Source organism: Carcharodon carcharias, chromosome 10 (genome assembly GCF_017639515.1).
Source record: "Carcharodon carcharias isolate sCarCar2 chromosome 10, sCarCar2.pri, whole genome shotgun sequence".
NCBI lineage: Eukaryota > Metazoa > Chordata > Chondrichthyes > Lamniformes > Lamnidae > Carcharodon > Carcharodon carcharias.
Window position 1 is genome coordinate 116,384,084 of NC_054476.1, and position 144,179 is coordinate 116,528,262.

General features: G+C 46.9%; 1 protein-coding gene across 1 annotated transcript; it reads right to left on the reverse strand.

The window, feature by feature from the left end:
• Positions 1-5,290: 5,290 nt before the first annotated feature.
• Positions 5,291-70,931, reverse strand: LOC121282862 (scavenger receptor cysteine-rich domain-containing group B protein). Its single transcript, XM_041196676.1, is given in 12 exon segments — positions 5,291-5,607; positions 8,055-8,072; positions 10,981-11,021; positions 12,550-12,569; positions 45,686-45,989; positions 46,565-46,641; positions 48,774-48,866; positions 49,719-50,065; positions 53,231-53,296; positions 55,776-56,081; positions 70,721-70,753; positions 70,925-70,931. Coding segments are annotated over 12 exon segments (1,629 nt in total).
• Between the last annotated feature and the right edge of the window lie 73,248 nt (positions 70,932-144,179).

Sequence of the window (144,179 nt, forward strand, 5' to 3'; positions counted from 1 at the left end):
AGCTTTTTTCTTATTGTACAGTCTTCAGAAAATCACGGTAATTATAGCCTGCCAAGGCCACTAATTAAATCAGGTAACTACATTTACTAATTTGATGCAACAACCACAACCACTATAACAAAATCCACTAACTACAATGACTAACTAAATTAATTTTTTAAAAAAATATTATTACTTCTCTTGTACTGTGCACAATAAAGGCTTTATTTCTGTTCTTTGTGGTAAATGTTCATGGTAGACAGGGCAACACAAACTTTATTTATGCACACTGCCAAATAACAAAATCATCCTTCATCCAATTCCCACTGCAGAATAGCACAGAAGACATTTGCTGTCATTAATTTCTCACATCCACAGATGGATTGCCTGTAGGTCTCTCCATTCAGGATTTGGTCTCCCAAGCCTCAGTTTATAACTGTACTTCGATGATCCTATATGCACCACGTTTGTTTTTTTACATTATTTGTCCAGATAATCAGGGCAGGAGAAAGGGAACGAAATGGCTGAGAAATTGAGAGTTGCCACTCTGTTCCATTACACATTATCCAATGTCTTCCCACTGCTATAGTACCACTTTCCCATTCTTGGGACATAAAAATTGATCAGCAACTGCTCCAATCACAAACATTCAAATGGCAGCTGCTATGAAGAAAGCTCTTTAAAACTGGCACAAAACCAGTATGGTTGGTGCACCAAGGGTTTACTGAGCTCATTCATTATCATATGATGTTGGGTCAATCGCTTTATGCTGAGATAGCATTGGAAATGCACTGACAACACGTTTTCCATAGACGCCATATGGTCTGTGAGAAAGCCAATGCTCAGCCAATCAAAGTGAAACTCTGAAACATCACCAGGTTCGAAGAATGTCCTGAAATTGACTTTGGTATCAACACCTCTGTCATAGCTCCCTAGTACCTGGCCCATCCTCCCGCCAACAGATTAGAGAACTGCAACATGAGTTAAACCCACAGCAGTTCATAACACAACCATTGGACAGAACTTATTGTAGACGAAATACTCTAGAAGACTGGCAGCTCTTCATCACTCAGCAGTGCCACTGGGGAGGCAGTGGCTGCTGCCAGTAATACACCCACCCCAGACCCAGGCCTCAGGTGAGCAATGGCAGAAGGGGGATTGCATGATGGGGGTAGCAGGGCAGAGGGGAGGGATGTCGGCAGTAAGAGCAGAGGGAGTTGGCTCTCAGTAGACTCCTCCATTCCCGATGCCAGGTCCCTCCACTGAGTCAGCCACTGAATGCCTTTGAACAAGGGCCCGCTCTCCCCCCACTTCTCCCCCTACTGGGAAGCCTGCAAGCAATCCTGAAAGTGTTTGCTTTCTGGGCTCCTGCATGGCGGCAGGGTGAGTTCTAGCAGCGAAGGCTTGAGGCTCTTAAGTGAGCATCTGAGGGTCTCAATTGGAGGCGGGGCAGGAAATCAGTCCACGAACTTTCTCGCTTTGTACTGAATCAGGGCAGAGGCAATGGGGGCCCCACCTGCCTAAATACCCCCCATCACCAAACTCACCACGGGGAGGGCATTAACTTCCACCCATTATGTACAGCCGGCAGGCACTGAAGTGGCAGGCACTGAACCACAATTTGTGAGTAATGGCCCTGGCATCAGTTTAGACGAGGCATCCAATGGCAACTATTTTAATATCGCATTCAATTCAATGGAAGCATCTGGGCTAATGTTTGGTCACTAAGGTTGCGTTTGACTGGAGCTCTTCTGCAGGACATTCTGTTGCTCATTCATTATGGGGCTTTGTTTGGGATTTGTTTCTCTGCTATCTGATATACCATATACAGGTCGCATATCCTTTATCCGTAAATCTGAAAACCAGAAACATCTGAAAAATGCACTCTCTTCAACCTCATCAACCTTTAGCGTGGGAAGTCTCGTTCTTTATCTGCACTGTTTACCTTGCGATTTTTGTGGTGAACATATCAAAAAAAAACTTATTCCAGGTACTTTTCTAAACATTTTATTTACTTTATTCTATAGCTAGCCCAGGCTTAGGCTATTGTAATGCAAGTTTACATGCGGTATCCAAAAGACCGAAATTATCTGAAATATGAAATGCAATTGGCCCCGAGGGTTTCGGATAAAGGATACTCAACCTGTATCTCATAGCAATTGAAGGATGCTGCAGTGGAGGCAGAGCAAGAGGCAAAGGGAGTAATAATTGCCCCTCTCTGAATTGCCAGTTTACACATGTCAGGCAGATTAATCTCCCCAAGATGGGTAAGGTTGTGTTGGTGGGGGTGAGGGAGGAGGGGGGGGGGGGGGTTGTGGCAAGGGGAATGGGGTGGGTGGGAGGTGTGGGGGAAGGTGGAAGTACTGCGTTAAAAATTAGAAATGGGAAAATATGTTTCCAACTCAGCCCTGTGTGTACCTGCTGCATTTTCTATGTTGATGGGTTACTTATTGGCATATGTCATGTCTTGGAGAGGAGGAACACAGCTTTATAACTTTGAAATCAGGCTCCCACAGTGCAATTACTCCCACCAAGGCTCCTTAGAAACCACCTTCCATCTAGACCACTACCATCTAGAAAGACAAGGGCAGCTGATAGATGGGAACACAGCCACCTGGAAGTTCCTCTCCAAGTTACTCACCATCCTGACTTGGAAATATATCGCCGTTCCTTCACTGGCGTGGGGTTAAAATCCTGGAACCCCCCCGCCCTGCTAACAGCACTGCAGATGCACCTGCACCACAAGGACTGCAGTGGTTCAAGGCAGCTCACCACCACCTTCTCAAGGGCAGCTAGGAATAGACAATAAATGCTGGCCCAGCCAGCGAACCCCACATCCCATGAATGAATTTTTAAAAATTGGGAATCTGATTTAAAATTTGATGGCTGCCAGCTGGGTTTCCAACGGCAACCAGGCAACAAACTGGAGATGGGTGGTTTAAAAAGTGAGTGTTATTTAGATCACATGTGGGTCAGTAGAAACAGGTAATGATATACTGGGATAAAAACAAAAAACTGCAGATGCTGAAAATCCAAAACAAAAACAGAATTACCTGGAAAAACTCAGCAGGTCTGGCGGAGAAGAAAAGAATTGACGTTTCGAGTCCTCATGACCCTTCAACAGAACTCAGTTCTGTTGAAGGGTCATGAGGACTCGAAACGTCAACTCTTTTCTTCTCCGCCGATGCTGCCAGACCTGCTGAGTTTTTCCAGGTAATTCTGTTTTTGTTTTGTTAATGATACACTGGCACTGACTCATCCTGGGTTACCTCACTCAGTTGAACTTTTGGGGGGAATTTTAACAAGGATGAGCACCGCAAAGGTGGAATTGAGTCAGTGGTGGGGGAGGGGGAGGGGTGCAGTGCGAGGATTGTTAAATGGGCAAAAATTCTGAACACGTCAGGAAGCCATCTCCAAACTGACAAATTCTGTGTTTTTATTCAGATAGAACAAGAGGTGGGCAGCCTAATCGCTCTGGGATTGGTAGGTTTTTTAATTGGAAACTTTGCAGGTTTAGCTGTGGCTGACCAGGTTTCCCAGGCCTTGGGAAATCTGACAACTACAGCAAGGTTAGGACAAGCTTGGGGCAAGTTCCTTCACAGCACTCCTTGTGGGCCAGTAGTCCTTCCTCCACTTTTCCCTAGCTTCCCCACCATTAGACCCATACAAGTACCCTCCCCTGGATTGGATCCCACCCCCCAAACCTGATTGAAACCTTCCCTCCTCCAGAGGATCAGGGAATGCTTCCCATCCTGGGTCAGTAATCAGGCCTACCTGGGTCAAAGGGCGCATGATTTGGAGTTATAAACGGCACTTACCAGGCTTCCTGCTTTCCTGCACACCACTGGACCCCCAGCCTCAAATCCTCAGTTCCTGTATATTGGCAAGTAAACATTGCCCCCATTCTCTCTGTGTGAGCCGGGACAGTGAGTATCAGCAGATACCCAAGCTAGAATTGGTTCCTCAGCAGTCAGTAACTGGGAACGGGAGCACCTTCTTCCTTAGCTATGGCTCATGGAAGTGTTCCTAGCAGCTGAGATCAGTACATCCTGGGGAACAAATCTTGGGTCTTCCTCTGAATGACTAAGATTCACTTCACAATTGGCAATTAAATCGGTGATTGTGATCTCAGATGAATATTTAAACTGAAAGCAAAAATTAACAGGGAGGCGCTAATCTCATCGAAAAGTTCCAATGGTAAACTGCTTGTGCAAAGTAAGTGCCATTTATAACTGGCATTCTCCCTTTCCCATATTATTCTCTCCTAACATATATTCTGAAGGTCTGTTTAAAGTTTGGGCTCCTTCTTGCTCTGGTCATAGCTGTCACGATGGTTCATGCATTCCATGCCTTTGGTTCAAGATATGGTACCAGGCGTGAAGACCTGACAACTGCAACAGTCAGTAGAAGCTTGTTCAACTTGATACATTCAATAACAGGAACCTAGGAACAGGAGTAGGCCATTCAGACCCTTGAGCCTGATCTACCATTTAGTTAGATCACGGATGATCTGTTACTGAATCTATTTACTTGCCTGATTTCAGCAACCTTAATAACCTTGCTTAATAAAAATCTATCAAGCTCAGTTTTGAAATTTCCAGTTGATCTAACCTTGACAACCTATGTTAGGATTGGCGGGGGGGGATGTACTGGTGGGAGAGTGTTCCAGATTTCTACAATCAATTTACTAATCTTTCTTCCTAAAGTTAGCTATTTACAGCTAACTTTATTCAGACGGAGGTGAAAAGTATGTGTCAAGGGTGATGCATTTTTACCCACATCCTTCGGAGGAGAAATCTACTACCCTGAAACAGGATGGGCATCCGTCAAACACACTTTGAAAATAATGGAGGGATATTCATTCATTTATTGCCACCAAGGCTTACCTTGATTCCCTGGGAGAAGTAGTGTCGCAAACTGGTACCTGTGAGACCTATGCAGTGTTCTTCATTGATATCACTGACAAGCACTTCACAGACTGTATAAGTAGCAACTTGCGGTGCTGTCCGCCTCATAGAATCAATGCAAGTCTGTATGAAACTGCTAGAAACAGTGCTACACAAACAAATTTCTCTCCCCAAGATGCCCAATAGTACGTTTTGCTGGTACAGTAAAATAAGTATGTTTCATAAGATGATTGCGAGTTATACCTGTAACAGGAGATAATATTAAAATATATAAAGTGCACATTATATGGGAATTCCAGTTTGGTAGTTTTGAGCTATTTACACATTTATAGATTTACATATATTCAACATGCCTCTCCGCCTCTGCCCCCACAGCCAAAGGCTGGTGCTTTTATTGAGATTGTTCATAGTGTGCACATCACGCTGGCATCTTCCCTATGGTCACAATTGTGGACATCCCAGCCAATGTGAGAGCACTGCACAAGCAAGCTCTCATTCCCATTGCATTTTAAGTTGTCGAGGTGGATGATGCCTATGCCCTGCCCAAAATATGCCTCCACCTTGGCAGCCATGGCTCTGCCACAGCCCAGCTGTCTGCAGACCACCCTAGCTGCCCGCAGGTCCCAGGCATCATCGCAAACTGTCCCCCACTGCGCCATCAGGTAGATCTCCACCCGGCCTTCACATCGGTGGCGTCCGTTCACAAGTCGGATTTGCGATTCTAAACAGGGATGAAAGAAAAAACAAATGACAACATGATCCAACATTTTACTATTTACAGGAGGCACTGTCCCAGAATATTCAGGGAAACTAACGGCTTGTTAAATTCGCCCGCCATTTGTATATAAAGCCAGAAACTCAAGGCAACAAAAATATAGGGGCCCAGATTTTCATGTATCCATGTTGCAATAGAGGCAGGTGGGATTCAAAGAAGATGGGTGGGACAGGAGCCTGGGATTCTCACCCCCATTCCTTTCATGTGGAAACGTTATGGCTCTGGGATAAAGCTGTAGGTAGTGAGCCCGTACTCATCAATCCTACCCTTGCCTACTCCATTGTGGAAATAGGCATTTCAAACCCCCAGCTATTTCCATGGAGTCGGGTCTGTTCTGATAGGAGATGTGGGTCACAGCACCTCAAAGGACTCATGAAGCATGGTGGAAATCTAGCCTGCAGTTAGGAACCTTTTGACAGGTAAGTCCAAAAGGTCCGTTCACAACTTCACATGTCATAATGTAATGGTGACTGATGATAGGGCTTTGTTCTTAAAGGGTAGGTGGCCATTAAATTGACCAGCCTTGTGGAAGTGTTCAGATGCATTAGAGTACGTATTCTAGTGGATAAAGTGCTCTTCTGCATGCAACAGTATTGAGATTGTAATGTATCAATCACCCCCTGCGACTTAATCTTTTCTTTGATTGCCTGTTCAGCCTTTTGAAGCAATGGAGCAGATGACCACCATATTCAATTCTAGAAGCTTTGTTGACATAGGTGTGCCTTGGAATCCCATTATGAATGCTTGGCTGACCTCCAAACACTTAATTATGGATTCAGTTCAGCAGGGGTTGTTAATACAGTCATGAAGGGCACTGTGACCTTTGTTTTGATTGACAGTTTCTGAGGGATTAATAGGATTAAATTTTCTGATAAAGTTTTGAATAGATGTTTGTTTATTTTGACAGTTTTATGAATACTTAAGAGAACTAACTTTTTTTCAAGTGGAGTTCGAATGCTCGGGTAGCATGGTGGTGCAGTGGTTAGTGCTGCTGCCTCACTGTTTCAGGGATCCAGGCTAAATCCTGACCTCAGATGTCTGTCTGTGTGGAGTTTGCACATTCTCCCCATGTCGTGGATTTCTGTCAGGAGCTCTGATTTCCTCCCATCGTCCAAAGGTATGCTGGTTAGGTAGACTGCCTATGGTAAATTTCTCACAGTATGTGTGAGTGTGTGCCCTGTGATGGACTGCTGTCCTGTCCTGGGTGCACCCTGCCTAATGCCCATTGCCGGTCACGATAAGCTCTGACGCCCTGTGAACCTGAATTGAATGAAGTAGTTCTGGAAAATTGAGTTTGAACGATTGTGTGTTTCACTGACAGTTCTATAGGCTCCTAAGAGGGTTAAAGTTTATGAAGAGGTTTTTGAATGGCTGTTTGTTTATTTTGACAGTTTCATGAGCATCTCAAAGACTTCCCAATGTTATAATAGGTCTCGTTAGTTTTGTCCATTGTGGATATTGGATGGGTAGCCATGAGGAATATGGGGGGATATAAGGTGGTATGTGGAATATAGAAGGGGTATGCGGAAAGTAAGTGCCATGGGGGATATAAAGGGTCATGGGATATTGGGGGGATGGGGGGATGAAAGGAGTATGGGGGATATGAAGAGGCATGAGGTATGGAGAGGGCATAGGGGTGGGGATGAGAGTTGAGGGGTAGGGTGCCAAACACACTTACTGAGCTGTGTTGAAATCCTAGTGAATGGAGTTGGGGCCTTCTAACCTGCCCACCTAGACATCTGTCTGCCTCCTTCCCCACCACAGGCTTGCTTCAGGAGGCAGAATGCTCAACTCCAGCCCATTCCCACCACCCCACCACCCCACCATGGAAATAGCGTGGGCAGGCAGGAGGTGGGAATGTGATGTCAGGAAATGGCCCAACTCACAATCCCTGCCTCAAGGGTGAAATTCCAGACCAGGATGTGAGTTGCGAATCACCACAAATTGCCAAATGATTTGTGTTCGCGTCACAAAAGCCACTCTTAGGGCGGGATTTTCCAGCCCCGCTCACCACTGGGATTGTCGAGTCCCGCCAAAAGTCAATGGGCTTTTGGCTGGGCCGCCAAATTGCCTGAGGTGGGTCTCACCATGAATGGGCCAGAAAATCCCAGCCTTAATCTCCCGTGCATCGATGCGGTAAATCCAAATTCAAATCTTCCAGCCAAAGAGTGCGAAAAAAGATTAAACAAAGGGCAGATATCCAGCTCCAGCAAATGCTGGGCCATTGCAAAAATTATCAGCACTTAAAGCTTCTGAATGGTTCTTCCTGAACACATGCAAGTGTGGACCCATCCAGAAAAAAGGCATTTCATATTGTTCCAACTTCTTTAATGTATGTGAAGACCTCGCATTAATAACTTTGTTTCCTTAAAGACTATAAATCATGTTGAGACATTTTGAGTTGGAAGGCGCTATATAAATGCAAGTTTTTCTTCTTTTTTGTATTCTCAGATCATCATTAAATCTTTCTGGTAAACTATACATTACTTGTCTCTAACATTTCCCTTCTGTGCTCCCTTGTACATGATCTGTTTTCCTTATTATCTCTCCCCTGGTTGTGTTAGGCAATTTCCTGCCTTGTACGTACTGGAGCCCAGACATATTCACCATTGCTTTAGAAGATGCAATGTAGGCAGACCCTCTACAGAATGATTGTATTAAGATTATAATCACAGGATAAATGAGCTCAAGGAGAGCAGCTGAAACACAGGATAAAAGAGCATGAGGAGAGCAGAGATAAAGGATAAAAGAGAGCGGAGACACAGGATAAACGAGCACAAGGAGAGCGGCGGAGACACGGTAAAAGCGCGAGGTGAGCGGAGACACAGGGTAAAAGAGAGCGGAGACACAGGATAAAAGAGCACAAGGAGAGCGGAGACACAGGGTAAAACAACATGAGGTGAGTGGCGGAGACACAGGATCAAAGAACATGAAGACACACCTTGTAGTTAAGAAGCACATAACCTTAGTTGTCAGTGGTACAAGCATTCAATAAACACAGTAAATTGTAGCATACATAGGAAGAAGGTAATTAAAGTAAATTAAATAACATGTTAAAATGGTGGGACAGGTGTTATATTGCTGCTGTGAGATGTGGGAGCTTTTGGACACCAAGGTGATCCATGACAAACAAATTTGCAGGAAGTGTAAGCAGCTTGAGGAATTCTGGATCAGGATTATTGATCTGGAAGCCGAAATGCAGACACAGCACAACATAAGGAAAGGGGAGAAATACCTGGGTAATTTGTTCCAGAAGACAGTCACTCCTCTTAGAATAGGGTCATCTGTTTTGGTTAGCGGTGAGGGACAGGAGGGTGTGACTGTCAATGAGGCAGATAATGGGATGGAGCAGACTACTGTTGGGATGGTTTACACCTGAACCATGCTGGGATGAGTGTCCTCACAAATTGCATAACTAAGTAAGTAGAGAGGGCTTTAAACTAAACAAGAGGGGTGAGGGGTCAAGTTTGGGTAGAGGTAGCAATTCAAGGTGTGGAATCAAGACAGGAGAGCAAAATAGTAATATGAGAAATGAGGATCAGAGAATGGCAGGAAAGAACAGAGAGAAAAAACCTAAGAATACATCAACAGTTAAGACTAGATGTTACAAAGGTAACAAAAAGTCAAAACTGAAGGCTCTCTATCTGAATGCAAAAAGCATTCATAACAAAGTAAATGAATTGACGGCCAACACTGAGATAAATAAATATGATCTGATTCCAATTACAGAGGTGTGGCTGCAGGATGACAAAGATTGGGTCCTTAATATTGAAGGGTACATGGCATTTAAGAAGAGTAGGAAGCTAGGTAAAGGTGGAGGGGTAGCACTGTTAATAAAAGAGGGCATTTGTGCAATAGTTAAAGATGACCTTGGTTCAGGAGATCAGGATGTAGAATTGGTTTGGGTGGGAAATGTTTTTAGTGGGTATGGTCTACAGGCCCTCTAACAGTAGCCACAGTGTAGGACAAAATATTCAAGAGGAAATATTGTGTGCTTGTGATAAAGGGACAGCAGTAATCATGGGTGATTTTAATCTACACATAAACTAGAAAAATCAGATTGGCAGTAGTAGCCTGGATGAGGATTTCTTAGAATGCTTTTGTGATAGTTTCTTAGAGTAACATGTTCTGGAACCAACCAGGGAGCAGGTTATAATGGACTTGATATTGCGTAACATGACAGGATTAATTAATGACCTCAGAGTAAAGGCACCCCTACGTAGCAGCGACCACAATATGATTGAATTTTACATCCAATTTGAAAGGGAGAAGAGTGGGTCTAAGACTAATATCTTAAAATTAAATAAGGTCAACAATGTGGGGATTAAAGCTGAGGTAGCTGAAGTGAACTGGGAAACTAGGCTAGAGGATAGTTCAATAGAGAAGCAGTGGCTTCTTTAAGGGGATATTTCAGGATATTCAGAATAAGTACTTTCCTACTATAAAGAAAAATTCTAAGGGGAGGACCCACCATCTGTGGTTAACTAGAGATGTTAAGGAAAGCATCAAACTTAAGGAAAAAGCAGATAACTCTACAAAGATGAGTGGCAGGACAGATGATTGGACAGAATATAAAGAATGGCAGAGAATGACTGAAAGGTTAATCAGGAGCAAGAAATTAGAGTATGAGAGGAAGCCAGCTAGAAATGTAGAACTGTTTCTACAGGTATTTAAAAAGGAAAAGGGTAGGTAAAGTGAGCATTGGTCCTCTAGAGAGTGACAGTGTGGAATTAATAGTAGATAATAAGGAAATGGCAGAAGGATGAACAAATATTTTACTTCTGTGTTCACTATAAGGATACAAAAAACATTCCAGTAATAGCTGCAAATCAGGAGGTGATCGGGAGAAAGGAACTTGGTGAAATTGAAATCACTAGGGAAACGGTACTGAGCAAATTGATGGAGCTGCAGGCTGGCAAGTCTCCAGGTCCCAATGGGCTACATCCTAGGGTTTTAAAAGAGGTGGCTAATGAGGTAATCGATGCGCTGGTGTTAATTTTCCAAAATTTGCTAGATTCTGGAAAGGTTCCATCAGATTGGAAAGTAGAAAATATAACCCTTCTATTCAAAAAGGGAGGGAGGCAGAAAACAGGAAACGATAGGCCCGTATGCTAGCTAATGGACTAAAGGATAACAGCATCACAGAGCAAGCACTGTAGCATTGTGACAGTAGGTTAACAGTTTCTACCATCGTATGTAAATTAGAGTGGTCCATGTGTTTAATGCTACAACTTTTTGAGCCCTTTCCAAAGCTAAGATTTGGAGGGTTGTTTTATGCATAGGACTAGAAGAAGCCTCACTCCCACTGTGGTCTCTTACAGTCTGTTGCCACCATATAGGTTGAGGGTCTCGATGTAAACCTCAAGGGATCTACCTCTATGCTATCTATGCTCAGCAAGATATTGCAACTGACACCGGTTCTGGTTGAACACAATTACATGAAGCTTATTACTAGCAACAAATTTATATAGCTCTGCACAGGCCTTGATCTAGCCTGGGTCCTAATAGTTACATAGGCTGATTACTTGACTATATGCCTGACTCATAAGGTATACATAAAGTCTTACTGGTACAGAGTCACAGACAACAGTGAACACCTGCAACAAAGATCACAGGCAATAGTGAACATCTATCATGGAGGCTGTAACTTATATCCTCCAGCCTTACACATGCCAAGGGCATAGTGAGGTCACTACGCAACTTCTTGAATGTCTGAAGTGCTACCAACCCATGCAGAGCGGAATCACAGCAGTAATTGAGATATTACAATTAGTGTTGGTGCCCCTGGAAGGAGAAATTCTCCAGTGTGCCTGCTCGTACCAGTGACCACTGTGAAAATTAATGTCAGGCAAGGGCAGGGTTGGGTTCCATGAGAAAATATCCTTCCAGTGCTCACAATCCATGCTCACAAATGGAAAATGGTCACTTGGATGAGGTATTAAAGAGAAACTGCACTTCATCATGATTCAATTAAGCTGAAATTAATCCTGGGCAACAGCACAAAAAAGTGATGGTGGATCTCACTCTATCTCTTTTCCTTTTTCATGAGAAGATTATCCTAGTACGTTTAAGTGAATGGGAAAATAGGAAAAAGTTAGGTATTTATGTCTAATCATCCGATTGACTGCTTCCCTAATACACCACCAACACCAACCACACTCTCTCTTTGATGTTGACTAGCAATGCAAAGTTTCCAGTTCCAAAGCTGCATTTAATCTCACATCTGTAGAAGGTGGGAAATAAATATATTTTTAATCCTTAAATTCTAAAAGAATCCCCTTCTATTTTAATTGATTGGAGTGGGTCAGATTAACATATCAGCCAGGGGCATCTTTATTTTCCAGTGTGCTGTCTTAGGTTGGTCTACCTTGTTCAATTGAAACGTTAATATTGGACCCCTGGGAGCCAAATGGAAATAATACCTTGAGGGAGAATAAGGTCCCTGCTCATTTCATGTGGGAAAGCTGACAGAACAATGAAGTCCAATGAAAATTGAATAAGGAGGTCTCCGCAGGCTCCTAAATTTTGGAAAAACTGAAACCATTGCCTTTGGTCTCCACCACAAACTCCTCTCCCAAGCCATTGACTCCACCTGTCTCCCTGGCAAGAACATGAGGCTGAACCAGACTGCTTGTAACATTGGCAACCCTATGATCTGAGATGTGCTTTCAACTACATATTTGCTTCACAAAGATCGTCTATTTTCAGCTACATAATTATGCCAGTTTCTGCCACTGCTTCAGCTCATCTGCTGCTGAAATCTTCATCAATGTCTTTGTTACCACTGGACTTGGCTATTCCAATGCTCTCCTGGATGGCCTCCAAACTTCTGGTGTCTATAAACTTAAAACTGATCCAAAACTCTGCTGCCCATATCTTAACTTGCACCAAGTCTCATTCACCCCTTTCTTGATGGCCTGCATTAACTCCTAGTCTGGCAATTTCTCTATTTTAAAATTCTCATCCTTGTTTTCAAATCCCTCCATGGCCTCGCCCCTCCCTATCTCAGTAACCTCTCCAGCCCTAGAGCCTTCAGAGATCCATGCTTTCTCCAATTCTGGACTCCTGCACAGCCCCAGTTTCATTCCACCATTAATGGCCTTGCCTTCAAGCTAAGTCAATAAACTCTGGAATTCCTTCCATAAATCCCTTCACTTCTCTACCCCTCTCTACTCCTTCTTCTTAAAATCTACCTCTGTGAGCAAGCTTTCAGTCACCTGTCCTCGTATCGCCTTATGTGGCTTGGTGTCCAATTTTGTTTGATCACACTCCTGTGACGCGCTTTGGAACATTTTACTGCATTAAACATGCTGCATAAGTTATTTGTCAGTTGTTGTTGTAAATTTTAGTCTGCCTGCCATTCCATTCCTCACAACGAGTGATAATAGTAGATGAAAAACATCCTCCAAATTTTTAATTATCAATTGAAGAAAATTAACTTTTATAGATTTGTGACTCATGAATCAGAAATGAACTGAATCACAAAAATGTTTTTATTCAAATACTCTGAAAGTGCAACTTGCTGTGCAGAATGAAGTATTCGATTTGCGGACTGGGATGAATTGACTCATTTTCAACAAGTAGGTCTGAGTAAATGCAGATTTAAGAAAGTCCAATCCAAAGTGTATGCTTAACAAAAGCATTGAGGTTGAATGGGGAAATTGAATACATGCTGGCACTTGGCAACCAACAACCTGCCGAATAAAATGTACGATAACTTCCTCAGCAAGCAACAGGGACTCAGAGGCATATCCTGCTAATCTGTGGAGGTATTTGATGAGCATAGTACAGGGATTCAGATACACCATTAAATTGTCAAAATAAATAGATATATACAATAATTTATCAAAAACCGGACCAAAAATAGACTTCAGGGAAAATGCATGTGCTTTCCATTAGGTTGGTACATAAATGGCATCTTCACAATTGCTTTTATGTCTTGTGAATAAAAGGCAGTGGCTTAAATGCCAAAGCAAATCTTGTTAACATGTACAAATGTGCGCATATAGAAAATGGAACTGTGTGTGTGGGGTTATTTAGTTTGTGATATGAATTATCTGTAACTGTGCAACCACACACATGCACCCACACGTTCACCATGCACTCACAGGTGCATGATCAAGAAGTCGCGAGATTCCCAGTTTGACGATGGAGGCAGATTCAAAGCACGATCAATAAAGGCACACAGCTGAAGAATGATAGTGGAGGTTGGGGATGAGATATGATAGCAATATTGTCACAAATATAAGCAGTTTGGCAGTGAAAATCAACCCAGTACTGATGCATCCACCACTTAATTCAAGAACACTGGCCAAATAAAGCAATCAGACCACGTTCCCATAGTTACCATAGACCACTGCAAATGCTTCTGAAATAGGTTAATGATTACTGAATATTTGTTCAGTGAGCACTTACCTTCTACAACCTTCATCACTTGTGATGTTCTTGTAGTGGTTAAAACTGGTGCTTGTTTACCAGAGCCAGTTGTCTCAGGAGTTTTATACTCTGAAACAACAATGAGGGAGAAAATACTGTTAGTAACACATGAATTGTATGGTAATTTTGGCTATCTCAATCCCTTTTCACACGGATTTGTTTATTCATGGAGAATATTGAAACATGGCCAAATTTTTGGGCTTTCAAAGTGCTTCTTGAAAGGAAGCCCTGGGGCAATAGAATATACAGAGCAGATGCTATCCTTTAAAACAAAATCCTGTATCATTTCCATTCAGGCGACTTGGTCTAACAGTGCCACAATTTGCGTATGTTACTTTAGTTCCCTAGTTGTTTTGTTTTCTTACACTGTACTAGCAGATTCCCATGCCATTCCCCATGGTAAGTCAAGGAGTTGGTCTTTTATATTAATAGGGTATTATGCTATTGTAATGCATATTCGACGATCAGGGGGTTTGGTTTTTCCAGCCATTTTCTTCACTTTGGTCCTTCCTACCCTCTGCTGTTTTAATCTGCTGTCACATGTTGATTGGCTCAGATATGTGGCAAGAATTAGGTGCGTCGCCAACAGGAAGTGCAAATTATGTACAATAATTTTTGTTTATTGCTACCAAATATCTTGCAGTGTTGTTTATAATGGGTAGGGGTGCAGAGTGAGGGAAATAGAGAAGATATTAGATAAAGAGCAGGAGGGGAAGCGAGAAGAGAGGAGGGGAAGGGAGAGGAGTAGAGAGGGAAGGGAGAGGAGTAGTGGGAAGAGAGAGGAGTGGGAGGCGAACGGAGAGGAGTGGGAGGGGAAGGAAGAGGAGTGGGAGGGGAAGGTAGAGGAGTGGGAGGGAATGGAGAAGAGAGAGGAGAGGAAGAGGAGGGAAGGGAGAGGAGAGGAGAGGAGGGGAAAAGAGAGGGAAAGAGAGAGGAGAAGGGAGAGGAGTGGTGGGAAGAGAGAGGAGTGGGAGGTGAAGGGATAGGAATTGGAAGGAATAGAAATGAGAGGAGGAGAAGGAAGAGGAGGGGAGGGGAAGAGAGAGGAGTGGGAGGGGAAGGGAGAGGAGTTGGAGGGAATGGAGAAGAGAGGAGGAGAAAGAAGAGGAGAGGAGGGGAAGGGAGAGGATGGGAAAGAATGGAGAAGAGAGAAGGGGCAGGGAGAGGAGTGGGAGGGGGAGAGGAATTGGAGGGAATGGAGAAGAGAGGAGGAAAAGGAAGAGGAGTGGGAGGGGGAGGGATAGGAGAGGAGGGGAAGAGAGAGGGGTGGAGGGGAAAGGAGAAGAGTGGGGTGAAGGGAGAAGAATGGGATGGAATTGAGAAAAGAGGAGGGGAAGGGAGAAGAGAAGAGAAGAAGGGAAGGGAGAGGAGTGGAGGGGAAGGGAGAAGAGAGGAGAGAAGGGGAAAGGAGAGGGGCGGGAGGGGAAGAGAGAGGATTGGGAGGGGAAGGAAGAGGAGTGGAGGAGAAGGGAGAGGAATGGGGGTAAGGGAGAGGAGTGGGAGGGGAAGGTAGAGGAATGGGAGGGAATGGAGAAGAGAGGAGGGTAAGGAAGAGGGGTGGAGGGGAAGGGAGAGGAGTGGGGGAAGGGAGAGGAGTGGGAGGGGAAGGTAGAGGAGTGGGAGGGAATGGAGAAGAGAGAGGAGAGGAACAGGAGGGAAGGGAGAGGAGGGGAAAGGAGAGGGGAAGAGAGAGGAGAAGAGGGGAAGGGAGAGGAGTTGGAGGGAATGGATAAGAGAGGAGGAGAAGGAAGAGGAGGGGAGGGGAAGAGAGAGGAGTGGGAGGGGAAGGGAGAGGAATTGGAGGGAATGGAAAAGAGAGGGGGAGAAGGAAGAGGAGGGGAGAGGAAGGGAGAGGAGTGGGTGGCGAAGGGAGAGGAGTGGGAGGGGAAGGGAGAGGAGTTAGAGGGAATGGAGAAGAGAGGAGGAGAAGGAAGAGGAGAGGAGGGAAAGAGAGAGGAGTGGAGGGTAAGGGAGAAGAGAAGAGGGGAAGAGAGAAGAGAGGAGGGGAATAGAGAGGATAGGAAGGAATGGAGAAGAGAGGAGGGGCAGGGAGCGGAGTGGGAGTGGAAGGGAGAGGAATTGGAGGGAATGGAGAAGAGAGGAGGAGAAGGAAGAGGAGGGGAAGGTAGAGGAATGGAGAGGAAGGGAGAAGAGAGGAGGGGAAGAGAGAGGAGAGGAGGGAAGGGAGAGTAGTGGGGGGGAAGGGAGAGGAATGGGAAGGAATGGAGAAGGGAGGAAGGGAAGGGACAAGAGAGGAGGGGAAGGGAGAGGAGTTTGAGGGGAATGGAGAGGAGTGGGGGAAGGGATAGGAAAGGAGGGGAAGAATGAGGAGTGTAGGGGAAGAGAGAGGAGAGGAGGGAAAGGGAGTGAGTGGGAGGGGAAGGGAGAGGAGTGGGAGGGGAAGGGAGAGGAGTTGGATGGATTGGAGAAGAGAGGAGGAAAAGGAAGAGGAGAGGAGGGGAAGAGAGAGGAGTGGAGGGGAAGAGAGAAGAGAGCATATGAGGGGAAAGGGGAGCAGTGGGAGGTAAAAGGAGAGAAGTGGGAGGGGAAGGGAGAGGAGTTGGAGGGGAAGGAAGAGGAGTGGAGGGCAAAGGAGAGGAGCGGGAAGGGAAGGGGAGGAGGGGAAGGTAGCGGAATGGGAGAGGAAGGAAGAAGAGAGGAGCGGAAGAGAGAGGGAAGGAGGGGATAGCAGAGGAGTGGGGAGCAGGGAGAGGAATGGGAAGGAATGGAGAAGAGAGGAGGGGAAGGGAGAAGAGAAGAGAAGAGGGGAAGGGATAAGAGAGGAGAGGAGGGGAAGGGAGAGGAGTGGAGGGGAAGGGAGAGGAGTGGGGGAATGGAGAGGAGAGAGGAGAGGAAGAGGAGGGAAGAGAGAGGAGAAGAGGGGAAGGGAGAGGAGAAGAGGGGAAGGGAGAGGAGTGGGAGGTGAAGGGAGAGGAGTGGGAGGGGAAGGGAGAGGAATTGGAGGGAATAGAGAAGAGAGGAGGAGAAGGAAGAGGAGGGGAGGGGAAGAGAGAGGAGTGGAGGGGAAAGGAGAGGGGAAGAGAGTGTAATGGAGGAGAAGGGAGAAGAGAAGAGAGGAAGAGAGAGGAGAGGAGGGGAAGGGAGAGGAGTGGTGGGAAGAGAGAGGAGTGGGAGGTGAAGGGAGAGGAATTGGAAGGAATAGATAAGAGAGGAGGAGAAGGAAGAGGAGGGGAGTGGAAGGGAGAGGAGTGGGAGGGGAAGGGAGAGGAGTTGGAGGCAATAGAGAAGAGAGGAGGAGAAGGAAGAGGAGGGGAGGGGAAGAGAGAGGAGTGGAGGGGAAAGGAGAGGGGAAGAGAGTGTAATGGAGGAGAAGGGAGAAGAGAAGAGGGGAAGAGAGAGGAGAGGAGGGGAAGGGAGAGGAGTGGTGGGAAGAGAGAGGAGTGGGAGGTGAAGGGAGAGGAATTGGAAGGAATAGATAAGAGAGGAGGAGAAGGAAGAGGAGGGGAGGGGAAGGGCGAGGAGTGGGAGGGAAAGGGAGAGGAGTTGGAGGGAATGGAGAAGAGAGGAGGGGAAGGAAGAGGGGTGGAGGGGAAGGGAGAGGAGAGGAGGGGAAGGGAGCGGACTGGGAGGGGAAGGGAGAGAAATGGGAGGGGAATGAAAAGGAGTGGAGGGGAAAGCAGAGAATTGGGAAGGGAAGGGAGAGAGTCGGAGGGCAAGGGAGAGGAGAGGAGGGGAAGGGAGAGGAGTGGAAGGGAAAGGAAAGGGGAAGAGAGTGTAATGGAGGGGAAGGGAGAATAGAAGAGGGGAAGAGAGAGGAGAGGAGGGGAAGGGAGAGGATGGGAAGGAATGGAAAAGAGAGGAGGAGCAGGAAGAGGATTGGGAGGGGAAGGGATAGGAATGGGGGAAGGGATAGGAGAGGAGGGGAAGAGAGAGAGGAGTGGAGGGGAAGGGTGAGGAGTGGGAGGGGATAGGAGAGGAGTGGGGCAAGTTATAGGAGAGGAGGGGAAAAGAGAGTAGTGGAGGGGAAGGCAGAGGGGAGGAGGGGAAGGTAGAGGAAGGGAGAGGAAGGGAGAAGAGAGGAGGGGAAGAGAGAGGAGAGAAGGAGAAGGGAGAGGAGTGGGGCGAAGGGAGAGGAATGGGAAGGAAAGGAGAAGAGATGAGCAGAAGGGAGAAGAGAGGAGGGGAAGGGAGAGGAGTGGTGGAAGGGAAAGGAATAGGAAGGAATGGAGAAGAGAGGAGGGGAATGGAGAAGAGAGGAGGGGAAGGGAGAGGAGTGGGAGGGGAAGGTAGAGGAGTGGGAGGGAATGGAGAAGAGAGGAGGATAAAGGAGTGGGGTGGATGGGAAGGGAGAGGAGTGGGGGGAAGGCAGAGGAATGGGAAGGAAAGGAGAAGAGATGAGCAGAAGGCAGAAGAGAGGAGGGGAAGGGAGAGGAGTGGGAGGGGAATGGAAAGGAGTGGGGGAAGGGATAGGAAAGGAGGGGAAGAAAGAGGAGTGGAGGGGAAGTGAGAGGAGAGGAGGGAAATGGAGAGGAGCGGGTGGGGAATGGAGAGGAGTGGGAGTGGAAGGGAGAGGAGTTGGATGGATTGGAGAAGAGAGGAGGAAAAGGAAGAGGAGGGGAGGGGAAGAGAGAGGAGTGGAGGGTAAGGGTGAGGAGTGGGAAGGGAAGGGAGTGGAGAGGAGGGGAAGGGAGAGGAGTGGGAGGGGAAAGGAGAGAAGTGGGAAGGAAAGGAAGAGGAGTGGAGGGGAAAGGAGAGGAGTGGGAAGGGAAGGGATTGGAGAGGAGGGGTAGGGAGAGGAGTGGAGGGGAAAGGAGAGGAGTCGGAGGGAATGGAGAAGAGAGGATGGGAAGGAAGAGGGGTGGAGAGGAAGGTAGAGGAGAGGAGGGGAAGGAGGTGGAGTGGGAGGGGAATGGAGAGGAATAGGAGGGGAATGAAAAGGAATGGAGGGGAAAGGAGAGAATTGGGAAGGGAAGGGAGAGAGTCGGAGGGGAAGGGATAGGAGTGGGAGGGGAAGGGAGAGTAGTTGGAGGGAATGGATAAGAGGAAAAGGAAGTGGAATGGAGGGGAAGAGAGAAGAGAGGAGGGGAAGGGAGAGGAATGGGAAGGAAAGGAGAAGAGATGAGTGGAGAAAGGAGAGGAGGGAAATGGAGATAAGTGGGAGGTGAATGGAGAGGAGTGGGAGTGGAAGGGAGAGGAGTTGGATGGATTGGAGAAGAGAGGAGGAAATGGAAGAGGAGGGCAGGGGAAGTGAGAGGAGTGGAGGGTAAGGGAGAAGAGAGCATATGAGGGGAAGAGAGAGGAGTGGAGGGGAAGGGAGAGGAGTGGGAAGGGAAGGGAGTGGAGAGGAGGGGAAGGGAGAGGAGTGGCAGGGGAAGGGAGAGGAGTGGAGGGGAAAGGAGAGAAGTTGGAGGGAATGGAGAAGAGAGGAGGGGAAGGAAGAGGGGTGGAGGGGAAGGGAGAGGAGAGAAGGGGAAGGGAGCGGAGTGGGAGGGGAATGGAGAGGAATGGGAGGGGAATGAAGAGGAGTGGAGGGGAAAGGAGAGAATTGGGAAGGGAAGGGAGAGAGTCGGAGGGGAAGGGAGAGGAGTGGGAGGGGAAGGGAGAGTAGTTGGAGGGAATGGAGAAGAGAGGAGGAAAAGGGAGTGGAATGGAGGGGCAGGGAGAAGAGAGGAGGGGAAGGGAGCGGAGTGGGAGGGGAAGGGAGAGTAATGGGAAGGAGTGGAGGGGAAGGGAGAAGAGATGAGGGGAAGGTAGAGGAGTGGGAGGCGAACCGAGAGGAGTGGGGGGAAGGGATAAGAAAGGAGGGGAAGAAAGAAGAGTGGAGGGGAAGTGAGAGGAGAGGTGGGAAATGGAGAGGAGTGGGAGGGGAATGGAAAGGAGTGGGAGGGGAAGGGAGAGGAGTTGGAGGGATTGGAGAAGAGAGGAGGAAAAGGAAGACGAGGGAAGGGGAAGAGAGAAGAGTGGAGGGGAAGGGAGAAGAGAGCATATGAGGGGAAGAGAGAGGAGGGGAGGGGAAGGGAGAGGAGTGGGAAGGGAATGGAGTGGAGAGGAGGGGTAGGGAGAGGAGCGGGAGGGGAAGGTAGAGGAGTGGGAGGGGAAGGAAGAGGAGTGGAGGGGAAAGGAGAGAAGTCGGAGGGAATGGAGAAGAGAGTAGTGGAAGGAAGAGGGGTGGAGGTGAAGGGAGAGGCGAGGAGGGGAAGGAAGAGGAGTGAAGGGGAAAGGAGAGAATTGGGAAGGGAAGGGAGAGCGTCGGAGGGGAAGGGAGAGGATTGGGAGGGGAAGGGAGAGTAGTTGGAGCGAATGCAGAAGAGAGGAGGAAAAGGAAGTGGAATGGAGGGGAAGGGAGAAGAGAAGAGGGGAAGGGAGAGGAGAGGAAAAGAAGGGAGAGGAGTGTGAGGGCAAGGGAGAGGAGTGGGAAGGAAAGGAGAAGAGTGGAGGAGAAGGGAGAAGAGAGGAGGGGAAGGTAGAGCAATGGGAGGCGAACGGAGAGGAGTGGAGGGAAGGGATAGGAAAGAATGGGAAGAAAGAGGAGTGGAGGGGATGTGAGGGGAGAGGCGGGAAAGTGAGAGGAGCGGGAGGGGAAGGGAGAGGAGTGGGAGGGGAAGAGAGGAGTGGGAGGGGAAAGAAGAGGAGTGGAGGGGAGGGGAGAGTAGTGGGGGAAGGGAGAGGAGTGGGAAGGGAAGGTAGAGGAGTGGGAGGGAATGGAGAAGAGAGGAGGGAAAGGAAGAGGGGTGAAGGGTCGGGAGAGGAGTGGGGGGTAGGGAGAGCAGTGGGAGGGGAAGGTAGAGGAGTGAGAGTGAATGGAGAAGAGATAGGAGAGGAAGAGAAGGGAAGGGAGAGGAGAGGAGCGGAGGGGAAAGGAAAGGGGAAGAGAGAGGAGAAGAGGGGAAGGGAGAGGAGTGGTGGGAAGAGAGAAGAGTGGGAGGTGAAGGGAGAAGAGTGGAGGGGAAGGGAGAGGAATTGGAGGGGAAGGGAGAAGAGAAGAGGGGAAGAGAGAGGAGAGGAGGGGAAGGGAGAGGATGGGAAGGAATAGAGAAGAGAGGAGGGGCAGGGAGAGGAGTGTGAGGGGAAGGGAGAGGAATGGGAGAGGAAGGGGGAAGACAGGAGGGAGAAGATAGAGGTGAGGAGGGGAAGGGAGAGGAGTGGGGGAAGGGAGAGGAATGGGAAGGAAAGGAAAAGCGATGAGTGGAAGGGAGAAGAGAGGAGGGGAAGGGAGAGGAGTCGGGGGAAGGGAGAGGCGTAGGAGGTGAAGGGAGAGGAGTGGGAGGGGAAGGGAGAGGAATTGGAGGATATGGAGAAGAGAGGAGGAGAATGAAGAGCAGGGGAGGCGAGGTGGGAGGAGTGGGAGGGGAAGCGAGTGGAATTGGAAGGAATGGAAAAGAGAGGAGGAGGAGGAAGAGGAGGGGAGAGGAAGGGAGAGGAATGAAGGGGAAGGGAGAAGAGAAGAGGGGAAGAGAGAGGAGAGGAGGGGAAGGGAGAGGATGGGAAGGAATGGAAAAGAGAGGAGGGGCAGGGACAGGATTGGGAGGGGAAGGGATAGGAGTGCGGGGAAGGCATAGGAATGGGAGGGGAAGGGAGAGGAATTGGAGGGAATAGATAAGAGAGGAGAAGAAGGAAGAGGAGGGGAGTGGAAGGGAGAGGAATGAAGGGGAAGGGAGAAGAGAAGAGGGGAAGAGAGAGTAGTGGAGGGGAAGGCAGAGGGGAGGAGGGGAAGGTAGAGGAATGGAGAGGAAGGGAGAAGAGAGGAAGGGAAGAGAGAGGAGAGGAGGGAAGGGAGAGTAGAGAGGGGAAGGGAGAGGAATGGGAAGGAAAGGAGAAGAGATGAGCGGAAGGGAGAAGAGAGGAGGGGAAGGGAGCGGAGTGGTGAAAGGGAGAGGAATGGGAAGGAATGGAGAAGGAAGGAAGGGAAGGAAGAGGAGAGGAGGGGAAGAGAGAGGAGTGGAGGGGAAGGGAGAAGAGAGCATATGAGGGGAAAGGAGAGCAGTGGAAGGGAAAGGGAGAGAAGTGGGAGGGGAAGGGAGAGGAGTTGGAGGGGAAGGAAGAGGCGTGGAGGACAAAGGAGAGGAGCGGGAAGGGAAGGGGAGGAGGGGAAGGTAGCGGAATGGGAGAGGAAGGAAGAAGAGAGGAGGGGAAGAGAGAGGGGAGAAGGGGATAGCAGAGGAGTGGGGGAAAGGGAGAGGAATGGGAAGGAATGGAGAAGAGTGGAGGGGAAGGGAGAAGAGAAGAGAAGAGGGGAAGGGAGAAGAGAGGAGAGGCGGGGAAGGGAGAGGAGCGGGAGGGGAAGAGAGAGGAGTGGGAGGGGAAAGAAGAGGAGTGGAGGGGAGGGAGAGGAGTGGGGAAGGGAGAGGAGTGGGAGGGGAAGATAGAGGAGTGGGAGGGAATGGAGAAGGGAGAGGAGAGGAAGAGGAGGGAAGAGAGAGGAGAGCAGAGGAAAGGAGAGGGGAAGAGAGAGGAGAAGGGGGGAAGGCAGAGGAGTGGTGGGAAGAGAGAGGAGTGGGAGGTGAAGGGAGAGGAGTGGGAGGGGAAGGGAGAGGAATTGGAGGGAATAGATAAGAGAGGAGGAGAAGGAAGAGGAGGGGAGTGGAAGGGAGAGGAGTGGGAGGGGAAGGGAGAGGAGTTGGAGGCAATAGAGAAGAGAAGAGGAGAAGGAAGAGGAGGGGAGTGGAAGGAAGAGGAATGGAGGGGAAAGGAGAGGGGAAGAGAGTGTAATGGAAGGGAAGGGAGAAGAGAAGAGGGGAAGCTAGAGGAGAGGAGGGGAAGGAAGAGGAGTGGTGGGAAGAGAGAGGAGTGGGAGGTGAAGGGAGAGGAATGGGAGGGGAAGGGAGAGGAATTGGAGGGAATAGATAAGAGAGGAGGAGAAGCAAGAGGAGGGGAGGGGAAGGGCGAGGAGTGGGAGTGGAAGGAGAGAAGTTGGAGGGAATGGAGAAGAGAGGAGGGGAAGGAAGAGGGGTGGAGGGGAAGGGAGAGGAGAGGAGGGGAAGGGAGCGGAGTGGGAGGGGAAGGGAGAGAAATGGGAGGGGAATGAAGAGGAGTGGAGGGGAAAGCAGACAATTGGGAAGGGAACGGAGAGAGTTGGAGGGCAAGGGAGAGGAGAGGAGGGGAAGGGGGAGGAGTGGGGAAGGGAGAGGAATGGGAAGGAAAGGAGAATAGTGGAGAGGAAGGGAGAAGACAGGAGGGGAAGGGAGAGGAGTGGAAGGGAAAGGAGAGGGGAAGAGAGTGTAATGGAGGGGAAGGGAGAAGAGAAGAGGGGAAGAGAGAGGAGAGGAGGGGAAGGGAGAGGATGGGAAGGAATGGAAAAGAGAGGAGGAGCAGGAAGAGGATTGGGAGGGGAAGGGATAGGAATGGGGGGAAGGGATAGGAGAGGAGGGGAAGAGAGAGGAGTGGAGGGGAAGGGTGAGGAGTGGGAGGGGATAAGAGAGGAGTGGGGGAAGGGATAGGAGAGGAGGGGAAGAGAGAGTAGTGGAGGGGAAGGCAGAGGGGAGGAGGTGAAGGTAGAGGAAGGGAGAGGAAGGGAGAAGAGAGGAGGGGAAGAGAGAGGAGAGCAGGGGAAGGGAGAGGAATGGGAAGGAATGGAGAAGAGAGGAGGGGAATGGAGAAGAGAGGAGGAGAATGGAGAGGAGTGGGAGGGGAAGGTAGAGGATTGGGAGGGAATGGAGAAGAGATGAGCAGAAGGGAGATGAAAGGAGGGAAAGGGAGATGAGTGGGGAAAGGGAGGGGAGTGTGGGAAGGGAGAGGAATGGAGAAGAGAGGAGGTGAATGGAGAAGAGAGGAGTGGGACGGGAATGGAGAGGAGTGGGGGAAGGGATAGGAAAGGAGGGGAAGAAAGTCGAGTGGAGGGGAAGTGAGAGGAGAGGAGGGAAATGGAGAGGAGTGGGAGGGGAATGGAGAGGAGTGGGAGTGGAAGGGAGAGGAGTTGGATGGATTGGAGAAGAGAAGAGGAATAGGAAGAGGAGGGGAGGGGAAGAGAGAGGAGTGGAGGGTAAGGGAGAAGGGAGCATATGAGGGGAAGAGAGAGGAGTGGAGGGGACGGGAGAGGAGTGGGACGGGAAAGGAGAGAAGTGGGAGGGGAAGGAAGAGGAGTGGAGGGGAAAGGAGAGGAGTGGGAAGGGAAGGGAGTGGAGAGGAGGGGTAGGGAGAGAGGCGGGAGGGGAAGGGAGAGGAGTGGAGGGGAAAGGAGAGAAGTCGGAGGGAATGGAGAAGAGAGGAGGGGAAGGAAGAGGTGTGGAGGGGAAGGGAGAGGAGTGGGAAGGAAAGGAGAAGAGTGGAGGGGAAGGGAGGAGAGATGAGGGGAAGGTAGAGGAGTGCGAGGCGAATGGAGAGGAGTGGGGGGAAGGGATAAGAAAGGAAGGGAAGAGAGAGGAGTGGAGGGTAAGGGTGAAGAGAGCATATGAGGGGAAGAGAGAGGAGTGGAGGGGAAGGGAGAGGAGTGGAGGGGAAAGGAGAGAAGTCAGAGTGAATGGAGAAGAGAGGTGGGGAAGGAAGAGGGGTGGAGGGAAGGGAGAGGAGAGGAGGGGAAGGGAGCGGAGTGGGAGGGGAAGGGACAGGAATAGGAGGTGAAGGAAGAGGAGTGGAGGGGAAAGGAGAGAATTGGGAAGGGAAGGGAGAGAGTCAGAGGGGAAGGGAGAGGAGTGGGAGGGGAAGGGAAAGTAGTTGGAGGGAATGGAGAAGAGAGGAGGAAAAGGAAGTGGAATGGAGGGGAAGGGAGGAGAGGAGGGGAAGGGAGAGGAGAGGAAGGGAAGGAAGAGGAGTGTGAGGGGAAGGGAGAGAAGTGGGAAGGAAAGGAGAAGAGTGGAGGGGAAGGGAGGAGAGAGGGGGGGAAGGGAGAGCAGTGGGAGGCGAATGGAGAGGAGTGTAGGGAAGGGATAGGAATGGATGGGAAGAAAGAGGAATGGAGGGGAAGTGAGGGGAAAGGCAGGAAAGTGAGAGGAGTGGGAGGGGAAGGGAGAGGAGTGGGAGGGGAAAGAACAGGAGTGGAGGGGAAGGGAGAGGAGTGGAAGGGGAAGGTAGAGGAGTGGGAGGGAATGGAGAAGAGAGGAGGGAAAGGAAGGGGGGAGGGGAAGGGAGAGGAGTGGGGGGTAGGGAGAGCAGTGGGGGGTAAGGTAGAGGAGTGAGAGTGAATGGAAAAGAGAGAGGAGTGGAAAAGAAGGAAGGGAGAGGAGAGGAGCGGAGGGGAAAGTAGAGGGGAAGAGAGAGGCGAAAAGGGGAAGGGGGAGGAGTGGTGGGAAGAGAGATGAGTGGGAGGCGAAGGGAGAGGAATTGGAGGGAATGGAGAAGAGAGGAGGAGAAGGAAGAGGAAGGGAGGGGAAGGGAGAGGAGTGGAGGGGAAAGGAGAGGGTAAGAGAGAGGAATGCAGGGGAAGGGAGAAGTGAAGAGGGGAAGAGAGAGGAGAGGAGGGGAAGGGAGAGGATGGGAAGGAATGGAGAAGAGAGGAGGGGCAGGGAGGGGAGTGGGAGGGGAAGGTATAGGAGTGGGGGGGAAGGGATAGGAGAGGAGGGGTAGAGAGTGGAGTGGAAGGGAAGGCAAAGGGGAGGAGAGGAAGGTAGAGGAATGGGAGAGGAAGGGAGAAGAGAGGAGGAGAAGGAAGAGTAGGGGAGGTGAAGGGAGAGGAGTGGGAAGGGAAGGGGGAGGAGTTGGAGGGAATGGAGAAGAGAGGAGGAGAAGGAAGAGGAAGGGAGGGGAAGGGAGAGGAGTGGAGGGGAAAGGAGAGGGGAAGAGAGAGGAATGTAGGGGAAGGGAGAAGTGAAGAGGGGAAGAGAGAGGAGAGGAGGGGAAGGGAGAGGATGGGAAGGAATGGAGAAGAGAGGAGGGGCAGGGAGGGGAGTGGGAGGGGAAGGTATAGGAGTGGGGGGGAAGGGATAGGAGAGGAGGGGTAGAGAGTGGAGTGGAAGGGAAGGCAAAGGGGAGGAGAGGAAGGTAGAGGAATGGGAGAGGAAGGGAGAAGAGAGGAGGGGAAGGGAGAAGAGAAGAGAAGAGAAGAGGGGAAGGGAGAGGAGTGGAGGGGAAGGGAGAAGAGAGGAGAGGAGGGAAATGGAGAGGAATGGGAGGGGAACGGAGAGGAGTGGGAGGGGAAGGGAGAGGAGTTGGATGGATTGGAGAAGAGAGGAGGAAAAGGAAGAGATGGGGAGGGGAAGAGAGAGGAGGGGAAGGGAGAAGAAAGCATATGGGGGGAAGAGAGAGGAGTGGAGGGGAAGGGAGAGGAGTGGGAAAGGAAGGGAGTGGAGAGGAGGGGAAGGGAGAGGAGCGAGTGGGGAAAGGAGAGAAGTGGGAGGGGAAGGAAGAGGAGTGGAGGGGAAAGGAGAGGAGTGGGAAGGGAAGGGAGAAGAGAGGAGGGGCAGGAAGAGGGGTGGAGGGGAAAGGGAGAGGAGAGGAGGGGAAGGGAGTGGAGTGGGAGGGGAAGGGAGAGGAATGGGAAGGAAAGAAGTGATGAGCACAAGGGAGAAGAGAGGAGGGGAAGAGAGAGGAGTGGGAGGGGAAGAGAGAGGAGTTGGAGGGATTGGAGAAGAGAGGAGGAAAAGGAAGACGAGGGGAGGGGAAGAGAGAGGAATGGAGGGGAAGAGAGAAGAGGGCATCTGAGGGGAAGAGAGAGGAGAGGCGGGGAAGGGAGAGGAGTGGGAAGGGAAGGGAGTGGAGAGGAGGGGAAGGGAGAGGAGCGGGAGGGGAAGGGAGAGAAGTGGAGGGGAAAGGAGAGGAGTGGGAAGGGGAGTGGAGAGGAGGGGTAGGGAGAGGAGCCGGCTGGGAAGGGAGACGAGTTGGAGGGGAAGGAAGAGGGGTGGAGGGGAAGGGAGAGGAGTGGGAGGGGAAGGGAGAGGTATGGGAGGGGAAGAGAGAGGAATTGGAGGGTATGGAGAAGACAGGAGGAGAAGGAAGAGGAGTGGAGGGGAAGGGAGAGGAGTGGAGGGGAAAGGAGTGGATGGGAAGAGAGAGGAATGGAGGGGAAGGGAGAAGAGAGGAGGGGAAGAGAGAGCAGTGGGAGGCGAACAGAGAGGAGTATAGGGAAGGGATAGGAATGGACGGGAAGAAAGAGGAGTGGAGGGGAAGTGAGAGGAGAGGCGGGAAAGTGAGAGGAGTGGGAGGAGAAGGAAGAGCAGGGGAGGCAAAGGGAGAGGAGTGTGAGGGGAAGGGAGAGGAATTGGAGGTAATGGAGAAGAGAGGAGGAGAAGGAAGAGGAATGGAGGGGAAGGGAGAAGGGAAGAGGGGAAGAGAGAGGAGAGGAGGGGAAGTGAGAGGATGGGAAGGAATGGAGAAGAGAGGAGGGGCAGGGAGAGGAGAGGGAGGCGAAGGGAGAGGAATGGGGGAGGGATACGAGAGGAGGGGAAGATAGAGGAATGGAGGGGAAGGGCGAAGAGAGGAGGGGAAGGGAGAGGAGTGGAAGGCGAATGGAGAGGAGTGGGGGAAGGGATAGGAAAGGAGGGGAAGAAAGAGGAGTGGATGGGAAGTGAGAGGAGAGGAGGGAAAGTGAGAGGAGTGGGAGGGCAAGGGAGAGGAGTGGGGGGAAGGGAGAGGAGTGGGAGGGGCAGGGAGAGGTGAGGAGGGGAAGTGAGAGGAGTGGGGTGAAGCGGGAGAGGAATGGAAAGGAAAGAAGTGATGAGCACAAGGGAGAAGAGAGGAGGGGAAGGGAGAGGAGTGGGAGAGGAAGGGAGAGGAGTTGGAGGGATTGGAGTAGAGAGGAGAAAAAGCAAGTGGAATGGAGGGGAAGGGAGAAGAGAGGAGGGGAAGGGAGAGGAGTGGGAGGCGAATGGAGAGGAGTGGGGGAAGGGATAGGAAAGGAGGGGAAGAAAGAGGAGTGGAGTGGAAGTGAGAGGAGAGGCAGGAAAGTGAGAGGAGTGGGAGGGGAAGGGTGAGGTGTGGGAGGGGAAGAGAGTAGTGGGAGAGGAAGGAAGAGGAGTGGGAGGGGAAGGAAGAGGTGTGCAGGGGAAAGGAGAGTAGTGGGGGAAGGGAGAGAAGTGGGAGGGGAAGGTAGAGGAGTCGTAGGGAATGGAGAAGAGAGGAGGGCAGGGAAGAGGGGTGGGGGGAAGGGAGAGGAGTGGGAGGGGAAGGTCGAGGAGTGGGACTGAATGGAGTAGAGAGAGGAGAGGAAGAGGAGGGAAGGGAGAGAAGAGCGGAGGGGATAGGAGAGGGAAAGAGAGAGGAGAAGAGGGGAATGGAGAGGAGTGGTGGGAAGGGAGAGGAATTGGAGGGAATGGAGAAGCGAAGAGGGGAAGAGAGAGGTGAGGAGGGGAAGGAAGTGGGCGGGGAAGGTATAGGAGTGGGGGGGAAAGGAGAGGATGGGAAGAGAGAGGAATGGAGGGGAAGGGAGAAGGGAAGAGGGGAAGAGAGAGGAGAGGAGGGGAAGTGAGAGGATGGGAAGGAATGGAGAAGAGAGGAGGGGCAGGGAGAGGAGAGGGAGGCGAAGGGAGAGGAATGGGGGAGGGATAGGAGAGGAGGGGAAGATAGAGGAATGGAGGGGAAGGGAGAAGAGAGGAGGGGAAGGGAGAGGAGTGGAAGGCGAATGGAGAGGAGTGGGGGAAGGGATAGGAGAGGAGGGGAAGAGAGAGGAGTGGAGGGGAAGGCAGAGGGGAGGAGAGTAAGGTAGAGGAATGGGAGAGGAAGGGAGAAGAGAGGAGAGGAGGGGAAGGGAGAGGAGTGGAGGGGAAGGGAGAGGAGCGGGAGGGGCGAGAGAGGAGTGGGAGGCGAAGGAAGAGGAGTGGAGGGGACAGGAGAGGAGTGGGAGGGAATGGAGAAGAGAGGAGGGTATGGAAAGGGATGAAGGGGACGGAGGAGGTGTGGGGGGGAGGGAGAGGTGTGGGAGGGGAAGGTAGTGGAATGGGAAGGAATGGAGAAGAGAGGAGAGGAAGAGGAGAGAAGGGAGAGGAGAGGAGAGGAGGGGAAAGGAGAGGGGAAGAGAGAGGAGAGGAGAGGAGGGGAAAGGAGAGGGGAAGAGAGAGGAATGGAGGGGAAGGGAGAAGGGAAGAGGGGAAGAGAAGAGAGAGGAGGGGAAGGGAGAGGATGGGAAGGAATGGAGAAGAGAGGAGGGTCAGGGAGAGGAGTGGGAGGGGCAGCAAGAGGAATGGGGGAGGGATAGGAGAGGAGGGGAAGATGGAGGAATGGAGGAGAAGGCAAAGGGGAGGAGTGGAAGGTAGAGGAATGGGAGAGGAAGGGGGAAGAGAGGAGGGAGAAGAGAGAGGTGAGGAGGGGAAGGGAGAGGAGTTGGAGGCAATGGAGAAGAGAGGAGGCGAAGGAAGAGTAGTGGAGGGGAAGGGAGAGGAGTGGAGGGGAAAGGAGAGGGGAAGAGAGAGGAATGCAGTGGAAGGGAGAAGGGAAGAGTGGAAGAGAGAGGAGAGGAGGTGAAGGGTGAGGATAGGAAGGAATGGAGAAGAAAGGAGGGGCAGGGAGAGGAGTGTGAGGGAAAGGGAGAGGAATGGGGGTAGGGATAGGATAGGAGGGGCAGATAGAGAAATGGAGGGGAAGGCAGAGGGGAGGAGAGGAAGGTAGAGGAATGGGTGAGGAAGGGGGAAGAGAGGAGGGAGAAAAGAGAGGTGAGGAGGGGAAGGGAGAGGAGTGGGGGGAAGGGAGAGGAATAGGATGGAAAGGAGAAGAGATGAGTGGAAGGGAGAAGAGAGGAGAGGAAGGGAGAGGAGTGGGGGGAAGGGAGAGGAATAGGTAGGAAACGAGAAGAGAGGAGGGGAAGAGAGAGGAGTGGTCGGGATGGGAGAAGAGAAGAGGGGAAAGGAGAGGAGTGGGAGGAAGGAATAGAAAAGGAGGGGAAGAAAGAGGAATGGAGGGGAAGTGAGAGGAGAGGAGGGAAAGGGAGAGGAGAGGGAGGGGAAGGGAGAGAGTGGGAGGGGAATGGAAAGGAGTTGGAGGTAATGGAGAAGAGAGGAGGCGAAGGAAGAGTAGTGGAGGGGAAGAGAGAGGAGTTGGAGGTAATGGAGGAGAAGGAAGAGGAGTGGAGGGGAACGGAGAGGAGTGGAGGGGAATGGAGAGGGGAAGAGAGAGGAATGGAGGGGAAGGGAGAAGCGAAGAGGGGAAGAGAGAGGAGAGGAATGGGAGAGGAAGGGGGAAGAGAGGAGGGAGAAGATAGAGGTGAGGAGGGGAAGGGAGAGGAGTGGGGGAAGGGAGAGGAATGGGAAGGAAAGGAAAAGCGATGAGTGGAAGGGAGAAGAGAGGAGGGGAAGGGAGAGGAGTGGGGGGAAGGGAGAGGCGTAGGAGGTGAAGGGAGAGGAGTGGGAGGGGAAGGGAGAGGAATTGGTGGGTATGGAGAAGAGAGAAGGAGAATGAAGAACAGGGGAGGCGAGGTGGGAGGAGTGGGAGGGGAAGCGAGTGGAATTGGAAGGAATGGAAAAGAGAGGAGGAGGAGGAAGAGGAGGGGAGAGGAAGGGAGAGGAGTGGGAGGGGAAGGGAGAGGAGTTGGAGGGGAAGGGAGAGGAGTGGGAGGGGAAGGAAGAGGAGTGGAGGGGAAAGGAGAGGAGTGGGAGGGAATGGAGAAGAGAGGAGGGTAAGGAAAGGGGTGGAGGGGAAGGGAGAGGAGTGGGGGGCAGGAAGAGGAGTGGGACGGGAAGGTAGAGGAATGAGAGGGAATGGAGAAGAGAGGAGAAGAAGGGAAGAGGAGGGGAGGCGAAGGGAGAGGAGTGGTGGGGAAAGGAGAGGGGAAGAGAGAGGAATGGAAGGGAGAAATGAAGAGGGCAAGAGAGAGGAGAGGAGGGGAAGGGAGAAGAGAGGAGGGGAAGGGAGAGGTGTGGGAGGCGAACTGAGAGGAGTGGGGGGAAGGGATAAGAAAGGAGGGGAAGAAAGAGGAGTTGAGTGGAAGTGAGAGGAGAGGAGGGAAAATGAGAGGAGTGGGATTGAAAGGAAGAGGAGTGGGAGTGGAGGGGAAAGGAGAGGGTAAGAGAGATGAGAAAAGAGGAAGCGAGAGTGGTGGGAAGAGAGATGAGTGGGAGGCGAAGGGAGAGGAGTGGGAGGGGAAGGGAGAGGAGTGGGAGGGAAGGGAGAGGAGGGGAGAGGAGGGGAAAGGGGAGGGTAAGAGAGAGGAGTAGGAGGCGAAGGGAGAGGAGTGGGAGGGGGAGGGAGAGGAGTTGGAGGCGAAGGGAGAGGAGTGGGAGGGGAAGGGAGAGGAATTGGAGGGAATGGAGAAGAGAGGAGGAGAAGGAAGAGGAGGGGAGGGGAAGTGAGAGGAGTGGGAGGGGAAGGGAGAAGAATTGGAGGTAATGCAGAAGAGAGGAAGTGAAGGAAGAGTAGTGGAGGGGACAGGAGAGGAGTGGAGGGGAAGAGAGAGGAATGGAGGGGAAGGGAGAAGGGAAGGGGAAGAGAGAGGAGAGGAGGGGAAGGGAGAGGATGGGAAGGAATAAAGAGAGGAGGGGCAGGGAGAGGAGTGTGAGGGGAAGGGAGAGGAATGGGGGAGGGATAGGAGAGGAGGGGCGGATAGAGGAATGGAGGGGAAGGCAGAGGGGAGGAGAGGAAGGTAGAGGAATGGGAGAGGAAGGGGGAAGAGAGGAGGGAGAAGATAGAGGTGAGGAGGGGAAGGGAGAGGAGTGGGGGAAGGGAGAGGAATGGGAAGGAAAGGAAAAGCGATGAGTGGAAGGGAGAAGAGAGGAGGGGAAGGGAGAGGAGTGGGGGGAAGGGAGAGTCGTAGGAGGTGAAGGGAGAGGAGTGGGAGGGGAAGGGAGAGGAATTGGTGGGTATGGAGAAGAGAGGAGGAGAATGAAGAGCAGGGGAGGCGAGGTGGGAGGAGTGGGAGGGGAAGCGAGGGGAATTGGAAGGAATGGAAAAGAGAGGAGGAGGAGGAAGAGGAGGGGAGAGGAAGGGAGAGGAGTGGGAGGGGAAGGGAGAGGAGTTGGAGGGGAAGGGAGAGGAGTGGAGGGGAATGGAGAGGGGAATAGAGATGAATGGAGGGGAAGGGAGAAGGGAAGAGGGGAAGAGAGAGGAAAGGATGGGAAGGGAGAGGATGGGAAGGAATGGAGAAGAGAGGAGGGGCAGGGAGAGGAGTGGGAGGGGCAGCGAGAGGAATGGGGGGATAGGAGAGGAGGGGAAGATGGAAGAATGGAGGGGAAGGCAGAGGGGGGGAGAGGAAGGTAGAGGAATGGGTGAGGAAGGGAGAAGAGAGGAGGCGGAAGAGAGAGATGAGGAGGGGAAGGGACAGGAGTGGGGGGAAGGGAGAGGAATAGGAAGGAAAGGAGAAGAGATGAGCCCAAGGGAGAAGAGAGGAGGGGAAGGGAGAGGAGTGGGGGGAAGGGAGAGAAATGGAAAGGAATGAATGGAGAGGAGAGAGGTGAGGAGGGGAAGGGAGAGGAATAGGAAGGAAAGGAGAAGTGAGGAGGGGAAGCGAGAGGAGTTGACGGGATGGGAGAAGAAAGGAGGAGAACGGACAGGAGTGGGGGGAAGGGATAGAAAAGGAGGGGAAGAAAGATGAGTGGAGGGGAAGTGAGAGGAGAGGAGGGAAAGGGAGAAGAGGGAAGAGAGAGCAGTGGAGGGGAAGGGAGAGGAGTGGGAAGGGAGAGGAGCGGGTAGGGAAGGAAGAGGAGTGGAGGGGAAAGGAGAGGAGTGAGAACTGAAGTGAGTGGCGAGGAGGGGTAGGGAGAGGAGTGGGAGGCGAAGGGAGAGGAGTGGGAGGGGAAGGGAGAGGAGAGGGAGGGAAGGGAGAGGAGGGGAAAGGGGAGGGTAAGAGAGAGGAGTAGGAGGCGAAGAGAGAGGAGTGGGAGGGGAAGGGAGAGGATTTGGAGGGAATGGAGAAGAGAGGAGGAGAAGGAAGAGAAGGGGAGGGAAGGGAGAGGAGTGGGAGGGGAAGGGAGAGGAGTTGGAGGTGAAGGGAGAGGAGTTGGAGGGGAAGGGAGAGGAATTGGAGGGAATGGAGAAGAGAGGAGGAGAAGGAAGAGGAGGGGATGGGAAGTGAGAGGAGTGGGAGGGGAAGGGAGAAGAATTGGAGGTAATGCAGAAGAGAGGAAGTGAAGGAAGAGTAGTGGAGGGGACAGGAGAGGAGTGGAGGGGAAAGGAGGAGAAGAGAGAGGAATGGAGGGGAAGGGAGAAGGGAAGAGGGGGAGAGAGAGGAGAGGAGGGGAAGGGAGAGGATGGGAAGGAATAGAGAAGAGAGGAGGGGCAGGGAGAGGAGTGTGAGGGGAAGGGAGAGGAATGGGGGAGGGATAGGAGAGGAGGGGCAGATAGAGGAATGGAGGGGAAGGCAGAGAGGAGGAGAGGAAGGTAGAGGAATGGGAGAGGAAGGGGGAAGAGAGGAGGGAGAAGATAGAGGTGAGGAGGGGAAGGGAGAGGAGTTGGGGGAAGGGAGAGGAATGGGAAGGAAAGGAAAAGAGATGAGCGGAAGGGAGAAGAGAGGAGGGGAAGGGAGAGGAATTGGAGGGTATGGAGAAGAGAGGAGGAGAAGGAAGAGCAGGGGAGGCGAGGTGGGAGGAGTGGGAGGGGAAGCGAGAGGAATTGGAGGGAATGGAGAAGAGAGGAGGAGAAGGAAGAGGAGGGGAGGGGAAGGAGAGGAGTGGGAGGGAAAGGGAGAGGAGTTGGAGGTAATGGAGGAGAAGGAAGAGGAGTGGAGGGGAACGGAGAGGAGTGGAGGGGAATGGAGAGGGGAAGAGAGAGGAATGGAGGGGAAGGGAGTAGGTAAGAGGGGAAGAGAGAGGAGAGGAGGGGAAGGGAGAGGATGGGAAGGAATTGAGGAGAGGAGGGGAAGGGAGAGGAGTGGGAGGGGCAGCGAGAGGAATGGGGGGAGGGATAGGAGAGATGGGGAAGATGGAGGAATGGAGGGGAAGGCAGAGGGGAGGAGAGGAATGTAGAGGAATGGGAGAGGAAGGGGGAAGAGAGGAGGGAGAAGATAGAGGTGAGGAGGGGAAGGGAGAGGAGTTGGAGGCAATGGAGAAGAGAGGAGGTGAAGAAAGAGTAGTGGAGGGGAAGGGAGAGGAGTGGAGGGGAATGGAGAGGGGAAGAGAGAGGAATGGAGGGGAAGGGAGAAGGGAAGAGTGGAAGAGAGAGGAGAGGAGGGGAAGGGAGAGGATGGGAAGGAATGGAGAAGAGAGGAGGGGCAGGGAGAGGAATGTGAGGGAAAGGGAGAGGAATGGGGGTAGGGATGGGAGAGGAGAGGCAGATGGAGGAATGGAGGTGAAGGCAGAGGGGAGGAGAGATAGGTAGAAGAATGGGAGAGGAAGGGGGAAGAGAGGAGGGAGAAGATAGAGGTGAGGAGGGGAAGGGAGAGGAGTTGGGGGAAGGGAGAGGAATGGGTAGGAAAGGAAAAGAGATGAGCGGAAGTGAGAAGAGAGGAGGGGAAGGGAGAGGAGTGGGGGGAAGGGAGAGGAGTACGAGGTGAAGGGATAGGAGTGGGAGGGGAAGGGAGAGGAATTGGATGGAATGGAGAAGAGAGCAGGAGAAGGAAGAGGAGGGGAGGGGAAGGGTGAGGAGTGGGAGGGGAAGGGAGAGGAGTTGGAGGTAATGGAGGAGAAGGAAGAGGAGTGGAGGGGAACGGAGAGGAGTGGAGGGGAATGGAGAGGGGAAGAGAGAGGAATGGAGGGCAAGGGAGAAGGGAAGAGGGGAATAGAGAGGAGAGGAGGGGAAGGGAGAGGATGGAAAGGAATGGAGAAGAGAGGAGGGTCAGGGAGAGGAGTGGGAGGGGCAGCGAGAGGAATGGGGTGGGATAGGAGAGGAGGGGAAGATAGAGGAATGGAGGGGAAGGCAGAGGGGAGGAGAGGAAGGTAGAGGAATGAGTGAGGAAGGGAGAAGAGAGGAGGGAGAAGAGAGAGGTGAGGAGGGGAAGGGAGAGAAGTGGGGGAAGGGAGAGGAATAGGAAGGAAAGGAGAAGAGAGGAGGGGAAGAGAGAGGAGTGGGGGAAGGGAGAGGAATGGGCAGGAAAGGAGGAGAGAGGAGGGGAAGAGAGAGGAGTGGACGGAATGGGAGAAGAGAGGAGGGGAACGGAGAGGAGTGGGGGGGAAGGGATAGAAAAGGAGGGGAAGAAAGAGGAGTGGAGGGGAAGTGAGAAGAGAGGAGGGAAAGGGAGAGGAGAGGGAGGGGAAGGGAGAGAACTGGGAATGGAAGGGAGAGGAGTGGGAGGGGAAGAGAGAGGAGTGGAGGGGAAGGGAGAGGAGTGGGAAGGGAGAGGAGCGGGTGGGGAAGGAAGAGGAGGGGAGGGGAAAGGAGAGAATTGGGAAGGGAAGGGAGAGGAGTTGGAGGTAATGGAGAAGAGAGGCGGAGAAGGAACCGGAGTGGAGGCGAAGGGAGATGAGTGGAGGGGAAAGGATACGGGTAGAGAGAGTAATTAAGGGGAAGGAAGAGGAGTTGAGGGAAGGGAGAGAGGTGGGAAGGGAAGGTAGAGGAGTGGGAGGGAATAGAGAAGAGAGGAGAGGAAGAGGAGGGAAGGGAGAGGAGGGGAAAGGAGAGGGTAAGTGAGAGGTGAAGAGGGGACGGTAGAGGAGTGGTGGGAAGAGAGAGGAGTAGGAGGCGAAGGGAGAGGAGTGGGAGGAAAAGGGAGAGGAATTGGAGGGCACGGAGAAGAGAGGAGGAGAAGGAAGAGCAGGGGAGGCGAAGGGAGAGGATTCGGTGGGGAAGGGAGAGGAATTGGAGGGAATGGAGAAGAGAGGAGGAGAAGGAAGAGGAGGGGAAGGGTAGGGAGAGGAGTGGGTGGGGAAGGGAGAGGAGATGTGCAGGGGAAGAGAGAGGAGAAGAGGGGACGGGAGAGGAGTGGGGGAAGGGAGAGGAATGGGAAGGAAAGGAGAAGAGTGGAGGGGAAGGGAGAAGAGAGGAGGGGAAGGAAGAGGAGTGGGAGGCGAACGGAGAGGAGTGGGGGAAGGGATAGGAAAGTAGGGGAAGAAAGAGGAGTGGAGGGGAAGTGAGAGGAGAGGAGGGAAACTGAGAGGAGTGGTAGGGCAAGGGAGAGGAGTGGGAGGGGAAGGAAGATGAGTGGAGGGGAAGGTAGAGGAGTGGGAGGGAATGGAGAAGAGAGGAGGGTAAGGAAGAGGGGTGGAGGGGAAGGGAGAGGAGTGGGGGGAAGGGAGAGGAGTGGGAGGGGAGGGTCGAGGAGTGGGAGTGAATGGAGGAGAGAGGAGGAAAAAGAGGGAAGGGAGAGGAGAGGAGTGGAGGGGAATGGAGAGGGGAAGAGAGAGGAGAAGAGGTGAAGGGAGAGGAGTGGGGGAAGGGAGAGGAATGGGAAGGAATGGAGAAGAGTGGAGGGGAAGGGAGAAGAGTGGGAGGCGAACGGAGAGGTGTGGGGGAAGGGATAGCAAAGGAAGGGAAGAAAGAGGAGTGGAGGGGAAGTGAGAGGAGAGGAGTGAAAGGGAGAGGAGTGGAGGGGAAGAGAGAGGAGTGGGGGGAGGGATGGGGAGGAGGGGAAGAGAGACGAGTGGGGGGAGGGATAGGAGAGGAGGGGAAGAGAGAGGAATGGAGGAGAAGGCAGAGGGGAGGGGAAGAGAGAGGAATGGAGGAGAAGGCAGAGGGGAGGAGAGGAAGGTAGAGGAATGGGAGAGGAAGGGAGAAGAGAGGAGGAAGAGAGAGGAGAGGAGGGGAAGGGAGAGGAGAGGGGGGAAGGGTCAGGAATGGGAAGGAATGGAGAAGAGAGGAGGGGAAGGGAGAGGAGTGAAGGGGAAGGGAGAAGAGAGGAGGGGAACAGAGAGGATTGGTGGAAGAGATAGAAAAGGAGGGGAAGAAAGAGGAGTGGAGAGGAAGTGAGAGGAGAAGAGGGAAAGGGAGATGAGTGGGAGGGGAAGGAAGAGGGGTGGAGGGGAAAGGAGAGAATTAGCAAGGGAAGGGAGAGAGTTGGAGGGGAAGGGAGAGGAGTGGGAGGGGAAGGGAGAGTAGTTGGAGGGAATGGAAAAGAGAGGAGGAAAAGGAAGTGGAATGGAGGGGAAGGGAGAACACAGGAGGGGAAGGGAGGGGAAGGGAGAGGAATGTGGGGCAAGGGAGAGGAATGGGAAGGAAAGGAGAAGAATGGAGGGGAAGGGAGAAGAGAGGAGGGGAAGGGAGAGGAGTGGGAGGTGAACAGAGAGGAGTGGGGGGAAGGGATAGGAAAGGAGGGGAAGAAAGAGGAGTGGAGGGGAAGTGAGAGGAGAGGCGGGAAAGTGAGAGGAATGGGAGGGGAAGGGAGAGGAGTGGGAGGGGAAGGAAGAGGAGTGGAGGGAATGTAGAAGAGAGCAGGAAAAGGAAGTGGAATGGAGGGGAAGGGAGAAGAGAGGAGGGGAAGGGAGAGGAGTGGGAGGCGAACGGAGAGGGGTGGAGGGGAAAGGAGAGAATTAGCAAGGGAAGGGAGAGAGTTGGAGGGGAAGGGAGAGGAGTGGGAGGGGAAGGGAGAGTAGTTGGAGGGAATGGAAAAGAGAGGAGGAAAAGGAAGTGGAATGGAGGGGAAGGGAGAACACAGGAGGGGAAGGGAGAAGAGTGGGAGGGGAAGGGAGAGGAATGTGGGGCAAGGGAGAGGAATGGGAAGGAAAGGAGAAGAATGGAGGGGAAGGGAGAAGAGAGGAGGGGAAGGGAGAGGAGTGGGAGGTGAACAGAGAGGAGTGGGGGGAAGGGATAGGAAAGGAGGGGAAGAAAGAGGAGTGGAGGGGAAGTGAGAGGAGAGGCGGGAAAGTGAGAGGAATGGGAGGGGAAGGGAGAGGAGTGGGAGGGAAAGGAAGAGGAGTGGAGGGAATGTAGAAGAGAGCAGGAAAAGGAAGTGGAATGGAGGGGAAGGGAGAAGAGAGGAGGGGAAGGGAGAGGAGTGGGAGGCGAACGGAGAGGAGTGGGGGGAAGGGATAGAAAAGGAGGGGAAGAAAGAGGAGTGGAGGGGAAGTGAGAGGAGAGGCGGGAAAGTGAGAGGAATGGGAGGGGAAGGGAGAGGAGCGGGAGGGGAAGCTAGAGGAGTGGAAGGGAATGGAGAAGAGAGGAGGGTAAGGAAGACGGGTGGGGTAATGGAGAGGAGTGGAAGTGGAAGGTCGAGGAGTGGGAGTGAATGGAGTAGAGAGAGGAGAGGAGGCGTGGGGAAGGGAGAGGAGTGGTGGGAAGAGAGAGGAGTGGGAGGCAAAGGGAGAGGAGTGGGAGGGGAAGGGAGAGGAATTGGAGGGAATGGAGAAGCGAAGAGGGGAAGAGAGAGGATGGGAAGGAATGGAGAAGAGAGGAGGGGCAGGGAGGGGAGTGGGAGGGGAAGTTATAGGAGTGGGGGAATGGAGAAGAGAGGAAGGTAAGGAAGAGGGGTGGGGTAGGGAGAGGAATGGGATGGGAAGGTCGAGGAGTGGGAGTGAATGGAGTAGAGAGAGAAGAGGAAGAGGAGGGAAGGGAGAGGATAGGAGGGGAAGGGAGAGGAAAGTAGAGAAGGGAGAGGAGTAGAGGGGAAGGGAGAGGAGCCAAAGGGGAAGGTAGAGGAGTGGGGGGAAGGAAGGGGAATGGGAAGGAATGGAGAAGAGAGGAGGGGAAGGGAGGGGCGTGGAGGGAAAGGGCGAGGAGAGGAGGGGAAGGGAGAGGAGGTAGAATGGAGAGGAGTGAAGGGGAAGGTAGAGGAATGGGAGGGGAAGGAAGAAGAGAGAAGGAGAAGAGAGAGGAGAGGAGGGGACCGGAGAGAAGTGGGAAGGGAAGGGAGAGGAGAGGAGGGGAAAGGAGAGCAGTGGGAGGGAATGGAGAAGAGTGGAGGGTAAGGGAGAGGAGAGGAGAGGAAGGGAGAGGATTGGGAGAGGAAGGGGAGGAGTAGAGGGAAAGGGAGAGGAGCCAGAGGGGTAGGGAGAGGAGTGGAGGGGCAAGGAGAAGAGTGGGAAGGCTTCTCCATTCCCTCCCACTCCTCCTCTCCGCTCCCTTCTCCTCCTCCCTTCTCCCTTCGCCTCCACTCCTCTCCCTTCCCCTCCTGTTCTCCCCTTCCCCCTCTCTTCTCCCTTCGTCTCCTACTCCTCTCCCTTCCCCTCCTCTCCTCCCCCTTCCCCCTCTCTTCTCCCTTCTTCTTCCACTCATCTCATTTCCCCTCCACTCCTATCCCTTCCCCTCCACAGCTCTTCCTTCTCCTCCTCTCTTCTCCATACCCTCCAACTCCTCTCCCTTCCTCTCCCACTCTTCTACCTTCCCCTCCTCTCCTCCTCTCCCTTCCCCTCCACCCCTCTTCCTTCCCCTCCTCTCTTCTCCATTCCCTCCCACTGCTCTCCAGGATGGAGGGGAAGGGAGAGGCGAGGAAAAGAGGGGAAGGGAGGGGAGTGAGAGTGGAAGGGAGAGGACTGGGAGGGGAAGCAAGAGGAGTGGGACATCAAGGGAGAGGAGTGGGATGGGAAAGGAGAGGAGTTGGAGGGAATGGAGAGGAGAGGAGGAAAGGGATGAGGAGGGGAGGGGAGGGGAGAGGAGTGGAAGGGAAGGACGAGGAGAGGTGGGAAGAGGGAGGAGTGGAAGGGGAGGGAGAGGGGAGGAGGAGAATATAGAGGAGTGGGAGAGGAAGGAAGAAGAGGGGAGAGAGGAGAGGAGGGGAAGGCAGAAGAGAGGAGAAAAATGAAAGGAGTAGAGGGGAAGGGAGAGGAGCCAGAGGGGACGGTAGAGGAGTGAGGTGGGAAAGGAGAGGAGTGGTGGGAAGGGAGAGGGGAGGAGGGGAAGGGATAGCAGTGGAGGGGAAGGAAGAGGAGCAGAGGGGAAAGGAATGCAGGGGAAGGGAGCGGAGTGAAGGGGAAGGGTGAGTGGAGGAGAGGAAGGGGAGGAGATGAGGGAAGGGAGAGGAGTCAGGGGGAAAAAAGACGAGTGGGAGTGAAAGGGAGACGAGTGGAGGGGAAGGGAGTGGAGTGGGAAGGGAAGGGAGAGGAGAGGAGGGGAAGGGAGAAGAGTGGGAGGAGAAGGGAGTGGAGTGGGAAGGGAAGAGAGAGGAGTGGAAGGGAATGGAGAAGAGAGGAGGAGATGGAAGAGGAAGGGAGTGGAAGGGAGACTAGTGGAGGGGAAGGGAGATTAGTGGAGGGGAAAGGAGAGTAGGGGAAGGCAGAGGAGCCAGAGGGGATGCTAGAGGAGTGGGAGGGGAAGGGGGAGGAGTGGGTGGGAAGGGAGAGGAGGCGAGGAGGGGAAGGTAGATGAGTGGTAGACGAAGGAAGAAGAGAGGAGGGGAAGAGAGAGGAGAGGAGGGGAGAGGAGAGGAGAGGAGAGAAGGGAGAGGAGTAGAGGGGAAGGTAGACGAGTGGGATGGGAAAGGAGAGAAGTGGGGGAAGGGAGAGGAATGGGAAGGAATAGAGAAGAGAGGAGGGGAAGGGGGAGGAGTGGAGTGGAAGGGTGAGGAGAGGAGGGGAAGGAGAGGAGCCAGAGGGGAAGGTAGACAAGTGGGAGGGGAAGGGAGAGGCGTGGGGGGAAGGGTGGATAGCAGGGGAAGCGGGAGGACTGGAAAGGAAGGCAGGGGGGAGAAGGGGAAGGTAGAAGATTGGGAGAGGAAGGGAGAAGAGAGGAGGGCAAGGGAGAAGAAAGGAAGGGAAGGAAAAGGAGTGGAGGGGAAGGGAGAAGAGTGAAGGGGAAGGGAGAAGAGAGGATGGGAAGGGAGAGGAGTGGAGGGGAAGGGAGAGGAGCGGGAGGGGAAGGGAGAGGAGTGGGAGGGGATGGAAGGGCGAGTGGAGGAGGGGAAGGGGAGGAGAGGCGGGAAGGGAGAGGAGTCAGAGGGGAAGGTAGACGAGTGGAAGGGAAAGAGGGAGAAGTAAAGGGGAAGGGAGAGGAGTGGGAGGGAATGGAGAAGAGAGGAGGGGAAGTAAGAGGAGTGGAGGGGAAAGGAGAGGAGTGGGAAGGGAAGGGATAGGAGAGGAGGGGAAGAGAGACTAGTCGGAGGGAATGGAGAAGAGAGGAGGGGAAGGAAGAGGAGTGGAGGGGAAGGGAGAGGAGTGGGAGGGGAAGAGAGATTAGTGGAGGGGAAAGGAGAGGAGCCAGAGGGGATGCTAGAGGAGTGGGAGGGGAAGGGGGAGGAGTGGGCGGGAAGGCAGAGGAGGCTAGGAGAGAGGAGTGGAGTGGAAGGGAGATGAGAGGTGGGGAAGGCAGAGGAGTGGAGGGGAAGGGAGAGTGGAGAGGGGAAGGTAGATGAGTAGATGGTAGGGAGAGGAGAGGAGGGGAAGAGAGAGGAGTGGGAGGGAATGGAAAAGTGAGGAAGGGAAGGGAGAGGCGTGGAGGGGAAGGGAGATGAGTGCGAGGGGAAGGGAGATGAGTGCGAGGGGAAGGGAGATGAGTGGGAGGAGAAGGGAGAGGAGTGGGAGGGAATGGAGAAGCGAGGAGGAAAAGGAAGAGGGGAGGGGAAGGGAGAGGATTGGAGGGGAAAGGAGAGGGGAAGAGAGGAGAGGAGGAAAAGGCAGAGGGGTGGAGTGGAAGGTAGAGGAATGGGAGAGGAATGGAGAAGAGAGGAGGGGAAGAGACAGGAGAGGAGGGGTAGGGAGATGAGTGGGAGCGGAAGGGAGAGGAGTGGGAGGGGAAGGACGAGGAGTGGGGGGGAAAGGAGAGGAGTGGGAGGGAATGGAGAGGATTTGGAGGGAATGGAGAAGAGAGGAGGAAAAGTAAGAGGAGGGGAGGGGAAGGGAGAGGAGTGGAGGGGATAGTAGAGGGGAAGAGAGAGGAGTGGAAGGGGAGGGAGAGGGGAGGAGGAAAAAATAGAGGAGTGAGAGGGGAAGGGAGAAGAGGGGAGAGAGAGGAGAGGAGGGGAAGGCAGAAGAGAGGAGAGAAATGAAAGGATTAGAGGGGAAGCGAGAGGAGCCAGAGGGGAAGGTAGAGGAGTGAGGTGGGAAAGGATAGGAGTGGTGGGAAGGGAGAGGAATGGGAAGGATTGGAGAAGGGAGGAGGGGAAGGGAGAGGAGTGGAGGGGAAGGGTGAGGAGAGGAGGGGAAGGGAGAGGAGCCAGAGGGGAAGGTAGACGAGTGGGAGGGGAAGGGAGAGGCGTGGAGGGGAAGGGAGAGGACAGGAGGGGAATGGAGAGGAGGGGAAGGGAGAGGAGTGAAGGGGAAGGGAGAGGAGTGGGAGGGGAAGGGAGAGGAGTGGGGGGAAGGGTGAGGATAGGAGGGGAAGAGGGTGGAGTGGATGGGAAGGCGGGGGGAGAAGGGGAAGGTAGAGGATTGGGAGAGGAAGGGAGAAGAGAGGAGGGCAAGGGAGAAGAGAGGAGGGGAAGGGAGAGGAGTGGAGGGGAAGGGAGAATAGAGGGGGAAGGGAGAAGAGAGGAGGGGAAGGGTGAGGAGTGGAGGGGATGGGAGAAGAGAGAAGGGGAAGGGAGAGGAGTGGATGGAAGGATGAGTGGAGGAGGGGAAGGGGAGGAGGGGGGAAGGGAGAGGAGTCAGAGGGGAAGGTAGACGAGTGGGAGGGAAAGGGAGAGGAGTGAAGGGGAAGGGAGAGGAATGGAGGGGAAAGGAGAGGAATGGAAGGGAATGGAGAAGAGAGGAGGGGAAGGAAAAGGAGTGGAGGAGAAGGGAGAGGGGTGGAGGGGATGGGAAGGGAGAGGGGTGGAGGGGATGGGAGGGGTGTGGAAAGGGAAGGGTGAGGAGTGGGAAGGAATGGAGAAGAGAGGAGGGGCAGGAAGACGAGTGGTGGCGAAGGCAGAGGAGTGGAGGGGAAGGGAGAGGAGCTAGATGAGAAGGTAGAGGCATGGGAAGGGAAACGAGAGGACTAGGAGGGAAGGGAGAGGAGTAGGAGGTGGCAGATGAAGGAACTTGAGGAAGGAAGGGAATGAGTGACCACCAGGCAGTCAAGAGAAGCTGGCAGGTAGTTCAGGAGTCCCCTGGGGTCCCGCTCGCAAATCGGTGTTCCGTTTTGGAGGCTGATGAGGGCGCTGGTTCTTCCAGGGAGTGCGGACAGAGCCAAGCTTCTGGCACCACAAGCAGCCTGTCTGTACAGGAGGGGAGGAAGGGAGGAAGAGCAATAATAATAGGGGATTCTATTGACAGGGGAACAGGTAGGCGCTACTGTGGCCATCAATGTGACTCCAGGATGGTGTGTTGCCTCCGTTGTGCCAGGGTCTGGGATGTCACCGAACACCTGCAGGGCATCCTGAAGGGGGAGGGTGATAAGACGGAGGTCATGGTACATGTTGGTACCAATGACATAGATAGAAAGTGAGATGAGGTCTTGCATCAAGAATTCAAGGACTTTGGCAGTAGTCTAAAAAGCAAGACCTCTTGGATTGTAATCTCTGGATTACTCCCAGTGCCACGTGCTAACGAGCTCAGAAATAGGAGAATAGCGCAGATGAATACGTGGCTTAAGAGTTATTGCAGGAGGGAGGGTTTTATATTTCTGAATCACTGGGACCATTTCTGGGGAAGGTGGGACCTGTACAAGCGGGACGGTCTACATCTGAACCAGAGTGGGACTAACATCCTTGCAGGTGTGTTTGCTAGTGCTGTTGGGAGGAGTTTAAACTAATTTGGCAGGGGGAAGGGACACAGAATGTTAGAGAATAGGGACACATCATAATACAGTAAAACAATCAAGTCAGAGGGAGTACAGCTGCAATAAGCTTCAAGGGAGTAAGGCAAGGCTGGATGGCCTCTACTTTAATGCCAGGCGTATTACAGGTAAAACAGATGAGTTAAGGGTGAGGATTGACACATGGAATTGTGATATATTAGCCATCACTGAGACGTGGTTGAGGGAAGGGCAGGATTAGCAGCTCAACATTCCGGGATATAGAATCTTCAGGAGAGACAGGGGAGGGGGTAAAAGAGGAGGAGGCATTGCATTATTAGTTAAGGAGTCAGTTACTGCAGTAAGGAGAGATGATATCTTGGAGGGGGCATCGAATGAAGCTTTGTGGGTAGAGTTTAGGAATAAAAAAGGGGCAGCCACATTGTTAGGTGTTTATTATGGAACCCCAGATAGTCAGCGGGAAATTGAGGAGCAAATATGTGCACAATTTGTGGAGGTGTGTAAAAACAATAACAATAGGGTATTTATAAGAAATGATTTCAACTTTCCCAACATTATTTGGGATAGACATAGTGTTAAGGGCTTGGATGGAGTGGATTTCTTGAAATATGTACAGGAGAACTTTTTAGGTCAATATGTAAAGGGTCCAACAAGGGATGGTACATTACTGGACCTAATTCTGGGGAATGAAGCCAGACAGGTGGCTGAGGTGATGGTGGGCGAGCATTTTAGCGATAGCGACCACAACATGGTACAGTTTAAGTTTGTTATGGACAAAGAAATCGACAAGTTGCAAAGAAATGTTTTGGATTGGGGGAGAGTGGATTTTAGTGAAATAAGGCAGGATCTGGTCAAGGTAGACTGGGAAAGGTTACTTGTGTGGAATCTACAGAGGACAGTGGGGGGTATTCAAAAAGGAAATGGGGAGAGTACAGGCTCAACATATTCCCTCTAGGGTGATAGGAAGGAGTAACAAGCCCGGAGAACCATGGATGACCAGAGATATTCAGGTTACGATGAGAAGGAAATGAGAGGTTTTTAGCAGGTACAAGGGAAGCAAATCAGCAGAGGCATTAGTGGAGTACAGAAAGTGCAGGGTGGAGGGGAAGGGAGAGGAGAGGAGGGGAAGGGAGAGGAGAGGAGTGGAAGGGAGAGGAGTGAAGGGGAAGGGAGAGGAGTCGATGGGAGAAAAGAGTAATGCTCAGTGATGTTGAGCCAACAGAATGGCTCATCAACCAATTTTCCCTCCCTTACACACTGGAGTCATTGTGGCAAACTGGCATAATACCAGAGCAATATCTGCCCCGTGGTTCCTGCACTGGCGTGGCTGACCTGTGCTTTTTGCCACTGGAGAATTCCAGCTCTGTGATCGATAGGAACCCAGGCAAAGAAAAGAATAGATCTCAGTGAGCTGAGCATGTACACCAGGCCTCCTGAAATTAATTTCCCAACTGTGGAACTTCCCAAAGGGATGATGGTGGTAAGAATCCCTTTTACAGGTTAAATCTCACTAGCTCCAAGGTACTTCTATTCCTTGTTGCAGACGTTCGTAATTGGTCCCTGTCTTTAAATCTCTCCATGTCCTTGCCCTTTTCTATCACTGTCCTTCTAGCCCTGTTATCCATCCTGAATCCTCTGTTCCTCTGATTCCTGCCTTCCATGGATCCCTTGATTCACCTCATCCCTATTGGTAGAGCCTTCAGTTGCATTAAACCTACTCCCTGGAGCTCAGCGCTTGCACCTTTTTCCCTCTCCACCTCTCTATCCAGCTTTAAATATCTTCTCACCCAAGTTTTCTGTCTCCTTTCCTAAGCCATCACTTTCACATTCAGAGTTCATCCCCAACCAGCATTTATAAAACACACTGCGTGTTTCCTATATTAAAGGCACTCTGGTGCTTTGGCTCAATTTTAGCACCATCATCTCTGAGATAGAAGGCTGTGGGTTCAAGCCTCACTTCAGAAGCTTGATCACATATTCTCCTTTGACACTTGAGTGCAGTACTGAGAGAGTGCAGCATTGTTGGGGATACAACCTTTTGGATGAAACATTAAGCAGAGGCCTCACGGCCCTTTCAGGTGCATGAAGGAGATCCTGCGGCATCTTTGTCAAAGAAAAGCAAGGACTTCTCCTGACCAACATGAATCTCTGAACCAACACTGCCAGAATAGATTAACTGGTCATCATCTTATTGCTGATTGTGGGGCTCCCCTGGGTGTAAAATGGCTGCCACATTTACCTGAGTAACAACAGCAGCAGCAGCGCTAGGAAATTGGGACATCCTGACTATATGAACAATGCTGTGAAAATGCATGTGATTTATTTTTTTGGGTAAAATTAAGTTGCTGTTGATGTCAGCCTTACCTACACAAATAGCACCTGCATCCTCATGGTGCCTACAGTTGTGTTTCCCCCAGCCGAGGTTAAAGCAGTCTGACAGGGAGGACTCTGTGCCTTCACAATTCACGTTGTCCAGCAATATAGGGCCACGGCCATACCCAAAGTAGCTCAGTTCAGTAGCAGTAATGGCGTCTCCACATCCCAACTGCCTGCAAACCACCGCCACATTTTTAATGTTCCACTCATCATCACATACGGTTCCCCAATTATTGCCGTAAAAAATCTCCACTCTGCCTTGACAGCTGTTGTTACCGTTCACCAGGCGGATGGATCTGGCTGGAAAAATATTCATACAATTATCACATTTTCAACCTTCACTGATGTAGCACATGCTGCTTTTAAATTACCCAAGGTGATTGCACATTTGTTGCACTGGGACTTCTGACCAGGAGAGGGAAAGGGAATCTCAGTTGCCAATTCATATTCACATACACCCTTAAAACAGCGATGGGGTAGGAAACTGGAATGCTTTCTTCCAGTTTTTTGAGCAAAGGGCAAACCAATTTAATGGTGGGGCAGATTAAATTCATAGGGATTGTTTTTGGATTCCCTAAAGGGGCATTAGGTCCTTTAAAATGTTAATGAGGGGCCTAGAGCCTGTGGAAGGACCTCAGAAATTACTTCCTGTTCAGGATTCTTTAGCATCTCCTCATGGCTCCTTTTTTTCCCTTGATCCAGGAGAATCAGGAATGTTCCCTCAATCCTATAGGCCCTATGATCAGCTGCCTCATTGCCAGTTCCAGAGCTTCACCCAAGACTTACACAAAGCCCTTTTGCGGCAGTTAGAAATTCATCTTCCTTGTGGGGCGAACTGTCCATGGAGGCATGTCAGATATCAGTGACTCACCCTGATGCAGATAAAACCGGATACTCAATTTTGGGCCCCTCTTTCTGGGCATGGGCTTGCTTGTTCAGCACCAAATTCTGGGCCCGGAAATAAGCGCCTCAGATCATTATAGAGCAATCCATGACCAGTTAACCAAAAGTTGTAACTGAAGCCTAGTCACAGATTGGTTCACCCTGACTTCTCTGGTGACATGAATAGACAAGGGTCCAATGGTGACGACATTGAGAATGGATGGATATTCCAGAGCTTTGATTGGTTACTTTCACTTTTATGAAATATTTATGCTCAGCTTTCTCTCAGAAAATGAAATAACAGAGTCCACGATAGGTTAGATTGTACATGGTCTGCAGATGAATCGGGAATTTCATTTACTGGCTTCATATAGTCTCTAACATCCATAATAATACCTTGGATCTGATACACTATTTCAACATTGCGGCTGATATAAAAACAATTCAAAATCTTAACTGGATGAAAACTTGTTAACTTTACCAGTCTGAGGAGTTGTAAGTTTGGTGGTTGTAATCTGTTCAGAAACTTGATCTGTAACATCTGTAACTAAGTATAAAGAGCAATTATTAATTGTGCTCCTTGACCAATTTGCTGGGTTAGCAATGTACTTTCCAAAAAAAAAGCCCTGATTTCTCCCTTGACTCTTGCTGGAATCCAGATCCACAGACACTGACTGCTTATCCTATACTTTGCTGAGGTGATTACTCTTCCAGCCTGGTGATAATTTTAACACCCAGGATTTGGGTAAAGTGGGGAGTTAAAATGTTACACATTCCAAACTCAAATTCAAAGCTGCCACCAAATTGCTGATGGAAGCAAGACAGGTTTGGGAGTGGCAGGGAGGGGCTGTTGGGAAGAGACCAAACCACTGTCAAAAGGAGGATCAGTCGCTGAAACCTTTTAAGGAGGCTGTTTGATTCTATTTTTAATAAAGTTTCTATGAAAATCCTGACAGGTAATAGGAGGCAAGGATACTGCAGCTGCATGCTTATACAGAACTGCCTGTGGGGCAGAAGCATGAGTCTTCCTTCCATGGCCAAAAAGTTAACCCTGTAAACCAATTCCCTTCTGTGATCAGTCTGATTTGCCACACCCCCTTAACCCCAATGCGATCACCAACACCGAGAGTTTTCTCTCGGTCCCAGCTCCTGATCAGTGACTCCCTTCCCCACAGTGTCTCTGCTCCTCCCAATTCAACATGCTTTCAGCTCCCCCTTTATCCCAACCCCTACCGCAATCTCATCCCCCTCCCCTCCACCCTGCCACCACCCCCATCTCCCATCTCACCACTGCGAAATCTAAGTACAACCTTTCCTCCTGATAGGCAGTGAATCAGACTGGCTTTTGAAAGGGAAAATCTAGCAAAAAAATATTCTAACAAGCCCTCAAGTTAAACTCCAGAGTGTCCTGGGAGACCTGAACTACTGGGTTTCTTGGCCATAACTCCAGTTCAGTGATTTATATCGGGAACTGAGTGCCTGCAGCCTGATCCATCATAGGGGCCTCATAACTGACCTATTCCCAACCTTATATGAGATCCAGAAACCACACAATTTCCAACCGGGTGACCAGACAGCAATCAGGCTTAGGAATCTGGTCTGGTTTCTAGTTCTCCTCCCTCGCTCAGGAGTAATGAGATCTATTGTTGGTGTCCTGCACCAGTTCCCAGTCCTGAAATTAAATCCAGATCAGTGCCTTAACTCACTGGGCCACCAGGGAAGCTTGTAAATATATTTCCAAATTCGGCTCGGCATGTGCCAAACCTAAACACTGGCCAAAAGCGTAAAAAAAAAGACTCATGAAATAAGCTAACTGCCCAAAATAATAGGATGATACAGCACAGAAGGAGGTCATTCACCCCATTGTGCCTGTGCTGGCTCTTTGAAAGAGCTATCCAATTAATCCCATTCCCCCACTCTTTCTCCACAGCCCTGTAAGTGTTTCCCCTTTAAATATTTACTCAATTCCCTTTTGTGAGTTACTTTTAAATCTGCTTCTGCTACCTCTTCAGAGAGCACATTCCGAAACAGTCCAGAATATAGACCTTCTGACAGATCTAGATGATGAGGGTGATTTGTCACCTTCATCTCGAGTGGTAAACTGGTGAAGAGCATTGCACGGCTGTTATGGAAAATTCTATTGCTTTCATTTGGAATTTAGTACCTGCTCTGGGTAAGTTTGTATAAAGGATTCTTACTGTGAAGGGTACTATGAGTAGATTCTGTGCCAGTGTGGTCTGCAGCAAAGGTACTGGATGAAACATCTGAAGCTGCTGTGGGAGTCCAAGAATCTTGACAAAAATAAAGAAGAAAACTTATTTAATATATGAAATGCTGAGCGAGATACGTTTGGAGCTGATATTTGACAGCAATGTGCACTTTAGCTGCTCAGAATTACATCAGCAGCTTGCATTTATGTAGCACCTCTAATGTGAAACTGTATTCCATAGGACTTAGCAACATGGATTTAGAACAATGGAGGGGATCTGAGCTGAGGTAGCCAGTGACCTAGGTGAAAAGATTTATTCGGGCTAGGGATCCAATTCAGGTTGGTGGAGAGGGGATGCTGAACAAGCAGGAGTTTGTGCAGGATGGGCTGTGGATGGCTGCGTTTTAGAAAAGTTACAGCACAGAAAGAGGCCATTCAGCCCATTGTGTTTGTGATGGCTGAAAAAGAAAAAAAAAGTATTAGCCACCCATTCTAATCACACCTGCCAGCACCCAGTCCATAGCCTTGCAGGTTACAGGTGCTGATCCAGGTATCTTTAAATGAGTTGAAGGTTTCTGCCTCCACCACCAAACCAGGAAGATTGAGACCACAACCAGATCAGCCATGATCTAATTGAGTGGAGGAGCAGTCCTGAAGGACAGAAATGGCCTACTCCTGCTCCTAAGTCCTATGTTTCTATGTCCTATGAAACAAAGAGCTTGAAATGATCAAATCTCACCTAATAATGTATTTAGTTCTTAATATTTGATACTGTATTTAGTCATATTCAGCATGCTTAGTACTTAGGTTATGTATTTACTCAGCAATACATCAGGGGAACCATATTAATTTGTTTAGAAAGAGAAAAGAAGCTAGTTATTTTTTTCTGAAGGGGAGATAGATTGATTGAATGGCTGTTTGCTGTACAAGTTACTAAGATCCAGATGGCTTTGGGGAAAGTGTTACCTGTACAGATGACTCCTGCATCTTCATGGTGCCCACAGTTGTGCACACCCCATCCCAGACTGTGACAGCTCAATAATGACAGCTCATTGCCGTCACAGTTGACATTGTCCAGCAGGATCAGCCCCTTGCCATATCCGAAATAGGAATTGGTGGTGGAAGATATTGCTGTGCCACAACCCATCTGCTGGCATACAACTTTGGCATCATTCATGCCCCAGTCATCATCACAAATTGTTCCCCATTGTCCTCTGTACTTAATCTCCACTCTTCCTTGACAGGAGTTGTAGCCATTGACTAAACGAATATTGCCCTCCCCTGAAAGGAGAAGAAATGGTTAGTTTCCTAAAGAAAAAAATTCATTTACACTTATAGAAACATAGAAACATAGAAAATAGGTGCAGAAGTAGGCCATTTGGCTCTTCGAGCCTGCTCCGCCATTCAATATGACCATGGCTGATCCACTATCTCAACGCTGTACTCCTGTGCTCTCCCCATACTCCTTGACACCTTTAGAGTCCAGAAATCTATCTATTTCCTTCTTAAATATATTCAGTGACTTGGCCTCTACAGCCCTCTGTGGTAGAGAATTCCACATGTTCACCACCCTCTAAGTGAAGAAGTTTCCCCTCATCTCAGTCCTAAATGGTCTACTCCGTATCCTGAGACTATGGCCCCTTGTTCTAGACCCCTGCAGCCAGGGGAAATATCATCCCTGCATCCAGTCTGTCCAGCCCTGTCAGAATTTTATACATTTCAATGAAATCCCCTCCCATTCTTCTAAATTCCAGTGGATATATGCCTAGTCGACCCAATCTCTCCTCATACAACAATCCTACCATCCCAGGAATCAGTCTGGTGAACCTTTGCTGCACTCCCTCTAATAGATACAATTAAATACTTTATTGGCTTCTTTACAAATCTTCTTTGGGGTTGTGTTGGTGAGCAGTTTGAAGGTGGTTGGACTGTTCTCTGTTTCATTGACTAGAAGTGTGCAGTAATAACATCATAACCAGAATGTAATGCAGCAAGGGAGACAGTCCCGATCTGCTGTATGTGAAATTTCCCACCCCAGTGGTTGACTGTTGCTGGAAACCCAAAAGGAAAAAACATTTTGGATCAATACTCTTATTTCCCAGTATTTACTGGTGTTTTAAGGTATACAAGACCAGTTTGGACTAGTATTCTTAGTTCCCAGTTTTTATTGTTTTTTCCTTCTGGGAAGTGGTGTCTTGGGCTCATGCTGGTGAGCATATTTTGTGAATAAATTTGAAAAATGAATGGTGGTATGTCCATCTGCCTGACAGTGGAATGACAGCTGCCCAAACCTAACATCCAATCGTCACAGGCTATCCGGCATGAGTTACTTAGTGATCAAGAATAAGAATCTAGGATTTTGACCCAACCTAACTGAGGAACATGGAGGTTAACTATGGCCCTCTTAACACCACTGTGCCCAAGATCAGCTAACTGAGCACAAGCCAGTTTTCCAAGTTCCTACTGAACCCATTGTGGGAATTGGTGCATGGTTAATTTCCAGACAACACAACTATTGGGAACCTCCTCAGAGGTGCAAAGGCTCTACCATCGTAACTTCAGCAGCAATGTGCCCCCTAAGGAGGAGTTCCATCTTAGTTACAGTGACAAAGCAGGAGCAGGTGTGGGAGAAGCTCCAAGGGAGTTCCCAGCAAAAATACTGGTCCAAACTGGTCTAGTAATACTTAAAATGGAACACCAGTAAAAACTGAGAGTACTGGTTTGAACTGTTTTTCCCTTCTGGGAGCCCACAACACCTGGCCCAGAAAGTGTGGCTTGTCAGCAAATCATGGGGCAGAATTTTCTAACTGTTGGGTGGGCCGGTCGGAAGCGGGCATGGGCGGGCATAGAGCCAATCGCCTCAGGCGATCAGCTGCACGCTGCCAATTAAGGCCTGCCCATCGTGATGCATGGCCGGTCACGCTGAGTGCTACCTGTGCGGGCAGTGGGGGAGGAGGGAGTCAGGACCTGTGCTCTTTTTCCCATGCACGCGAAAGAGCGCAGAAATCTCCCCGAGGCACAGAGCTGCCTCAGGGAGATTAAATTCATATGGAATGTTTTAAATAAAGAAAGATAAAAATGATTTAGACATGTCCCCTCACATGAGCTGGGGCATGTTTGTGAAGTTTGGAAAATTTATTTATTTTATAAAAGCTTCAGGAAACCTCATCCTGCCCGTGGATGAGGTTTCCTGAAAAATGCGAAGGTCACTGGGGCTCTTCGCCTGCCCGCCAACCTTAAGGTTGGATGGACAGTAGTGATAATTACGTAAATTGTTTTTTTATTGGCTTTAACAGACCTTTGACATTTTGGTGGGTGCACAGCCGCCTCCAGCGCGCACCCGCCGAATGAAAGATCTGAGTGACGCGTAGTGACGTTGGGACACATGCCATTTTACACATCGGCATGCAAGGCCCACCCTGCATGCCGACACGAAAATTCTGGCCATGGAAACTGACCCCATTCAAACAGGATATTCACTGAATATTAAGGCTGCAAGATTACAGCACATTAGATTTAAAAAACTAGAAGAGGAGCAACATTTCAACAAACAGAAATGTTGATTTTTCATTCCTTCTTTATGCAACTTTTATCACCACCTATGGGCACTCTCTCCTCTCAGCAGTATACAGATTACATGGGATCCCATATTTTTATATACTATATCCAGATATCTTTCGTTGTGAATGTACTGAATGGTTAAGCACACTCATCAGGAAGTTCAGTTCTGTCCTGCCCTTTCCCTCTCCTTCATCCTTGGACCTATTGTATTGTCCTTGCCTTTCTCATCTCCAGGCTCAGAATTTCCATTGACATATGCACCAGGCCTCTTTCTTCACCCCTTTTGTTGGTTGATAGTAACTAGTTAGTCAGTGCTAACTGGAGTCCACTGAAAGATATACCAATCCACTGATAATAGAGTCAACCATTTTATTTTCATTCATTTGTTTCCAAGTACAAGGTTCACTGAGTTTGGTTAGTCTGTCACAGGATAGTGCTGCATTGTCAGAAATCTGCCCTATTGCCATAAATGGAGCATAGTTACACTGAAACCTATGATATCAGGATCATTATTGACCAATCATTACCATTGTGATCAACAGTTCAAATGCCTAAACAGATCAACAGGCGTTCTACAGCACGGGATGTACAAGTATATCTACCATTTCCAGTGTCTTCGCTACGTCTACAGCCTCACAGTACAAAGAATCCTTGATCACGGAGGAAGAGGAAGCCAACTCATAACCAGGGCTGCAGCAGCTCATAAATGCAAGCCAAGTGGATGTATCACTGGAGCTTGGAATTACATTTTGCTGTGGGTACTGCTAATGTCCCTGGCCAGTACTTCCACTTATACAGGCCGTCAGTCTCTGTAATCTTGCAGGTAGATCATTGCTCAAGATAATAAACATTATGCTGACTGTGGAATTGTTGTATAAATATTACCTTGTTTGTATTCCCAGGCAGATACTTGGGTTTTATTTATCGGGTTGATTGGCGTGGAGCTGAAATCTAGAGGCAGAAAGATCAGTTAACATTACATCATGAATACACTGAAGAGAAGCTTTGACCTGGAATTGATTTACCCTAAGTGCTCATCTTGTTCTTTCAAGTACTCTTGTGGGGGACTGAAGATCCACAACCTGGCTCCCTGGCAGTGACTGTGATGGAGCAGGAGATGCAATCCGCTGGAGACCTGCATTCCTGACCTAGCTGGAGTGCCTGGGGCTGGGGCATGGCAGTCATTTAAATAAGTAGTTCTGGGAAGAAATGCTCCTGGTTTCATTGGGCACCCCTGTTAACCAGTTCCTTTTCATAAAGGGGGCCAGTTTAAAATTTTCCTGTTGCTATTTTCAGGGGTTTCCCTGGCTTTGACCCTGGCCTGGAAACCTCTCGAGGCTCCCACTTGCACCCATTTCTATGGCCTTAGAGCCATGATGCTGTAGGGAAAGGTGCAGGTCGGGGGAAATGCTGAAACTCTGTGAGGTCACCCTGCTGGGCCTGCCCCCTTCCCAACATCAGGGCACCAAAGTGGGGGTGCAGTCAGAACTTCTGCCCACCTCAGCACAAGCTGAAAGGCCTCAGGCCTGGTGATGACAGGATTAGTGGCCACTGCCGGAGGCCATCAATACTGGGCACCATTGCAACAGGGGGCAGGGGGTTGTGGGGTGGGGTTGATGTCATCATGGATGGGGATTCATTGCAGTTGAAGAGACACCAGGTGGCGAGGGTGGGAGAAAAAAAAGGAAAACCAACCTATTTTCTGTGTCCCAGTCACGGCGAGACTGCAGATGAAGAAAGGAATTAGCCCAGGCCCCTGCCAGTACTTCACCGAGGCAAGTGCACTGAGTCACAAAATACCAGCCATAAAGCCATCCACTATCAGACAGTGAGCAGACTGGCTACTGGACTGTCCAGTATAAAACCAGACATCTGGCCACACTAGCCAGACCCTACTTGATCCCCTGCCTGTGCTGGTTCATTTCACCCAGGTATGCTCTCAAGGCCTTTAAAGAAATTTGGGGACATTGGACCCTACAATTCTGCAGTGGTTCTAACCAGGCTCACACTGTAACTCCCGCAGGAGACTAACGGAAAATCTTAGAATAATAACTTTCATGGCCATTTTTTGCCCTTTGTGATCAGGAACCAGTGTTTCAGGGTCAAGGTGTTTACATTGTCTACTGAGTGGAAAATGTGCACATTGTACAGGAAATACAGTGAATAAAAATCACTATAGGCTCATTTGCACAGTTGAAAACCCACCATATAACCCGCAGACAGGATAAACAAGGCTGTTCCCATTACCAAAGTAACCAGTTTCAGTGTCATGTATGTCCACTGTTCTAGCCAGCTGGCCCATTGTTGAGTGGACCCACAGGGACAGTTACTCTCTCCTCACTCCAGCATAAGTCAGACATTTGGAACCTGTTCACTTGAACACAGTTGACTTTTCAGCTGCTGTTCATTCTGTTGGGCTGGATGATTGTCGGACAGGGATGCTGCCTGTGAATCACAGAATCACAGAACTGATGCTGCCTGTGAATCACAGAAAATCAGGGGGGAGGAAGCCAAACATTACTGTGGGCCCAACAGGCTTCCAGCGGCCTCTGGGTTACTGCCAGGGCGCAGCTGCCGCGTGACCGTGGGCTGTATCATACAACCCTGCCACACTCAGAAGGAAAGCTTAACTCAGATTAGTTTCCTTCGGTGTTCTTCCTTTCAATTGAACAAAACTTCCACAAAATGGCGCAGGATGTGTTATGACATTATTTCGACGTCATTTATTTTTAAAAGCTTTCAGCACTGGAGATAATTCAGCCCAGCATATCTGTGCTGAATCTTTGAAAGAGATACCTGATTATACCCACTCCCTTACTTCCCCATAGCCCTGCGAGTTTTTTTCTTTATCAAGTATTTATTCAATCCCCTTTGAAAGTTATTATTAAATCTGCTTCCATTGCCTTTTCAGACAGCACATTCCAGATCCTAACAACTTGCTGCATAATTAAAATTCTCATTACCCCTTCGGTTTTTTGCCACCGATTATCTTAATTATGCGTTGTCTGGTTACCAACCTTTCTGCCAGGGGAATAGTTCAGTCTTATTTACTCTACATCACATTTAAGTGTTCTAACCTGATTCAGATGGAATCTTCTGTGCCAGCAAGACCATAAGAATTGTGTACATAGAGTAAATAGAATAGCTTCCTGGCAATGTGACTTTCCACTTTCCTTCACTTTGTACCCCAGATCATGTCACACATTTTGGGAGGAGGGGAACGTGGAGAGGAAAATGGACATGGGAGCAAATCTGGAATTATCTGCCAAAATTGAAATTGAGATTACAACATCGAGGGGTGGTAAATTTCTTGACTGCTGCCATAAATTTGGCAGGCGCTGTTTAGCCACTGGGGTATTATGACCAGATTGTTGAGGCATTTACCAGTATAAGCAATTCTCAGGCCTAGGATTAAAACTGATTTTTGTACCGTTGCATATGACGGCCACATCCTCATAATGGTTGCAGTTGTGGATGGCCCAGCCCAAACTTCCACACTCGCTCAGTGAAGACTCGGTCCCTTTGCAGTCTACGTTGTCCAGCAGGATTACCCCTGTCCCTCTGCCAAAGGGCAAGTTTCCTGCCACAGAGAGGGCACGCCCACATCCGAGCTGATGGCAAACAACGTTGGCATCGACAATGTCCCAGTCATCATCGCACACTGTCCCCCAAGTGCCATTGTAAAGGATTTCCAAAAGCCCTTGGCATGGATTTTGCCCATTCACCAAGCGGACTGCTGGGGTCAGAATATAAAAGCACTTTGTGAAAACTGTTGATTTTCTTTAAAAAAGAAAGAAGTGTTTCTCAAACTTTTCAGTTTCCCTGCTCCATCGGTGTAAGGGAATTGCACTATGAATAGAAAGGAAAAGAAATAGTCATCTTGGACTTGAAATATTGGCCGGGATTTTCCGGTCCCACCCGTGGCGGGACCCGTCACAGGCGGGACAGAATATTTGGTGAACCAACAAAACGTCCATTGACTTTCAGCGGGAATTTCCAGTCCCGCCCATTAACTCTTTCTTTCTCCACAGATGCTGCCAGACCTGCTGAGTTTTTCCAGCACTCGCTGTACCATCCTGATGTGCCACCTTTCAGAAGCTCAGGGAATCGCAATGTGCTTTACAACCAATGAACTAGTTTTGAATTATGTTTATAAAAACAAAAAAACTGCGGATGCAGGATTTGAATTATGTTTAATTGGTGAGATATAGGAAATGTGGTGGCTAATTTGTGCACAGCAAGCTCCAACAAACAGCAATGTGATAAGGACCATATAGTCTCTATTAGTGGGGATGGTTGTAAGATGAATATTGACCAGGAAGCTTGGGAATGGAAAAGGAAAATCTTGTTGGTAAGTGAAGGGAAATCTTTGATCTAACTGGTTTGTTGGGGCTTCTTAAAAAAAACTCATGCATTTCTCCTTAAATTGCCAGAAAATAAAAGTTACATAAATTATGCTTATCACGAGTAATGATTTGTAGGTGGGGAGCCTTAAAATATCCCTATCCTTTATCCATCCTTAAATGGGTCTCAACTAGCTAATCTGTCAAAGACAGAAGATTTGATACAAACCAGTTAATATTTATTCAGATTCATAAATATTGTAAATATTGTCATTAAAAATAATGCACTGATATTCTGGTCAAGGCTGACACAGTAAGAGTTGACTGCCATTTTGATCCCCTGCCTGCCTCAGTCCACCATTAACAATTGCCTTGTGTTGAAGGAGTAGATTGTCAACAGTTGCCCACTTGTAGCACATTGGTCAGCCATTAGAGCAACTATCCAACATCACTTTGATTGTAATCAAATGCAATCTTTTGAGATCTAAAGGGCACATAAGAACATAAGAAATAGGAGCAGAAGTAGGCCATTTTCCCCCTCAAGCCTACCCCACCATTCAATAAGATCGTGGTTGATCTGCCCCAGGCCTCAACTCCTCTTTCGTGCCAGCTCCTCATAGCCCTCAACGCCCCGAAAAGGCAAAAATCTATTTACTGCCTCTATAAATACTTTCAATGATCTAGCCTCCACAACTCCCTGGGGTAGACAATTCCAGACATTCACTACCCTCTGGGAGAAGAAATTTCTTTGCATCTCAGTTTTAAATGAGTGCCCCCTTATTCTGTAATTATGTCCCTTCTTCTACCCTGTCATCTATCCTTTCAAGCCCCCTCAGAATCTCGAATGTTTCAATAAGATCACCCCTCATTCTTCTAAATTCTAATGAATAAAGGCCTAACCTGTTTAGCCATTCTTGACAAGTCAACCTCTTCATCCCTGGAATCAGCCTAGTGAATCTTTTTTGAGCTGCCTCCAATGCCAATGTATCCTTTCTTAAATACGGGGACCAAAATTGTACACAGTACTTCAGGTGCAGCCTCGCCAACACCCTGAACAATTGTAACAAGACTTCCATATTTTTAAACTTCCACCCCCTAGTCATAGCAGCCAAAATTCCATTTATCTTCTTAATTACTTGCTGCACCTGCATGCTAACTTTTTGTGTTTCATGCACAGGAACACCCAGATCCCTCTGTGCTGCACTTTTTTGGAATCTCTCTCCATTTAGATAATAGTCTGCTGTTTGATTTTTCCTACCAAAGTGTTTGACCTCACACTTTCCTACATTAAACTCCATCTACCAAGTTTTTGCCCACTCATTCAACCTATCTATATCCCCTTGCAGACTCCTTATGTCCTCAACACAACATGCCCTCTCACCTATTTTTGTATCATCAGCAAATTTGGATACATTGCATACTGCCCGCACCTCCAAGTCATTAATATAGACAGTAAATAATTGAGGCCCTAGGACTGATCCTTGTGGCATTCCACTAGTTATGTCTCTCCAATCTGAAAATGATCCATCAAACCCGACTCTCTGCCTTCTGTGTGTTAACCAATCCTTAATCCGTACTAATACATTACTCCCAATACCGTGAGCTCCTATTTTGTGCAACAAACTTTTATGTGGCACCTTATCAAATGCCTTCTGGAAATCCAAATACACTACATCCACTGATTCCCCTTTATCATCTCTGCTTGTTATATCCTCAAAGAACTCTAGCAAATTTGTCAAACATGATTTCCCTTTCACAAAACCATGTTGACTCTGTTTGATTGTGATTCTAAATGTCCTGCTATTTTTTCATTAATAATGGATTCTAGCATTTTCCCAACTACAGATGTTAGGCTGACTGGCTTATAGTTTCCTGCTTTTTGTCTCCCTCCCTTCTTGAACAGGGACTTCACATTAGCGGTTTTCCCATCCTCTGGGACCCTCCCGGAATCCAGTTCTGAAATATTTCAATCAATGCCCCCACTATTTCTGCAGCCACTTCCTTTAAAACCCTTGGATGCAGGCCATCAGGTCCTGGTGACTTTTCTGCCTTTAGTTCCATTGGTTTGTCAAATACTTTGTCCCTCATGATAGAGACTGCTCCAAGATCTTTCCTCCCATTAGCTCCTTGCTTATCTGATATCTTTGGAATGTTTATAGTGTCCTCCACCATGAAGACCGATGCAAAATATAGGTGCCATTTCCCTGTTCCCCGTTATCAGTTCTCCAGTCGCATCCTCCAAGGGTCCCATGCTCACTTTAGCCACTCTCTTTTTATAGACCCGTAGAAGCTCTTGCTGTTTGTTTTTATATTTCTTGCCTATTTACTTTCATAATAAATTTTCTCCCTCTTTATTAGCTTTTTGGCCATCCGCTGCTGGTTCCTAAAGAATTCCCAAACCTCTGGCCTACTACTATTTTACACTGTTTTGCATGCCTTAATTTTTGAATTCATATTCTCCTTGACTGCCTGGGTTAACCACGGGTGGTTCATCCTTCTCATTGAGTCCTTCTTTTTGACCAGGATAAATTTTTGCCGAGAGTTATGAAATATCTGCTTAATTCTTCCGATTTCAGATGGCAAGCAGGAAGTCTGAGATTGCATAGTTTAGAAGTTCAACGTAGTCTTGCAATGTCAGAAGATAATTCCTCTACAAAAAGCAGACCTAACAAATGAAAATTGTGCCATGCCTTGACTTTGACAGTGTCGGCTGTGGCCCAATTGATTGTGTGTTAACCTCAGAGTTTGAAGGTAGGGGGTGAAATCCCACACCAAAACATGCGCTGCAAAATCTAACCTGACACTCCAGTGCAGTATTGAATGAATGCTGCACTGTTAGAGCTTCTGTTTTTGGGCTGACAGGTTGCCCCATCTGCCCTCTAAAATAGGTGTGAAATGTCTTCTTGCACTATTTCAAAGTAGAATAGGGATGATGTACTGATCAATGTTTATCCTTAATCAACATCACAAAAAGAGATTATCTGGTTATTATCATCCTGATGTCTACAGGAGTTTGCTGTGTGCAAATTGGCCACCCCATTTCCTGCATTACAACAGTAACTATACTTTAAAAGTACTTCATTGACAGTTAAGTGCTTTGGGATATCTCTTTGGTCATGAAAAGTTTTTTTTTAATGCAGATCTTTCTTTTTGTATTAACAAGGAAAGCTGCACTATTTGTCTAGCTTGCTAGTTGCATCCAATGGTTCATATGGAGTTCCACCAAAGTGCCTGGCTGTGAATTTTGTTTTTGGAATTCCAAATCTGACAACTCTTTGAGCAGGAGATCAAGTGGGCGGTGTAAAAAATATTGTATTTTCAAATGGTTCAATGTTACAGTGATTCACTTCTACCTCTGCATCTAAAACTTGATCCAGTAATGGAGAATGAAACTGAGATAATAAGAGAAGTAAATGTAGGGGAACATCTAGGTAATAGTGACCATAATATAATACTGTTTACAATATCAATTAAGAAGGACATAAGCATGGCAAAGGCCAGGCTAATGGATTGGAAAAAGGGGATTTTGAGGTGCTGAGAATAGAACTTGGGAAAACAAAGTAAACAATAATATTGGCAAATAAAGATGTAGAACAGCAATGGGAATCAATTAAAGTGGTGTTCAACAGAGTCCAGAAGGAATATATTCCGCTAAAAAGGAACAAGAACAAACTAAAAACTAAGGAGATACTATGCGTAAATAAAGAAATAAGAGAACAATATAAGGTAAGGAAAGAGGTGTGCACTGAGAACATGGAAAGCAGGAGAGAGCATGGTAGAGGAGAAAAGTAAAAGAAAACTCAAAAAGAAAAGAGGAACTAGGAAATCAAATGATCAAGGAACACAAAAAAGTAAAATATTCTACAGGCACATAAGTAAAATAGGAAAGCCAGGGTGGAAATAGAGAACTAAGGGCAAGTCAAGATAAGATTATAGGCAGTGAAAGTGAAATGGCAGAAATATTAAACAATTAACAAGCTTCATGTTTAACAAGAAAATAGTATCTGGTGGATATCACATCAGAAAATGATTATAAATAATATTACAGTATTTAAAATAAAAAGGAAAGAAATATTAAATAAAATCAAACTCAAAGAGGGTAAAACTCCTAGTCCAGGTGGATTGCATCAGCAGATTTTTAAAGGATCTAGGAAAAAGATAGCAAATACACCATTACATATTTCTAATAATCCATTAGGAAAGGTGTAGTGCCAAAGGATTGGTGGATAGCTAGTGTTATGCCTATATTTATGAAGGGAGATAGAACCTGTCTGGGGTGTGAAAGACCAGTCAATTTGACATCAGTGCTAGAAAAGATAATGGAGCTATACTAAAGGAGAGAATTTAAAAACACCTAGGAACCAAAAATACAGTAATGAGTAGTCAAAACAGAAAACCTTGTTCTTTATATGAAGAGGTAACAGAGAGAGCAGGCAAGGGTGACATAGTAGATACAATATATTTAGCTTTCCAGCAGGCCTTCGATAAGGTACCACGTAATAGACTAATGAGTAAGGTGGAGTCAAGGGGCAAGTAGCAGAATGTTTAGCCAGATGTCTACAAGGCAGAGAGTAGGGTAAAAGGTAGCTATTTGGAATGACAAAAGATATGAAATGGGATCCCACAGGGATCAGTGCTGAGACCAATGTTGCTTAGAATTTATATTGATGATTTAGACTTTAGAAACAAAAACATACTTTCTAAATTTGTGAACAATGCAAAATTGGGGGGATGGTCAGTATTGAGGAGAACTGCAATGAATCACCAGATGATATTAATAAACTTGCACATTAGATATGTAATTGGCAAGTTAATGTTAATGTAGGTAAGTGTGAGGTGTTACATTTTGGTAGGCAAAATAAGGAAATCACATGTGATCTGGATAATAGGAATTTAAATGGTGTAGAGGAGGAAAGTATCTAAGAGAGGTGGTGTGTTACTGTTCACACAGGGAGTCCACGTTGCTGTGGTAACATGCATGTTGTAGTCTGGAGCTATGATAGAGGTTCCAACATTCTTTCCATCACATGGTTGACCAGAATCCCTCCCATTGTTACCACCTGCCATTGGCATCTGTTAGAAGGATTTGCATGTTGATACTCAGCCTGTTTGGCTACATTATGAACACACTTTTCTTGGCCATGAAGTCCTGGAGTGGGACTCAAACCCAGAGCTTCTGGCTCAGAGGGAGGGATACTAACCATTGCACCACAAGACCTCACGATCTGTGAATCACCAAAAGCAAGGCCATAAAAAAGCAAACCAAACACTAGGGTTTATTTCTAGAGGGATAGAATTGAAAAGTAGAGAATTATGCTAAATTTGTGTAAAACCTTGGTTAGACCACACTTGGGCCAGGATTTTTATTCGGCGTGCGGTGTTCCGATGTCACCATAGGTCATTCCGATCTTTTGTTCGGCGGGCGCGCCCTGGAGTTGGCTGCACGCCCACCAAACTGTCAAAGGCCTGTTAAGGCCACTAATAAATTAATTAAGCAATTTGACAGGACAGCCTATTCAACCTTAAGGTTGGCGGGCAGGCAAAGAGCCCAGGCGGCCTTCACATTTTTCATGATGAGGTTTCGTGAAGGGTTCATTAGATTAATAAATATTTTTTAAACATTTGATAAACATGTCCCTGCTCATGTGAAGCTGTCACATGAGGGGACATGTGTAAATAATTTTTACCTTTTTTTATTTTGAATTTTGAAACTGAACTTAATCTCCCTGGGGCAGCTCTGTGCCTCACGGAGATTTCTACGTGTGAAAGAGTGCAGTCCCGGACTCTCCCTCCTCCCCCCGCCTGCACAGGTAGAGCTGAGCGCTTCCGGGTGCGCGTCATGCTGGGTGGCCCTTAATTGGCCCGCCCACATAAAATGGCGGTGCACAGCTGGTCGTGAGCGGCAATCGGCTCCGCACCTGCGCCCACTCCTGGCCAGCCCGCCTGATGGGGAGAAAATTCTCCACCTGGAGTACTGTGTACAATTGCGGTTTCTGTATTATAAGAAGAATAATGGGGCACTGCGTACAGTGCAAAAAAAGATTCACAAAGATCTCTGAGGTGCACATATCAGAAAAGGATGAATAGGCTGGGTCTCTTGTCTCTTAAAAAAGAAAAGGTGACCTAATAGAGATCTTTAATGTTCTGAAAGGTTGTGATAGAGTAGACACAGGGAGCCTGATTTTTACGGAGTTGAGACGATTCCAGTGACCTTTTAACAAGAAGGGAGGGACCTGGATGCAAAGTCCCACCCCCATTTTTAGCTGAAACCATTTTTGCCAGTAGGGGAAAGGGGGCATGGTGAGAATCGCACAGGTGCGAAAAATGAATCTGCTGGACTATTTGAAAGTAGTGCTGAGCTTAAACAGGCAATTTTCACTGTTCCAGGTGCCATAGCCTGCAGTGTGAGAGTCCAACATTTATGGCAGAGCTGTAAACACTCTTAAAGGGTAGATAAGTTCTGTTTAAATGTCATGGTGTGAAGTTATTTAAAAACCCATCCCTGTAAACATGAAAAAACAGGGTGCAGCTGTCAGTTAGAGTGAATAAAACATTGGCTGATGGACTGCTTTGATTGACAGGCCATCTGACATGGCTTAAAAAAACCACTACCATCTGTTCCTGCAGTTTCAGAAGCGTTAATTGTTGCATTTCCCAAGGCTGTTATTATAGTTGAGAATGCTTGGCTGAGTTTCAAAATCTCCAAAGCATTCATCTCAGCAGGAAGGCTGAGTTCCCATTTTGACTGGAAGCTTAAAAAGGCTATTAAAGGATTAGCAGTTATATGGCTATGTATGTATGTTCATATAACAGATTGACCACTAGAAGGGATTTAAAATCTTTGAATGCATTGCATGAATGAAAGTTTTTTTTCTGTATCAAGTGTGAATGAGTGAGAGCTCTATTCAATTGTTAGAAGTTTATTTTTTTCATCTCTACATGGTTCCTGATGTCTACCCATAGTGGATACTGGGTGAATGGCTATGGACGTGGCAAGGCGGAGGGGTGTGCGGTGGCATGGAATTATGAAGGGACATGGAGGAGTGGATGGGGGCTGAGGGCTAGAGGGTCAAACAGCTTTTAAAACTACAGGTCTGAAGCCCAGAGAACCCAGATGGGTATTCTAACCAGCCCAACTTGACACTTGCCCACCCCTGTGGGCACCTCTGATTTGCTTCCGGGGCCAGGGGGCCCAACTCAATCCAGTCCCCATCTCCCCCAGAGTGAAAATAGCATGTGATGAGGCCCTTTATGTCAAAAGTTCACAATTCAAGCCACCTGCCTCTGTAGCAAAAATCTGGCCCAGAGGGTATGTTTCCAATTGTGGGGAAAAACAAAACTAGAGACCATAAATGTAGGATAGTCACCAAAAAAAAAATCAAATAGGGAATTCAGAAGAAACTTATTCACCCAGAGAATGGTGAGAGTGTGAAACCCGCTACCATAGGAAGCGGTTGAGGCAAATAATATAGGTGCCACAAAAGGGAAGGCAGAAAAGCCTGAGGGCATGTGGAATAGAGAATTATACTGATAGAATTAGATAAGGAAGGATGGGAGGAGACACAAGGAGTATAAATGCCAGCAGAGTTTGGTTGGGCCGAATAGACTGTTTCTGTGTTGCATATCCTATGTAATTCAATGTCAACAACATGGTTTTCAATTTGAATTCACATAAGGCATTTCAAATACTAGTAAAGTGCTTTTGAATTGGAGAAATAGAAACACAGAATGTGATCTAATGAGTAAAAAGAAATGCTGATATTAATCCAAAGGAGCTCTCCTTACCTTTATAAACTGGAGCTGATGTTGAATCATCTAAAATGAGAGTGCAAAACACACCACAGATTAGTACAGGGTTCTTTTTATTCATTCACGGGATGTGGGCTTCACTGGCTAGGCCAGCATTTATTGCCCATCCCTAGTTTCCCTTGAGAAGGTAGTGGTGAGCTGCCTTCTTGAACCGCTGCAGTCCATGTGGTGTAGGTACACCCACAGTGCTGTTAGGGGGGGAGTTCCAGGATTTTGACCCAGCGACAGTGAAGGAACAGCAATATATTTCCAAGTCAGAGTGGTGTGTGGCTTAGAGGATAAGTTGGAGGTGGTGCTGTTCCCATCTATCTACTGCCCTTGCCTTTCTAGATGTTGGTGGTCGTGGGTTTGAAAGGTGCTGTTCAAGAAGCCTTGGGGAATTCCTGCAATGCATCTTGTAGATGGTACACACTGCTGCTACTGTGTGTCGGTAGTGGAGGGAGTGAATGTTTGTGGATGTGGTGCCAGTCAAGCAGGCTGCTTTGTCCTGGATAGTGCCAAGCTTCTTGAGTGTTATGGGAGCTGCATTCATCCAGTCAAGTGGGGAATGTTCCATCACACTCCTGACTTGTTCCTTGTAGATGGTGGACAGGCATTGGGGAGTGAGGAGGTGAGTTACTTGTCGCAGGATTCCTAGTCTCTGAGTTGCTCTTGTAGCTACAGTATTTATATGGCTAGTCCAGTTCAGTTTCCAGTCAATGGTAACCCCCAAGATGTTGATAGTGAGGGATTCAGCAATGATAATGCCATTGAATGTCATTGGGGGGTGGTTAAATTCTCTCTTGTTGGAGATGGTCATTGCCTGGAACTTGTGTGGTGTGAACGTTACTTGCCACTTGTCAGCCCAAGTCTCGATATTGTCCAGGTCTTGCTGCATTTGGACATGGACTGCTTCAGTATCTGAGGAGTCTGCCAGATTGGCCAGGGGGTGGGTGGGTGGGGGGAGGAGGAGGAGTGGGGGGTGGTTGGGGGTGTGTACTGAAGGTCTTAAAGTCTCAGTAAATTGTACAAGGTGATTGAAATGCTAATACGAGCAATTCACAATGCTCCTATCATACTATATTTAATATTCCCATATTTAACGGGATTCATGGGGGGAGTATAAATAGGAACAAGGGGTTCCCAAGGTTACCCAGCCTGTGGGATTCCCAGAGCCTGTGAAAATACAATTGTGGTTTCCAATAATCTCAGCTGTCATGTTGTTGCAGTGGATTTATTGCTACAGGTGCAGGGTACAGAAGTAAAAATAAAACTGTTACAAGGGTTCTATCTTTAGGAAAACAGGCCTTTGGATGATTGAATTGGGTCAAAATCCTGGATCAATGACTGGGCAGAGGGGCCACCCCTGGTGCAAATAGTACTTGGTTCTTCAAAGAAAGACCAGGTTTGCCAAAAAGGCTTCTGTTTTCTGCATATTAGTACTTCATCCATCATGTGTGAGCCCACACAGTAAGGTCAATAGTTCTCTCAGGGCTTCATGGAGTTCCCAACAGACACAGCACACCCAGGTTGCTGTTTCCTGGCCAGGGCAATGGGACTCAAACTTACAACCTTCTGGCTCAAACACAAGAGTGCTACCACTGAGCCACATCCTGGAACAAAAGAGCTGGAAGTAGAATAACGGAAAGGGATTTGTGTCTGCTTGTTTGTCTCGGGCTGGAAACTGCTGGTTTCACTTAGTCTCCCTGCTCGTCTGCAGTTATATGAGATCACAGCAACTTTAATCTCTGCGCCTCGTTAATGTGCCAGCAGCCTCTGTACTCAGGCTAATTAAGGGAGAACGGGGCTCCATAAGAGTGTTGCAGTGGGGAAGGGGTTGGCTGATGATGGGAGAGGTTTGAATTTTCCCTGTAAGCCTGCATCTGCAAAGCAAAGCAAAACAGGAATAGGCAGCAGCTTCTCAGCTTCTGGCTCCTCATCAGGCTGTGCTTCACCTGGTGGGAAACCACACTGGCTTCTCTTTTGGGACTTAATTGTATCATTGGCCTCTCAATAGCATCTATGAAATAGAATCCTGACAGCTTTGGGTGGACAGTTTATCTGCCTGTCCAAATGTCTCTGTTAGGATCAGAAACAATAAGGTGGGGGGTGGGGGGGGAAGGGGTAGGGGAGGGATTTTATGGGGCCTGCAAAAGTGGAAACCATGTGGGTGGGGTGACTTAATTAGGTGGATTCTGCAATGTCGCTTTCCCAATAGCAGGTTCAAGTTTAGAGATTAAGTCAATGACATCTTTGCGGGCTCTGTTCTGTGGTGGGTTCCTACTTGGAATACATATGCATGCTAAAACCTTCTGCAATTACATCCTACCTTCATGATAAAGTCAGCTGCACATGAGAATCTCGTGGCACCTAGTTCACGTGTGCTTAAAGGTGATATGCAACAATTGACTTTGTGCAGTTGTGTCTGGGGTCAGTGGTTTTCCTCTTTGAACTCAACAGCAAAAGGGAGGGGAGCAGGAGAATAGCAGCTTGCATGGAGGCACAGGCTTGGCAAGGGTGAATCAATGGTCGAGGATGGGTGTGGAGTGGGGACGGGGTGGCATGGAAAAATGAAGTGGAAAGGGGCTAGTGTCGTGGGTATGGTGGGGGCGGTGGGAACAGACAGTCAATGTAAGAAAATGAGGGGCTTAAAGGCGGTGTCAGTACTGTCCACATGTAGGCCCATCTCAGGATGTTGGCTGGAGAATCCTCACAGGGCTTCGAGTTCACCTTCAATTATCCCCACTGAGAGTGATCTCGGACAACGTCCTTTACAATATATAGAACGGAGGGCTAGCTGAGCCTGCGAGTTCAGCCAGGTCCTAAAGGATGGAGTACAACACTGGACACTAACATGAACATTCAATAATGCAAAGCATGACAATGTTTTTTCCACAATAAACAAATGTCCCTAAATCCCCCTGTAACCATCAATGTGTGCCAACCATGAGCTGTGCCAGAATGTAGCTCTCTGGCTAAACTAGCCTCAACGAATAACGATGATGCACACATGAATAAAGTAAGGCAAAGGAAATTTGAAATAATTACAAGTAAAATTAAAATTTAAAAAATCACCCATGCCACCTTTGCGCTCTCCATAAGGCTTATGTTAATGGACAGGAAAGGTATGACTGTTAAGCGGAGACTCCCTGTTTGTCTAGGAGGCTCTTTTATAGCTCGCCCATAGCTGCAGCATTGTCAGCTGATAGCGGGCTTCACCACCAAAAATCTTTCCCTGTCACATGATCTCACGTGTCTTCCGTGCTCGCTGCCGGCACCTTTAATTTTAATTGTAATTGCGTGGGAACCAGCAAAAAGGAAGAGAGTGGATGTGGCGCCCACGTCCGGTTCCACCGTAGGGAATGACGCGCCTCAGTTAAAATTCCCACCAGGTGAGTTCCGGGCAGCTTTCCAGTGGATAAATAAACTTGCGCATTTTAACTGCCATTTCGGACAGTTTTTTGATAAATTCACACCCTGTAGGGCACAAAGAGAGAGAGTGTAAAACTAAGTATATTAGGATCCCCAGGGAATGGGAGCATTGCACTCCCATCCAGTTACAATGTCCCTGGACCTGCTCAAAACAATATTATTCAGATTGCATAGCTAGCCTGGATCACGCATAATCTCCTTGAATTCATGCCCCATGTACATGGGATAACTATTATTTACCGCAGAAGACATTCTCCATGATGGCCTAACAGATTACTATCAGTAATTTACAGGTGACACATCAACACAACCCTCAAGTTGCAATTCTCTTCAGGAGTTGAGACACCTCATTCCCTTCATCTCTGAATATATAAAGGGGTATTGAGAATTCGGATCAGACAGACTGCACATCTCGTGTTAGCTGAGGGATAACCTAATTACATTTACATCTTAAATCATAACAATGTGTGTAAATATATGTGTATATATCTTAAGTGTGTAGGAGCATGTGTCACTGGGTACATCCATGCATTTGTATTCATGAGCAAGTATGTAAATGTCTGTATGTGTCTATGGGCAGAATCATCCCAGATTTGCAGTAAGTGTGGTAGCCGGCAAGAAAAAGGACGTTTTACTTTTTAAAAATTAATTCCTGGGATGTGGGCTTCGCTGGCTGGGCCTGCATTTATTGCCCATCCCTAGTTGCCTTTGAGAAGCTGGTAGTGAGCTGCCTTCTTGAACCACTGTAGTCCATGTGGTGTAGGTACACCCACAGTGCTGTTAGGAAGGGAGTTCCAGGATTTTGACCCAGAGACAGTGGTGATATATTTCCAAGTCAGTTTGGTGAGTGACTCGGAGAGGAACTTAGGTGGTGGTGTTCCCATGTGTAAGCTGCCCTTGTCCTTCTAGATGGTAGTGGTCATGGGTTTGGAAAGTGCTGTCTAAGGAGCCTTGGCGAGCTTCTACAGTGCATCTTGTAGATGATACACACTGCTGCTACTGCGTGTCAGTGGTGGAGGGAGTGAATGTTTGTGGGTGGGGTGCCAATCAAGCACCACATCATTGGTCGCAATGGTGGGTTTACGTGCCGTATCGTCCCAATTCTGCCTCATTAACCATGCATTCCCAGGAAGCACACCGTTTCATTGGCAGGTGGCCTCTGCTTCACTCGTCATGCTTTCACCTTGCTGTTTCCTCTCTCTGGGCGCCATATTTAAAGTGCAGCTGCATGCACACACCTCTCAGTGCTTCCAGCCCAGGAGGGCACTGGTAAAGACATGACCCCAAAAGCCGAGAAGAGTGCAGCCCCCCCCCGATTCAGTGACGCATCCCTGGGACGCCTTTTGGACACCATTGGACTCCGTCGCGATGTCCTCTACCCCCACTCCAACTTGGGAGGCGGTGACAGTGGTGGTCAGTGCCAACACTGCACAGAAGGGGTTCAACACCCAGTGCAGAAAGGGGATGAATGATCTCATCCATGCCGCCAGGGTAAGGCAACCATCTCATCACTCTAAACTCACAATACTCACACTCACTGGCATCTCACTCACTGCCAGCTCAAGGGACATCACCACTCACTCTTGCACACGCCCTCACATCTCCATCTGGCCTCATCTCGTCTGGAGACTGCCTTCTCAGCCCTGACCCTCTGGAGGCCACTTGCACGCAACAACATGTGTCCCTGCACATACCCTGGGATACCCCCCTTCCGCAGTAATGCTCTCACCCTGCAGCCTCTTCCCTTGCCTGAGGCCACTTTTCTCCCTTTCCGAAGCAAGCCCTGCAGGCCTGCAGCTCTGCAGCCATTGAAAATCCACCCCCACCTTATGGTTGGTCTCAAAAGTGAGTCCCCCTAAAAGTGATGTGGTGCTGCCTGTGAAGCCTGGCGCTGAGAACCATAAATGTTGCCCAAAGCAAGGTGGGCAAACAAGCCTCAAAGTCCCGAGCGAAGTGCAGCTCGCCAAGTGCATGTCGCTTATGTTCAGTTGTGAAACATTACACGCCAGCAATCGCGCCAAAGTGCTCCGATGATCTAGCATGGCGGGATGATTCCGGCGAGCTGGGCTTATTGTGACATGCAGATGTATTAACAATGAAGTTCCCGACATCTGATGGCAGGAAACACAGCCCGCCATTGGCGGGTAGAGTGAACAATTGCAAACTGGCTTCACGATGTCTTGAAACCGATTTTTGGCCTTCTTGCCATACTGTCCGTTCACACTGCCAAACATGTCCGCTCCAACGAGCACAGAAAATTCCGCCCTGTGTGTGGGCTTTTGTGAGTGTGTGTTGTGTGTGTGGGCTTATGTGTGTGCGTGTGTGCGTGTCTGTTGTGTGTGTGTGTGTGTGTGTGTGTGTGTGTGTGTGTGTGTGTGGGCTTGTGTGTGTGTGTGTGCGCGCGCGTGTGTGTTGTGTGTGTGTGTGTGTGTGTGTGTGTGGGCTTGTGTGTATGCCTGAGTGTGTTTATGTTTTGAATGTCTACATTTGCACGTATTTTTCTGCCAGTTCCTGTTTGTGTGTCTAAACCCGTTAAAATTATGCAATGATGCATCTTCAAAGTCTTGCTACATAGGGCTGAATTTTATGCTGGAGACGGGATCCCTGCCCCCCCACTTCCCCCACACCCCCGCCCCAGCTTAAAAGTTGGTGACCAGGCTGCTTCCACTTGGCCAGCTTACCCTTAAACCCCTAAACACCCCGTCCCCAATAAACCTCATCATTTAAACTCCCCCAAACCTCCCTCCCCGGCAGCTCTCCAAACCCCAGGGTGCCATAGAATTCTGGCCAAATTATAAAACAAGCTACTTACTTGTGACTTCACGCTTTGAAATGTGTTCAGTTTCTGAAAGAAAGGGAAGACAATATGTAATTCCTTCATGAGATTTATTAGATAATAGCACCTATTTATCAACAAATTATTTACCTCTACGATATATTAGTGTGATTGTTCTCCCTGTAATTGTGTGAAACTTATCTTGTTGTAATGATTGTGCCTATTTCCAGCAGGACTTACCGACCATTACGCTCTATTAAATGCTGCAGTTGAGTTTCAGCAGAGGGATTCCCGATCATCCACTGTAATTTTGATAAAAGGTACCTGAATCTCTCCCTTGAAGTCTGCACAACAGCATGATGCTGAATGGTAGTGTGGGAAAGTACAGGCCACTTAGCTCATTGGGAAAATGTTAGATTCTATTATTAAATTATTATTATTGCAGGGCACTTAGATAAATTCAAGGTAATCAGGCAGAGTCAGCAGGGTTTTGTGAAAAGTAAATCAAGTTTAACCAATTTGTCAGTGTTCTTTGAAGGAGCCTCAAGTGCTGTGGTTAAAGGGGAACTTGTGGATGTACTGTACTTAGATTCCCAGAAGACATTTGATAAGGTACCACATCAAAGGTTATTGTGGAAAACAAAAGCTCATGGTGTAGGGGGTAGCATATTGACGTGGATGGGAGATTGGCTAGCTAACAGGACACAGAGAATAGGCATAAATGGGTAATTTTCTGGTTGGCAGGATGTAACAAGTGGTGTGCCACAGGGATCAGTGCTGGGACCTCAACTTTTACAATTTATATAAATGACTTGAATGAAAATATGGTTGCTAAATTTGCTGATGATACAAAGATAGGTAGGAACGTAAGTTGTGAAGAGGACATAAGGAGGTTACAGAAGGATATAGATAGGTTAAGTAAGTGGGCAAAAATCTGGAAAAAGGAGTATAATGTGAGAAAATGCGAAATTGTCCATTTTGGCAGGAAGAATAAAAAAGAAGCATATACTCTAACTCATGAGGAGTCCCCTGGGGTCCCGCTCGCAAATTGGTATTCCATTTTGGAGGCTGATGAGGACACTGGTTCCTCCAGGGAGTGCGGACAGAGCCAAGCTTCTGGAACCACATATGGGGGGTGCTCAAAAAGGAAATGGAGAGGTTCCACAGGTTCAACATGTTCCCTCTAGGGTGATAGGAAGGAGTAACAAGACCAGAGAACCATGGATGACCAGAGATATTCAGGTTACAATGAGAAGGAATAGAGATGTTTTTAGCAGGTCCAAGGGAAGCAAATCAGCAGAGGCATTAGTGGAGTACAGACAATGCAGGGTGGAGCTTAAGAAAGCAATTAGGAGAACAAAGAGTGGATATGAGAAGCTCTGGCTGGTAAAAGTAGGGAAAATCCCAACATATTCTATAAGTACATCAATGGGAAGAGGATAACCAGGGAAAGAGTAGGGCCCATAAGGGACCAAGGGGGCAATCTATGGGTGGAGACAGAGGACATTGCTAGAGTGTTGAATGAATACTTCACATCCGTCTTCACCCAAGAGAACGAGGATGAAGGTATCGAACTTGGGGAGAGAGACTGCGAGGTTCTTAAGCAAATTGATATAGGGAGTGACAAGGTATTGGAGATGTTGGCAGGCTTAAAAGTGGACAAATCTCCAGGTCCAGATGATTTGTGTCCCAGACTGCTGAGGGAGGCAAGGGAGGAGATCGCAGGCGCTCTGACCCAAATTTTTAATTTCTCTCGGCCACGGGGCAGGTGCCAGAGGTCTGGAGAACAGCTAATGTGGTTCCGCTATTTAAGAAGGGTTATAGAGATAAGCCAGGGGATACAGGCCAGTGAGTGTCACGTCAGTGATAGGGAAACTATTGGAGAAAGTTCTGAAGGAGAGTATCTATCTCCACTTGGAGAGGCAAGGTTTGATCAGGGATAGTCAGCATGGCTTTGTCAGAGGGAGATCATGCCTAACAAATTTGATTGAATTTTTTGAGGAAGTGACCAGGTGTGTAGATGAGGGTAGTTTATATGTAGTTTATATGGACTTCAGCAAACCCATTGACAAGGTCCCACATGGGAGACTTTTAAAGAAGGCAAATGCACATGGAATACAGGGTAATTTGATAAGGTGGATTCAAAATTGGCTTAGTTGTAGGAGGCAGAGGATGATGACAGACAGAAGCTTTAGTGACTGGAAGCCAGTGTCCAGTGGCGTACCACAGGGATCTGTGCTCGGTCCCCTATTATTTGTCATTTATATAAGTGACATAGATGAATATGTGGAGGGTAGGATTAGTAAGTTTGCGGATGACACAAAGATTGGCCGGGTGGTTAACAGTGAGGTTGAGTGTCTTGGGCTACAGGAAGATATAGATGGGATGGTCAAATGGGTAGATAAGTGGCAGTTGGAATTTAACCCTTAAAAGTGTGAGGTGATACACTTTGGAAGGAGTAATTTGACAAGGAAGTATTCAGTGAACAGCATGACACTAGGAGGTTCTGAGGAACAAAGGGACCTTGGCGTGCGTGTCCATAGGTCTCTGAAGGCAGAGGGGCATGTTACTGGGGTGGTGAAAAAGGCATGTGGGACACTTGCCTTTATCAATCGAGGCATAGATTACAAAAGTAGGGAGGTCATGTTGGAGTTGTGTAGAACCTTAGTGAGGCCACAGCTGGAGTACTGTGTACAGTTCTGGTCGCCACATTATAAGAAGGGTGTGATTGCCCTGGAGGGGGTGCAGAGGAGATTCACCAGGATGTTGCCTGGGATGAAACATTTAAGTTATAAAGAGAGGTTGGATAGACTTGGATTGTTTTCCTTGGAGCAGAGAAGATTGAGGGGCGACCTGATTGAGGTGTACAAGATTATGAGGGTCATGGACAGGTTGGATAGGGAGCAGCTGTTCCCCTTAGTTGAAGGGTCAGTCTCAAGGGGGCATAAGTTCAAGGTGAGGGGCAGGAGGTTTAGGGGGGATGTGAGGAAAAACTTTTTTACCCAGAGGGTGTTGATGGTCTGGAATGCGCTGCCTGGGAGGGTGGTGGAGGCGGGTGGCCTCACATCCTTTAAAAAGTACCTGGATGAGCACTTGGCATGACATAACATTGAAGGCTATGGGCCAAGTGCTAGTAAATGGGATTAGGTAGGTAGGTCAGGTGTTTCTCACGTGTCGGTGCAGACTTGATGGGCCGAATGGCCTCTTCTGCACTGTGATTCTATGCTTCTGTGGGGGACTACAGAACTCTGAGATGCAGAGGGATCTGGGTGTCCTCGTGCATAAATTGCAAAAGGTTAGTATGCAGGTCCAGCAAGTAATTAGGAAAGTTAACAGAATGTTATCATTTATTGTGAGGGGAATTGAGACAAAGGTAGGGAGGTTATGCTTCAGTTATACAGGGCATTGGTGAGACTACATCTGGAGTACTATGTATAGTGTTGGTTTATTTAATTAAGGAAGTATTTAATGCATTGGAAGCAGTTCAGAGAAGGTTTACTAGGCTAATACCTGGAATGGGCGGGTTGTCTTATGATGAAAGGTTGGACAGGTTCGGCTTGTATACACTGGAGTTTAGAAGAGTAAAGGCAACTTGATTGAAATATATAAGTTCCTGAGGGGTCTTGACAGGGTTGTTGTGGAGAGGATGCTTCTCTTGTGGGAGAGCCTAGAAAAAGGGGTCACTGTTTAAACATAAGGGGTCACTCATTTAAGGCAAAGATTAGGAGAAATATTTTTGTCTCAGAGGGTCATGTGCCTTTGGAATTGTCTTCAAAAAAAGATAAGCGAAGCAGAATCTTACAATCAGATCAGCCATGATCTTATTGAAAGGTGGAGCAGGCTCGAGGGGCCAAGTGGCCTACTCCTGCTCCTAATTTGTATGTTCATATGTCTCTACGCTGCACTGCTTGACCACCTCCCCTTTTTTCTAGGTCCATCAGACCACTTGAGGTTTGCAGTTGCACACAATGAAGGGGAGAAACGTTCAGAGTATTCCGCATCAGGAAAGAGGTATGGGGAATGAGAGGGATTGCTAGGATAGGTCTTTTAAGGAGCTGACACAGTCACAATTGGCCAAATGCCCTCCTAGTATGCTGTAGGACTTTATGTTCAGCTGTTAATTGGGTTTTGCATTTTTCGCGATAATTGGGAATTCTTTGCTCTTTCAATTCATCCTGACATCTCAATGTTCAATTCAGCCACTGCCTCTGTCCGAATAACTGGACGGCTGCAGTTTCAGTTAGTGACTGGAGAGGGCAATGTGGGCTACGAAAGGCTGAGCTGCATTTGGGACTCTGAATGTGAAGAGCTAGAAATTTGAACAGACTGGGTACAAAGCAGTACAGGGACACCAAGGTAATGGAAGATAGAAAATGTTTTAAAAATAATTGACAAGCAGAAAAAGAGGAAAGTTATAGCAGGTGACCACTGTCTCAAACGATTGGCATTCAGAAGGAACCAGTTCAAATTTAGCTGTTAGCTATTGCAATCTGGAAATGGTGGTGTAGTCATTATGTCACTGAGTTAGCAATCCGGAGTGTGTAAATTCAAATCCCATTTCAGGAATTTGAATTCACTAAAATGCTGGTGTTAGTAAAGTGGACTCAAAGTTGTCTGGTTGTTTTTAAAAACCCAATTGGTTCACTCGTGCCCTTTAGGGAAAGAAATCATCATAGTTCCCTGTCCAGGCTGTATGTGACTCCACTGCAACGCCAATATAGTTCACTCTTAACTGCCCTCTGAAGTAGCTGAGCAAACCATTCCATTGTTAGGATGGTCTTGCCTGTGATCCTGTATTCCGAGATGAATAAAATAGGAAAGAAATATCCCACTGAGTTGATAGTCCTGACACAATTTATTATGGAAGCACAAACACTAATTTAATTTTAATGTGAACCTTTTCAATAAGTGTGAAGAATGCCCTAGTTGCATTCTTTATAAAAGAAAGTCATATAGAGGGAGACAGCTATGGGACAATTTTTGCTCTATTGCTGCCAAGTAGCTGCTTGTTTCTTTTCTGAAATTTTGCTTAAAATTACAAAACACTTAACATTAAAGAGTCAAAGTAAGGAGATTCTTACCCTACCCAAATACTAAAAACAAAAGGCAGCAGAACTTTAAACTTACCAGGAACAACCATAGAAATCATCAAAAGAGTTACAGAGGTGATTAGGACACACAGTAACCAAAGAAAAAACCTCCATCTTCTGAGCTGAGTAAATACGCGGTGCCTCAGAGCCATTTCCTTCAGCCAATTTCAATCAGTCCTCCTCTTGATCATAAGCTGAGATTGGAGACAGTTGACTCATCAGAGGGCTTATGTTGCCTGCACTGAGAACAAACACAAGATTAATTTTTTTGGAGGTAATAAGGCAGTATTCTGTGGTGGATCCTGGGGCTCTGCCATCACAATTCCTTGGACATTTCCTAATATGGCCCTCGACTGCTCAGGGCCAGTCACTCAAGCAAGGTGCTCCTTGGAAGGGAGAATCAGCAAGCATTCTACACTGTCCTTCTGTAGTGTAAAGAGGAGGACTTAGCGGTCGATTTGTACCAAAGAGAAGGACTTAGCAGTTGATTTGTCTAGGGAAGAGTGTGTAGATAGCCTGGATCATGTTGAGATCAAAAAAGAGGAGGTGTTGGGCGTCTTGAAGAATATTAAGGTGGCTAAGTCCTCAAGACGAGATGGGATCTACCCCAGAGTACTGAGGGAGGCAAGGGAGGAGATTGCTGGGGCCTTGACAGAAATCAAGGTCCCAGAGGACTGGAGAATGGCCAATGTTGTTCCATTGTTTAAGAAGGGTAGCAGGGATAATCCAGGAAATTACAGGCCGGTGAGCCTTACGTCAGTGGTAGGGATATTATTGGAGAAGATTCTTCATGACAGGACTTAGTACCATTTGGAAGCAAATGGGCGTATTAGTGAGAGGCAGCATGGTTTTGTGAAGGAGAGGTCGTGTCTCACTAACTTGATCGAGTTTTTCGAGGATCGATGATCGACGATGGAAGGGCAGTGGATGTTATATACATGGATTTCAGTAAGGCCTTTGACAAGGTCCCTCATGGCAGATTGGTACAGAAGGTAAAGTCGCATGGGATCAGAGGTGAGCTGGCAGGATGGATACAGAATTGGCTTGGTCATAGAAGACAGAGGGTAGCAGTGGAAGGGTGCTTTGCTGAATGGAGAGCTGTGACTAGTGGAGTTCCGCAGGGATCAGTGCTGGGACCTTTGCTGTTTGTGGTATACATAAATGATTTGGCAGAAAATGTAACCGGGCTAATTAGTAAGTTTGCAGACAACACTAAGGTTGGAGGAGTTGCAGATAGTGAAGAGGATTGTCAAAGGATACAACAGGATATAGATCGGTTGGAGACTTAGGCGGAGAAATGGCAGATGGAGTTTAATCCAGACAAATGCGAGGTAATGCATTTTGGAAGGTCTAATACAGGCAGGAATTATACAGTATTTGACAGAACGCTTAAGTGCATCAACGGGCAGAGGGATCTGGGTGTACAGGTCCACGGATCACTGAAAGTGGCAATGCAGGTGGATAAGGTAGTCAGGAAGGCATATGGCATGCTTGCCTTCATTGGCAGGGGTATTGAATATAAAAGCTGGGAAGTCATGCTGCAGCTGTATAGAACCTTGGTTAGGCCACACTTGGAATATTGCGTGCAATTCTGGTCGCCACATTACCAGAAGGATATGGAGGTGTTGGAGAGGGTGCAGAGGTGGTTTACCAGGATGCTGCCTGGTCTGAAGGTTTTTAGCTATGAGGAGAGGTTGGAAAAACTTGGATTATTCTCACTAGAGCGACCGAGATTGAGGGGCAACTTGATAGAAGTTTACAAAATTATGAGTGGCATGGACAGAGTAGATAGTCAGAAGCTTTTTCCCAGGGTGGAAGAGTAAATTACTAGGGGACATAGATTTAAGGTGAGAGGAGAAAACTATAAATGTGATGTGCGGGGCAAGTTTTTTACACAGAGGGTAGTGAGTGTCTGGAATTCGCTGCCAGAGGAGGTGGAAGAAGCAGCTACAATAGTGGTGTTTAAGAGGCAGCTTGACAAGTACCTGAATAGGATGGGAATAGAAGGATACGGACCCCGGAAGTGCAAAATGTTTTACTTGACGAGTAATATGATCGGCACAGGCTTGGAGGGCTGAAGGGCCTGTTCCTGTGCTGTACTTTTCTTTGTTCTTTGTTCTTTGATTCTCCTAGCACTATCTGAGTGTGACACAGGTAATGGAGGACACCTGCTGACCTACTGTCTGCCTGAGGGAATAGTATGCAGCACAAATGGTTTCAAGGGCAGCAGAGAAATGACCAAAAATGCCACAAAGAGAAGAAATTGCCAAAAGTTTCTGAAACATTTAACTTGGATGCAGTCTCTGTCTACACAGCAAAGATTATCAATCCTCTAAAAACAGTTGGTACTGGCTTTAAAAACACTTTACAAAGTGTTTCCCCAGGGCAGTGTGATGAGAAATTAATGTCATTAGCTTCATTTTTACATTTATTTGTTTGTGTATAATATGTTACATAATATTATTGTTTATAAAACTTATTATTGCTTCTAGTTTGTGTAACTTTCCTTACATTGGACGAACTACCAAGTTGACTGCATCCCAATATTATACATACAAAGAACAAACATTTACAAATGTCTCCGCAGAATCTCGCCAAAGCTGCTCCCACTTGGTCGCTATAACTCAACCGTACGTTAGGCAGAAAGACTGGGTGGAATTTAATGTCACCCTCCCACGCCACCCTGCGGCAAGTTTGGAGATGGGGGCATTTAATTAGGCAGGAGGGTGCAGGGTGGGGACCGTGTTGCCTTCCTACCTCTACCTAATTAAGTCTGGGTTGGGAAGGGTCCTGGACAGCTTTAGCACCCCAGATTCTAATTGAGGCCCTCAAGTATGCAACACCTAAGAGTGTCATCCTACCACTGCTGGTATTCAACCAGCGGCAGGCGGGTGTGTCACCACATGGGGATCCCAAAAAGCAAAATCCAGTCAAGTTTGCTTGCGGACTTCCGAGTGTGGAGTCCCTCGTTCAAAGGCACTGCAGTACCTGATCAAGGGACCTGGCATCGAGAAGGGGTGGGGGTGGGGTGGTGTTGCTCGATGAAAGCCAGCCCGTGCCCTTGCCTCTGACCACCCCCTCTCCCTCACCCACCTTTGGCCTAGGGTCTCCCCTTGATCCTGGCAATTTTGGTGCATGTATTGGTGGATCTCCAGGGCTGTGCCCTATTTGCTCTGACCATGGATCTCCCAGCATTGATTGGACCACTTTCTTGGAGCTCAGCAGCGGGTCTGATTTGAATATTCAGTCCAGTGGCAGCATTTCAGGAATTGCGGCCAGCATTTGGAGAGACGTAACTATGTAGGTGCACCAAGTCCAGAAGATACTGGGGGTGACATAACTGGTCTGTTGCCAGCTGATCGCCCTGTTTTCCTTCAACTTGTACCACAGCAACGATGAAATAGCATGAGATATTTTAAAAGCAGCCATTGATTCTTAGTTATCTGGCCAGCTGGCATGGGACCTTAGATTGCAACTAGATTCCATATTGTCCCTGTAGTTGCAGTAAAGGTTCAAGTTGTAAAATCCCTCATCTTTAATAAGAACATGGAAACAGGGGTTGGCCATTCGATCCCTCAAGCCTGTTCCACCATTTAATTAGATAATGGTTGATCTGTATCTTAGTACCATTTACCTGCCTCGGTTCCGTAACCTTAATACCCTCGCCTATTAAAAATCTATCAATCAGTATTGACATTTTTAATTGATCCCCAGCCTCAACAGTATTTTAGGAGAGATCGTGTTCCAGATTTTTTGTGAACAAATGCTTCCCGACATCAGCCCTGAATAGCCTAACTCTCATTTTAAGTTTGTGTCCCCTGTTCTCGACCTTCCTACCTGAGAATATTGCCTCTAAATCTACTCCATCAACCCCTTTAATCATCTTAAATGCCTCAGTTAGATCACTCCTTAATCTCCTATACTCAAGGAACCAGTCCTCATCGTTCCATTCTGATTATAATAGTTTCCCACTCTCCCAAACTCTTATCCTTCAATCAAAGTTGTCTTTCTAATGATTTTGCAAATATTATTGGTCATTGTCTATTTTAAACTGGCATAAACATTCCCCAGTATGCTCTTGTGCCAAAAGAGAAAAAACACCAAGACAAATAGAAAAATAACATAATTTAATTTTGTTTCTTTAAAAAATACTTAAATGTCCTTGAGTAAAAGAAAAGTGAAAAATGTACACCAAAAACCTTCTCTGTCCTTTAAAGAGCTCCTTTGCACACTGGTTAATAGTATTGAACAGGTTTTGTTGATGTATGTTAAATAAAGTAGATTAAGGTGAAAGGGTGAACAATTGTTGGGTTTTCATTAGTTAATTACACTCAGATGTGTATGTAAAGAAGAGTCAGCCAGCCCCGGGAAGAGGGTGAAAGAGTAGAGTAGTAAGTTCTGTGGCAAGTAATAACAGTCACTACTAAAGCAATCTAGTCTCTGTGTCTTCTTCATAACCAGGCTAGGAATTTGCTCCTACACTGGGCGTTACTTTACATTCTCTCTGGCTGGGAAAACAGTGTGGGCTGTGCTGTCGAGTGAGATCCCATTGTAAATGACAGGAAACCACCCCTTCTCTCATTTGCATGGATTCCACATGGTTTTAATATCAAAAAGAAACTCTCACACAAAATGGAATTTATATTCCTCATGGAGCCAAATGCAAGAAGCTCGGTTCAAAATCAACTCAGATGGATGAGATGTTTTCTCCTCTTAGTAATAGTTGTTAAAAATTTCATTTGAACCTACATCGCAGAAGAAATAAGCCTTTTTAATATTCTGCATTGATTAAAACTTTAGTAATCTCATTCACTAGGGAGGTCTCATGGTGCAGTGGGTAGTATCCCAACCCCTGAGCCAGAAGCTCTGGTTTCAAGTCCCACTCCAGGGCTTGATGGCCAAGAAAGTGTAATGTGGCCAAACAGGTTGAGTATCAACTTAAATCCTTCTAACATGCATCAAAGGCAGGCGATAAAAGTGGGTGAGACTCCTAGTCAGCCTTCTAAAGGAGGCAATGGTAAACCACTACCTTGCCAAGCGTAACTATGGACCAACACAGAAGTCCATGGTTGCCAATGGCCTTTCAGAGCAGAGAATCTCATTCAGTGAGTACATAAGGGTAAATCTGGTAGGAAATGGAATAATTGCACTAGTGGAGTTCGGGAGGTCCTACTAGATTTAGTATTTGAAAACTCAGGATAATATGGAGCAAGTCTGCATTTGGAACAGCCTGTGCTATACTTGCCTTAGTTGTGTGTGTGCCGGTCTGTCATTAAATGTAAAGTTTAAGCAAGAATGTTGATACCTAGCACTGATATCCTTCAGCTAGATTAATACAAACACAAAACTGATGTCTGCAATGGGCTCTGAGTATTCATCAAACCAGTTAGTTAACAGCTATAATCTCTTAAAGTACAAACAAGCTTCTGCTTGGCCTAAATAGCCAAGTGGTTATGGTACTGGGTTTGTAACCCTAAGATCAAGAGTTCAAATCTCGCAATGGCAAACCATGAAACAATGTAACTTCACCTGAAACAGATGGAAATGGGTTTGTACTTGAAAGAGTTACACCATCTTTAAAAGCTTGGCCTAAATAGCCAAGTGGTTATGGTACTGGGTTTGTAACCCCAAGATCAAGAGGTCAAATCTCACAATGGCAAAACTATGAAACAATGTAACTTCATCTGGAGACAGATGGAAACAGGTTTACTCAAAAGAGTATCAAGAGTTCAAATCTCACAATGGCAAACTATGAAACAATGTAACTTCATCTGATGGAAGCGTGTTTGTACTCGAAAGAGTTACCAACAAGCTTCTCAAAACAGTTTAAATATTAGAGCTCTAACTTGCCTAATACATTGCAATGCAGCTTTCACATCATGAGGATAATGGCCAATTTTATTAATTATTATTAAAATTAGCCACCAAGATGATATTGGGGCTTAAAAAATTAAGTTATGATGACAGCCTGCATAAACTTGGCATGTATTCTTTTGAGTTAGAAGGTTTAGGGTGATCTTCAATTTCACCTTTTCCAGAAACATCTTCTGTTTCTTTACTGGCCCCATTGCCAGCTCCTTTTGCCTGGACTATCATCCCTTTTGTTATTTATTCTTTCCTGCTTTCCAGTCTTTCACAGACCTAATGTATGGAATGGTTGGTAGTGAAAAAGAGAAATGAAGGGAACGGGGAACTATTTGGAAGTGAAGAGAAAATAAATAGTTTGATGAATAGGTAGAAGAAATGGAGAGGAGTGAAGAGGAAGCGGGCAGAAGTTGGGAGCAGTGTTTCAGGGTGGGAAAGAATGAAAGTGCCCAGCATTAACTGAGAGGGGAAAGGGATGCCAACATGCATTCTGGCAGCTGGCTGGAGAAGTGGGGGAGACCCGTACTGAGTGGAGAGGGGCGACTGGAATAGTACCAGCTTAATGAGAGAAGAAGGGTGACTAAACAAAGGGAGTCAGTTTGAACTGTGAGAGTTGAAGAAAAGAGTCAGGTAGCTTTAACCTTTAGCATGTAAGTGCAAAATCATGGCAGGGTGTAAACCCTCGTCACATATTCAAACTCAAGCTGCTCATGTCCATTATCGTGAGCATGACTTTGCAGGAAGCATTCACCCCCAAAAAAACATTTGCATCCTAACTCTGAAAAGTAACATCAGCCCTTGGGCCTGTCTGAAAGAGTGGGGAGTAGTTTGGGGTGTGTGTCTCTGGTAACTGGGTTCAAAGGGGTGCAGTAACTTTGCAAAGCGGGGTGGTAGGGTTTGGCTGTGGAACAGTGACTGAAGGGATAACCTTTGGGGAAGGAATGGTCTGGTTTGGCTGGTGAAAATTTAAATCACAGAATCATAACTGCACAGATGGAGGCCATTCAGCCCATCGTGTCTGCACCAGCTCTCCAAATGAGCATTATGACCTATTGCCATTGCCCTGCCTTTTCCCTGCACCCATGCATATTGGGAAGAGATTTTGGGTTGGCGAGTGGGGGCGTGTCCTGACATCACCGCGAGTCATTTAGATTGTCAGTTCGGTGGGCAGACAGCCGAGTCAGCTGTGCGCCCGCTGAACTGTCAAAAGCCTATTAAGGCTATTAAGGAAGTAATTAAAGTCGTTAAGAATCCTGCCCGTCCAACCTTAAGAGCCCAGGCGGCCTTCATGTTTATCATGAAACCTCATCCACGGGTGGGATTTTTTGAAAATTTAATGGACATGTCCCAGCTCATTTGACAGTTTTACATGAGGGACATGTCCTTAATTTTTTTTTGAACCTTTCTTCAATGTTTCATAAGTGAAACTAATCTCCCTGAGGCACCTCTTCCGGGTGTGTGTCACGCTGGATGGGCCTTAATTGACCCGCCCACGTAAAATGGCGGCGTGCCACCAATCAGGGGGCACTGATCGAATTTGCGCCCACCCCCGCACAAACCCCCCCCCCACCCACCCCGACAGGGGGATATTTCTGCTCATTGTTTCTGTTGAAATAATCATCTAATGTCCTTTTGAATGCCTCGATTGAACCTGCCTCCACCACACTTCCAGACAGTGCATTCCAGACCCGAACCTGTCATTGTGTGAAAAAGTTCTTTCTCATATCACACTTCCTTCTTTTGCAAAACACCTTAAAACTGTGCCATCTGATTTTTGATCCATTTACAAGTGGGGACAGTTTCTCCCTATCCACTCTGTCTAGGCCCCTCATGATTTTGAAAACTTCTATCAAGGTTCCTCCCAGCCTTCTTCTCTCCAAGGGGAACAGTCCCAACTTCTCCAATCTTTCCTCATAGCTGAAGTTCCTCATCCCTGGAACCATTCTTGTAAACCTCTTCTGCACTCTCTCCAATGTGTTCACATCCTTCCTAGAATGTGGTGCCCAGAACTGTACACAATATTCCAGCTGAGGCCTAATGAGGGCCTTATATAAATTCAGCATGAACTCCCTGCTCTTGTACTCTTTGTCCCTATTAATAAAGTCCAGAATACTATATGCTTTATTAACTGTTCTCTCCACCTGTCCTGCCAACTTCAATGATCTCTGCACATATACACCCAGGTCTTTCTGCTCCTGCACCCACTTCAAAATGTTGGGTTTTCCTTTTTTAAAGATCTAGGTTTGTAATAGCAAGAAAGCCTCATTTTTAATGAAAAATGTATATCTTTGTTTGTCTGTAACAGTGTACCCCTGGAAGACACCAGGGGCTGAATTTTCACTTTGGTTGGGGGTGGGGGGGGCGGGTGGAGGGGTGGGGGGGCAGAGCGGGAGCGGGCACGGGCTGGCCAATTAAGGCCCGCCCAGCGTAATGCCCGACTCCCAAGGAGACCGGGAGTAGGCGGGCATCAGTGGTAGTGCATTGTCCGCCAGGTCCAATGGCAACCTGGCGGGCTGTTTATCAGAAGCGCTGGCAGCCTTTGCAAGGCTGCTCACAATGGTTGGAGGAAGGGCTCCCCAGAGGGCTTCTGGTGCGCAGGCCAGTCCAGAGGGTAGGCCAGCGGGGCAGGCCAGGCTGGAGGGAGGGCAGCGGGACAGGCCAGGCCGGAGGGTGGGGCAGGGGGCAAGTGTGCCCTTTGTTTTTCAGATGACTGCCTTGTTGCCCTCGTTGAGGAGGTGTCAGCATGGCAGGAAGTGCTGGTTCCACAGGACAGGAGGAGGAGGTCCCCCACATGACCAAACGTGTCAGAGAGGAGGTGGCGGAGGTGGTGAGCCCACCTGACATGGTTCGGCGCACCTGGATCCAGTGTTGCAAGTGTTTCAATGACTTGTTGCGCTCTGGCAGGGCGGTAACCATGTCGGCATTGGTCATGTAACCCAGCAGATCGGTTTACCCCCTGCTTCCCCCACCACCCCCAAGTCTGAGTGTAGTGACTGCATTGAATCATTGATGGCATGTGTCTTTCGCTGGGTGGGCCAGCAGACATTGCCCATGCTGAGGTCAGCCTGAGAGGGTGATGAGGAATGTGTTTTGCCCCTGCAGTATGTGTTACACTGAGTCCCACATGACTAGTTTGAGGGCAACCTGGAGGAGCTGCATCTAGGCTCAGTGCTGGAACTCCAGGACATGTCAAAGTCAGGGCAATGACATGCTGAGAGGGGAGGTTCAAGGTGTTGTGGCAACGAACCATCTGCTGCTTTCTGCACTCCACGTGCTTGCACCTCCTTGCTATGGAAGGATATACCATGTGGTGCCTAATGTGATGTATGCAGAATGTGTCCAAGGTGGGGGTGGGGGGTTGTGGATCAGGTCTAGCATCTTTGAGTGAGTGTTTGGCAGCAGCGGGGTGAGGAGGCACTGGAGCCCTGATATGTCCCACTCTGGTCGGGGTGAGCTGTCCGCGAAGCCAGTCCATGTGCAATTGTACTAATCAATGCTCATCTCTCATTTTCAGAAGAATGCTCATAACATAACAGTGCTTTCTAACATTAGAGTGACTCACAACTCTAGTGAATACAAAACTAATGTACAACTGAGCTAACTCAAGCCTAATACACAACTCTATCTAAGGTAAGAATAATTAATACACAACATATATGACTTTACCTAACATGGGACAAATAATTAAATCTAATATGAAATTAATACATGCCACTACCTGAAATAAGTCTAATACATGACACTACAGGATGCAATGCACAGCTCTGCACAAAATTATAGATGACAGTGCTGAACATAAGACAAATACTCAACACTACTGATCATAATACTGATCCACAAATTCACAGATCTGGAGACTAATATGTGACTGTCACTATCACAAATGTAATACATACCTCACCAAACATGACAATGTTAGACAACTCTATCTAACACAAGGCTACTACATGACTGTACCGGATGAGAATAATACGTCACTGCTGAAAGAGATCTAATACATGTTCTACCCAAAATTAAATGAATGCATAGCTCTAAATAAAACGAGCCAAATAGAATCTCAGCACAATACAGCACAGAAAGAGACTGTCCAGCTCTTTGAAAGAACTATTCAATTAGTCCCAGTTCCTGCTCTTCCCTCATAGCTCTGTAAATTATTACTCTTCAATTATTCATCTAATTCCTTTTTGACAGTTATTACTGAATCAGCTCCCATCACCCTCTCAAGCCATGCATTCTAGATCATGGGCAGAATTTTCTCCCCGTGGGAGGGTTGTATGGGGGCAAGCGTGGGCAGGCACGTAAACGATCGGTGCCCCTGATCGGCTGGGCACCACCATTTTACGTGGTTGGGCCAATTAAGGCCCACCCAGCGTGACACGTGCCCGGAGGTGCTGAGTGCTCCCTGTGCGGACGGTGTGGAGGCAGCGGGGGAGGTAGGCTGAGTCGGGAGTGTGCTTTTTTTCACATGCATGCGAAAGAGCACAGAAACCTCCCTGAGGCACAGGGGTGCCTCAAGGGGGATCAGTTTTAAGTTTAAACAGTCTGATAAAATGTTGTAAAAAATATTATGACATGTCCCCTCATGTGAAATGTCACATGAGCTGGGACGTGTACATTCATTTTAATAAAAATTTTTCTGAAGATTTTAAATCATTCATGAAACCTCATCCTGCCCGTGGATGCGGCTCCATGATAAATGCGAAGGCCACCTGGGCTCAATAGCTTTCTCAATCGGCTTAATTAGTTCATTAATGGTCTTAACAGGCCTTTGATCGCTCGGCGGGCACGCAGCCCACTCGGGAAACCGCCAAACTGAAAATCTAAATGACGCACAGTGGCGTTGGGACGCACCCCCGATGTCACCCTACGTCATTTTACGCCTCAGCGAGCGGGCCCCAACCCCGCTCGCCGAGCTGAAGATTCAGCCCCATAACAGCTTGATGACTAAAAACCTTTTTCCTCTGTGTTGCCTGTGATTCTTTTGTCAATTATCTTAAACACACAACTAATGAACATGAGACTAATATACTCTTCTACCAACCAAGAAATTAATACACTACAAGCACGAGACGAATACATGTCTCTCTCCATGTAACTTGAAGATCTTAAAATCATAAACTTCTGCAATGCAGAGGAAGGCCATTTGTCCCATCTTGGCTGTGCCAACTCTTTGAAATGATTATCCAATCAGAACCAAACCCCTACTCTTTCCTCATAGCCCAGTGATTTTTTCATCTTCAATGTTCATCTCTTTCACCCAATTCCCTTTTATTCTGTAACAATTTCAGACAGTGCATTCCACTGCGTGACAACTTTTCTGTACAACTCCCCCATGTCACCACTAGATCTACCGAATGTCCCTACCGAATAAGAGACTAATATATGGCTGTACAAGCATGGGGCAGAATTTTCCCATTGGCATGCAGGGGCAGGCCCTGCATGTCCGCGCATAACATGACGCGCAGTGACATTGGCCGAGCGTCCCAACGTCACTGCACGCCATCGCGATATTTAGTTGGGCAGGTGCATGATGAAGTCGGATGCGCACCCGCCAATAATTAATGGACCCTTGACCCACCAATTGATGTTGATTTTTCAGTGCCCGTGCAATCTTCGGGTCAACACATGGCCGCAATGGGCAGGCGGGTAGGAGACATTTGTATAAACCTCATCCACGGGAGGGATAACCGGGCTCATTGGGGTTGTGAGTGTGCACTCTCAAGTATTTATTTTTCAAAGTTATTGAAACTTGCCTGTGCGATCTGCAGTACTTCAAAACACATCCCAGCTGCTTTGTCTGGACTCTTAACCTCCAGGTCAGCAGTCTGCAGTGAGGAATCTTTTCTGGGCCTGCAAGTTTCAGGAAGCCTTCCCTTAGCCTGGGAATGGGAGCTGAGCTGTCCACTGGAGGCAGCTCCTCTGAGGAGGAAGGGAGGGCTAGAAGGAGGAGGAGGCCAGGAGTGCACATTCAGCCTCCAGGGGAGCCACCTTTGGGAGGACAGGCACAGGCACAAGGGACGCAGGGCCAAGAGGTTGACCAAGGCAGAAGGGGCCGCAGAAGACACCACTATCCTGCTGCCAGGGTATACAGGTGACGAAGCAGCTATCTCAATATGCCTGAGGTGCAGTGCCAAAGGAGGCTCCATCTCTCAAGGGAGACAGTCAAATATATCTGTCAGATGATTGGGTCTGAGATCTCCGCTACCTGGGTGGGTGGACACCCCATGCCAGTGGCTCTCAAGGTCACAGCTGCCCTCAACTTCTACACCTCTGGCTCCTTCCAGGGCTCGGTGGGTGATCTTTGCGATGTCTCCCAGTTGGCTGTCCACACTTGTGTCAAGCAGGTTTACAGATGCTCTGTTCAGCAGTGCATTGACCTTCATCCACTTCCATTGGGACCAGGTGAGCCAGACACAGTGAGCCAAAGGCCTTATGGCCATTGCTGGCTTCCACCACGTCCAGGGTGCTATAGACTGCACACATGTGGCCATCAAGGCGCCAGCAGGTGAGCCAGGTGCCTTCGACAACAGGAAGGGCTTCCATTCCATGAATGTGCGGATAGTGTGTGATCACAGGATGCTGATTCTACAAGTCTGTGCAAGGCACCCAGGCAGCTCACATCTTCAGACACTCCCAGTGCTCCAGCCTGGCTGGATGGATGGCTGCTGGGTGACAAGGGCTATCCCCTCATGACGCCTCTCCGTCATTCAAGAACAGAAGCTAAGCAGCGGTACAATAGGAGCCACGCCTCCACAAGAGCTGTGGTGGAGGGAACCCATCAGTCTTCTCAAGATGCACATCCGATGCCTGGACCGCTCAGGGGGCGCACTCCAGTACCCCCCAAATAGTGTCGCGGTGATATTGGTTGAATGCTGCGCTCTCCACATTTCTCGCTGGAAAGGGGGGACGCAGTGGACAATGAAGACATTGATGCAGTGGCTGTGGCTGCACACGATGAGTCCAGCAGTAAGTCCAAGGATGAGCTTGCACAGGAAAATGCTGAGTGGGTAGATGCTGACTGGGCATACCGCAGGGAGGCAGGGTCACCCGGGAGACTTTGATCCAAGAGACCTTCAGCTAGCACACCACATATAGACCTCCAGGACAAGCCTGGGCTATAGGCTCCATACTCGACACCAAAGTGCAAAATCTGCCAGATTAGGAACAGTCACCAAGGGCCTTAATAACAAAGCTGAATGTCCAATTACATTTTTGGAAACCATCCACATGCAGAAGAAAAGAGGCACCCTCAGCCATGGTGACATGTCTGAATTCAATATGTCAAGCAAACCAACTTATTCCAAAAAAAGAGTAGTGTTCAAATCAAAACAAATCATAATGACCTCATCTCGGGTCAACAAAAAAGGACCAGTGAGAAACCCGTGGTGGTTGCCTAAGGTGCCTTATGTTTACGTTTTCAGGTGCTACGTCATGGTGCTGCCCCATAGCTCGGAGTGGCATCTGAGACAGCCTGCTGACTCTGCTGTCCTGTTGGCCTCGATGACCTTGGCGGTCATCCTCTGGCCCATGAAGCCTGTGCTGGCCCCACCTGGGAGGAAGCTGCCTGTTCCGCAGCTGGCATCTCCCCAGTCGTCGCAGCCTCATCCAATGCTAGGGTCACTGGGAGAGGGGCAGAGGAGCTGCCACCCTCATCCTGAGTGCCCGGAGAGGAGCCTGCAGAGATGACAGGCAGCTGCCACACCAACGTGAGGTTGCTTCGGACCTGCCCGCTCACCATGGATTGATGGGCACCGAGCTGGGAAACTTGATGCCCAGACCATCTCCCACACTGGCACTGACCGGCTGAAGTCAATGCCGCTGTGAGGGCTTGCTGGTCAGAGCGCAACCCCAAGAAGCCCTGGCGGGTCTCCTGGAGGACCTTCTTCATGAGAGTCACCACTGTTTCCCTGGAGGATGCATGGCGCTCGGACATGTGGCTCATTGCTTTGGCAATCGTCCGCTAGACTCCTCCACCACGGAGACCAAGCCAAGCGTTGCCTCATGTATCTCCCCCAGATGCTCCTGCACACCTGGCCACATTTCCTGCCCCTGCTGCATCATGGACGACTCCAGAGGCACATCAGGCACCAACTGAACATGTGCCTGGTCCCCTGCAGTCCTCCAACTGCTGGCGCCATGGGCACTCTCTGTCTCTGCCAGCTCCTCCAGTGACTGTGAAGTGCCCTCACCGCTGTGCCCTGGGACTAGCCTATGTTCGAATTCCCACCGAGGTGCTAGTATCTGCGTTGGTGCCTGCCTGGCAAAGATGGTGTGACACTGGTGAGACTTCAGGCCCCTCAGGCGTGAGAGGGGACCTCTGCTGCTCCTCTCCCCGGCCCTGCTCCGCTGATGCTGAAAGGAAGAACAAGGACAGTGGATCAGTTAACGTGGAGACAGTGACAATGTGTATCCCTGTCCCCCGGATCATTATGAGCTCATCCTTCCATGAGCAATGGTCAAGCCACATTGCAAAGTTAAATCAATTAACATTGAGCAGTGCTATGGCTGTTGGAAGAACAATGCTGACCTCACTGTTGGGCATAAACACCTGACCATGGCACCCCAGCCTCACCGACACTAGTGAACCTGGGCGCATGGCGCCTCTCCAGATCCAGGGCCCCCTGCTCGAAGCGGCTAAGAATGGCGATCTGCGCCTGGCCACCACCAATCCTCACATGCTCTGCAGTGTTTTGAGCATTCTTCTCCTGAAAAGGAGAGACGGGCATTGATTAGTGAAAATTGCACATGGACTCTGTTCACGCATGGCCCACCACAACCAGAGTGGGACATATCAGGGCTCCAGTGCCTCCTCACCCAGCTGCTGCTGAACACTCACACAAAGATGCTAGGCCTTCTCCCCATCCCCCCACCTCCCCCTTGGACACATGCTGCCCACATCACATTAGGCACCACATCATATATCCTTCCCTAGCAAGGAAGTGCAAGCACGTGGAGCGCAGAGCGCAGCAGATGGTTCTTTGCCGTGCCACCTTGAAGCTCCCCTCCCAGCATCTCATCACCCTGACTAGGACATGTCCTGGAGTTCCAGCACTGCACCTAGGTGCAGTTCCTCCAGGTTGCCCCCAAAACAGTCATGTGGGACTCAGTGTAACATATGCTGCAGGGGCAAAATACTTCTCCTCATCACCCTCTCAGGCTGACCTCAGCATGGGCAATACCTGCTGGCCCACTCAGCAAAGGACAAATGCCGTCAATGATTCAATGCAGTAACTACACTCAGACTTGGTGCGGGGGGAGGCAGCAGGGAGGAAAGCCAACCTGCTGCGTTAAATGACCAATGTCGAATTGGTACTCACCCTGCCAGAGCACAACAAATCGTTGAAGCGCTTGCGACACTGGATCCAGGTGCACTGTGGTAGGTCGCAGGAGCTCACCACCTCCGCCACCTCCTCCCAGGCTCGTTTTGCCATGTGTTGGGGCCTCCTCCTCCCGTCCTGGGGAACCAGCACCTCCTGCCTTACTGCCACCTCCTCGAGGAGGGCAGCAAGGCAGTAATTCAAAAAACAAGGGGCACACTGGCTCCCTGCCCTACCCTCTGGCCTGGCCTGTCCCGCTGCCTTACCCTCTGGCCTGGCCTATCCCGATGACCTACCTTCCAGCCCGGACTGCCCTGATGGCCTACCCTCCGGCCCGGCCTGCCCCAATTGCCTACTGTACAGCCTGGCCTGCCCTGATGGCCTACCCTCTGGCCCGGCCTGTCCCGATGGGCTACCCTCCGGCCCGGCCTGCCCCAATTGCCTGTTCTACGGCCTGGCCTGGCCTTACCTGATGGCCTACCCTCTGGCCTGGCCTGCCCCAATGGCCTACCCTCCGGACTTGCATGAACTTCATTGCCCCTCTGCACAGCCATTCGCCCAGCCATTGTGAACAGCCTTTCCAAGACTGCCAGGCCTTCCTTTATGCAGGCTGCCGGGTCACCATTGGACCCAGCAGCCTAAGCACGCCCGCCCACTCCTGCTGTGCACGGGAGTTGTGAAGAACGCTGGGTGGGCCTTAATTGGCCTGCCCGCGTAAAATGGCGGCGCGGACCCGATCACGACCCTGCCAACCAGAAGATTCAGCCCATGAGATTAATGCATGAATTATCCAAAATTAAGACTAGTATAGAACTCTGCATAACTTGAGACTAATACCTGACTCTACACAGCATGTGGCTAAAACACAAATCTACCAAACATCAGAGTAATGCATAGCTCTTCATTATATGAGATTAGTGCAAGTCTCTATCCAACATGAGAGTAATACATGATCCTAAATAACATGAGACTAATAAAATCATGGAATGACACAGCCCAGATGGAAGCCATTCAGCCCATCATAACTGTGCTGGCTCCTATGTAGTATTTACAGAATTGAAAGAGGCCAGCTGCTTCGGCTCCACACGAGCTTCTTGCCCCTCTTCATCATCTAACCCCATCAACACATTCCTCGATTCACTTCTCCTTCATGTGCTTATCTAGCTTCAACTTAAATGCATCTATGTTATTCACCTCAACTAATTGATGTGGTAGGGAGTTCCACATTCTAACTATTTCCTGGATGAAAAAGTTTCTCTCGAATTCCCTATCGGACTTGTGAGTGGCTATCTTATTTTTATGGCCCCTAGTTCTAGTCACCCTCCAAGTTGTTTGAGCTGCAGTGGAAGTTGTGGCACCAGCCATCAGGCACTGCTTCATGGTGGGCTCCGCAGGTGTGCTGATGACTTGAACTAATCTCATATAATGAAGAGCTATGCATTACTCTGATGTTTGGTAGATTTGTGTTTTAGCCACACGCTGTGTAGAGTCAGGTATTAGTCTCAAGTTATGCAGAGTTCCAGACTAGTCTTAATTTTGGATAATTCATGCATTAATCTCGTGGGCCGAATCTTCTGGTTGGCAGGGTCGTGATCGGGTCCGCGCCGCCATTTTACGCGGGCAGGCCAATTAAGGCCCGCCCAGCGTACTTCACAACTCCCAAGCACAGCAGGAGTGGGCTGGCGTGCTTAGGCTGCTGGGTCTGCTCCACATCTAGCCCATCAAATGCTTTCATAATTTTGTGGAGCACTATCAGATCACCCTCTCAGTTTTCTCTTTTCCAGAGAAAAGAGCCCCAGTTTGTTCAACATTTCCTGACAAGTATAACCTCTCAGTTTCAGGATCATCCTAGTAAACCTTTTTTGCACTTTCTCATCCGCACCCTCTTTCATGCCATTGTTCCCTCTCAACTTGACTATCCCAATGCACTCCTGGCTGGTCTCACACATTCTACCCTCTGTAAACTTGTGGTCAACCAAACCTCTGCTGCCTGTGTTTCAACTCGCACCAAGCCCTGTTCACCCAGCACTCCTGTGTTTGTTGACCTACATTGGCTCCCGGTCAAGGCATATCTTGATTTTCGGATTCTCTTCTTTGTTTTCAAACCCTTCTGTTGCCTTGCCCCTCCCTATTCCTGTAACCTCCTCTAGCCCCACAACCCTCTGAGATATCTACACGCCTCTAATTCTGGACTCCTGAGCTTTCCCAGTTTTAACCACTTCACCATTGGTGGCTGTTTGTTTTATAGTGCTCCTTCAGTTGCCTAGGCCCAAAGCTCTGGAATACCCTCCCTAGACTTCTCCACATCTCCATTCTTTCTTCTCCTTTAAGACACTGCTTAAAACCTATCGCTTTGACCAAGCTTTTGGTCATCTGCCCTAACATGTGGCTTGGTGTCAAATTTTGCTTTATACTACTCCTGTGGAGTGCCTTGGGATGTTTTATTACATTAAAGGCACTACATAAATAAAGATGTTGCTATTCTTGTTTCTCCAATGCCTCTGTATTTTTTTCACAATGTGGAGATCAGAACTGTTCATAGTGCTCCATGTAGCCATGATTTAGTACGAGTTTAACATGCTTTGCTTCTAAGTTCTATCCCTCCAGGAATTAATCATCAGCACACCTGCGGAGCCCACCATGAAGCAGTGCCTGATGGCTGGTGCCACAACTTCCACTGCAGCTCAAACAACTTCCACCAAAAGGCTCAGAGCTGCACTGGAAGCACAGACTACTGTCATCATGGCTCTGGGTGCTGCTGTTCAGAAGGGCTTCCAAGGGTCAGAAAAGTCGAGAAATCTGTTCTCCAGCAGATCAGTAGGATTCCTGAAGTGCTGCCTCAGAAAAATGGCTGCCAATTATGTGATACCTTTTTGAAAATCTAGATTCACTTTTTTTTTTGTTCATGGGATGTGGGCGTTGCTGGCTTGACCAGCATTTATTGCCCATCTCGAATTGCCCTTGAGAAGGTGGCAGTGAGCTGCCTCCTTGAACTTCTGCAGTCCATGTGGTGTAGATACACCCACAGTGCTGTTAGGGAGGGAGTTCCAGGATTTTGACCCAGTGGCAGTGAAAGAACGGCGATAAATTTCCAAGTCAGGATGGTGTGTGTCTTGGAGGGGAACTTCCAGGTAGGGGTGTTCCTACACATCTGCTGCCCTTGTCCTTCTATATGGTAGTGGTCATGGGTTTGGAAGGAGCTGTCTAAGGAGCCTTGGTGAGCTTCTACAGTGCATCTTGTAGATGGTACATACTGCTGCTACTGTGTGTCAGTGGTAGAGGGAGTGAATGTTTGTGGGTGGGGTGCCAATCAAATGGTCTACTTTGCCCTGCTTGGTGTCAAGCTGCTTGATATAGTTGGAGCTGCACTTATCCAAGCAAGTGGAGAATATTCCATCACACTCCTGACTTGTTCCTTATAGATGGTGGACAGACTTTGGGGAGCCAGGAGGTGACTTACTGCCCACAGGATTGCTAGCCTCTGACCCACTCTTGTAGCCACATGCTCTGGTCCAGTTCAGTTTCTGGTGAATGGTAGCACTCGGGATGTTGATAGTGGGGGATTCAGCGATGGTAATGCCATTGAATGTCAAGCGCAATGGTTAGATTCTCTCTTGTTGGAGATGATCATTGTCTGGCACTTGTGTGGTGTGAAGCCTGGGAGTGTTGTAAACTGTGAGGAGGACAGTGTAGAACTTCAAAAGGACATTGACAAGTTGGTGGAGTGGGCAGATAGGTGGCAGATGAAGTTCAATGCAAGGAAGTGTGAGGTGATGCATTTTGGTAGGAAGAACATGGGCAGGCAATATAAAATATGGGGTGAAATTTTGAAGTGGGTATAGAAGCAAAAAGACCTGGGTGTATATGTGCATAGATCATTGAAAGTGCAGGACAGGTGGAGCAAGCAGGTAATAAAGCATATAGTATCCTGGGCTTTATTAATAGGGGCATCGCGTACAAGAACAGGGAGGTTATGATGAATTTATATAAGATACCTGTTAGACTTCAGCTGGAGTATTGTGTACAGTTCTGGGTGCCACATTATAGGAAAGATGTGAACACATAGGATAGAATGCAGAAGAGGTTTACAAGAATGGTTCCAGAGATGAGAAACTTCAGCTCTGAGGGTAGATTGGAGAGGTTGGGCCTGTTCTCCTTGGAGAGAAGAAGGCTAAGAGGAGATTTGATAGAGATGTTCAAAATCATGAGGGACTGAACAGAGCAGATAGGGAGAAGCTGTTCCTGATCGTAAAAGGATCAAGAATGGGAGGGCACAGATTTAAAGTGATTTGCAAAAGAAGCAAATATGAGGTGAGAAAAAACTTTTTCACACGAGTGGTTCGGTTCTGGAATGCACTGCTTGGAAGTCTGGTGGAGGCAGGTTCAGTCGAGGCATTCAAGAGGCATTCAATGGTTATTTGAATAGAAACAAAGTGCTGGGGTGCTGGGGAAAGGCAGGGCAATGGCACTAGGTCACAATTTGGAGAGCCAATGCAGACATGATGGACCAAATGGCCTCCTTCTGTGCCATTAAAATTCTGAGATTCTGTGATTCTGTGAATGTTACTTGCCATTTGTCAGCCCAAGCCTGGATCTTGTCCAGGTCTTGCTGCATTTGGACATGGACTGCTTCAGTATCTGAATCGCGAATGGTGCTGAACATTGTGCAATCATCAGTGAACATCCCCACTCCTAGCCTTATGATGGAAGGATGGTCATTGATGAAGCAGCTGAAGATGGTTGGGCCTAGGACACTACATTGAGGCACTCCTGCAGTGATGTCCTGGAATTGATATAATTGATCTCCATCAATCACAATCATCTTCCTTTGTGCTGGTATGACTCCAACCAGTGGAGAGTTTTCCCCCTGATTCCCATTGACTGCAGTTTTGCTAGGGCTCCTTGATGCCTCACTTGGTCAAATGCTGCCTTGATGTCAAGGACAGTCACTCTCACCTCACTTCTTGAGTTCAACAGCTTTACCTGCATAACTACTGCTTTACCCTTAATTACTGGTTCTGTTACCTTTTCAAAAAAATTCAATTAAGTTGGTCAAGCAAAACTTTTCCTTTTAAAATCCATGCTGACTATTCAATATTATATTTCTTGTTTCTAGATGTTTTTCAGTTCTCTCCTTTAGTAGGGATTCCATTATTTTTCCTACCACTGATGTTAAGCCAATTGGACATGTTCTGTCTCCCTTATTAAATATAGGTATAATATCAGCTATCTGCCCACACTACATTTTCATCTAATGAATTATTAAACATGTGTTTTAAACCTCTGCTTCTCTAGAGTCTTTTAAAATATTGTGGGTGTAAACTGTCCAGGCCAAAGGTTTTATCCTCTTTTCAAGTTTGATTAGTTTATTTAATACTTCACCTGTTTTTATTTTAAGTTCAATTACCTTATTCTTAATCTGATGTTATGCCCACTTGTCCTGTTTTCTTGGTAAATATTGAGGCAAAACAATTATTTGATATTTCTGTCATTCCTTTATTGTTCCCTGTAATTTCATCCATCCATCATTAAATGGCCTTATTCCCATTGCAACTTTCCTGTTTTTATTTGTGTGCTGTCCTTTGATAATTCAATTTCATAGTTCCTCCATGTCCTCCTAATTGTTTATTTTACTTCTCTTCTAATCTCTATGTATTCTCCCTGAGCATGCTCTCCTCTGCTATGCATGTACTTAGTGTACTCTTTCCTTACACTCATTTTCTTTCCTAGAATCATACAGTGCAGACTGAAGCCATTCAACCCATCATGCCTATACTGGCTCTTTGAAAGTGCAATCCAATTAGTCCCACTCCCTGCTTCCTCATAGTCCTGTAAGTTTTTCCCTTCAGATATTTATCCAATTTCCTTTTGCAAGTTATTATTAAAATTGCTTCCACAACTCTTTCAGACAGTGCATTCCAGCTCATGTTATGAACAATGTATAATTTTAAGTTGAATTTGTGTAGTACAGGACTTGAGTATTGCTAAAAAAAGACATGTCTAAGCTTTTCATCTTGCACTCAACAGGACACTCGCAAGAATACCAATATAAGGGGAAGATAACAATTTATACTGTATGTGAACCAATCAGCACTCGCTTCACATACAATATAAATTGTTGTCTCCCCTTTACATTGATATTCTTGCAAGTGTCCTAATGAGTGCAAGACGAAAAGCTTAGATATATATTTTTTCTCAGAGTATATTTGTGTGTTAAGAAAGGTAAAAATAGTTTCAGTTTTACTTAGGTTTTGGTTATGAACCTTGGTGCCTGGGAGCCTGGATAGACTTGTGACTGAAAGGTTTCAGGTCTTTTGGGTTTGTTTGTATATATACATTTTAATGAGGTTTTATTACCCATGAAGTTAAAGAGATGGGTTAAAAGGGGTTGAAAGCCCAGTAATTCTGAAGAAAAAAAACACAAAGTAGAAAATCTATGCTGTTGCCTAGCAACAGGGATCCAGCGACACTGACACTGTGTCAGAGAGAGAAGACAGGAATCTTAAGCTCATTAAGAAGAAAAACTACATGGCTATTGGGACAGTAGTTAACTGAGTAATCAATTATAGGACTTAGTAAAGTGATCAGTTCAGCAGAGGTGCTACTGGAAAATTGAGTTTAGGGAACTCATTTGTTTGCTTTGCAGCTGGGGGAACAGTGAGTTTAGAGTACAGTTTTTGGGTGTCTTGGGGAGAGATATGAGTTGGGTGAGAAGCATCAAGTGAGTGCTCAGGGATTCACCAGAAGAAAACAGTTGTAACTGTACCGGTCCTTAGCAAGAGGCCTTTGTGTCAAGCTAGTGGTAACTCTTCACTGGTTTATGTGTTTGTAAAGATATTGCTGGGATAAAGAAATAGTGTGAGTTTGAATTGTATTCTTGTATTTGTATTGAAATCTTTCCAACCTTTTGTCTGGTATAATGTAGCTCACTTTTATTGTTTTAATAAATATTTTATCTTTCAAATAAAAGTTCATCAGCAGACTCCTGTGAATTTGTTCAGTAACTTTCCTCCACAGGTTCTAAAATTAAGTTAGGGTCTCTCAAGTCAGGTTTTACTCTGGGATCTGATTTGTGCGGTATTAACATCAGCTGGGATCATAACACACATTAAAAAAGTCTTTCCATCACCTCTGGTTCCTTTGTCACTGATCTTAAGTGCACAACACTATTGAACAGGCAACTAATTAATAACTGTACCTAACAAAGGATTCTACCAAAGATAATACTCTAAATCTCTATTTAACATGAGACCAATACATGGATGGTGGTAATTCATGGCATTACCTGAAGTAGATCACTGTGCAACTCCCCCAGATGTGAATGCAATGCCCAACTCTGTACATTGAATAGTACAGCATGGAAGGAGGCCTTTCAGCCCATCAAGTTTACATCAGCTCTTGAAGGAACAACCAGTAAAACTTGGAAATGACTGGTGCTAACCCAAAATGGAGTTCTATTTTAAGTTATACAAGACCAGTTAGAAGCAGTACCAGTCATTTCCAAGCTTTACTGGTTTTCCCTTCTGAAGAGCCACCCAGTTAGTCCAACTCTCCTGCTTTTCCCAAATGCCCCTGCAAAATGTTCTGCTTCAAGCATTTATCCGATTCCCTTTTGCAGTTTACTACTGAATCCACACCTCCACCCTATCAGGCAGCAATTCTAAATTCTAGCTTCTTGTTGCATAAAAAATTTTGCCCTCGTATTGTCCCTGGTTCTTTTGCCAATTGTCTTAAATCTGTGCCGTCTTGTTATCAGCCTTTCAACCATTGAGAAACAGAGCAAATAAAGAGATACTATCTGGGTATATTCACATAACTGTCAACCCACATTCCTGGAACCATTCCAGTAAATCCCTTCTCTATTCCCTCCAAAGCCTTCATGTCCTTCTTAAATTATGGCGCCTTGAACTAGACACAATTCTTCAGTTGGGGCTGAACCAGTGTTTTCGATAGTTTTAGCATAGCCTCCTGGGTTTTGTGCTCTATGCTTCAACTTATTGAAGCCCAGGATCGTAGTGCTTTATTGATTTGTTAACCTTGCTGCCATCTTCATAGCTTTGTGCACAATCACTGCTACATTTCTCTTCCTCGCACCCCTTTTAAAATGGTACCTTTTGATTTGTATTATCTCTCCTCATTATTTCGACCAGATTGAATCATCTCACACTTTTCAGTGTTGAATTTCTTCTGTCATTTGTCCGCTCATTCCACCAGCCTATCTATGTCCTCTTGAAGTCCATCACTATTTCCTTCATGTTTACTACATTTACAAGTTTTGTATCATTTGCAAATTTCAAAATTGTGGCCTATAACCTAAAGTCCAAGTCATGAACATACATCAAAAACAGCATTGATCCAATTACTGATTCTTGAAGAACTCTAACACACAACTCCATCCAGTCTGAAAAACACCACTTGCCATAACTCTTTGCTTTCTATCCCTCAACCAGTTCTGTATCCATTGCATGAATTATAGCATGATGCAGCGCAGAAGGAGGCCATTCAGCCCACCGTGTCTGTGCCAACTCTTTTAAAGAACTACTCTCTTCAACCCGCTCTCCTGTCTTTGCCCCATGGCCCTGCAAGCATCTTCCATTTAAGTATTATCCAATTCCCTTCTGGAGGTTACTGTTGAATCTTCTTTCACCACACTTTCAGATGTTGGTTTCAAGATTATAGCAACTCACTTTGTCAAAAAACTCCTTCTCACCTCACCTCCAGTCCTTTGTCAATTACCTTAACTCTATGTCCTCTCCATGCTGCTACTCGTGGTGGCCTATGATTACCCCATGGGCCTGAATTTTACCCGTGCGATCGGCGGGCCCCGGAGTGGCCGGGAAATGGGGCGCCGGCCACAATTGGCCCTTGACCGCAATTTCAGGCTGGCTAACCCATTAACGGCCAGCAAGTCTGCAATGCATGCTGAAAGGCTCAGCACTGCTGGGGTGGGGGCAAGAAGAGTGTGTGCGATGACATTGCCTCAGGCTTAGGTGAGCACTGTGAGAGAGCTCGCAGACGGCAGACAGCTACCACAGTGAGCTGCAGATCTGCAACTAATAAAATAAAGGTGTAAAAAGCTGCAAGAAAATGTCCATGTATCACAATAAAGCACCTGAAAGCATACCTCATAAAAATGCAGTCCCCAGATATTCATTTTTATTTTCTTTCCTAACGGAGATTTCATCCCGCCTTTGGACGAGGTTTGATGAAAAATGCGAAGGCCGCCTGGCCAATTTGTCACGAAAAATCGCACAGACAATTGCACTGTTAGTCGGCTTAATTGCCCTCTTAATTGTCAGTGGGCATGCTTCCGAAATTTGCGTGAGTCCGCCAAGCGAAACATTGCGTGAGTGCGTGATGACATTCAGACGCTCGCCTGACATTGTCTCGCACAATTTCACACCCAATCAGGCATGAGTTGTAAAATCCTGCCCCATGGGCTTTAAATTATATTAACAAACCTAATATATGGAATTCTTTCATGTGCCTTTTGAAAGCTCATTTGTACAATGCCAAATGCACTGCCCTCATCCACCCTCTCTTAGCTCATCAAATGCTTCAATTAAATAGTCTTTTGGTAGTACACTAATTGAGTACTGCTGAAAAAAGAGACATGTCAAAGCTTTTCAACTTGCACACATCAGGACAATTGACAAGAATACCAATAGAAGGAGAAAACAACAATTTATACTGTACATGAAGAGAGTACTGATTGGTTGGCAAGTAGACTCTGATTGGTAGAAACATTGCCATAGAGAATGCATCAGTGGTGGCGAATGACAGTTCAGCCAAGCGTTGATTGAAATTTAACCCAGGCAGCTTGACAGTAATTGGGCAAAGCAATATGAAAAGCTTCAACATGTCTCTTTTTCAGCAAATATCAATTAAGTTAGTCAATCATGATCTGCACTCAACAAATCCATGCTGGCTGCCCTTCTATACTCCATGTCTCCCAGATTATTGTTTGTAAAAGCTTCCCCACAACTGATGTTAAACTGACGGGCCCATAATTGCCAGGCTTATGCTTCTTTTCTTTTGAGCATGAGACTGATACGTGACTGCATTTAACAAGAGTGTGACACATGATTCTACCCAATATAAAAATAGTACACCATTCTATTAACATGACACAGATACACAAATTGTCTAAGCATGAGTCTAATCCAATCACTAATAAAACAGGAGTCTAATGCATGACAATAGCTAACACGAGACAAATACATGACCACACGAGGACAATGGGGCTGGGTATTGTTTTAAAAGAAGTAGCTGCAAAGATAGTAGATGCATTGGTTATAGTCTTCCAAAATTCTTAGATTCTGGAATGATTCCAGCATATTGAAAAATAGCTAATGAAACACCTTTATTCATGAAAGGAGGGAGACAGAAAGAAGGAAACTATAGGCCAGTGAGTCTACCATCTGTCATAGGGAAATTGTTAGAATCCATTATTAAGGAGGTTATAGCGGGATGCTTAGAAAATCATAAAGTGATTAGGCAGAGTCAACATTTGAGTGAGGGAAATCATGTTTAAGTAAAATATTAGAGTTTTTTGAGGAAGTAACAAGCAAGGTGGATAAAGGAGAATCTGTAGATGAGGTGTCCATGGATTTCCAGAAGGCATTTGATAAGGTGCCACATCAAAGGTTACTATTTAAGATAAGACCACATGGTGTAGAGGGTAATACATTAGCATGGATAAAGGATTGGTTAGCTAACAGGAAACAAAGAGCAGAGATAAATGAGTCTTTTTCAGGTTGGCAAGCTCTAAGTAGTGGAATGCCAAAGGGATCAGTGCTGGGACTTCAACTACTTACAACCTAATGCAGCGACTTGGATGAAGATTCCTCCAAAGTATGTACAGTAACAAGGTATGGTAGCTAAGCTTGCTGATGACATGACAGGTGGGAAAATAAGTTGTCAAGAAGAGGCCAAGAGTCTACAGAGGGATATCTAGACAGGTTAAGTGAATGAGCAAGAATATGGTAATGTGGGAAAATGTGAACTTGTTCACTTTGGCAGGAAGAGTGGGAAAGCAGCATATTATTTAAATGGAGAGAGATTGCAGAACTCGGTGGTACAGGGTACATATGCCCTGGTACATGAATCACAAAATGTTTGTATGTTGGTACAGCAAGTGATTAGGTAGGTAAATGGAATGTTGGTGTGTTTGCAAAGGCATTGGAATGTAAAAGTAGGGAAGTTTTATTGCAGTTGTACAGGACCTTGGTGAGACCACATCTGGAGTCCTGTGTACAGTTTTGGTCTCCTTATTTGAAAAAGCGATAAAATCGCATTATAGATGGTATAGAGAAGGTTCACTTAACTCAATCCAGGGATGAAGGGCTTATTTAATTAAGAAAGGTTGAACAGGTTAGGTCTATAACCATTGGAGTTTAAAAGAATGTGAGGTGATCATATTGAAATATATGAGGTCCTGAAGGGAATTAATTATGTGGATACTGGGGGGATGTTTACTGTTGTGGGGGAGACTAGAACTAGGGGATACAGTTTAAAAATAATAGTTCTTCCTTTTGAGATGGAGATGAGGCAATTTTTTTTCTCTCAGAGGGTCATTAGTATGTAGAATTCTCTTCCCCAGAAAGCAGTGGAAGCTGGGTCATTGAATTTATTCAAGGCGGAGTTAGATAGGCTTTTGATGGACAACAGAGTCGAGGGTTATGGGGGGCAGACAGGAAAGTGGAGTTGAGGCCACAACTAAATTGGCCATGACCTTATTTAATAGGGGATCAGGTCCAAAGAGTTGAATGGCCTACTCCTGCTCTTAAGTTCCTATGTTCCTATGTTCTCTCCGTTGGAAGCACAGGTGTGTGAGCAGAGCCTATTTCTGGTCTCACTGCAGCTAATCATCTTGGCTCCATCTGAGGTCCAATATCAGAAAGCCTAAGCAGCATCCATACTGATCTATTAGATCAGGGCAGCAACCCCCAAAGTATAGGAAGACTCCTCCAAAGTATGTACAGTAACCTCTCAGCAAAAATACTTTGAACAAACCCTTTCTCACAAGCAAGTAAGTTACCAACTGTGAACATTTATTGGCATATTTCCCCGACATGGTTTCTCTTGCTTTCCTCATGAAGCGTCCTTGTTGTCCGAGGGTTAAAAATCATGGCTGAAGCTATGGTATCACTATGGGCCAAGGCAAAGACGCAGGCCCCAAGAACCACGCCAGCTGGCATAAGGGTAGAACCCATGCTGATTGTGTTAGTCTTCTCTGCACTTCAGCCATCCAGCCAACTGGGCTAACCAACCAGTCTCCTCAATTCCTGTGTGTACTCACCTTGCTTTCAACTGTTGAGTTCCAGGAAGGGAACCAAATTTCAATAGAAAACTCATTCCAATAGCACTATAACTAAGCAATTAATATATCTTAAGTGGCAACTCATCTCTCCTGAGTGGGTTGCTCACAGAAGGCAGTGGAAGCAGGGTCATTGGATATTTTTAAGGTGGAGGTAAGTAGATTCTTATTAGGCAAGGGGATCAAAGGTTATCGGGAGTAGATAAGAATGTGGAATTTGAAACACAAGCAGATCAGCCATTATCTTAATGACTGGCGGAGCAGTCTTGAGGGGCCAAATGGCCTACTTCTGCTCCTATTTCAAATGTTCGCATGTTCTTACAACACAACTCTATCAAATTTGCGAACACACAGCCACCACATGCTCTAGCCAACATGAACGCAGTACATGGTTCTACCTAAAGTGACAAATACGCAAATCTAAAAAATGAGACCAATACAATGATTGTCCAAATATGAGAATAGTTTGTGGTTCTACCCAAGATGAGACTAGCACATGACTTATCTAACAAGAGACTAACACATGATTCTGCCTAATATGAGATTAACACATCTCTACCTAACATGAGACTAACACATGACTTAACCTAACAAGAGACTAACACAAGATTCTACCTACCACGAAACCGATACACGACTTTACCTAAATCGAGACTAATGATATGAGGTAGCCACCAAGAAATCCAATAGGAAATTCAGAAGAAACTACTTCACCCAAAGAGTGATGAGAATGTGAAACTTGCTATCACAGGGAGTGGTTTAAGTGAATAGTAGAGATGCATGTAAAGGGAAGCCACACAAGCATATGAGGGAGGAGGGAACAGATGGTTACAATGAGAGATTTAGATGGGAAAAGATGGGAGGAGGTTCATGTGGAACATAAAAACTAGCATGGGCTGGTTGGGATGAATGGCCTGTTTCTATGTTATATATCCTATATAATCCTATGTAATGCAATTTATATGGACTTCCAGAAGGCATATGATAAAGTCCCTCATCAAAGGTTGGTAATTAAGTTGAAGTTCATGGAATTGAGGGCAAATTATTGACCTGTTTAGGAAATTGACTGAGCACTAGGAGGCAGAGAGTAATGGACAGGTACTCTAACTGGCAGGATGCGGCTAGTAGTGTCCCACAAAGTGGGAATATGGATTTAGGTCACAGAACAGCCATGATCGTTTTGAATGGTAGAATAAGCTCACTGAACTAAATAGCCTACTCCTCTTATGTTCAAAGGTATGTAAGTGCTGCTTCATAATAACATTGCAGAATCTTCACTGTGTCCAACATCATTTCAACACTTGTCAATCAGGTACCTTACCTATAAACCATCCTCATACCTCAAGTGCTTTCTGTCGCTTTCAAATTCCCCTCACCAAATAACTTATTTATCTCTTCCTTCTGAAATTCCTAAAACGTTCTGAGCTGTCAAACATCGTAAATCAAGCTGAGTTTGCTGCATTGGCCTAAATTGCAAGTTTCGATTAGACGGAGAAAGTTCTTGGCAGCTTAATAACATAATATTGGTCTGACAGATAAGGAAATGTTATTATATCTTCACAGTTTATGGGTCTTCCATTAAAGTCACCATTGGAAATGATATTTGAGTCTGAAAAAAATATTGTGTTAGCTTTTTACAGGTTTCCATAACTATTTCTGTACTTAAATGATATTATGGGGCAAATTTGCAAGTTTAAAAACTAATACAGAGTGTAAGCATTGAAAAGATGCTCTGCATGTTCATCTTACTTTGCAATAGAACAATATTAGAAGCCATCAGGAAGGCGCCCTATTGAATTATGCTTGACCTGACGAATAAATGTCAAAGATAAAGGTGAGGGAGGAAAGGGGTGTGTTTCGTACCTTGCCCCCTTGCCTTCCCTAACTTTGGTGGAAGAGCTGCTATAACTTTGGGAAGGTGGGAAAAGCACTGTCTTGGGGTTTCCGTAGCTCTTTGGAGTTATGCTGGATGAATTAAAGAAATTTGCCCATTCTTAATTGTCCATGCTGAACGAAGACCATTCTTGGGGCTGATGTTACACAACAAGTTATACTTATTTGGCCTTTAACATAATAAAACATCCTAAGGTGCTTCACAGGAGCATGAGCCGCATCAGGCAATATCAGGTCAGATGGCCAAAAGCTCGGTCAAAGAAGTAGGTTTGAAGGAGTGTCTTAAAGAAGGAAAGTGAGGTAGAGAGATAGAGAAGTGTAGGGTGGGTATTCCAGAGCTTTGGGCCAAGTCAACTGAAGGTGCAGGCACCAACAATGGTGGAACAATTAAAATTGGAGATTTACAATAGGCCAGAATTAGAGGAGCGCAGATATCTCGGAGGGTTGTGGGGCTGGAGGACTGGGGCAAAGCCATGGAGGATTTGAAAACAACGATGTGAATTTTAAAATGAAGATGTTGCTTTACTGGGAGCCAATATTGGTCAGCAAACACAGGGGTGGGTAGGGGAATGGGACTTGGTGCAAGTTAAGACATGAGCAGCAGAATTTTGGGTGACCTCAAGCCATCTCCTTACCAGCACATCCTCATGTTCAAAACCAATTAATCTGCACTCTTTTATCAACTACCTTCTGGAAGATCATATACCACATCCCTCCTTTGCCCAAGACATAAAGACTTGAAAGATCCTAGACTTAACCACTGGCTGTTTGGAGGAAGCAGATCACAGCCGAAGTAGCAGTTGAGGAGCTGTAAATAGATTCAATGCCAGTTGGCTGGGGAAAAAAATCAGCGTTCATAACTGTGCTGGAAAACAGACCTTTGGTCAGTCTTTTTCCCAATACCACACCCTATAAAGCTGGGAAGAGATTGGAGTGGAAAGACAGAAAACTGAAAAACTGTTATGCTCCTGAGAATGAAGAGAAACAAATTACTTCAATGAGCTGCAATCATTATGTTGTCATAAGTATCCTAGGAAAATTCATCTGATAGATTGACCCTTAAAACTTCTACACAGGGCAGCGATGGACAGTTGATGAATAGAAAACTTCTTTAGTAGAGTCACCATGGTTTCATTTGAATATAATGGGTCTCTGAAATTTTCGTTTCACTTCCAGTTAAACTCTAGAAAGAAGCCAGCAAGACAATTAGAAAATTTGGCTTTCCAAATTTGGATTGTGCTTCGAAAGAGTATTCTGAGTTAATGCTAGGATAGTACCACTTTAATACTCCACCCACTCTAACCTCTCCATCTTTGGCCTTCAATATTACGGCAGTCAATCACAGTGCAAGATGAAGAAACAATACCACAAGTTTCCAATTGGCCTGATATGACATGGCCTTAACTCGAACTTTTCAAAACTTTAGACCTTAATGAGCTTTCACTTCATACTGTGTTAGGAGATGTTGGGGATGTAGGATGGGTATGTCAGTAGTCCTGGGGAAATAGAGATGGATTGCTGTTTTGAATGGGGAAAACACATCAGAAAACTGCACTGGAATTGCAGTTTTCACTTTGGGATGTTTTGCTATGTTAAAGGTTCTTTTTAAATGTAAATTATTGTTGTTGGTGTTGACCTTCATTTTTCCTTTCACCCTCTTGGATTCTGTCCTGTTTTGATCACCCTATGTTTCCCTTTCTGAACTGCCTCACCCTCACTATTTCAGCTGTTCACGCAGGAGTTCCTCAGGGTGGTGTCCTGGCCCAACTATCTTGCGTTGATTCATCAATTATCTTCGCTTTATCATAAGGTGTTACAAAACCATGCTTTATAAAGAATGATTTTATGAATTTATGGGCTAGAACCCACTGATTAGTGGATTAAGAAGACTGAAAGCCACATTCCAGTGACTTGAAATTGCAGTCCCAAAGATGGCTGAACACTAGAGCCATTGAAATGGAGACAACCTGTCTGCAAAGCCTCACCAAGAACATCTATCTGGAAGGATTGTGAATGGGGGCCATCTCATACCCCATTAGCAGGTAGGTGGTGGTATTGTCACTGGACTGGTCTTCTAGAGACCCAGGGTAATGCTCTGGGGACCTGGTTTCGAATCCCGCCACAGCAGATGGTGAAATTTGAATTCAATAAAAATCTGGAATTTAAAAAAAAGTCTGATGATGACCATGAAACCATTGTTGTAAAAGCCCATCCAGTTCACTAATGTCCTTTAGGGAAGAAAATCTGCCATCCTTACCTGGTCTGGCTTACATGTGACTCCAGACCCACAGCAATGTGGTTGACTCTTAACAACGCTCTGAACTAGAGTAATTAGGGATGGGCAATAAATGCTGGCCTAGCCAGTGATGCCCACATCCCATGAATGAATTTTTAAAAAAGCATCCAACAATCACCAGGATTTTTAACTGGGTTAACCATTAGACATAATCATTTGGACTCTGGCTATGAAAAGAATGTGCCCAGGTGTCATATGATCATGTAAACCATCCGCCTGGAATACACTATAAATATGACCTTATGACTGGGTAGTTGGAGAGAGAATCAGCTAACTCTTTGAGTTTAAGCAACTGTTTTCTTTGCACAGCAGAGTTAAAGCAAATGAGATGCTGAAGAAGCAAGACCCTGAATGGGCTCCCTCTCTTTCTCTCTATCCAGCTTCCATATTTTGAGCCCTGTCTACTATTTGACTATCTGCGTGCCTCAGGCAGGGAGTAAAGAATCAACCTAGCAGCCTGTGTCTCTGAAAGAAAAGATAATTTGACTGTCAACATCATCACTGCCTCAGCCCTGCACTCAGAAGGACTGCTGCATTCAGCCTGAAGCAGGCCAAGACCAACCTTTAAGAGCCATATACCCTTTAACTGTATCGGATTTTAAATTGCTTATACTCCCACTCTGTAACTTATTTTTATGTGTGTGCGTGAATCTCAGAGTGTGTGTCTAAGTGAATGTTGGACCATTCATATTATTTTACCTTGACCAGGTTAAGTACAAATAAAACTATTCTCTTTAAAAAAAAATCCTCAAGGAAACCTGTCTGTGTGTGTCTTTTACAGTCACAGCATATAAGCAGTTAATTGAATTAGCAAGCACATCCTTTTAAAAAAAACTGTTGCAGTCAAACAAGGAGTGGAAGAATAGGGAAGCCATCTTATCCCTCCTCACCTGATTGTAACAGAAATTTGGGGGGGCTGCATCCCTGATGCGACCCACAGACAAATGAGAAACTGGAAGTGGGAAATCAAATTGATCCCTAGAAATATTTAGAAACTTCAGTAAAGGTTTTTTTGTGGTTTACAGCACTAGAATACTTAAAATGTCCACATTCGAGATCTGTTCCTTCCAAATCAACTTGGGACAGTTTACAAACTCTATCCATTGAGGAATTAAGGAGTATAGCGAGGCATTTAGAAATAGGTGTCAGCCCAAAAGCTAAGAAATCCAAAATCTTAACACTTGTGGCCATCTATTTTGCAATTGAACCTGAAGAACAGGAAACTGGCATGGAATCTGAAATAGCCAGGCTAGCATTCACAAAGATACAGCTGGAATAGCAGAGGCTAGGGCCAGGAAGAAAAGGACAAGAGAAAAGAGAAAAAGAGGAAAGAAAGAGACAGGAAAGGTAGGATCAGACAGAATTCCAGGAAAAGGAGAAAGAACAAGCAAAGGGAGGAAGGACAAGTGCAAAACAAGAAAAGGAATTAAGCAGTTTGAACTGCTTAGGGAAATTGAGGACAACCCTGGTGAGGAAAACAGCCCTAGCTCAGAATTGGGTGTTGAGTCTTAAAGTACTCCCAGCTGATACCAAAGTTTGATGAAGGGAATGTGGAAGCATTTTTGTCTCGTTTGAAAAGCTTGCCAAAAGGTTGAGGTGACCAGTGGAGATTTGGACCCTTCTACTGCAAAGCTGATTAACAGGAAAAGCACACAAGGTTTATTCCCCATTGTCAGATGAGAATTCATCGACTATGAGATGACCAAAAATGCTGTCCTGGGAGCTGGCATTTGAGGCATGCCACCAAAACTTCTGAACTCTCTGAAAATGGCCCAAAAAAAAACTTAAACTGGGTTTATAGGGTTAAGCAACTTGCTTTCAACCAATGGATAAGGGTGCTTAAGGTAGATCCGACCTATGAAAACCTCAGAGATGTGATTCTCATCAAGGCGTTCAAAAACTCACTTCCATTTTCCATAAACCTCATATGGAGTAACAAAGGGTCCCCAAAGCCAGACTGATAGCCATCATAGCAGATGACTATGAAATAATACACAATCCCCTAACTCAAAGTAAACTGGGATCTGGTCATTCTTACAGGCTACGGAGAGATATGAGGGTTGTAGATGAAGCCAAAACAGGCTTGAGAGAAAAAGGGAGTAGTGAAGAAAAAACATTTCAGTCCCCAACTTTTGAAAGAAAAAACCAAGCTGGTAAGCCAGTAGGGGCCTGCTCATTGTGCTTTCAATTTAGAAAGCCTGGACAGCTGAGGGAAAATTCTTGACATGCCAAAAAAACCAAGAGGGGATGCTGCAGTCAAGACAATGTCTATAGCCATGAAGGTCATAAGCCTATGTTCCATTGTGACAGAGGGCCAAAATACCTAACAGGACTTTTTGTTTAAAAAATGACCCTTAATTTTACTAAAAAGCCAGAAAAGAAGATTAACTGTCTCAAAGATACTAACTGTTTGCAAATTTTGATTGCAGCAGAAGATGGAGATTTTCTGCCCAATACCAGTGTGCTGGTTAAGTGACTTCCTGAAGAATATGTAGAGGTTCCTTTAATGAAGGTATACCTGCAGAGTGAGCTCGTTACGGGGCTGGTAACAGTGGGGATAGTCCCAAGCTTACCCATGCAGAGTGTAGACCTTTTATTAGGTAATGACTTAACCAGTTGGAAGGTAGTCTCCAGGGCTATGCACGGATTGGGAAAACTGAGGGGAACAAGCAAAATTCTGCACAGGCTCAGAGGACTGAGGGAGCCCCAGAAAGCCCACAGGGGCAATAGAGCCAGTAAAGGTTAAGGAGGCTACAGGAAAGCCATTGGAATTTAAAGAGGCCAGGATAGAACTCGGAGCACAAAAGTGTAGGAACAGTAGCAGTGGAGGTTGAAGAGAATCCAGCAGAAGTATGCTTAGCAGAGATTCAAGATTTCCAAGATTTAAATAGGGACCAGGAAAGTTCCAAACAGACAAATAGAAAGTGAGGGAGACACCTCAATTATTTGAAGTGTCACAGGGGAGTGCAGTGGATACTGGACCACTACCTGCAATCAGTAGTGCCCCAGAAGACATGGGACAGATTGGAAGAAAACCCATTCTTAAGCTAAAGGGAAAATGGAAGATGCTACACCTAAAATGAACAACACTTGTGGTAGCCACAAGGGAAATACAAATGAAAACATTTGGAATTATTGGCTGGAATCATCAAATGGTCAGATTCTGAATTCAAATCTAACTAAGCCCAGAAATTCAGCTGCAGAACCTACTAGAGGCAAAGCACCAGAGGGGAACCCAGCTTTAAAAAAGAACCCAGATAACCATTACATTTGTTGAAACAGCTGTCATTGCTTGATTGACAGTTCAGGCTCTCTGATCTATGTGGTCAATTTCACAATGTTCATTTACACAAGGTTATGTGATTTCAAGGGCCTGTGGTTTTTGTTATTGGTACATTAAAAGGTCTAGATGATTGACATTTTTATTGCCTTCTAGTGAAATAACATTTTTTTAACATGGTAGAAAGATAAGAATTAACTTTTTTTAAAAATCTTTTTGTTTAACTTATCCTACAGTCGTGATAGGGTTCTTTGGTTCTATACAGTGTATCATGGGTCAATGGGCATGGAAGTGTCATAGGTTGGCTTTGGGATATGAGGGGCTGTGGGGGTGAGTGAAGGACTGAGCTTGGTATAGGAGGCATGAGGAGGAGCTTTTGGACTTACCTTTCAAAAGCCCTCTCATGCAGGCCGGGAGTGCCAGGTGCAGGCTTTTGCCAGCAACCAGCCCATACCCCTTAAAGGCACTCCCAAAAATCAGACAACCTGGGAATGGGGTCTGGAATCCCAGAACTGGGACCTGCCCACCATTTTTAAAGGGCTCCCAAATCATCCCGACTCAGTGAAAATTCAGCCCTGTGTGGCTGTTGGCATTAAAATACCCTGAGCACTACCAACAGATATGAATGAAAACCCAAATCCCTAGATGATATCTAACAGGATTGTGAAGGAGAAAAGGCAAGAAGGCACCAGGTTCTTAAAACAAAAGTCATCTTTGGACTTGACTGCAACCCAAAAAGAAATTTACTTATAATTGTGCCTCATCCAAAGAGGATGATGAGAAATTCAAACTTTAACAGGCGTAGCTGTAGCAGTGTAAGAGTGATAGGTGAGTGTTTGAGGATGAGTGTGTGTTTATTCCTTTTTCTTTGAACAACTGATTCCTTTGCAAACCAGAGCACATGCAAACAAAACACTGAAGAAGTAGGACCCTGAGTGTATTCACCCTCTCTGTCCACCTAGCCTGCAAGTTTTGAACCCAGTCTGTTCTTTGACTATCCAAGTGACGTAGGCAGAGAGTAAAGAATCAGCTTCTGGCTCAGGAGGAAAAGGTAAATTGACCGAATATCATCATCACCTGCTGGGATCTGGAACTCACAGCCTGAAAGGATGGTAGAGGCAGAAACCCTGATGATATTTTAAAAATACTTGGATATGCACTTGAAGTGTCAAAACCTACAGGGCCTTGGACCAGGTGCTGGAAAGTGGGATTGGGCTAGATGGTCAGCCAGTGCAGACATGATAGGCTGAATGGCCTCCTTCCACAATATAAATTTCTATGATTTCCATGACACACCACATGCCACATTAGAAATGAACAACCCTCCACTGTAGCAGCAGTGTGTACAATCTACAACACGCACTGTGGCGATTCGCCAAGCCTCCTTTGAAGGCACCTTCTAACCCATGACCTTTACCACCTCGAAATACAAAGGAAGCAGATGCAAGAGAACACCAGAACCTGCAGGTTCCCGTCCAAACCACACGCCATCCTGGCTTAGAACTATATCACTCTTCCTTCACTCTCGCTGGGTCAAAATCCTGGAACTCCCTTCCTACCTACACCAGATGGATTTAACAGTGCAGGCATGTGGCTCACCAACACTTCCTCAAGGGAAATTAGGGATGGACAACAAATGTCAGCCTTGTCAGTTACACTCACATCTCACTACTGTATTAGAAAAAGAATTCTCACTGAGGTATCTACCCTGCTTTCCTCCATTAGCCCCTGCATTGAGTGACCTTCTCATTCTCAGTGATTTTGACCTCCATCTGAACTTATCATGGTCTCTCACCTCCAAATTCACTGCCATCTTATCTCCATAAATATCTCCTTCCTTGTAAAATTCCCCGAAACTTGCTTCTTAACAGCTTTGCAGGTGTACCTATGCCACATGAGCTGCAACAGTTCAAAAAAAGGGCTCACCATCACCTGCTGAAGGGCAATTAGGAATGGGCAAAGGCTGGCTTTGTCAGCAATGATCACATTCCATGAATAGATAAAAAAAACTCCCTCATACTCTTAAGTTGCTTTAATTTCTTTTATTGTGCATCTTCCAATTAATTTATTTTAACATCACTTCATTCATTGCACTATTCCTGGTTTCCTTTTAAAAACTATAGCAGTCATTCTACTTCCTGTGCATGTGTGCGTGCCTGTGTGTTTACAAATGTCTTTGCATGTGTGTTTTTCCGGCTTCATTATTCTACTCATCTGTAATGCTTCCCAATCTGAATAAAGGTTACACATGAAACATTAACTTGTCTTTACTCGCCAGATACTGACTGGCCTGCTGAGTGTTTTCAGAACTTCTGCTTTGTCTCTGAATTTTGCATTGTTTGACTGTTCATTTTCTACTATGACTTCTTAGTAATTGATAGGGCCTAGACTAAGCCTACCAGTAAATACCAGAATCTTAGAGTTGAATCGTTGGCAGTTGGCATCATGGTGGTTGTGAGCAGACAATATGGTGAGAGGGCCAAAAATCAGCTTTATGCCAATGTGAAACCAGTTTGCGATCGTCCACTCCACCCATCAATGGCAGGCAGCATTTCCCGCCGTTGCGTATCAGGAACCTAATTTCAATACTTTATCATCTCAATATAAGCTGTGCTCGCCGGAATCATCCCCCCATGTCAAATTTATCTCCCATGCTGGCATGACTTCAGAATGGAGTGCTTCACAACTCCCTTTAAAAGGTGTGCACCTGGCAAACTGAACTTCAAGGGGAACTCAGAGGTGAGTGCACACAACCTTATGCAGCGCTCACAAGCATCGCCCGTAGGACATCAAGGAAGAGGCATTTGGTTGGGGCACAGGCAAGTCGTTTTTTCCCGGCTGGCTTTCAGTGCGAAGCCAGGGCAAAGGCTCCAGTGTGGTGAGGCTGGGGTCAGGAGCACCAAGGCAGCACAGCCTGATGGAAGTACACAAGCATGTGCCGGTGTGGTGTGGGAGTGGGTGTGGGGACGGTGTGAGGGAAGTGGCCACGCACTTGGAAAATCTTGTCAAAAATGAGCATTCTTTCGCAGCTGAGACCGTTCAGCAGCATCTCCACTGATATGCTTGCAGTTGGGCCTCTGAACTTTTCCTGTCCATTCAAGCAATGCAAAAGCATGAAAGTGCCAGCAAATTCTCCAGAACTTTTCACCCCTCGGATGCTGACTGTAAATTAATGTGCTTTTTAGGGAGCAGCAGAGAAATTGGCTGATTGGGCAAGTTGTAGAACCCTTTGCAAAAGGTAGCCATGGCGCAGTCACTGGTGGAGGTGCTCACAGCCCCTTGCAATGTCTTTATTAAAGTTTGGACCAGTATGCCCCATGGCTCAAGCTAACAGCGCAGCCTTGCAATACAGGTTAGGAGAATGCCTGCAATTGAGTTGAGAGCACAGATTGCAGTCCAGTGGCTGAAGCTGCCACCAATAGGCCAAGTGGAGTGAGGCGGAGGTGAGTGGGTTTCAGAAAGTCATGAAGTGCACTACACACTGGTCACCCAGGTGGCGGCCAGCACTTCCTGCATGCATGAAGGGGCTTTCAAACTTAACCAAGAGAGGTTCTTAGGACACAAATATTAACCCATGTATCTCTCTCTTTGATCCTGCAGAAGGAGAGGATCAGAATCATGGAGCCTGTCGATGGAGAGCCATCACTCATAGGAGCCTCGCTAGACCCAGGTTCTATAGATGGCGCCTGTATTCCTGCAGATGACTGAGAACCAGTGTTGCCAAAGACTGCGCATGGCTCGGGAGCTGGTCAGTCACATATGCCACCTGCTGCAGGATTTGGTGCCACGGGGACATGGAGGGGATCCACTGCCAGTGGCCGTGAAAATGACCACTGCGCTCAATTTTTATGCCAGTGGTTCATCCCAGTGCTCCATAGGTGACCTGTGAGGAATCTTGCAAACATCCACACATAAGTGTATCCAGAAGATCACGGACGCCATCTTTGTGAAGGCACAGAACTTTGTCCATCTCGCCTGGGATCAAGAAAGCCAGGAGGCAAGAGCGCTGGGATTTGCGCAGATCTCTGGTTTTCCACAAATGCAGGATGCCATCGACTGCGCTCACATGGCACTTAGAATTCCATGGCAACAAGCAGCCAACTACATCAACTGCAGGAGCTTCCACTCGCTGAATGTTCAGCGGGTGTGCGACCACCACAAACACAGCCTACAGGTCTCCGTGCAATTCCCAGGTAGGTCACTGATTCCAACCCCCTTAGCAGATCTCAGATCCCTGAAATCTCCCAGGGCCACCAGAGGCTGCAGGATTGATCCCTCGGGAACAAGGACTACCCACAGAGGACGTGGCTGACTATGCTCGTGTGGCAGCCTCAGGCAGCAGCAGAGAGACCATACAACGAAGCTCATGCCGCAATGAGGACGCTGGTGGAGCAAATGATAGGCATTTTGAAAATGATGTTCTGGTGCCTTGACAGATCCAGTGGAGCACTGCAATGCAGCCCCCAGAGGGTGTTACATATCATTATAGCTTACTGTGCTACACAACCTGACGCTGTAACAGGGGGAGGACCTGGCTGGGGAGGAGATGGAAGAGCTGCATACACCTCCAATGAGGAGGACGTTGAAGGGGTTGATGGTGATGAGATCCTTGAAGACAAGAATGCCGGTAATGAGGCCATCGCCCTGGCCAAATGAGGCAAGGTCGCTTGGGAGGTCCTCATAGCCTCAAGATTTGTGGAGGATGATGATGAGTTGCAGTGAGGGCAGTCCTGACATCCTTACTTTGATTCTGTGAACATTTGACTCCTGCTTGGCTGATGGCAGGGCACATACCCTCAGTGCTCAGGCTCATGTCATGGAGACGCAGTGGAGACCCTAATAGTCACTCAATTCCACAAGGATGATGATGACATGCAGTGAGGACACTCCATTGATCTTCACAGAGCCTCTGTGAAAATTTGACTCCTGTCTGGTTGAGGGCAGCTTGCTTGTGCTTTGTGATCAGGGTCATATCATAGAGACGCAGCCATGAAACTTTAAATGCACCTGACCCTTTGTCAGACTTCAGCACCTGACCCCTTAAGGAGCACAGCCTCACCGGTCATAGATGCTAAAGAGATGGGGACCAGCCCCACCTCAAAGATGCTGGGAACACACAGAGAGAATGACGTAACTCAGTGACGCCTGCCCATGACATTCTGGCAGCAATGACCAGCACCATCGAGGTGCAGGCATCAGTAATGTCTCCAATGAGTGTGAAGCCGGACATCACTTTGGTCTAAAGCTTAAACACTGCACAGGGAAGAGGCCCTGGACTGAGACAACTGTCTTTATCTTGTGCAGGCACCAAGGTTTCACATCTGAGTGACAAGAACACTGCTCATCAGAACAAGGAGCCATAAGCAGAGAGACATTCTTGGGAGTTTATTTGCAATGGAGAACATAGTGTACAAGTGATGAACAGCCATGCCCAGGCTGTGCAATTACATCTTCTTAACCTTCCTAGACCTGCCACTATGTCTTGGTGCTCCACCGACATTTAGAGCGGAGGTGGAGGCATCTTGCTGACTGCTACGCCCTGTCTGTGATGACTTCAGTGGGCCTCCTCTGGAGGGTGGAGACCTGGGGACCCCAGCCTGCTCTGGGTGTTCTGCTGTGAGCCAGCTGCAGCCTCCTCGGCCTGTTGAGCTGGAGCTTCAGGGGTCATAGGAAGAGGCAATTTGGATCAGCCAGACATTCCCGGAGTCACCTGGGTGGATGGCCCTGGGGTACCAAGCTGCTGGTCCTCCTCCCTGTGGGTGCCCGACAGCCCCTGGCTGACTCCTTGAGAAGGGGAAGCTGGAGTGAGATTGAGCTGCTCTATACCATTCTCATGTTGACACTATTGGAGGCCAACTATGGCTTCAGCATTAGAATTCAGCCCACACAGCAATCCTGGACCAAGGTCTCCACGACGGCTGCCATCCTACTAGTGCTGACATTGATGTGTTGGCATGCCAGCGCTATCACCTCGGACTGAAGCTGGATAGAGTCTTCCATTGTCCCTTGCAATCTGAGGAGTGCATCAGACATCCCTTCCTGATGTTCCCGTGATTGCCTTTGCAGCTCCACCAGCTGATTAAGGACCGAGTACAGAGGTTCATCATCTGACTCGGGCTCAGTAGATTCCTTGCCTCCAGCCGTCCTCTGAGTGCTGGTGACCAAGGATGTCCCTGTCTTCACCTGCTGTGGAACAGTTTGTGTGCTGTGCTCACCAGATTGTGATTCCGAGGCTACTCTACATCTAGGCCCCACCATGGTGTGTGTCGCTGCGCCGGTGGAGGGTGTGGGTGAGCGCCCTGATGGGTCTTCAACGGTGCTGCCCTCAGGGCCCTCATCCAAGGTGATCTCAGCGCTGGGGTCTGGGTCAAGGTTGCCTGAGGGCGACATGTCAGATGTGCCTAAGACAGAAAGTGGAGATTATTTGTGCTTGGCAGTTGCATTGAACACAGAACAGTGGACTCAGAGCAGAGTTGAGAGGGGGATCATGTGGTGCAGGATCCTCATGTAGGTGTTCACCGCCAGCCTCACCGTTGCCACAGGAATGGTCCACATCCTCTCTGGTCAGCTCCAATGCACAATTCTCTGATGGAGTGAGGACCTTGATGTCTGGCACTCCACCCCTGGCCTGGGACCTCTCCTGCTGATTGTGTGTGATCTTGCCCTGCATAAAGACAGATGGAGAGAGTGTGAGCAAGGTGCATGCCAAGCCAAATGAGATGGATGCCAGGCGTGTGTGTACTGAGTGGAGCCATGGATGGAATGAGGAGGTCATCTCCAGAGGGGATGAGGCCAGATGGAGATATGAGGGTGTGTGTGAGAGAGTGGGTGGTGATGTCTCTTGAGCTGGCAGTGAGTGAGATGCCAGTGAATGTGTGATGGCCTTGTGAGTGTGTGAGTTGAGATTAATGAGATGGTTGATTTACCCTGGCAGCATGGATGAGATCATTCATCCATTTTCTACCTGGATAACTGACGTCTTGTGTGCAGAGTTGGCACTGACCTCCTCTGCCACCACCTCTCAAGCTGGAGTGGTGAGACAAATGGGCCTCCTGTGGCCAGAGCGGGGGTAGACGACATCGTGGTGGGCCTCCACAGCATCCATAAGGCATCCCAGCGATGTGTCCCTGAATTGGGGAGCTGCACTCTTCTTAGCTTTTGGGGCCATGTCTTCACTAGAGCTGCAAGCATTGAGAAGTGTGTAAGCGGCTGCATTTTAAATATGATGCATGGCATGAGGAAGTGGCAAGTTAACAGTGTGATGGGCCAATCGGAGGCCACCTGCTAGTGATCCAGCATATTTCCCAGGACTGCATAATTTATGAGGCAGGAAGGGAACAATATGGTGCAAAAATCTGCCATTGTGGCCAGCGGGTAAAACATCTTTTTTCATGCTCTCTACCACATTTAGTGATATCTGGGTGATTCCACCCTTAGAATTTAACTAGTGCCTATATTCAACAATATTGTAAAGAAAGCAGTGCATAACGTTATATTAAACTCACAAGTAAAGGTTCATAACAATCAAGTAATATTGTATCAGATACTGGGATAATTCAGTTACCACGTCACAACTATATTAACTGAACCTCTTCAAACAAATTCCCAGATATCACATACTCTAGTTATCCCTAACTGTATGTTGTCCTAGTGCATGGGATTGGTAAGCCTGCAGTCACTATCATGAACACCTTCATTGCGGCTCCTTTAATGAACCAACAGGAAATAGATTTGAGAAAGGCAGAATTGGTAATCCTACTCTAGATCACGTTAGCTGAAATCGGCAGAACCTGGGGGATGTGTCAATACCCCAATTAGTCATTTGGTCAAGTGCACCTTTCAGTCAGAGTTCAGATTTAGGGAAAAGGTATCATAGAATGGATTGGAAAGGTACAATGGTCTAAACACATGCTTCTAAACAATAGTGTTTAATCTATCTCTCTTTATGCTGTTACATACCGAATAGAAGGAAAGAAAAACATTCAGTCAGTATATTCCCAATTTTACCCTCACCCACTCAGCATGATCCAGGAAGGTTCAGGTCTAATGCCCAATTCACACTCTATCTGATTTTCAGGAAATGGAGTATAAATTTGGGTGGGCTGCAAAAATCAGGCATCAAACTCAAACCTGCCCAGTTCTCATGCAGTGGATAAAGTTACAATTGGAACCTCAGACTTCTTCAAGCACACTAAACTAGAGATGGGAACAATGACACCTCAGTGTATCTCCAAAGTGCAAACACTATCAATGGCAAGACCTTGGTCATATATTCCAATATGGAACAAGAATGATTCTTCGGCTCAGAGTTCATTCACTCCCAATGCCACGTTCAGATTCCTTATCATGAACATAACTCATCCTCCCGCCACCCCATTCTCACCCCTTCAAAGTGACCTGCTTCCCGGTGTAGACCAGGTGTCAGTCTTCCCAGGAGCTGACCTTCCTCCCCGGAGTGACTGGCACACTGCCTTCTCTTGATACAATGGGCACCCCCGGCATGCCAGTTGTGTCTTGATGCCTCAAAACAACCAATTTTGCCTGCTCCCCTTTCTCATCAGTTTTCACAGAGCAATTTCTACCCCTGCTAGGTTCACGCTTAAAATTCAGGCTCAAACTCATTTCTAGGTCTTTGTATCTTGGTATCTGGGAGGCTTTGCTGTGCACAAATTGGGTGCTGCATTTACTTAGAAAACAGTGGCTGCACTTCAAAAGGGTTTTTTTAGGATTTTCTGAGGATTTAAAAGGTGCTTTCGAAATTCACGATTGTTCTTTTCTTAGTTCGGTATTTCTGTAACCTTTTGTGCTGTTCAAAATAGTCGTATCTGAGGAATGAAGATTTTGCCACTTTACATATAACTTTAGTACAGAAAACATTCAAATAAATAAGGCATGACCAGATACAAATTAAAGATCATTTTGTCTACTTGGCAATATGCTTTATCCCAACTTGACATTTCATAGTGTGCAAGGATTTCCATTTCACACAAGATTTGTCTTTATACTATCTTTGAGCAAATGTTCCAAAATTAATATTAACTCATATCTAATTTAAAGATATGAGCCTTGTCCTCCTGATGCAGAGGAAACACATCATCTATGACCCTCTCAAAAAAAACATAAACAAGATTGTCATTCATCAGACAGGTCTGAATTCAAGCAGAGGTATCAGAGAACATTCTCTAACATATCACATTAGGCAGCTCCCTGGAATGACAGTGCTCCACTTCACTGCATATTGAATTAATTTAGAGCATTGTCATGCCAGGTGACTGTGTACTGTGGTGATATAATGCTTATAATCTAAATCATCACATGAGACAATTCTGTCCAGCAACAGCTCACTAACTCACCACAAATCCCTACTAATGGCAGCGCTCTGTTTCACTACATGATCCACCCACTGGTTAGACACAACAACACATTCTCAAGGGCAAACACTGGCCATGCCAGTGATGCTCATATCCTGAGAATGAATATTTTTTTAAAATGCAGTCTAATGGATAAAGAGGAGGTCGTAGATAGGTTGGCTATACTTAAAGTTGATAAATCAGCTGGCCATATGAAATGCATTCAAAGATACTGAGGGAAGTGAGGGTGGAAATTGCAGAGGCATGGGCCATAATCTTCCTATCCTCCCTAGATACAGGAGTGGTGCCAGAGGACTGGAGAATTGCAAATTATACATCCTTGTTCATGACAGAGTGCAATGATACACCCAGTAACTACAGGTCAATCAGTTTAACCTCAGTGGCGGGAAAGCTTTTAGAAGTGATAATTCAGAACAAAATTAGCAGTCACTTGGACAAATATAGGTTACTTAAGGAAAGGCAGCACGGATTGTTAACTGACTTGATTGAGGTTTTTGACGAGACAATGGAGAAAGTTGATGAAGGTAATGCAGTTGATGTGATGTATGTGGATTTCCAAAAGGTATTTGATAAAGTGCCACATAACAGGCTTGGCAGCAAAGTTTGAGCCCATGGAATAAAAGGAAGAGTGGCAGAATGGATACGCATTTGGATGAGTAACAGGAAACAGAGAGTAGTTGTGAATGGTTGTTTTTCAGAATGGAGGGGGCTTCCCAAGGTGTCAGTGTTAGGGCTTCTGCTTTTTCTGATTTGTATTAATGACATAGATTTGGGTATACAGGGCACAATTTCAAAATTTCTGAATGACACAAAACTTGGAAGCATTGCGAACTTTGAGGAGGTAGGTGATAGACTTCAAAATGACATAGACAGGCTTGTGGAATGGACAGGCAAAGTGGCAAATGAAATTTAATACAGAGGAATATGAAGTGATTTTTTTAGGTAGGAAGAGCACAGAAAGACAAAATAACAGGGTATAACTCTAAAAGGGGGTGCAGGAGCAGAGGGACCATGTGGGAGTTGGTGAAATGAATGCATAAATCATTGAAGATGACAGAGCAAGAGGAGAAAGCAGTTAATAAAGCATATGGGATTCTGGACTTTATAAGAAGCACAGAGAACAAAAGCAAGTAAGTTGATAATCCTGTAAAGAACAATAGCTCAGCCTAAACTGAGGTATAATGTCCAGCTCTGGGCACCACACTTGAGGAAGGATGTGAAGGAATTAGAGAAGGTTTGGAAAAGATTCATGAGAATGCTTTCAGGGATGATGGCCTTCAGTTACTTAGATAGATTGGAGAAGCTGGGGCTGCTCTCCTTGGGGAAGAGAAAATTAAAAGAAGATTTGATAGAGGTGTTCAAAATCATGAGGTGTATGGATAAAGTAAATAGGAAAAAACTGTTCCCGTTGACAGAGGATTGATAATGAGAGGTAATTGGCAAAGGAAGCAGCAGTGATATGAGGAAATCTTTTTATGCAGGGGGCCTTTAAGATTTGGAATGCACTGCCTGAGTGTGCGATGGAGGCAGATTCAATCCTGGGGTTAAAAGATAATTGGATAATTATCTAAAGAGAAAAAAATTGCATGGCTATGGGGAAAAGCGGGGGAGTGGGGCTAGGCAAGTTGCATTTGCAGAAATCTGGACTGGACATGATGGGCTGAATAGCCTCTTTCTGTGCTGTGCTATGTTTTGTGATTTAGTCCCTTATAATGAATGAAAGTTTTCAAACTGACCAATCATGCAGTCCCTTCTAATAATAGTGAAAAGAAAGAAAGACTTGCAATTATATAGCACCTTTTGCAACCATAGAACATCCCAAAGAACTTTATGGTTAATGAAGTATTTTGGATACGTAGTCACTGTTGTAATGTAGGAAGCACGGCAGCCAATTTGTGCACAACAGGATCCCACAACAGCAATGTGATAATGTCCAGATAATCAGTTCTTTTGTGATGTTGATTGAGGGATAAATGTTGACCAAGACACTGGGGTAACTCCTCTACTCTTCTTTGAAATAGTACCTTGGGACCTATGGGGTCTTGGTTTAACGCCACATCCAAAAGAAGGCATGTCCGACAATGCAGCACACCCTCAGTACTGCACTGGAGTGTCAGCCATATTTTTATACTGAAGTCCTGGAGTGGGACTTGAACACCACCTTCTGACTCAGAGGCAAGGGTGCTACCAACTGAGCCACAAATTACCATGAATGCCTTCTAAAAGTAGTGCTCTAACTCACCAGGAATTCTTTCTAATTGCACTCGAATGCACCTCATTTTTTGCAGCCTCATATAAGACAAACTGTCATCTTTTCACGGTTAAGTAGGGATGGACATTAACTCTTGGTCTTGCCAGCAATGCTCATATCCTTAGAATGATAGTACATTTGCTCACCCTTCTATACAGTCCCTTACAGTACATAGTCTCTTACAAGAACAATATTCTAATTCACCACACGATTCAGATCTCTGGAATGACATACTCTCTCTCAGCACACTATAAAGTCCTTACGAAAGACAGTAAACTTACTTACCTAACAATACTGTCCATTCTAATGATAGTACTCCAAAGAGACCATAAGATGTAATCGTTTCCAATTAATAAGGAAAAGTTTCATAGACTATGGGTGGAATTTTCCCTTCATGAGACTAAGTGCGGTGGCGGGCAGTTTCAGCAGTGCCCAGCCCACTGTCTGGAATGGCTGGAACCAGCGCCCGATTCTGCGCTTGGAGGGTCATTAGTTATGTACAGGTGTGAATCAATCCGAATCACCTGGCGGGTGCAGGAGCTGATTCGTCCACCCACCATCAGCTGGTGGGTTCAAAGGTCTGGGTGCCATATTTAAAGGCCAGTTCAACACAATCTCACCCTCCCCATCCCACCAGCGATGTCTGGCAGCCAGAAGAGGAAGACCAAGAGCCTCAAGAAGAAGGTAACACCCCGCTTCATGGAACAGCCCCTCCAGGCCTTGATGCAAAGGCCTATCCCAGGGATGGCTCCAGGAAGCACCACAGCCTCGCCTCTCCGGGAGGCCGTCCACAGCAGGTCAGCATGAGCCCCCAGACCTCATCTGAACCTGAAGGTCTGGAAGAGCCGTCATGGCACTCACACGCACCCTCCACCAGCTCGGAGACACACACACATGCCAGTGGGACACAGCTGTAGATCAGGCTCACTTTCTGGGGAACACCTCACTGATGCAACAGTCGGAGGCAGAGACAGCCCAGATCTCCAGCACTCGGAGAGCTGCTGGAGACCAACCACCCGTTCAGTCTGAGTCAGATGGTGAGCCTCTGGAAGGGGCCGCCAAATCAATGCTAGAGATGCAACGACAGGCGGTGGAACATCAGACAGAGATCGACAGTCACTCAGCAGACTAGAGCGAATGATGGAAGAGTCCATCCACATTCTATATGACGTCATGGCTCTGACATGCAAGCGCCTTGAGGTCACCTTGGCGACCACCATGGAGACCTTGGTCCAGCAGCTCTTGCCAAATTTGCACTCAGCCCTGCACTCCATGGCCACACATCCTGGTGGGCACCATCAAGATGTGGGTGACATGGGGGCAAAGTACCTTGACCTCCCTCTGGGTGCACCGTCTCCTGCAGGAGGAGTCAGGGCGGGGTCCTTGGGCACCCACAGGGAGGATGAGTGTCAGCCGGTCACCCCAGCAGCCTCCTCTCAGGACACTCCAAGGGTGTGCTGCCGCTCGCAGCCCCCTCTTCCTGCGACCCCATCCACTCCAGCTGCTCAGCCTGTTGAGGGCGCCTCTGCCCCTGAGCAGGAGACCCTTATCAGGCCTCAGGCCACCAGAGGACGTCCAACAAGGTCATCACAGACATCAGGATGTAGCAGTCAGCAGGCTGCCTCCATCTCTGCTGCTGATGTCACGGCTGCACCCAGGTGTAGCAGTAGAGTTAGGAAAGTTAAGGCAAATTGATGTTACTTTTGGGTTGTGGGTGTAATATACATGTAAATACATTGCACTTTTGTCAATATATTTTATGGTTATGTGAATGTTGCTGTCAACGGAAGACATTGTGATTTTGTTCTCTGGAATCCTCTTATTTCGAGGATAAGCTTTCCTCCCACTCAATGATCGTGTCCCACTGTGAGATTCACATTCCTGTGATGTCAACCTCAGTTGAGCTAGTCTCCACACCCTTGGGTGATGTCAGGGAGATGTATTTAAATCTGTATTGGAAATGTGTGATGTAAGCATTTCTAACGCTTCTTCCTCAAGGATCACCATTGAGTGAGGGCAGCTCAACAGCATTGATATTCTAGAGGCATTTATGTCTCCTCAGTGGTGGTGGCAGAAAACAAGATATGCATGGGAGGAGATCCCTAGACATGTCCACATCTCAGTCGCAGCAGAGTTTACATCATTAGATGGCAGCGAAGGCTTCAAGTCTTCTCTTGCATCGTTCTTGTTCCTCAGTGGATTCTCAGTTCCCAGGGTGAATTCACTCACAGGGCCCCTTAGACCAAAGCAAAAATCATGGCCTGGTGAATCATGAGGCCAGAAGGCGCAAGTGTGAATGCAAGACTGGTTCTCGCTGCAAGTGAGTGGACCACCGCCTGAGTCAAAACAAAATGGCATTGAGGGCTAGGAGAGATGTGGCTATATTCCCTCACTTTACTCTTCCTGGAACATGTCAGCAATTAACATATCACGGTCACGTCTCCCACGTCTTCCTTCCTCCAAGGCATGATCACACTCATTCTGACCCTCAGCAGCCTCCTGAGGTTCCTGGGCCTCCAGATTTTCATCCTGCAATGAGCTCTCATTCTCCTCCAGTTCACCCTCTAGTTGGAGTTTACCTCTTTGCGTAGCCAGATTGTGAAAGGCATAACACACTGTGATGATGCGGGAAACCCTGTCTGGAGTGTATTGGAGTGAGCCGCCTGAGCAGTCCAAGCATCTGAAGCACATCTTCAGAAGCCCTTTGGTCTGCTCTATAGGAAAGCGTGTGGAGCTGTGAGCAGCGTTGTATCTCTCCTCGGAACGACTCTGAGGGCAACGCACCGGTGTCTTCAGCCAGCGTTTCAGTGGGTACCCCTTATCCCCAAGCAGCCATCCCTGCAGGCGTAATGGCTCCTTGAAAATCTCAGGCACCTGGGAATGACTCAAGATGTAGGGGTCATGGAAACTCCCAAGGTACCGTGCACAATCATGCATTATGTGCTTCCGGTGATCACACACCAGTTGTACATTGATGGAATGATAGCCCTTGCGGTTTATAAACATTAGGACCTGCTGCCCTGGAGCCAGTATAACCACATGGGTACAGTCTATTGCACCCTGTACTCTTGGGAAGCCTGAGATGGCGGCGAAGCTGGTGAATCTCGCAGCCTGGCTATCTTCACTCAGAGCAAACATGACATAATGATGGGCTTTCCTGTAAAGGGCATCTGTGACCTCCTTTATGCATTGATATGTTGCAGACTGAGAGATGTGCAAAAGGCCCCTGTTGATGCTTGGAAAGAACCAGAGGCCAAGAAATTGAGTGCAGTGGTCACCTTCAAAACCACTGGAAGGCGAAACCCTCCAACTCCACGTGGCGTCAGGTCTTCATGAAGAATGTGATATATGTTATGTACCAGAGCTTGGGACAAACGCAAACATGCACAGCATTACCTCTCACTCATTTGTAAATAAGAGGCTCTTCTACGATAAACCCTAGGACTGGCAAGTCACCTCCATTGTCTGGGTCTCTCCTCCTGACCCCCCTGTTCATGCTCTGACTCTGCTTGACCATGTTCCTTATGCTGGAGCTGTGTGTGTGCCTCTCCCTCCTTCACCTCCGCCATTGCATTAGGATCCTAACAAAAGCAGTGTTGAGCCCTGGATCCATATCTGCTATTGCCTTCTCTCTGAAAGGAAACATTGATGACATTAATGATTCAAGGGGCAAGAAAGTGAAGCTCAGAGGATGACTCCTTTTGGGGACTGTAAGGGTCCATAGTTTCCCTGTCCTACTTGCATGGTGGCTGTTGTGGCCTTGTCCCTGGGACACTAGCATACACATTGAGTTGACCAAGATGACATCACAGATATGTAACATCTTGCGTCCTGCGTGGGATGCTAAAGTTTCGGCGAGATGAGTGACCAAAGCTCGTCCTGTGCTCCAATCTCTGATGTGGCATATTAATGACCAATCAGTTGCTCATTGTCAATGAGTGGATGCCCTTTGGCCCGTTAGGAGTGTCAAATCTGGTAAACATGTGACAGGCCTTCATTGATGGAATGCCACATATGATACAGCTGTGTGTCCTTCACTATTGCCTGCATTCCCAAATTCTACATTCCTATGTGTTACTCTTGAGATGCAGCGACTGTAATGTGAAGCCACTGAGTTCTGAGTAGCCCTTTGACAGTGCTCATGAAGCCATTGGCTTTAAGTGACTTTTATCACAAGGAGGTCTTCCTCCTTTCATTCTAAGCAGACCCTGCTGTGGCAACAAAGGTTAGAGGGCAGCCCCAGAAAGGCCCTCCCTGTATTTGCCCTTCCCACTCGCAGCCACTCCACAGCCTTTCCTTCCCGTTGACCCCCTCATGTTTGCCCTTCTCCCTCACTGCCATTACACAGCCTTCCCTCCCCGTTTCACCCCTCATGTTCATCAACCCTACCCTCACCTCACAGCTCACCCCCTGTTGAAGTGCTAGTTTCTGAAAATGGAGGCCTGCATGAGTACCACAGCACAGTGGTGTTCCTTGAGACAATGTAGGCAAAGAGCAGGGGCAGACCAACTCTACAGCCCCAGCAGAGTGGCGTTCATTGCAACAAGACCGGCGCAGCGCTATGGCAGGTAGTGTGTTCCACTCACCTCAAAGTTACCTGTGAACGATCAGGAGAATTGCAATCTGTTTTTATGACAGCGGATTTGCAACTTTTTGCCTGCCGCTGGATTCTCTGCTCCCACCCGCCATGAAAACCGCTACAGGCAGGATGGGAAAATTCTGTCCTAGACTTGTATACTCTGAGTGTAGAAGATTAATCAGTGGGCTAATTGTGGTGCTTAAAATGATTAAAGAATTTGATAGGGTAGATGGAGAGAAACCATTTTGTTTGGTGGGGGAGTCCAGAACAACCTTAAAATTACAGAGAGTGTATTCAGGGCTGATGTATAGAAAAACCTCCTCACGAAAGGCTAGTGGAATCTGGAACTCTGTCCCTCAAAAGCTGTGATGATTAGGTCAATTGAAAAGTTCAAAATTGAGCCAGATTTTTGCTGGATAAGGTGGGTAAATTGAGTTGTGAGACAGATCAGCCATAAAAAAAAAGAAAAACTTGCATTTACAAAAAGCACTTCTCATGACCACCAGATGTCTTAAAGTGCTTTACAGCCAATGAACTATTTTTTGAAATGTAGTTACAAATGTAATGTAGGAAACACAGTGGTCAATGTGCTCACAACAAACTCCCACAAACGGCAATGTGATAATGACAAGGTGTCTTTGTGATGTTGACTGAGGGGTAAATGTTGGCCAGGATAACTCCCCTGCTCTTCTTTGAAATAGCACCAGCTGATCTTTTACATCCACCTAAGCAGAGCAGATGGAGCTTCTGTTTAATGTCTCATCCAAAAGGCAGCACCTCCAACAGTGCAGTACTCCTTCAGTGCCAGCCTTGATTTTTATACTCATGCCCTGGAATGCAGTGAGCCATGATCGAAGTGAACATGTTACGATTCCAGTAGAGACTAATAACTTATTAAATAAGATGAGTTTCCCAAATGATCAATGGAAATAACCGAAGAACAAAATTTCACTTTTTAAGACTTTCACAGTAATTAACAAACTAAAATCAACGTAGATCAAAGATTAATTAACATTAATTAATACACCAAACTAAAGAAAAAAGTACTCACATATTACCTAACTAACACAATATGGATACGTATTGCAACCCCTTTCACTGTGCTGCGCATTTCTGGCAGATGTATAGCATTATGAGAACAAATCCAAGGTACTCCTGGTTCTCCAGCAGGCACAATTGCACCTGCTGCACTAGGTTGAAAATCCCAGCGAATATTGAAATTTGTTCCACTCAATCTGAGTCTTCCAGTTCTCTATCCACCCTGTCCATGCTCCTCATAATCTTGTACACTTTGATCAGGTCGCCTTCAGCCTTCTCTGCTCCAATGAAAACAACCCAAGTCTATCCAACCTCTCTACATAACTTAAATGTTTCATCCCAGGCAACATCCTGGTGAATCTCCTCTGCACACCCTCCAGTGCAATCACATTCTTGCTTTCACCAGCAAGGCTCACTTTGATGACTCCTTATTCCTCAAATCTCCAAAGGTCCTGTCAGTTCTGTTTGCTTCTTTTCAAACAGAAACCAATTCTCACAAGCATCATGCTAGGTTGTTAACACAAAACAGTCCTCTTCTGATCTACACAGTAGGAGCAGCGCTGTTGTGCCAAACAGCAGTATGTCTCTCTCTCTCTCTCTCTCTGTCTCAAAAAGCAACTGTCCGAGGTGTGAAAACTGTTAGTTGATATTTCAACAGGTTCCTGTTTAAGTTTCTTTCTCCATGGCAGGCAGATTACAAGAGCCTGTCTTCAAGCAGAGGTGTTTAGCATGACTCACCATCCCCCTTTCCAGAATGTTTTGTTTCACCTTAAATTAAAGGAAACATTTAAAACATTTTGTAAAGTTCAACATTCATAACAAATAGCAGAACATGTTCAAGGGGCTGAATGGCCTACCCTTTCCCTATGCTTCTAATGAAAGCACTCCAATGTATCACACTGCACTTGGTGAGGCCACAGCTGGAGTACTGTGTGCAGTTCTGGTCGCCACATTATAGGAAGAATGTGATTGCACTGGAGGGGGTGCAGAGGAGATTCACCAGGATGTTGCCTGGGATGAAACATTTAAGTTATGTAGAGAGGTTGGATAGACTTGGGTTGTTTTCACTGGAGCAGAGAAGGCTGAAGGCGACCTGATCAAGGTGTACAAGATTATGAGGAGCATGGACAGGGTGGATAGGGAGCAGCTGTTCCCCTTAGTTGAAGGGTCAGTCACAAGGGGACATAAGTTCAAGGTGAGGGGCAGGAGATTTAGGGGGGGATGTGAGGAAAAGCTTTTTACCCAGAGGGTGGTGACCATCTGGAATGCACTGCCTGGGAAGGTGGTGGAGGCGGGTTGCCTCACATCCTTTAAAAAGTACCTGGATGAGCACTTGGCACGTCATAACATTCAAGGCTATGGGCCAAGTGCTGGTAAATGGGATTTGGTAGGTAGGTCAGGTGTTTCTCACGTGTTGCTGCAGACTCGATGGGCCAAAGGGCCTCTTCTGCACTCTGTGATTTTGTGATTCTGTGATACACAATCTCTTCTAATGACTGCTGTAAATACAATAGAAGAGCGCACAGGTCTTGGAAGGTTGCTGTACTAGAGCAGGGAGGTAAAGAGATAGGGAGGGATGAAGTTATGGAGGGGTTTGAAACACTGATGAGAATTTTAAAAGTGAAGCATTGATGCAGCAGGAGCCAATGTAGGTCAGTGATCACAAGGGTGGTGGGTGAACGGGACTTAGTGCAAGTTAGGACACAGGTGGCAGAGTTTTAGATGAGTTTAAGGTCATCAAGATCCAAAGTGGAAAGCAGGCCAGGAGAGCATTGGAATAGAGCGAAAACTGAAAGCAGAAATAAACCAGTCAATTTCGGGATGGTCAGGTATAACTGGAGTGCTGCAAGAATCAATGTTTGGACATCAGCTATTGACAATCCATATCAATAATTTAGATGAGGGAGCCGGCTGTAATGTATCCAACTTTGTTAATGATAAAAGCTAGATGGGAAAGTAAGCAGTGAGGAGGACAGAAAGAAATAAAGGGACAAAGACCAACTAAGTGATTGGGCAAGAAGATGGCAGATCGAGTATAAAGTAGGGGAAATGTGGAATTCTCTACTTTAGAAAAGCGGAATTTTTTTCAAAAGGAGAAAGATTAGAAGGTGCTGGTATTCAGAGGAATTTGGGTGACATTGTACACAAATCATAGAAACTTAACATGCAGCTTCAGCAAGCAATCAGTAGGACAAATACCTATGTTAGGTTTTGCAAGGAGGTTGGAGCATGAGTGTAAGGAAGTCTGGCTGTTATTATAAAGGGCTTTGGTGAGACTACACCTGGAGTACTGTGCACAGTTTTGATCTCTTTCACTATGAAATGATATATTTGCCTAAGAGGGGGAGAAACAGAAGCTCATTAGATTGATCCTGGGATGAGAGAGCTAACAAAGCATTGCATAGAATTTACAGCACAGAAACAGGTAATTCAGGCCAACAGGTCTGTGCTGATGTTTATGTTTCAAAGGAGCCTCCTTTCACCCTATTTCATCTAACCCTATCAACATATCCTTCTTCGATTCACTGCAGAAGTATGTTGATAGGTTAGTGAATTTTTTTTTAAATCTGGATGACGTATAATGGTTACCATAATAGTACAAGCAGGGACTGAGTAGAATGGATATATATTCTCTGGAGTGTAGAGAATGAAGTGTGATCTCATTGAAACATATAGGGAGGGACTTCATAGAGCCCACAAGAGTGGGAAAGGTGGTGTACGGGGTGACTGAATTAGGTGGCATGTGAAATTACGATTTCCTGATGGCGAGTTCAGATGCAAAGATAAAGTCAGTGGCCCGATTGCGGCATGTCAGGCTTCGTGCTATCCTGTGGCAGGTTCCTATTTGTAATGTATTTGCATACAATGAATATTCACCAGCATAAAATTCTTTTTTAATAAAGTCTTACCTTTGAGATAAATTCAGTGATGCATGAGATTCTATTTGTAGCCGGTTCACGTTTGTTTAAAAGAGGTGTGCACCGATCACATTATACAGTTGTGTCCGAGGACAGCGGTTTTCCTTGATGAAATTTACAGCACAAATGAGAGGAACATGAGAATGGCAGCTTGTATGGAGGATCGAGTCAGTTAAGGATGATTCAGTGGGGGTTTGTGGGGGGGGGTGGATGTGGAGCGGTGCCAGACCGTAGAGGAATGGAAGAGAGCTCCAAGGAAGGACAGAAGGTAGGGTCAGGGGTGTGGAGGAGTGAAGTGGGAATAGCCTGGTGCCCTGCGTGTGGTGAGAGAGTCAGTCAAGGTAAGAAAATGAGGGACTTAAAGGACAGTGTCAGTACAGTTCAAATGTGAGTCCATCTTAGGGTATTGGCTGGCAGAGTCCTTTGAATTTACCTACAACATTTCAATTATCCTCACTGAGATTTATCTCAGACAAAATCATTTACAATACAGAAAACAGTGGGCCAGCATGCATTGTCATAAAATGATGGAGAAAACAAGAACCCATTGCTGTGACTATGCATTCCACTGGCACTTTAATTTTATTGTAATCACGTGGGAAATTGCGCAGCATACACTTCCAGTTCCACTGTCAGGAGTGGTGCGCCATTGACAAAATTCTGCCTGTAAAATTCTTACAGGGTAGATGCTGAGATGCCGTTTCCACTGGCTGGGGAGTCTAGATCTAGGGTTACAGCCTAATTTATGAGGGGTCGACCATTTAGCACTGAACTGAGGAGGAATATCTTCAATTAGAGCTCTGAAAATCTTAGGAGGGCTATAGATGGTTATTTAATCAGTATATTTCAGACTGAGATCAATTGATTATTGACACTAAAGGAAGTGAGAGGTATTGGGGTAAGGCTGGAAAGTGGAGTTGATGTAGAGGTTCAGTCAGGATTTTATTGAATGGTGGAGCAGATTCAAAGGGCTGTATAGTCTACTACACCTATTTCTTAACAGGCTTGAAGAGTTAAGTGGCATATTCCTAATGACAGCTCTCTGATTTACCACAGTACGTAGTACCTTCTAACAACAGTGAAAAGTTACCATACAATGCAGTCCCTTCCATTAACACTGTTTGAATGCAATATCACAGCCTCAGCCAGTGACAGCCTCTTCCTCAGCTCTGATAGTGCTTTAACATGCTACACTATGCAGTTGCTGTGAATGACAGAACCATTGTTCAATACAATGTCATAAAATGATGGAGAAAACAAGAACCCATTGCTGTGACTATTATGGAATATGCTACATTGCTTGGTGTAGCTGTACAGGCAGTATTCACTTAACCTTTTAAGCAGTGTATCTACCCCAATGTAGGGATATTGCTCTGATTTGGATTTAGAAACTTGATTGCATCTCTTTGTAATATTATGTTCTATTTGATGCACAACCGAATCCTGTCACCAAAGAGGATGGATACACAAGTATCATATAGCTTTCACGGTGCTGTTCATGTTACAAAACCCTCAATGAAGTGCTTATGTAGTATAGAATCATACAGTACAGAAAGAGGCTATTTGGCTCACTGGTCCCTTTTCTGATGTACATTCAGCTTCTATGAGATTTTAAAGATTAAATTAAAACATTTATTAACAAAAAGAAGAGAAAACTTATACAAACACAAGATTACAGTTACACAGTTATAACAGTTCCCAAAATTTCTACTTAACCAGACTCCCAACTACACACCCCCTTTAAGGCAACAATCCAAATAGATTCCAAATTTATAAAGTCATCCAGCAATATTACCACAATCACCCACTGGACAATAGGCTTTCAAAAGCTTTTAATACAACTTTGGATACAAGAACAGCAAACTTCTTCAGGGCGGCTTTTCCCCAAGTCTTTTTAACACAGTCACCTTTTAAAATCTCACATGGCCACTCCTCACACAGCCTTCCATCCTCCTTTAAATACATTTCTTCCTTTTTGATTTGTAAATCCCATTGTTTCAGCTTGCCTTTAGAAATTACTTTTCCCAGAATATAAAAATCTTTCTTGTTATCATTAAGGTGAGAACTTTTGGGAAAAATCAACATAATAACCTTGCCTTATGTATCTTGCCAGTTATAAATATTTTTCATGTCCCTTTGAAAATCAAACACTTCTCCACTTATCTAAAAATGCAAATTTCATTCACACCATATCTGCTGAGACCTCACCCCAGCTTACTCATCTCCATTTCAAATGTCTGTTTTGCACCTCATTTCTTCAATCATTTAAACCTTGCAGTCTGTCTCTAGTTTAATCAAATTAGCCCCACACACACACACACACACACACACGCATATACACAAACACACAAACAAGCCTGCTTTAAAGTATTCCACAATAATATTAGGACAAACATGATAGTTTCTTGACACATGGGAGAGGATGCTGCTGTCAGATTGCTTTTCTTGACATCAGGTTTGAAGGATTGTGCAAAGGCACTGCTAATTATACCTCTCTAGTTCTTTGAGGTGCCTGGTCCAAGTCTCCAAAGCATATAGAAGTATGGAGATCACTGCTGCCCGGTAAACCATGACATTACTCTCGGGTTTGACATCCTGCTGAGTAGCCGATGGCTGAGCTGGCACATTGGAGGCAATGATGAGTTTTGTCGTCTATGTCTGCCTTTGTCGACAGGATGCTCCCAAGATAGGGAAAATGGTACGTGCTTTCCAGAATTTTAATCAACAGTGGGGAGGTGTATTGATGTGGGAGCTGGTTGGATGAGGACTTTAGTTTTATGGGTGTTTCGTGAAACGCCCATTTTCTCATATTCATCAGAAAAGGAGTCAACAATGACCTGGAGCTCAGGTTCTGAGCGAGCGCACACATAAGCATCATCTGCATATTAAAAGTCAATGGCTTAAGTGGAGAAGTGTTTGATTTTCAAAGGGACATGAAAAATATTTATCCCAGTGAGGAAAATGGAGAAGAGAGGTGGCCCAATGACACAGCCTTGGTTGACCTCAGTTTTCGCTGAGGTAGGGTTTGTGGTGGTTCCATTGGTGAGAATTACAACTTGCATGTCATCATAGAGTAGCCAGAGGATGGTGACAAATTTCTGACAGCAACCAATTTTGGGGAGGATATGAACATTCGTGGTTAACAGAATCACAGGCTTTTGTGAAGTCGCAAAAGGCCAAATTGCCGTGCAGTGAAGATCATGTCTGTGGCACCTCTCGCTGAGCGAAAACCACACTGTGACTCTGGAAACAGTTCCTCAGCCACTGGGAAGAAGCAGTTATGAGGATCCTTGCAATGATCTTCCTTACGGCAAACAGCCGGCAGATTTCTCTGTAATTTTCGCAATTGGACTTGTCTCCCTTCTTGAATATAGTCACGATCACAGTGAGTCTAAGAGCCCCCTTCTTCCCAGATGAGTGATATGAGGTTGTACAGCCATGCCAGGAGTGTATCGTTGCTGTGTTTCAGAATTTCAGTAGGGACCCCATCTGCTCCAGAGGCTTTGTGATTTTCAACTGTTGGATGGCTTTTTCAATTTTGCTCTGGAGCAGGGCAGCGCTGAGACTGAGCCAGATGGGGAATTGAGGAATGTAGTTGAGGACATCCGAGTCAAAGACACAGTCTCAGTTGAAGAGTTCTTCAGAATATTCTCTCCAGTGAGCACCAACTACGTCCCTGTCCTTGATGGGCTCCCCTCTATGCTTGGCTCTCAGCAGGGTGCGGCCCTTGAGTGCTTGGACCATAGATCATGTTGACAGTGCTGAAGAAGTCATGCACGTTTTTGGTGGTCTCCTGCATTCTTTCTACTGACCATTTGTTCTTTACAGTAATTCCTCATGTAAAGTTGTCATTGTGTTCCTGAAAAGTGCAACTTTAAATGAAACAGCTTAAAGTGAATTAGATTTTCCCATTACAACCAATGTAAAAGCTGGAGTTAGGTTTTGTAGGCCCTTTCCCATGATAAAAAACATTATACCCTGTAGGTTTAAATATTGCATATTCCTATATTTGTAAATGAAATAACTTTTAAAATAAAATAAAATAAATTTAAAAATAAAAATAAATATACTGTCTCTACTAGCTCCCTCTTGCTGCCTTTCTCGCTTGCCAGTCCTCCCACTTGCTACTCTTCCTCTTCCTTAACCCTCCCACTCACTGCCCAACCCACTCCCCGATCCTCTCCCTTACTGACCCTCAGGCCCCTCTCACTTGCCACTTCCCTCTCCTGACCGCTCGCTGTGATTGAGGGCTTGGGAGAGGTGCGGCAAGATGGAGAAGTGAGTGAGCAAGAGGGGCTGTGAATTGGAAGGTCAGCAAGAAGGAGGATCGGCAAGTGGGCGGGTCAGGGAAGAAAGCAATGAGCAGAAGAATCAACGAGGGAAGCAGCGAGCAGGAAGGTCTGGGAACTAGATAGGCAGTGAGTAGGAAGATCAGCAAACAAGAGGAGCAGAGAGCAGGAGGGTCAGGAGAACAGGATGGGCAGCAAGTTGTATGCCTAGGGAGTGGGAAAGGTTGCTCAAAAATAGCGTCAATTGGGTCAGCTAAACTCTAAAACAGAAATCCTGATGCTAAATGCATATTCTGGCCCAATATATCTGTGATGTTAAAGTAGAACAACTTAAAACTTAACAACTTAAGATGGGCACTTACTGTATGTTGCCAGTTTTAAGCTGTTTGTACCAATCCCAGCAGGAATGCAGATTCCAGTGTATCAAAGTGTTTGCTGTGTGGCACAGCACTCCAGCAATCTATCCTATAACTTAATTAGGATTGCTAAGGTGCTGCCTCAGTTGTGTGGCACTGGCATCATACAGCATGAACCTGCTGTCCCCTTTCAAGAAGACAGCATTCGTACTCCCACTCTGCCACTTCCCCTGTTGTTGCCTGTCAGCCAGCCAGTCCAGACTGTTGCTGCCCATGTTAAGATGCTGCAGTTCAAAGCTGGACCTTCTAGGGCCAGAACTGCATGAGGTCATCCTGCAAGGCCATCTGCAATCTCCTTCACTGAAAGTCAATAGCCTTGAACCAGCCATTCTACAACCATGGGGTTTGTATTGCCAAGAAGGTCTAAACAAATAGAAGGCACATGGAAGACAGGCACTACGGGAATACAGAAAAATGATTAGTTGACCCTTACATAAAATATTGGATGTTTTGATTTATAAAATTGGTTTGGAATGTCTGTTTTGTGGTGGCTTTTTATTTCTGCATTGTGGCCAAGAGTGCATAAGGAAGTGAGCGACAGATGATTGGCAACACCTGGGAATGTTGATGAATGAGGAATTGGGGTTGAATTCACATAACCGCATTGGATGAACTGATCAAGGACAGCTCAACCACAAAGGGGATGTGTTGGTTGCCTCATCCTCCTCCTCAGCTACTCATCATATGCCTTGCCAAGCACTGTGACACGGTTTGCAGGGTGCAGAAGACCATGATGAATTGTGACATATGGTCTTGATGAGTATTGCTGGGCTCCTCTGGAGCAGTCCAGACACTGGAGGCATTACTTCAGCACCCCAACGACCTGTACCCTGACATCCCATGTGGCAGCATGCCTCTGATCCCATGTATGCTGCTCACATGTACGTGATCTGTATGGCAGAGTCTTAAGCCAGTTAGTCAACAGGTAGCCCTTTTTGCCCAGTCCAACCTCTGGTCTCTTATGGTAGCTCAAATGCTGATGGCACAGCAAACTGATGCAGGTGAAGGGCATCATGATGGCTGCCAGGAAAGCAGGCATTGACAAGCGTGATAACCGAACTTGGTTATAAAGCAGTTGCACATTGAGGGAATGTTTATGGTGCATTTCAGAATTTAGGCACAGTGCCCACAAAGCAATGCATGCCCAATCTGTGGCACCTGCACAATGGGAGAAGCCCATTATCCTGGCAAAACCCTGTGTATGTTCTGCCTGCTTCCCTCTGGAAAGGTTGAAGGCAATGTTAATCCCCCTCATTGCATACAGTGTATCAGTCACCTCCCTTATACAGCTGTGGACAGCTCAGCAAGATGTTGCAGATGTCTCCTGCTGCCACCTGGAAGGAGCCCAACAAAAAGAACATCATGGCCATGGTCACTTTTACAGCCACTGGCAATGGTGTCCTTTCCTTGCTCTGAGGCTGCTAGTCTGTTTGCAGCATGTGGCAGATTTCATTCAGCACCTTCTTCATGAAGCACAAGCGTCTAAAGCATTGCTCCTCACTGATACTGAGGTAGAAGAATTGCTCCCTGAAGACCCTGGATGGCCACTGGCTCTCAGCCTTTCACACCCTCCTTGAGCAGCTTGTTCGCATTGGTGTTGCCTCTGTTCATTACCCCTATCATGCTGAGGCCAAGGGGGGATGTAAAGTACAGCACTCAACAGGGAGTCAGTGGTACGAGCTGAACCCTTGAAGTCAGAGCCGAAGCCTTCACCACGTGCAACACCACTCCCTGTACATTTCTCTCTCTCGTTAGGTACCATTCTCTCAGAGAGCATTGCGGTCATGGAGTTTCATGTGTTGGTCCATGGTTATGCTTGGCAAGGTATTGCAGTGGTTTGCCATTGCTTTGTAGATTCTGGCTGACCAGGAGACTCTCCCACTTTTGCGTGTGTTGGAAGGATTTGCAGGTTGATACTCAACCTGTTTGGCCACATAATGAATGCACATTCCATGGCCGTCAAGTGCAGAAATAGAACTCAAACCTGGAACTTCTGGCTCAGAAATAGAGTCACTACTAACTGCGCCACAAGACCTCCCCTGTAGACCTCACCAACTTTAAGCAACAGTATAAACCACCAAGTACTTCAACTAACTTAGCAGCAGTCAGCTGACTCATAGTCAGTACCTAATCTTAATGTTGTTGATGATCCATTTAAAAAGAGCTGGTGGGGTTGTCCTTTCTGCTGCTGAATGCATGTTCAGCTGTGCAGGCCAAGCAAGGGCAGCTGGAGCACTGAGGTAAAAAATGGCACTGCAAGAGCTAAATCAGTTACATACCGACTGGAATTACAATTTGATTACTCTGTATGCTTCCTATATACACTCCTGCAGCAAGGTACCACTGACCTATCTAAAATTATGTCCAGTGCACCCTGTACCAGAAGTGTTTGTGCACATCACTTTTGGGAGGATGTGAAGGGATTAAAGAGTGTGCAGAAAAGACTCATGAGAATGGTTCTAGGTATGAGGAACTTCAGTTATGAAGGTAGATTCAAGAAGTTGAAACTATTTTCCTTAAAGAAGAGAAGCCTGAGAGGAGTATTCAAAATCATGAGGGATATGGACAGAATGGATAGAGAAAAATGGTTCCCACTGGTGGAAGGACTGAGAACCAGAAAGACAGATTTAAGGTAACTGGCAAAAGAAGCAATAGTGAGATGAGGAAAAACTTTTACACACAGTGAGTTGTTAGGTTCTGGAATGCACTTCCTAAGAGTGTGGTGCAGGCATATTCAATCAAGGCATTCAAGAGGGAATTGGATTATTGTCTGAAATGGAAGAATGTGTAGGGCGATAAGGAAAAGGTGCGGAATGGCACGAGGTGAATTGCTTCTTCAGGGAGCCAACACACACATAACTGGCCGAATGACCTCCTTCTGTGCTCTAATCATTCTGTGATTCTGAATGCCATTTCAGATGCCAAACAGGGACCAAAGCTTCCAAATATGAATACTTTGGAGTCAAAGTTTGAAGCCTAAGCATTTCTTCCTAATGACTAATCTTACTCAACACAAAATTCAGTCCCTTCTAATAACAGTGCTTGAGCTCAAAATGCTATTGCGTTAACAGAATCCAAGTCAGTTGGTGAAGTCAAAACCAAGACACTTTTCTTTATAAAGAGAATTTATTGACTTTGTTCAGTCGCGTAGTTCTCCTTTCACACCCAGTGTCCCAGCTGTCCCCTACTTATATGTTTTTTGAGAAAAACAATAATCAGTAAAATAAAGTAACAATTAAGAGGAGTGACAGCCCCAATGGGACACTGTAACAAAAATAAAACTATGGAAGGAACCATAACTAATTAAATTAAAATGATGCTTCCAGGGCTGATCCCCTATTAATAGACTCTTTGAGAAACAAAATCAATAAACTAGACTAAAAACCAAAGGGGGGAGGGGTGGTGACACTGTAACTAGAACAAAGATGTGAAAGGAAACTTATAAAATCAAATCAAAATGTAATTTCTCAAGATGACGATGCAGCTGCCCCCTATTTATATGTGCTCAAAATACTTAATTAAACAATGCCCTTCACCTGTGTATCTTAACAATATAATGAACATACTATTAACAGGTTCCCTCTTTCTTTAAAAATTAAATATTATAACATGCTCAAATCATTTCAAAACAAAGAAAAAAATGATTTTCTATATTTCGTATAATCCATCATAATACAATACATCCTTCTTCTAGGAACTCCAACAATTTCTTTAAGGAAGTATTTCTTTTTTGTAAGACAGTATGATAATTGGTGACTTGTGTAGACCCATTTTACATTAGAGACCTCTTTTCTAACAATTCCTTTATGCTAGCAAGATCAATCCTTACCCTTTTCTCAGTCACACTATTTGCTAAATGTACATTATCACATAGAGAATAGTTATCCACATAATATTCAATAGGCAAACTTTTCTCAGGATGCCCCTTGTGTAGGATTTCCCTCAAAATGTTTGATAAATAAAATTCCATATTCACTGCTTCTACTAGAGCAGGTGTTTCTACAATTATGGTGTTTTTAACTATCCTTTTATTTTCTTCACTTCCCAGGCCACTGGAAGCCATTTTCTGCTCTTTCCCTCCAAGAATATGATAAACTCTGCTGTCCTAGAATCTGAAAGATTGGTGTGTGAAACATTGCTAAAAATTACTTATTTTGTATCTTCTGGATCACCCAAGGCTGGAAACTTGAGTGTGCATTTTGCTGAATTTAATTTATTTCACGTTTTATTTGCTCTCAGAACTTGGTCAACTGTAGCAAGTTTCATCATAGCACTCAGTTCCAATACTTTATAACTAGCATCAGATCTAGTTTGAGTGCACAAACAGTTCAACTGTCCAATCAAATTTCTTAACCGGTCTATTGGTCTTGGATGTGGGATCCTCTTTTTGTGAGGGCCTACCATGATTTATTGGGATGTGATTGACATTTTCTAAATAAGACTATTGTTTCAAGGTCAGTTCAACTTATTCTGCTCAATGTCTAACCCATTGTATTTACAGGCCCCCGAAGCCTGACTTCCAATCTTAAACTCCTTCTTTATTTTATCGATCACCCATTGCTCAAATTCTGCATAATCTCCCCACAGAAAACCATCAATGTGCGTCTTAAGGTGCCTGTTAATTTCTCCTTGCGATACCAATTGAACATTGCTGGGCCTGCTTTTAGCTGAATACAACCAGTTTTCAACAGGGCAGACCTAACTGAGAAATATGGTATTGATGTATCTATCATTCAATCCTATAACACACTTGTTCAATTTCCACAGTTTCCCTTCCATATCACCAGCTTCTTTAGGTGGTTTCAAAAACACTTCCCTTTGAAAATTATCACCCTGCAAAAATGCAGCTTTTATATCAATCGATTTAAATTCCCAAGAAATGTTGCTGAAAGAGCTAAAAAGAAAATCTTCAAGTTCACTTTTCCTGCAATGGGGAGTTCACTTTAACATTTTGATCACCAAGTCTCTCTTCGAAATCCTGAGCCACTAACCTAGCTTCAGCCTTGTACGTGCCATCAGGAAGTCCTTTATCGGTGTGATGAGACTGGCTGTTCCCTGTCTGGTATTTCAGTGTGCACACCAAATTCTTTCCAACTTTCGAACCCTTTTTGTTTGGCATCCTTTATCGATTTATCTTCTAATTTGTCAGTAGTCACTAAAACTTCTCGATCATATTTCTAGTGGCATTCTTAGCCTGTTCTACAGTCCATGTTCTTGTCATACTATGACATCTACCCACCCTCTATCTCTTTATGGATGACTGCTACATGATCTATCCCTCCTCCAATCAGAGTCCCTTTCTCAAGTCTGTGATCTTCTACGGCTGTGATCACTTCCTAGTCGACTTTCAGAACTCACACTGTGTTTTCTGGTCTTACACATCTTTACCTTATTTTGCTAATCCATGGGTCTTACCTTCTGTCCCTCATCTTGCACATTCAGCAAATGTTTGTATTTGCCAGTGGATTTCCCTTCTCTCCTTATATTGGTGGAATCCCTCTATTTTCTGGTCCCTACTGCCATAGGTATGTATGTTATTCTAGTGCTAACTTTGGGTAGTTGCCCTTTGGGATATATAGCCTTATCCTGCAGTTCAGTATCACTTTGTTCATATTCAGTCAGCCCTTTAACTGCTCCTCATAATTGTCCAACTTTTGTGAATGTGAAGTGCCTCTTCATTTTCTATTACCAGTTCAGATTCTCTAAATATATAATCAGTGCCAAATAGCCTTGAGGAATGTACCCTAACATTTTGACTGCCATTCTGTAAAATTACTGTTTTTCCATCACTATCTATAACTGTACCCAGGTCTTTCCACTCTTTCTGCCCTTCTTCTTTGTAATATACCATGTCCCATAGATTAAAATTTATTTCTGATGCCCTAATGTAGTGCCGTAAGGCTCGCTGATTTTTCTCTGAAACCTCAGCTTTGATAAATGTCCTTCTCCCTACCTGCAGGGCATTCAAATGCTCAGAAAAAATGAACTAATCGTAGTCCCTTTCAAGACCAAGGGGTGATCCCACATCACCAAAGGTTTTTTTGGATTTCTCCAAAAAACTAATTGATACAGACTATCAGTTTCAGCAGAATCAGTTTCCAGTTCAGTTGGTCAACTAGGATTTTATGAAGCATCTCATTAATTACAATGTGATTTCCTTCATGAACCCCATTACTAAAAGGACTTTCAGCTGTTGTGTTTATTACTGTGATGTTCATATTTTCACACATACTTTTAAATTCATCCTTGGCAAAATCCCCCCCCCACCCCCCACCACCCCCCACCGCCAGTTAGGAATGTAGCTGGTGCTCCCATCCAGTTCCTATCCATTTTTTCATTATCTTGTCCACAAAATACCTTTTTGTGATTATCGTCTATTACTCTTGACAGACTGAATCTAGTTATCATATCTATGAAGTGTAAGAGAAAAATTTTTTGTCCTTATCCCATACTTTCAATCCATGCTACAATTTCATTAAAGTTTCTTGCTAATGGGAGACTCAGTGATGGTGTCCTCCTATATTTTTCACATGTATCGCATTTTTCACTGACCTCTTCTATAAGCTTAGTATATTCATTATCAATTACCCCTGCATCCTTTAGTAGCATTTTTAACCTATGACAAGATGAATGGGCAAACTGCCAATGTAGTTTTAAAACAATTTGTTTTTCTTTCTTTAAATTCCCACCCCATGATGTCATCAACACCTCTTTAACATCGTGATTAGAAATGTTAGGTCTTTGTTAAGGAGATACATTACTGTCCTGATTGCATAAACTGTAAAACTACAAGTTTCCCAAAAAACAATTGCCTTATCGTGTTCCACATCTAATTTATTTTGAGCCTTTTCCATAGATGGCTTGTCCATGAATTTTAAGAGTTTATCCAAGCCTTCCTCAGTGTCCAATTTATGAGCCTCTGGCTCCAAAAATACTTTGCACCTGACTCTGCTTCTGGTAGGAAGCGAAAGTGCAAGGCCAAGCTTTGCTTTCTCTTTGGTAAGGACATAACTCGTGTCCACATTTCCACTTCATTCTTCATTGTTCCTAAGGTTCAGCTTCACATGACAACAGTGGAAAATCATACCCTGATACTTCACACTTGGTTTCAACCATTCTCTCCTACCAATGTTAACATAATCCAAGGCAGTTGGTGAAGTCAAAACCAAGACACAGCGCTTTTCTTTACAAAGAGAGTTTATTGGCTTTGTTCAGTGTCATAGCTATCCTCTCACACACAGTGTCATAGCTGTGCCCTACTTATATGTGCTCAAAGTATTTAATTAAACAATGCCTGTGTATCTTAACAATATAAACAATATAATTAACATACTATTAACATTAAGTGCCTTCAAATGACATGCTCTTCCTCACGATACAATATAGTCATGCTAATGACGGTGCTCTAATTGACCACACCACGCATTTCCTTCTGATGATAGTGTTCTTACTCAGCTCACATTATCTCTTCTACATGTGGAATCTTACTCATTGTGCTACGTTGTCCCTTGGAATCACAAGGTTCTAATTCACCATACAATGCAATCCTTTACACACCATAATATGTTACCTCTTAGAATGGCAATGCTATAATTGATCAAATTACACAGTTCCTTCTAACCATCCTGTTCTAATGTATTTTGTGTAGTCCCTTTGACTGATAGGCCCCATACTTAGTGCATTATGCAGTTCCTTCTATTGTCAATGTTTTAATTGGTAACACCAGTGTTACGGACAGGGGAGAGAGGTAAACTGAACTCCTTTATTTTCTCGCCATCAGTCTGTGAGCAGAGATGTTTTAATTTTTGAAATAGGCTGTGACATGTTTCCCCAAAACCTGTTTGTTATGTCAATTTTTAAAGTGACTTGCAGCAACCTCTCTTTACGGTTAAATGAGAAGTATTTTTTATTCATATATTCAAACCTGGGGAATAGTCATCACAACTACATACAGATGCACACAAACAGAAGCACACAAGGAAAGGTTAGGAATGAAACAAGTTTTACAACTAGGAATAACTTAAAAACAAAAAACCCAAAGGCATGGAAGTTAATTCACGTGAATTTCAGAGTCCAGTGAGGGTTCCTTCATGTAGGAATTAAAGTTCAGGCGGGTTAAGCTAGCTGAAAGCAGGAGTTGCCAAATTCCTTCAAAGTTGGTGATGATGCAGCAAGATGAGGTTGGCATATAAAGGCTTGATCTGCTCTACAGGCAATGGCAGGAATCTTCCGGAGAACTAGGCTTTAAGGAGGTTTAGACTTAAGACAGGCTTTGTTGTCAGCCTGGAATTCTGCTTTAGTGTTGACATGCTGGATGTTTAACAGCAGATTGCCCTGTGAGTCCAAGAATGTAAGATTTAAACTTTCCAAAGGCTAGAGGAACTTAGGTCATGTGACTTTGCCCATTGTTGAATCAGTTTCAGGTAAACAATCAGTTTCTATGTCGCTGGTAAAAGTCCATTGTTCATCTTAGGAGGTAGATGGTGGCTATTAGCACCTCCGCAGGTATAATGAGTTTTGATGGCTCTCTATTTGTTACAAGTCCAGGCTAGGGAGACAGGCGGTCTGATGTT